Source organism: Miniopterus natalensis, chromosome 5 (assembly GCF_054644295.1).
Source record: "Miniopterus natalensis isolate mMinNat1 chromosome 5, mMinNat1.hap1, whole genome shotgun sequence".
In the NCBI taxonomy this organism is placed as follows: domain Eukaryota; kingdom Metazoa; phylum Chordata; class Mammalia; order Chiroptera; family Miniopteridae; genus Miniopterus; species Miniopterus natalensis.
The window spans coordinates 18,819,654-18,950,498 of NC_142085.1; the positions used below are offsets into that span (position 1 = coordinate 18,819,654).

The 130,845-nt window shown below is 42.2% G+C and overlaps 1 protein-coding gene and 1 pseudogene across 2 annotated transcripts; one reads left to right on the forward strand and one right to left on the reverse strand.

Annotated features, from left to right (window-relative positions):
- Positions 1–359: 359 nt before the first annotated feature.
- ADGRF1 (adhesion G protein-coupled receptor F1) lies at positions 360–25,436 on the reverse strand. 2 transcript variants are annotated; one of them, XM_016212703.2, is made up of 14 exons: positions 25,368–25,436; positions 24,025–24,082; positions 20,940–21,089; positions 20,112–20,285; positions 18,082–18,182; positions 16,959–17,017; positions 13,616–13,767; positions 12,337–12,500; positions 10,283–10,471; positions 6,459–7,832; positions 4,789–4,830; positions 3,724–3,783; positions 1,628–1,694; positions 360–433 (listed from the first exon to the last, which is right to left on the reverse strand). In XM_016212703.2, exons 1-14 carry the CDS (start codon positions 25,434–25,436, stop codon positions 360–362), a joined length of 2,733 nt encoding a protein of 910 aa, XP_016068189.2. The 2 variants fall into 2 exon arrangements, with proteins under 2 accessions (XP_016068189.2, XP_087673254.1); XM_087817128.1 differs by having other exon boundaries at positions 13,616–13,776.
- Positions 25,437–43,511: 18,075 nt separating this feature from the next.
- On the forward strand, positions 43,512–66,174 carry LOC107536817 (small ribosomal subunit protein uS7 pseudogene; annotated as a pseudogene).
- Positions 66,175–130,845: the final 64,671 nt, after the last annotated feature.

Below are 130,845 nucleotides of genomic sequence, written 5' to 3' on the forward strand. Positions count from 1 at the left end.
TGAAATTTTCTTACTGCTATTCAGGTTGGAAATGCCATATGAATGATGCTATTTTATGAAAAGAGGACACCATAGCTTATGGTAGAGAGAGGCTAGTACAACTGACATAATTTCCAACACAACCTACTCTTCTACCTTTATGTAACAATTCCTTTGAATCAAACCACATGAAAATCAATCTTTCCATTTCATAGAAGTTAAGAGGACAGTGATGAAGTTGATGAAACCTCCTTCTTTTATCCCCAGACTTTTAAATCAGAAAATTCCATCTAATATTGAGCTAATTTCTTCACTGACATTTAGCTCTAAATGTCAAGTTGTTCCAAAAAATTTTTTTCTTGATTTTATGGTTCCCAGCCTTATTCAGTCGATAAAAACTGAGTTAGCATGATGTCATTTGAGGACTCTCCAGTATGAGAAAACGCATAAGTGCCTAAGAGAGGAAAAAGAGGGTTAGAATTCTGGCTACTAGGCTGGAATCAAGCACAAGACCAAAATGAAAAGAAGCCTGTGCAATTCCTCACAACTCTGGACAGTTTTAGGAACACAGTAGCGAAAAATCTAGAATGTAGCCGGTCAACAGGAACAGCATTTTATTAATGCCACAGAAACTGGCATTTGTCAGACATCTCTCATTTGACAGGAGAAGCATCATGTTTTTCAGATATTTCTGGGAAATGGGATAAAGTAGATTTGAGACCACAGAATGTTATTGCCGGAAGGAGCCTTAGTGATCTCTTAGTGTTTTACATTTTACTGATGAGGGACAAAATTTTAAAAGGTAAAGAGGTTTGTAAAAAGCACTGGGGCTAGTCGGTGGCAGCGATGGGACCCATGGCTTCTGGATGAGCACATTAAACATTTTGGAAGGGAAGTGTCTTCTCAAGTTCAGGCTCTTGAACTTCATCTGGAGACCGAATTCAAATAATTTTGATTGGACTCTGAAATGAGTTGCCCGTTTCCCTACCTTAGTCAGGTACTAATATAATTTTAACATGAAATGGGACTCTTAAGTATGACTTCAACTGAACTTGGCAATGTCTCCTCCTAGGCCTGGATGCTGCAGGCTCCCTTCTTCTCCAGGGATACTGCAACTATTTGCAGCGCTTAAATATCAGCCTTCTGGGAGCTGAATATCATTGACACTCTCAACAGCCAATATATGAGCATAGGAACAAGACATGTCATAGGCAGAGGGGACAGTGCCCTCTTCCCCATAGCAGATGGTGGCTCTTCCTTTTCCAGGAACCCTATAGGGAGGGGGATATGCCCAACACTAAGGCACAGGCACCTGGCCCATGCCCACTGCTCAGCAGCTGGCACAAAAGGAGTGATCTCTAATAAGGACACGACTGATGTCAGTCTAACCACACTCCTTCACCCCTGTCCTCAATGATCAATGTCACAGATTTATATACTGTCTAATTAAGAAAATGCTGATCTCCGCAAGTGTAGAATCCCCAACATCCCTGAGCACCATTCAGATGAACTCCGGATACACAGCTGGCTGATACTCTCATGCTTCCCACATGAATTTTTTAAAAGTCACTATTGAGTTTACCTTATATGATGTGTTCATAGTATCTCTCTTCCTATCTTTTATGTCCTTTGCTTTATTGCCACTCACCTCTATGCTGCAGCGGGTTGAAAGACTTGGCAAATTGGGGTCTGGGAGATAATTCTGATGAGATTTGCTGCACAAAAGAAAAATTATTTGGACATTAATAGCGTCCTTTGGCGATGGTATACAGTTCCTGACTCCTTGGTGCTATTCACAATCCTTTATTCCATCTACCTAGTGCATCGGTCTCCTTTCAAGAAGTTAGAGAACTCACTTCTTCATTCTGCTTTCATCAATTTAAAATGCCCAAGAACTTATTTCTAAGTGAGTTTTGTTCCTGTATATGCTTAGGACTTCTAACAATAGACTAAAAAACCATTCTAAAGGAGACGCTGTCCTTTTTCATGCCCATGCTTACATTTCTTGGTTCAAATGTTTGTCACTAGACCCTACGGAAGGGAAAACAAAACTTCTAGTAAAAACGGTCTCCAGTAAAGCTTTGCTTTACTCTCCTTTCACTTAGTATTCAAATGTCTTTGTGAATAATGTTCCGTCACTGGTGCAGAGACTACACAGAATTTAAAAAATTTTAATTACATTATCACACTGAACTAAAATATTTAAAATAAACAGCATGCACTTACTGGGAAAGGTAAAAGTGTTAAGATACATTATGTTCTTTTCTCATTCATTCATTCATTCATTTAACATCTCATATTGACTGCTCTTGTTTGCCAGACACTATTTGAGACGCCACAAATATCGAAAGGAATAAGCTCCATTTCTTGCTACAGTTCATGTCACGAGGAAGCTAAATCAGGATAGGAGAAATAGGTTCTTTTATGCAGCACACAGCCCAGTGATAGTTTCCTGACTTTCATTGAAATATAAAAGTGATTACCCCACATCAAGCTCTGAAAAAATAATATCATAGACATAGGAATGAGAAGTGTCTGAAAGCTTCAACCCAAAGAACTGATTTTCTAGAATTCAGAGTTCATAAATGTATATTAATATAATGCTAATAAAAAGAAAGAAATACAAGGCAGTTCTACCTGCCCATGGGCCACTGATCCCTATTTTACAGCAGTGTTTTACCATCTGCTATGAAATGCAAACTCAGGAAAAATGTTTAAGGTCCTAGGTTAATTTCCTCACTGTTTGTTATTTCAGAAGGTTATGTTGTCCCTTATAAAAATCTCTAAACATCCATGTAAGTTTCCATGCACTTAAGTCAGTAGATTTTTATCAAACGCAGAAATCTCTATTTTGGAAACTTTTCTGAAAGACCCTCAATATTTGGCTGACAAATGAAAGTCTAAATTAACTTCAAAAGTACAAAATATGGCCCTGGCCAGTGTGGCTCAGTTGGTTGAGTGTCGTCCCGTACATAGAGAGGTTGCCAGTTCAATTCCTGGTCTGGGCCCATGCCCGGGTTGTGGGCTCGATCCCCAGTAGGGGGTGTGCAGGAGGCAGCCAATCGATGTTTCTCTCTCTCTCTCCATCTCTCTTTAAAATCAATAAAAACATACTTTTTAAAAAGTACAAAATATGGATGCAAGTACTTTGTTTCTAAGTATGTTCTTCTTATATGAATTTCACTTTTGTGGCAAAGAGTGAAACAGGGATCATCTGTTTCCATGCAAATGTCAGCTTGTAGACTTAAAAGCTAAAACTGCATGGGACAAAGTCAGTTATACCAGCCTAAGAGAGAAGATTCGGGACCGCATTTTATATATTAGATGTTAGTCAAGATGTCACCTTTTAGTTTTCTGGAGAAGGAAAAATAGTCTATAGGAGAGTCAAAAAGTCAGGTAGAGAAAAAGTCCTTACCGACTCTAGCTGCTGGGAGACAAGTCAGACGAAAGCAAATGATATTGTTTAAAGGTATTTGCTCACAATAGCACTCACAGACCTGGATGCCTGAGCGTCCTTGAAGCTGTCCATGCCCATTCATTCATTCATTCATTCATTCATTTCCTTCCTCACTCAGCTCCTTAGTTAGTATGACCATGTGCTGGACACTGTGACAGATAACCAGAATATAATGGTGACAGAAACTCTAGGGTTTTATGCAAAAGTGGTCTTTCTGTGGGGCGGGGGAAAAGAAATGGAAAACTGGAAGTTCGTGCCTTGGATGCACTGCAGTGTGAGATAATTACCTTTGACGGTTGCTTCAAAGAACTTAAAGGAGACAACTTGTTGAACAGCAGTTGTCGCAGCTGTAAGGGCAACAGAGAAATGCTGAGATGCACATATACAATCACACACAGGCAAATCAAGAACAAAACTGCAGACGGAAACTGTCGTTTAATAGTAGTATTTCCTGGAAGCTAATCAAGCTATAAGCGTGGGCATCTGATGAAAGAATTTATCTTCTTTTACTTCTTTGATTTATTTTCTTCACCTATAAACAAATCTAGAATGAAACAAAGAACAACAGTACCGAAAGCCATGATAATTCAGATTCTAGGCATTAGTGATTGGCAATAATTGCTAAACTGAAGTTTATCTTTGAAGGGAAGTGTTTCCTAACCATGTGATTTGTACAAACGAGAGAATTATTTAGGCCAATCAAGAACTGCAAATTGCTTCTTTGTAATTAGCAGTTTTGCGCATGTGCAACAATCGTGTTAATTATAAAATATTCTTACATTCTTATTAAAGCAAAGCCGACATCGATTAGCTTATTTAACTCTCTCAACAAAATTGCTTAATGGTTGGGGAAAAAATAATAAAAGAAGTTTATTTAAATTTTTTCTATTATCTTTTACTTACATTGGTCATCCTTTTTAGGTTATTTAATTTTAGAAGCTATGTACTATATAAAACTCCAGAAATATAGAAGTAGATATATCTTTCAGTATATTCTAAGTAAATGGATAAATGAAAGGACCAAAAGGGAATTCACCCTTAAAGAAAGTACTTTTGCTCTTTAATTACTGCCAAACCATAATTGAAAGTACAAAAATTAAAAGTAAAAACACTTTTCCTTTTCTTTCTATAATGTCACATTATAGGTTGTGATTAGTTCTATGTAACTTATGATCAGCAGGGAGTATTTAGTTCCTTTGTCTCCTGACTGAGCCTGCCTTTTGTAAAATTACAGAATTCTATTACAAAAGTACCCATAATCTAGGCTTTTCTATATGAATAAGGGCCTCAGACCTGAAGGGGAAGGTTAGATGCCTGGGATAAGAGATAAAGAGAAAAATAAATACACGTACCTTACTATCCAAGAGCATTCCAAAACATAAGATGAAAAAACCCTTAAAAAAAAAAAAAGAATAAATAACATGTTTTATCTTTCCCAGAAGAGAAACCATTTGCAACACTATGTTCTATTATACATCCAACACTGAAGTTGTCTCCTTGCTGGACTCTGGGCCCCTTGAAGAAAAGGACACCATGTGACTGCCACAATGCCTGACGTGGCACAAAGTGCTCAAAATATTTTTTAATCGAATGTATAAATAAATAAATTATTGAGTGAATAACGTTTTAGATGCACGCGGAACTTCGTTTTCCCCTTTGTGTCATCCTAAACCCAATACAAATACCTTCCATTTGCTTCTCTCGCTTAGCCTTTCCTTAGGACAGGCGTTAAGTGAGCATTTGCTAAGCAGCTGTGAGGGCAGAGGCACTGCGGTCCCACCCTAAGGCCACGTGGAGGGAGCTGACCTCTGTGAGCACCCATTCCACCAAGCCCGGCCCTTGGGGAAGCCTTGGCAGAGGCTTTCTTGGACCTTGAAATCCTCCTCTCAGGCAGAGCACCCTCAGACATCACCACGGGCCTGCCCTCGACAGAAGCTCCCTGAACCTGTCGCCATTAAGTGCATGCTGTCCATGGTTGCCATCTGTGTCACCACCTAAAGGTTCCCTGCTAATGTGAGTGAAGAGCCAGGTGCTTTTAGGAGACACCTATTGAGCATTTCCTATGTGCCAGGTCCTGCTGTAAATGCTAAACTATCTCATTTGACCCTTGTATTTACTCTGTGATATAAGTAATAACATTATCCCTGTCTAACAGATGGGAGCACTGAGGGACAAAGAGAATGAATAATTTGCTACAGGCCACACTGTTGATAACCTGACATAGTTGAGCCCAGACCTATTTAACTCCTGAGGTTTACCCACCATCCTAAGTCCCTGAGTCACCGTGCAGAGGTGACCCAGCAAACCGTCACTGAACCAGGACGGAAGGCTCTCTTCCAGATTCATCAAAACCTGAGGATTGCTCTGTCCATCTGCTCTCCAAACTCTCCTACTGGGGCATGTAAAACCCATTCTTCGCAGCACAGGTGGGCAAACTTGTGCTCTAAAGAGCCAGATAGTAAATATTTAGGTTTTAAACGTCACGCAGCCTCTGTTACAACTGCTGAACTCCGCTGGTGTAAGAAAAACAGCCACAGATCCTTTGCAAACACACGGGTGTGGCTCTGTTCCAATAAAACATTTCTTGCAAGAACAGCGCTGGCTGCGGTGTGCCAGCTTCTGCTCTGTCGCACTCTGGGGACTACCTTTGCACCATTCAGAGTCAACAAGGACTCTGGATTTATTCCCCTTTCCCTGTGCGCTCTCACAGAGCTCTGCGCCAGAGGAGAACTGAGTTGGCAGCAAGAGAGATCAACGTTAGCTCTGTGAAGCCGAGCAGAATTCAAACCCTGCGGTGGATTACTGAACAAGTCTAATATTCTGCTTCAATATGACAGCAACTGTGGGGAAAATGGATCTTTTTTTTTTTTTTTCCTATTCACCGTTGCCAGGCAATTTTGGTTGCAGTCCTGCTGGAGGCAGGGAGATAAGATAGCCTCTAGCGTTGTCTTACCAACCTCAGTTCTCTATAATGACCCCAGTCACCTGATGGCATGATAGGGGATTCCTATTGGACTCTTACCTGGAATGCATTGAGCAATGCAAAAATGACATGCCAAGCCAGATTCTGGCTGTCCACCATTACTCCTATGCCAAAGCCCCAGGTGAGGCCCAGCAGAGGGGTCAGAATGAGCAGGCCCTTCCCCATGCGGATGACGGTGACCTTGTTGTCCTGACTCAGTCTCTCTCCAACTGCGGGCCTCCAGAGCTTCGTGAGAACTAAGAGCACCACCACCAAATTCACAGCCACGATAGTCAGTGCGGGAACCGCGAGGGCCAAGAGGGGTTTGCTCCCACCAGACCAGTTGAGCCAGCACACGTCTTTCCTTCTGTAGCTATCGCTAGGTTGTGTGACTGCAATGGTGATGATAGATATAATGAGAGGACACCCATAGCCCAGGCAGAACCCAACAACCATCATCAAGGGCATGGCCAGGTGATGGAACACGAGGACGACCCGGTAAGCCAGCAGGAGGCCGAGCGTGAGCATCCAAAAGAACAAGGAGAGGTAGAAAAAGTGTGTCAAGAACACAGCAGCTAGGCAGACCCCAGAAGGGCTCGCCGTGGCGTCCACGGTGGCAGCAACAATGAACCACACATCAGCAATCAGGAGGCACAGGGATATGTTGACCATGCAAATATGACGGGTGTGCGAGGTTTGGTTTTTCTTGACCTGCTTCCAAAACAGAGCCTCAATGATGAGGCATAGAGTGAGACTTCCAATGGAGACGCCCAGCCCCACAAAGGTGATCCATTTCACAACCGGAATGATGGCAGGGGGGACAAAGGGTGACATCAGCATGGAGAACGAAGTCAGGTGAGTACACCGGCACATCACTATGTCTGGAGTTTCATTCACTAGGTGGCAGCCCGCATCGTTCCACTGCAAATGACTGAAATCCCAAAACACACAATGAGGCTGGCTCAGGTTTGACTCTATCTTGGAAAAAATCAGGAAAACTTCATTTATGGAATAGTTTTGGATAACTGTGGATATCACGGGCCCGTTGACCTGAGCATTTCCAATTTTGGTCATGGGTAGAATGTTCCCCAACGTCAACGAGGCCATGCTAATGATAGTTTCTGGAAGGGACCCCTGGAATTGGTCCGACCCAATTAACACATCACCTCTGATGGGAATGGAGGTATTTTGGGGGAACATTTCAGTCTGATAGCTGTAACCTGTCTTATGTTGGCTTTCAGACACTGGAGTCCCTTTCCAGTTAATGAATTCCCGAGAAAAATTCAGAGGCAGAGCTGTTGGAGGTACCAGAACGCTGATGTTTTCCAGTGTCTCTAGTAACTGTGAGCCGGCGTGCTTTTCTTCCTGCATTAATACTGTCCAGTTGGTCACTGATGTTGAATTAAGGATGTGGTCAGCTATACTGATGACATCCTGAAATGCAAAGGTGAGAGTCAGTTTGTATTTTGAAGAAACAGGTAAGAGGACTGACAGTGGCCAGCCATTAGTACTAAGTATAGAAAAATTGCCCTGAGAATCGGCTCAGTTGAGGACCACATTAAAACTCAACAGTGAAATTAAGCTCAGTTGCTCTGCACAGTGGAAGCTTTGGGTTAAGAAACTTGGGTCAACGGGATCATGTAAGTTTCAGGGTGATCACCCTGGGGCATTCATGGGCACACAGAGGTTTCAGCATGGATGACAAAGAATCCTGCAGCTGGGCTGCAGTAATGTGCATTTCCTTCTCCAGAAATAGCAAACGTGACCCCATTACTCCTCAGCTCAGAGTGTGACATGACTGTTAACTGCTTTCCCATGTTATGCTTGTTCTGCTAACATCAGAAGTTATAAATCCATGTCACGGACATTCAAGTTTTAATTCATGTGTATTTATTATTTTTGTTTAATAGAGGACAGAATGTAAAGTAAAAATCCTTAAAAACTGGAGGCAAACGCAAGGAAGTATTGAATTGTCGGTGTTAAGGGTCAGTCTTAGTTTGAGAGATTTCTTTTCCAAACCAGTGTTTGAAAATGGCCACTTTGTGCCTCCCGATCCTCTGTCTTTCTTGGGGCTCTGGTTCCCAGGTATTCTGCCCCAAGTGTTTGTCATTCTGTACCAGTATTACCCTAACCTAGCCCTCTATGTTTTCCTGCCCAAAACCCCATACCTCACTTCTGCTGTCTCCAGGAACCTCTATCTTCTTTTGGTTTGTGTTTGCCTGCTCTGTTTTGCTCTTTAATTAATATTTAGACTTTTTATGTCATTTTGTCTTAGTTGGTCTCTTGCAAACAACACATGGTCAAACTTTAAAAAAGAATCTGAGCACCTTTTCTTTGATTCGGGAGTTTAACTTATTCATATTTAGTGTCATTTCTGACATAATGGTCACTTTATATAGTTAAGTATAATTGTGTGATTATGTAACATTATACATTATATAATCCAATTCTGCAAAATATTATATACTCTAACAAAATGGATAGATCCAAAATGTTTGGAAGGATATTTACTTAATAACTATTTATTGAGTACCTGCTACATGTTCACTTGTCCTTCTTCCAGGCATTAATGAGATACCTAAAATGTAAGCAGTGTCTATTCTTGGCAGAGCAGATTATTCTTTTCTTTTTGCTTATTTGCATTTCTTTTAGTAATCAAGTCTTATTTCTGTAGTTTTAATTTAATTTTTAAAAATCCCAACCAAAGCATGAATTTCCAGTAAAAAAAAAAGGAAGTTCTTAAAGTATACACAACTAAAGTCAGAGTTTTTGGCCACAGGAAAGAACTGCAGACTGCAAACAGATATTAAAGAGTTGGCACCTGTGTCACACAGTGTCGTCGGCTGCAGAGACTCATCCCTTCCTCTAAGCCAGGTGCTGCCCAGCTGGCCTGCCTACAGGACACTCCCTGTTACTGTGAACTCACACAATTGATCCCTTGAGTTCCTTGTACACGGCAGAGGAAGCAGTAAAAATCACACAAAGAATATTACATGACTCTTCAATCTTTTTCAACAGTTCCCCTTCAACTCAGTCTTTTGTCATTCCTCCTATGAGGTAGAGCATTAAAGTGGGCCCTTCAAAACCCTTATGCACAGTTGGTGGGATTGCAAATTGGTGCAGCCACTATGGAAAACAGTATGAAGGTTCCTCAAAAAGTTAACAATAGAACTGTCATATGACCCAGCAATCACACTTCTGAGTATATATCTGAAGAAATCCAAAACACTAATTTGAAAGATATATGAATCCCTATGTTCATTGCAACATTATTTACAATAGTGAAGATATGGAAGCAACCTAAGTGTCCATCAAAAGATGGTAGGATAAAGAAGATGTGGTACATATATAAAATGGAATATTACTTTGGTCATAAAAAAGAATGAAATCTTAACATTTGCAACAACATGGAAGGACCTAGAAAATATTATGCTAAGTGAAATAAGTCAGAGAAAGACAAATACCATATAATTTCACTTATTTGTGGAATCTAAATAACAAAATAAATGAACAAACAAAACAGGAACAAACTCATAGATATAGAGAACAAACTGATGACTGTCAGATGGGAGGGGGTTTAGGAGATTGGGTAAAAAAGGTGAAGGAATTAAGAAGTACAAATTGACAGTTACAAAATAGTCACAGGTATGTAAAATACACCGCAGGGAATATAGTAATAATATTGTAATAACTATGTATGGTGTCAGATGGGCACTAGGCTTATCGGGGAGATCACTTTTTAAATTGTATAAATGTCTAACCACTATGCTATACACCTGAAACTAATATAATATTGAATATCAACTGAAATTGAATAATTAAAACAATTTTTTAAATAATAATAATAAATAAAGAAGGCCCTTCAAGCACAGGCAAGACCATACCTCCATTGTTGAATTGGAGACCCCGAAATGGCTAGCCAGTGACAGAGATGAGACGCTGCCCAGAATAGACACCACGGAAGCCAGATTCCCAGCTGTGGTTGATGGGTTTTGCTGAATGATGACTGAAAGATTTCGCACCAAGGATGACACGGCTACCTCAGTGGCATTCTTTGCAATCACACTGAAATTCTAGAAATTAAAAGGGTTAAGTTCTAAAAAAACATGTGCTTGTTTTTCATCCAATTTAAATCAGAATTCTCGGCTACATCACTAACATGTGTATGGTGCATTATAATGTAGGATGTTTTATAACAATGATAACAATGGCTGTGACTCAGTGCTTTCTATATTTCAGAGCTGTTATTCTGGGCTAAATGCTTTACTAGGGATTTATTGATTTAATCCTTACACTACCTTTTGAGGGAGGTATAATTAACGAAATTGAAACTTGAAGAGATTTATTAAAATCATTTTTGTATAAATTATTATCCTAATTATACAGAAACTGATGTTCAGTGAGATTCAGTGACTGTATACACAGTACCCAGCTAGGAAGCAACACTAAATCCTATTATAGTCACTATACTATACTGAGAAATCCTTGTAAGACGGGAAGACAGAGGGACGTACATGGAGATCTGACTACACTTGGTCACTGCATTTGGAATTTTACTTCTTCCTTGAAGCTCCCATCTGTTGCCACCACTCTGGGTTAGCTTGGAAGGCAGCCAAGAAGGGATATTCTTTTTCGGTCAAAACAAAGGAACTCAGATCCTATATGTTTTCCTTTTTGCTCTTCTTGGCGGACAGCGCTGTTCTCTACTCAGGGCACCTGGGATCTGCCTGCCTTCACCCTCACGTCCTCACATAGACATGGTCCATCTCCATAACAGAGGTAAAGAAGGCAAGAGCAAGGATAGAGTACAGGGAATATAGTGCCATCTGGTCCATTCTCCCTCCCCACTTTACAGATGAGGAAACTGGGGTCCCAAGAGGGAGAAGTGAACATTCCGCAGTCCTTTAACAAATACCATTCTGAGGTTCCTACTGCAGTAGCAGCGTCTCTGGCTGGGACAGAAGTTCTGCTCAATATGGAGAACTGTTTGCAGAACAGTGCCTGTGAACTGGTCTTGGAGTCCCTCTTTCCTATGGCTTGTGTTCTAATTCCTCACCATTTGACTCAATCTAGCTGCCTTGTCTTAAGTACTTGAACCTTCCAAAGAGAACATCGTGTGAAAGTCATAGCCCTGGACTGGGAATCAAAGGGCCATGTTTCTTTTTTTCTTTTTTTAAATATATCTTTATTGATCTCAGAGAGAAGAAAGCAGAGGGAGAGAGAGAGACAGAAACATCAATGATGAGAGAGTCATTGATCGAGCCCACAACCGGGGCATGTGCCCTGACAAAGAATCGAACCCCGATCGCCTGGATCCCAGGTCAATGCTCAACCGCTGACCCACGCCCGGCAGGGCCATAGGGGCCATGTTTCTAGTTCAGCACTATTACTACCAGAGGGACAAACTGTTAGCCCCTTAGTCTTTCACTTCCTAATCTATAAAAGGAGTTTGATGAACCAGACGACTCTTAAGGTCCATTGCAGTTCTATTGTTCTATATGACTCACCTTTGTCTGACCCCAAGCCTGCCCTGGTTTCTGATGTGTGTACATTCTCGCTTGCACTAAGTCCATAACTTTTGACTCACATCTGCACTTGGATCCTTGATTCTCAGGCTTTCTGAGCTTCTGCGGCCAGCTTAGTTGTTGTCCTACCATCTAGTGCAGACTTATTCAGCATTGATTCACTCAGTTGCAGCACCCCTCTCCACCAAAACCATCAACTCTGACACTTTCTAACCTTCTTAGCTGCCACCTAGATGCTGCTACTCATGCCCACACTCCTTGGGTTTACCAGGGTCTGATGCCACCCTCATGGTCTGTGTATTTACAAATGGGACAATTGGATATGTTTTACCCTCGGCCTAGCCATGCTCAGTGGGAAGTGCCCACTGTGAAACTCAAAACCAGGGCAAGCCTGCAAGGTGGAAATGCTTTACCTTCTTCAGTTCTTCCAGCTGAGAGAGCACGCATGTCTCCCTCGTGACTTGCCACCCGGAGGGCTGGCACTTGGCTGTGATGTTCCCGGTATAGCCGCTGCTACAGGGAAGAGTATATTCATCATTCTTAAATCCAAATCCAAAGACAACACTGTTACACTGAACTGGAAGAGAATGGAAACAGAGAGGGGAAAATGTCTCTGAGTGTCCTGGCACTCTCTATAAATCATATAGCTGTGCTTTAGAAATCATATTTCCAGAGACAATGCTCAGCAAAATTCAGGAGTAGGAGAAGGTTGTCTTTGATGCCCACGTTCATCCCTATCAGCACCCTTCCCTCCTTTCTCATGCCCTACCCTCCCTGAGACTGGCCCTTCTCCCTCCAGGGGTCTGATCTTTGCCAACAATCTTACTTTTAGTGGGTTATCAACTAATATGTATTAGGTGAAAATAAGACATGGTGTGAAATATTTTTACCCTTTAAGGGAGTGCTAGAAAACCAGAAAAATCTTCAAAACACTATGGAGCAAAGCAATAACAATATGGTTAAAAAGTGGGCAGTTGCCATTTGTGGGTGATATGTCCTACTTTGTACCCAGTTAAAGGCTACTCACATTGTGACCAGACACTAGTTACTCTTGCAGCTGCCTTTTAATAATATAGTCTTCCCATGACTGGGACTCGGAGGAAGGGACATTAAATGAGCTGTGTTTTTTGGTTGGTTTTCCCCATTGCTGTGTCCTAAGTGCCTAGACACTTTAAACACTTAGTAAATATTTGTTGAAAAAGTGTTGTTGAAAGTGACACAGATTTTGAGAGGAGAGGTTTAAGATTGAATGTAAACAAGTAAAATGGGAGAAAAATACCTGAAGAAAAGAAGTAGTGTGTGTGTTTGTGTCTCTGTGTGTTTGTGTGAATGTGAAAGACCTGAATATACACATTCTTTCCTTGGTTCCTTGAATTATACTCAGGAATATTGTCTGCCCAGAGATATTTCGACATGTATACCAGTAAACTATTGCTGAATCATTCCATCATAGCCTGAGGGAGATCAGTCTTCCACAACATTTACAGTGGAGATCAGATCTCAGATCAGCAAGGAGCTGAACTAGCCGGCTGAGATTGAGCTTCACCATAAGCAGCTGCCTGTTTCTGCTGAAGGTCAGTCTTAGAATAATCCTGTATCAGAAACCTCTCCAATGTGCCTCCTAAAGGCACGAATGAGCGACTAATTAAAGGTCTCCCCTAACCTGAGCAGAGGGTGGGAATTTCGTGTTACCTTTTCCGAACACTCTGAAAGAGTCATCTTCCAGTGGAAACAGCTTCTGAAGGCCTCCCTCAGCCTCCTCGGCCGCCTGTTCAACGGCTGACAGCAGCTCAGATGTGCTGCTGGAGCCAACGACTTCATATCCAGCAACGATGCTTCTGCCTCTTGAATGATTATGTGGAAAGAAAAGTGAGATTCATGTATCCAGTCACTCAGGGCCTACTCTGTGTATACTCAGCGTGGGGTCCACAGGAATAAATCAGACAGATTTGGCCCCTGCTCTCATGGAGCTTCTATTCTAGAGAAGGGGGCAAGATAAATAAGAAACAAGTAGCCTCTCTATACAAGCATTTATATGATCATGTAATATATATTGTTTTTTGTTAAGTGTTATGGGAGACAGGAGCAGTGATAAGAATAGCTGGGAGATACGGGTCCACTTTAAATAAGACTGGTCAGAAAAGGCTTCTCTGTGCAGAGGGTCTTTGCAGCTGAGGCCTGAATAATGAGAAGGAAAGGCCAGTGATGCAAAGACCATTGGTGTGGCGTGCCAGCACATGCAAAGGGCCTGAGGCAGGAAAACGCCCGCGAGTGTGACAAATTTAAAGACTAGGTGTCAGGTTAAGAATTGGGATTGCTTCTTGATGCCTAAATATTTCAATGTGGATTTTAAGAACCCTGGGTGAGAGTAAATGAAGAGTTGAATAAAATCAATTTAAGTTAGAAGGAAAAATAAAGAAGGGAAAAAAGAAAAGACTAGTGTAACTAATGTTCAATGGGCAAGAGAGAGAGAAATGGGTAGGAGATGATGTTGGAGAAGTAGCCAGGAACCAGATCACAGAGGACATCATCAGATTTATTGTTTAAATTCATCACCCTGGCTGCTGTATAGAAAATAGATGGAAGGGAGGCAAGCAGGGAAGCAGAAAGGCTAATTAGGAAAGGAGACAATAACAAGAACTTAGGTGCTTTTGGGAGAAGTGGTCAGATTCATCTTGTATTTGAAGACTGAGTCATAGGAATTGCTAATGGAGCATCTTTCAGGCATCGGAGAAAGAAATCAGTCAAGGATGACTGCAAGGAATGGACCAGTTGTAGTATATTCATACAATGGAGTATTACTGGGCAATGAAAAGGAAGGAAGCACTGATACTCGAAAAAACAAGAATGAACCTCAAAGACATTTAAGCTGAGCGAAAGAAGCTAGACACACAAATACTGTATACTGGGTGATTCCATTTATGTGCAGTTCTGGAATAAGCAAAACTAGCCTATGCTGATTGGGATAAGATCAGTGGTTATTTCTGGTAGGGGTAGAGTGGACATGGAGATTGGCTGGAAGGCGGCACAAGGGAACTTTGGAGATGATGAAAATGTTTTGTGTTGATAGGAGGTAACTTGTACAAGCATTTGTCAGAGTTTATTTAATTTCTTTTTTTTTTTTTACTGTAACAAATCATTTTTTTTAATTTATTGTTTTCATCACCATTTACCCCCCATAACTTCCCCCACCTGCACCATTTATGAGAGTTTATTAATCTGTATTTTAAAGTTAGAGCATATCACTAAATGTAAATTATACCGCAGTAAAAAGTTAAAGGGTGACTCCAGGGTTTGGGTCTGTCCAACAGAGAAAATGGTATCGCTGTAATCGAGATGGGAGAAGTAGGTTGAAGGTTTTGAGGAGGAGAGTTGGAGGGCCCCCATTTTTGACACATTATGTTTGACACGCCTACTAGAAAATCAAGTGTAGATGGTAATAGGCAAGTGGATTTTGGGGTCTGAAGTTTAGGAAAGAGGCCAAGCTCAAGCAATACACTTAGAAACCATCAGCTTACAGACGGTGTTTGAAGTCATGAAAGCAAGTGAGATTACATGTATTAATTAAGCTAATTCTGCAGGAACTTGATGAGGTAAACGCTGTATTATCCCCATTTCATAGATAAGGGAGCTGAGTCCCAAAGAGAAGTTGAGTCAGATAATTTTTAATCACTAATTGGTGAATTAGAATCTCTGACACATCAACGCTCAAATTCTTAATCACTACATTGAATCACCACTCACAGCATATAAATAAATCAAAATACCTTTTTATGTAGTAATGGTCATAGTATCTTTGTATTGATGTGGCCCTTTTATATTCTTTACAAAGTATTTTCCTGCATTATTTCATTTGAGTTAATGAGGTTAAATCAGATTCCACAAGTGTTAACAGTCTTGTTCAACAAATAAATAAACTGAGGAAGTGAGAATTTCAATCATATAGTCAAGAGAAAAACCTGCATAGTTGTATTTTATAGACTTATGCCTATCTTAACTGTGATTTTGTCTACCAATTATTGGAGATAGCTTATAAGATGTATGGAATGGAATATATGTTAAAAATATAATGGAAAACCAGGACCACAGAAAAGGAAAATATGAATATTAAATGTAAAAATTATGATTGAGTTTCAATTTTGTCTATGAATTAAATGACAGAAAATCAAACAGGGAAATGATTAATTATATAGACCTTGATTTAAGAAAAGAAGTGGTGTTTTTCCTAGCATTGGATTTTAAAGAAAATTACACCAGTGAGCCTTGATTATAAAGACATTATAAAGTCATAATTAACTAAGGGTTAATGTCCAGGGCAATATATTTATAGCAAATGCTGTTGAAAATTCCCTACAGCTGTTGTTCAAGTTAACTGTGTAAAAATCATATAAGAGGTCAAGTTCTCTGACTTCTAAGCCACTTCCTCTACCAAGCAGACTATAAATAGTTGGTAATCAATGCACACATGGCTAACTAACCAAATAACTTTGGAATTAAAGTATAAACAAAAGGACAATTTACTAAATATCTCTTTATTTGCTGTAGACAATGACTACGGGGTTTTGAACTATGGTGTATACAAGATATCTACACAAAAATATACTATATCACCCAAGGCCTCTCTCCTGGCTCCCAGTGATACATCATACCCTGGTATGGTTATGGAAGAAGAAAATCCATCCCTCTACAACCCTTATCCCACCTCTCACTCCTTCCCACACACACATACCAGTTATCTCCTGCTTCCTTCCAAATTCTTCCCCACTACCGGGGGTTTCCAATTCTATTCTCTGCTCCATAGGTTTGAGAATGCCATTTAATATTTTAGTTTCTGAGCTCATTTACATGAGAACATAGGCTTTCCTCTTCAGACTTTTAAAACATCACAGATTTTGTCTAGTTTTGGTAAGAATCCTACTCCAAAGACCTGGTTTGACCTATTACCTGTCAAAGGCACTTGGCAACAGCAGTAGCATTTTGCAGGACTGATTCGCAAGTCTGGGGATGTCCTTGATTTGGGCATTGTGTTACTTACCGAAATTGAGTGACACGAACTGACTCAAAACCTTGAATTCTTTTGTATGCTTCTTTAAGCTTAGGAAAACAAAAACAAAAACAAAAAAACAAAAGGCAGTAGGTTGACTTTTATCCCCACACAAGAAAAACATAGATGCAGACACTAAATCAACCAACAGAAACACCAAGCAAGGGAAAAAGATACAGCAGGAGGTAGGTGCACATTATAAAAATACAGTTACAGTGACCATTGAGAATGTACACACACAATTTATTTTCGAGGTTGCTAGTAAAGAATGAAGAGTCAGCCCTGGCTGGCGTTGCTCAATGGTTAATGCATCAGCCCACACACCAAAGGGTCTCTGGTTCAATTCCCAGTCAAGAGCACGTGCCTGGGTTGCAGGTCTGGGTGAATGAGGGAGACAACCAATCCATGTGTCCCTCTCACATCTATATTTCTCTCTCTCTCTCTTTCCCACTCCCTTCCCTCCCTTTCATTCCCTCTAAAAATCAGTGGAAAAAATATCCTCAGGTGAAGATTAAAAAAATAATAAAAGAATGAAGAATCAACTGCTTAGACTCGAGGATGAGCCAGGGGCCGCATACTATAATAAATTCACCCAAAATGTATTTTACCCTTCCTCAAATAAGCCATGTTTATAGATACTTGAACTAAACCTATCTGCCAAGGATTTGTGCGTGTCTCCAGTTAGACCCACCCCTGAGCCTCACCCTAGGCGGAGGCACACTGATCTCATTGGATGTGACTTCATTATAAAGTCCAGAATTTTTGCTCTGTAACTCTCTTTAGCCTCTAACAAGTGAGGCTTCTTCCTGGAACAAATTCCAGATGCTGACAATTGAGCCTAGATCATGCAATAATCAAGAAGCCTTGGCATAATATGACCCAAGTAAACGAACAAAACTGAACACAAAAGAAATGAAAAGGATTCACCTGCTAAACTCTCCTAGAAAGGAAATGTTCAAAGTACGTCAGCTGTGGGCAGAGTGGTTAACTACTATGTAATAACCGGTTGAAAGTGAATAATTAAGAATAGGTATTAGATAAACATGTTGAATTGAAAACATCTGAGCTTATGTTTAGCCAACAGCTTCTTATGCCGTAAGTAGAAGGTACTTACTTGAATTTCAATGGCAGTGGTATATTTGGAGTATATGGCAGAAGATGAATTTAAAAGGTCTTTTGTAAATCTTTCTTTAATTTTGAAAGTGCCCCAGACTTCTATGGGAAACAAAAAAAATTTACAGATATAAAAATTACTCGCTTGATTTTATTATAGCATAAAATTACAGAAATACAACTTGGAGCCCATCTAGTCAACATCAGTCTTTCCAGTTATTTTTATAAGGAATGTTCACCTAAAGTAATATAGGAAGCATACAACCAGAATTTTTCATTGTGGATTTGGAACATTTTGGGAAAGTGCTGGTAGTCCAGACAACCTTATAAGCAGGAAAACACGTGGCCACTCATATGTGATTTAAAAAGGCAGTCAGCCGGGCCCGAGTGGCTCAGCTGGTTGAGCGTCAGCCAGTGCACGGAAAGGCTGCCGGTTCAATTCCAGGTCAGGAAGCATATGGAAGGCAACCAACCCATGTTTCTCTCTCACATTGATGTTCCTCTCGTGCTCTATCTATTTATCTATCTATCTATCTATCATCTGTCTGTCTATCATCTATCTATCTTTCTCTCCAGTCCTCTCTAAGCATGTCCTTGGGTGAGGATTTTTAAAAAATAATAATAATTAATTAATTAATTAAAAGGCAGTCACTTCCCACTGAAATATATCCCCATCTAGGCATTGAGCTTAAAAACTGTCCTATTAAAAAATTTTAAAAAGCACAAAACATCACTACTTGCTAACTCCAACATACCCCTTGCTTACCTATCATGGGCGCTTTACTGCCCCAGGACAGGTTATCTACCGTCTCCATATGGACATATCTCATTTATCCTTCATTCATGGCCTAGCCAAAGCACCTCCTAAGGCCTTCCCTGATGCCCAGATTCAAACTTCTCTAAATTCCTGCAGGATTTTATCCATAGCCCCTTACAGCCTCTTGCACCTACACATCTATTTGTGAGCTTGTCTCACGTATGTGTGTCCCTGCTCTACTTTGGGAAGCTCTTTATGAGAGTGATTCCTGTCTGCTCCATCTGTGTGTCTCTGGAAGATGGGTCAGACATGGACCAACTTTCAAAGGCAGGCTTTCATCAACATTGCTGAAGAAATGACATTGTCTTCTTTCTTGTGTCAACATCCTGGCCTCCCCTTGTAGCCTGCTCATTCATCGAGAGCAAGAGAAACGATTCATTGTGGCCTGCCAGAATTTGCCCCCATTCTGGGTATAAAGATGGTGCTTAATAAATAGACGATGCCTTACCCTGAATTGCTGTGGTCCTGGGAAGGGGAGCCAGGGATATCCAGGAAACTAGGCTATTTCAGGTCCTCCCTCACTCTTTGCTCAGCTCTGCCAAAACCCAGAGCTTCAGGAGACCTGAACTAGTCTTTGGGAAAACTTCTTGAAATCTTTCAAGCCCTGGAGCCCACATCATTTAACTCACCTCATCATTCACTGAACATAAATCTAAGTCAACAGGAGCTCCCTCAGCTTCCACTAGTTTCCAAAACTAGGCTTTTAAATTTTGTCTTGTTTTGGTATTGCACTCAGTACACGTACTTTGCTGGAAATTTTGAGAATTACTTTCAATATAATCACTATGCATTCCTCCTTGCTTTCATACCTCTAGACTTCTCTTTTCTGAAAACTGATGTTGGTGAAATAGGTGAAAAGAAGGTAGGAAGGAAAACTGTATTTACTCAACTAGTTCCCTGACTTGGGATTTCAGTGAATCTTGCTAAATCTCAAAAGAAGCATAGATTTGCAGAGTTGAGCTGGAGCAAGGTTGAAGGGGTGCCCAAGCATCAACTTGCATTTCTGAATTTTCAGCACTAATGCAGCTCTCCCTCTGTCTAGCCAGGCCTATAGGGGAATGTCACAGTGCCCTTCAATCTCCCTGCAGACACTAGCTCTGCTCAGGGAGACAGAGAAATACGTGGTCAAGGAGCTAGAGTTCCCTCTCTGTCACATGCTGGGGTGGGAGAGGCCCTAGCCCAGAGCTCCCCTCCTGATACCCTTATGTGCTTACTTGTTTTCTCACAGAAACTGACACTCTGGGTGAGATTATTGAGATGACAGTCACAAGTCTGGAGTGATCCAGCTGTGTGAAGGTAGCATTTCTGGGGATCGAGGCATGAAGGAGGAAACCAGGTATAGCCATCTTCACAGGCACACCGTAAGAGCCCATTCTGGTTGCCACAGTCTGCACAAAAAACAGAGCTTGATTTCATGGGGCCTGGTTAATAAATGGGGACTACCACTGAGTTCTGATCCTTGACTCTGACTTAAAGTCTGAACCAACTATTTCTCATCAAAAGCTAAAAGGATGGAGCTCTGGTGCTACGCTGCTGCTGGACTGGACACCACACTTTGAGAACCCTTGCTTTTGACAAATCATTTAACTTCTCTGAGCCCCCCATTGTGGTCATTAGTGCTGTTTGCCAGGTATCACTTGCTTTCTTCCAGGATTGCATAACCTCGCCCCTGAGGTTGGGAAGGGCCATGAAACAGTTCTGACCAATAAGTTGTGAGCAGAGTTAGTGTGTGTCATTCCTGAGTTAGAGAATTCAACTGCCAATGTCAAACCCTCCAGTGCTCCATTCCCTATTTTGGGGCTCAGAATGGGTATATTTGAGATACTGTCTGATTCATCAGCCTGGGTCCCCAAGTGGCCACCACAAACTCAGGCCCTCTGCAACCTGCAACGGGCATGTAGCATGAAGAATAAATAAGACACTTATTCTTGTAAGCCACACATGTTGCAGGAATGACTGTGGTCCGTAGCAAACCTAACCCATCCTGACTGGCACGCCCACCTACACCATTTCCACTCTCAGTCCCCAGGGAGCTGGCTTACATGTGGTCGCCTTCGCTCTGATAATCTTCGTTGGCCCATGGAACCATAATGAAAGAGGCTTCAGAAGCTTCAGAAATCTCCTCAAGTCTCTTTTATCCTTGGCATCTCGATAGGGCACCTGAAGCAGCAGCTCATATTCCTGCACTGGGTCTACAGAGATGAAGACAGTCAGAAGCTACCTTTCTCAGGCTGGGGGAGAAGCAGGGCAGAGACGGCAACCATGGGGCAATCATCAGATTCAGGCTGGAGCTCATTTGTGATGCCACACCGCTCATCACTGGCTTCCGCTCACCCAGACATTGACTAAAAATGAGCATCTGGGACAAACACATGCAGACAGCCCCACATGCGCCTGACATGCGTCCGCCCTCTCACTTCTGCCGGGCCAGCGGCCCCTGGCTCCCTGGCCCACCCCTGCATCGCCCTCCTGACCGATGCACTTCCTCGGGAGGCATCAGAGTCAAGCTTCAGGCATCAAGACTGAGGGAGGAGAGGTGAGGAACCCTAGCTACTCTTCCCTTCACCGCCCCCAGCTCTGGGCTCCTTGAAGCAACTTGTACACAAAACCCCCAAGCTCACATTTCCTCTCCAACGAGCGTTAATTAGCTGAGCTTGAGTATGAATATCAAATGCAAAAGCAAAACAAAACAAACCTTACTTGAGTCCTTTTATACCCTCATCTGTACCTTACCATCGTTGGGGGTGTTTTTTATCATTTAAAAATTTTTTTCAATTACAGTTGACACTTAATATTATATTAGTTTCAGGTGTACAGCACAGTAGTTAGACATTTGTAAACTTACATAATGATAAATCACAATAAGCCTTGCACCCACCTGACACTGCATATTGTTATCACGTTGCTGACTATATTCCCTAAGCTGCATTTTACATCCCGTGACGATTTTGGAATTGCCCATCTGCACTTCTTAATCCCTTCACATTTTTTCACCCAGCCCTTCCACACCCTCCCATCAGGCAGTTTGTTCTCTGTATCTTTGAGTCTCTTTCTATTTTGTTTGTTTTCTTATTTTGTTCATTAGATTCCACCTATAGGTGAAATCATATGGTATTTCTTTCTCTGTCTGACTTATTTCATTCATCATAATACCCGCTAGGTCCACCTTATCATTTCTGAGCTGCACCTTTATTTCCATAAGGAGAGGCCTTTAAGTGTTTTCAACTGGGAGAAGAGTCTTGTGAGTCTTCTCCCACCCAGAGTTCATTTAGGCACATTCACGTGAAATACCATGGGATTTCAAGATCCTCCCGGACTCATCTATGGACCCCAGATTAAGAATGTGAAGGACTGCCCTAGCCGGTTTGGTTCAGTGGTTAGAGTGCTGGCCCGCGGACTGAAGGGTCTCTGGTTCGATTCTGGCCAAGGCCATGTACCTCGGTTTCAGGTCATTCCCTCCTCCCGGTTGGGGTGCATGCGGGAGGCAACCAATCAATGTGACAACCAGTCAATGTTTCTCTCTCACATCAATGTTTCTCTCCCCGCCCCTCCACTCCTTCCACTCTCTGAAAAGCAATGGAAAAAATATCCTCAGGTGAGGATTTAAAAAAAGAAAAAGTAGAATGTGAAGGACCTTAGGGAAAGAGGCAAAAGGTGAACATCCTTTTATTCTGGTCTCATTTTATTGCCATTGGCAATAAAATTTCTTAGAAACCTAATAGATTTCTCAGGACAGCACTGTGCTTTTGTGGGGAGCTTGGCATGGGGAGATTTTATGAGATTGCCCCATTGCTTGGGGGCCCTGTGAGGCTAAGCAGAAAGGAGATTTACAGTGGAGAAAAGCAACTGGCTCAGTCTCTAAGCTTCTCTCTCATAAAGCAATCAAGAGGGTAACAGGAAGCTAGCTGAGGCTAAGGCACGTTCCAGGACATTTACAATAGACCCTTGTCTGCTATAACTCCCACCATCTCACCCCATAGAGTCTCAGCCCCACCGCTTACTTTCCCCATCTCCTTGCAGACTGAAACCTCTGCCCAGGCCTCGGGAGTCACCCCAAGTGGTGGGAGCTAACCGGGGTCCACTCCCACTGCCCAAGCAGGTAAGAAATGGGGAATGAGGGAAAGGCTGACCTGGGTCACATTGTCAGGGCTAATTGCACTGGTTGTGGAGCCAGATTACTAACTGGGTCTGAATCATACCCCCTGCCCTGTAGCTCTACACCTTAATTTCACTCTCTGTAAAATAAAGATGACCGTTGTACCTGATGCAGAGGGTCAGTATGAGCAGCTAATTCACCTCATGCATTTAAAATATTGCTGTGTACCCGGCCGGGCATGGCTCAGTGATTGAGCATTGACCTAGAATCCAGGAGATCGAGGTTCAATTCCCAGTCAGGGCATGTGCCTGGGTTGTGGGCTCGATCCCCAGTTGGGGGGTGCAGGAGGCAGCCGATCAATGACTCTCTCATCATTGATGTTTCAACTCTCTCCCTCTCCCTTCCTCTCTCTGAAATCTTAAATAAAGATAAATTTTAAAAAATAAAGATAAATTTTAAAAAATAATAATAATAAAATAAAATGTTGCTGTGCACATAGTAGCAGGTCAGTAAATACCAGCTGTATTATAACTGTCAGGGAAAATGCATTTATGACATTCCAAGTTAAAGTTTTATTTCATTTTCCTGAAGAATCATAGCCTCACGTGGTGATAAATTCTATGGTACTATTAGCACATCGTTGTTTGGCAAAATCACCACAGAAAGGCTTGTGAACTGACCCAGGAACTTAACAACCATCTGTGTGCATTACTGTTTCCATGAGGAAACACATTCAGTGCTTGAAACATCAGACAGACCCACGAATTAAATTTCAGACCACAGACTGAGGGCTGCACCCATTGATTACACTGGTGGGATCAAGATAAGGGAGGAAAGGAAAAACGTGGAGCAGCTACTCTCCAGGCATGGTGCAGGGTACTCTGCCTTTATCATATTGTTTAATCCTCGCACATATTTTCCTTGTAGGTATTGCTGTTACTCTCATTTTACAGATTTGGGGTGTTTAATAATGTGCCAGTGAGCAGCACTGCTGGAGTATGACCCCCACTCTCTTGGCACCAGTGTCTCACCTGGATGCTTTTTCTTATCCACAATGAGTTCTCTTTTTGTTTTGAAGCCATCATGTCTCTGTTAAAAAGAAAAAATAATTATGGCAAGGCTTTGTAACGGTGTACTTCATAAGGCCTCGTTGCATTTCCCAGATGAATTGAATCCAAACTGGGGGGGGGGGGGGGGGTGGTGACAAGAGAAGGTCTCACTAAGGCAAGCCTTTAGCACAAACCTGAAGGAGGTAGCAAAGTGAGGGTCCCTGGAGAAAGAATTTTCCAGGCAGAAGGAACAGCAAAAGCCCTGGGATAAGAGCAAGCCCGGCATGTGGAGGTGGAGGGAGGAGGCCAGAGTAGCTAAGGGGAGTGGGTGAGGGGAGCGGGCGGAAAGGAAGGTCAGAGAGTCCCCCCAGGGCTGCAGGTTGTGGAGCTCTCTACAGACTAAGGCAAAGGCTGAGCTTTCCCTTCAGTGAGATGGGAAGCCCCTGGAGCATGCTGAACAGAGGAAAGACGGGCTCTGTTTTTTTAGAAGGCTCAATCCTGCAGCCAGATTAGGAATAGAAAAGCACAGAAACAATGGGAGCATTTTAGGAGTTATTAAAATAATATCAGTGAGAGGTAATGAAAGTGTGGATCAAGGTAGTAGCCATGGAGGTGATGAGAAGTGTTTAAATTCTAGATATATTTTAAAGATAAAACCAAACCAAACAAACAAACAAAAAGAGCCAATGGTTTATATATGAATTATGAGAAAAATCAAGCATAAAAATTAATGTTGTGCCTAAGCAGCTGGAGAGATGGTGATACCGGTTGCTGAGACAGAAAAAGAGAAGTAGGTTTGGTGAGAAAAAAAATGAAGAGTTTAATTTGAGACATATTAAGTGGAGGGGCCCACTGGGCACCCAACTGGGGATACCAAGCAGGTAGTAGGGATATGAGTGTGGCTTTCAAGGGAGACGCCTGAGATAGAAATATAAATTTGGGAGCCATCAGCGTATAGAGAACATTAAAACTGTGACCCTAGATAAAAGCATCAGGAAAGAACGTATGGAGAGAGATGAGATAATCCAAGAGCTGCTAATGCCAATCTGTATGCGTGTTCTCTGTCAAGGAGGCCATAGGAGGGAATGTGTTGAGCTGGAAGAGATTTCCAAGATGGTTCAGTCCAAGAGCCTTATTTTGCAGTTAGGTCATCTAAGCTCCAGGGCCACCCAGCTAATGCTGCTGACCTTTAGACAAGAACCCAGAACTTCTGATTCCAAGTATATTATGTTATGTAGGTTCGGTTGCCTAGAGTGATGGATTCTAGAAGCGCCAGGAGAGAGGAGAGGTGATAGGGAGGGAAAACAGGTCACCAGCCTACTCACCCCCAGGAAGCCACCGCCGCCCTCGGTGACCGTGAAGAAGGCGATGAGCCACAACACCAGGACTCTCATCTTCAGCTGGTCCCTCTCCTTCCCCTGGACTGAGCATGAACAGCTGGGCTCGCAGCCTGCAGCTAGACGGGATGTACCACACGAGGCTGAGGCACAAAAACAAGTAATTCAAACTCAAAATTTTTAAACGCACACAATGGTAGCACCTAACTGAGCCAATCGGAAGCCATAAGTATTTAATTATTTCTCCATTTCATGTATCCAGCCTGAGACACAGTGACTCCCATTGAAAAGTAGTAAATTTGTGTCTTTGCAAACTTCCTAGAACATTCCTCAAGAGCTCTCTTGTAGGTAGTCAAATTTGATTAAACACGGGTTATTTTTTGTTTTTCTGGGTCAACTTTTATTTTTTTCAAAAAAATAATTTTGTTGTTTTTTTGAAAGGTAGTACATACTTACTGTAAAAAAGAAAAATAGAAAATAGGGATAAACCAAAATAAGAATAAAACTCAGTTCATAATTCTAAAACCCATAAAAATTACTATTTATGTGTGTTGCATATTTACAAATCTGAGATTTCTATAAATATTATTTATAATAATTTTTGTTTTATTTTTTGATTACAGTTTGCATTCAACACTTTTTTGTATTAGCAGATAGACATTCATGTAGATTACACTATTTTAAAATCATGACTTACTTAACTTTGCAACTAGGAGTAGTTAACATCAGCCTTTTATATTTCACTGAGGTTTCCTTTTCATCTCAGGGGGGAAAAAAGAGCATTAAAATAACCAAGGACTCTTAGAACCATTGATATAAGGATAGAACCTGAGTGTTTAAGCATAAAAATAATCATGAATGAATCCAGCAAATTCCCTTCTTTATATTAATGTAGTAATTTGCAACAAACTGTCCTCTCGTGCCCCACCGCCCTGCTTGCCAAGACTCCTCCTGAGTCTATTGCTCTAACTTTCTTTGGGCAGCAACCTGTGCTCCAGACCTCATTCCCCTAGATCTGCGTCCCAAACTCACCTGCTCTGTGTCCTGTTCCCTCTGGCTGTGTGTTCTGCTCTACAAAAGTGGTGCCTATCTGTCTCTAAAACAGCATTTTTCCAAAATATTTGACCAGACCCCATAGAAAGAAATACATATTTACACACACACATAATAAACCATGTTTATATATGTATATGCATATATACACATAATAGAATGTATGTGTGTATATACATAAAATAACTGAACAGTTTTCTGATATAGAACTTAAATTTTTCCCTGAGACATGCCCTTGTATATTTTCTATTTGTTTTTATTTTATTTTCTCTCCCTTTTTTGGGGGGGGGTTGTCTAAATTGATTTCCCAATACCTTCTTGGAGGGCAGCCACATTGCAGAGGGAGCTGTGCTCTTCCCAGCCTTTTTCCCACATTTCCTTCCCTTCCAGGGAAAATGTTTCATGGGAATTCCTGGGTATTGCCTGGGCCGTGGTCTTAGCGCTGGAGCTTTCAAAGAGGGTAACGTACGTGTGACCGGTCCCCACTCTGTGCCAGGGTGGCTTCCTAGTGGGAGGCCTGGCCCTCGTATGGCTCTTTCTCTCCATCTCTTGCTCTCTGAAAAATCTTCTTTCTCCCCCTGCGGTCCAGGCCTGAGGCTGCCAGCCCAGCTCTGGAAGGCCTGGTGACTGTCCTGGGCGCGGTGAGGAAACTCTCATGCTCTGGGCCTTCGTCCCCCTCCCACACTGGAGGCTGTATCCTGGGCTGTCTTCCGACCAGGGGGAAATGGTAAACTTAACCTTGCAATCAGGGTTTCGGACCGGAGACTCCCAGGCTCTGCTCTGTAGGCCTGTCTTGAATAGCTGAACTATTTCATGATATACACATGTTCCATCGTGTGTGTGTGTGTGTGTGTGTGTGTGTGTGACTATACATTTCTTTCTATGGCGCCTGGTAAAAACTGTTTTTAAAATACTGCTCTAGAGACAAATATCCATCATTTTTGGAAAACAGAAAGCATAGACTAGGAGGAGGGGGCAGGGGCAGGAAAAGGGGGAGGAGGGAGAGGAGGGGGAGGAAGAGAAGGCATTTAGGAGCTCATTAGGAAATACAGGTGTCCCCATGGCACCCTAAGCCTACTAAACCATAGACAGCCCAGCCTATGCGTCATTAGGTTGCCCAAGAGATGCTGACTTCCAGGTAGCTTTGAGAGTTGGTTCCAGACCACTTCTTAGATAGGAAAAAAAGAGTTCTATATTTAAATTAATCTTGTGATTTGAGTTCTCTTTGGGGGTTTGGGACCCAAGCTTAAACTAATTAAAACTTTTTCTTCAAGCCCTTGATGCATACAGCTACCTCTGGGATAGGGTTTGAAGGCTGATTTTCAGATATAGAAAACATAAATTTTTAGTGTTATCCTAGTCATCACCCAGAATTATTTATTGTTTTTCTGAAATTTATATAAAGTGCTCAGAACAGCACCTGGCAGGTAGTGAGCCTTAATTATTACCATTATTATTTTTGTTAATCCTCACTGGAGGATATTTTTTCTGTTGATTCTTAGAGAGGATGGAAGGGAGACAGGGAGGAGAGAGAGGGAAAGAGAGAGAAACATTGATGTGAGGTGACAGAGACACATGGATCGGCTGCCTCCTGCATATGCCCCGACCAGGGCTGGGATGGAACCTCAACCCAGGTACGTGCCTTTGACCAGTAATTGAATCCGAGACTTTTTGGTGCACAGGCCAATGCTCTAACCACCAAGGAGCACCAGCAAGGACATAATTATTGTTAGCTATTAATAGTAGCATTACTAGCGTTTCAATCTCACCACTAGTTTTTTAAAATATGTTTTTATGGATTTTTTAGAGAAAGAGAAAGGGAGAGGGAGAGAGAAACATTGACCAGCTGCCTCCTGCGTGCCTCCTACTGGAGATCAAGCCTGAAACCTGGGCATATGCCCGGACTAGGAACCCAATCAGCAACCTCCTGGTGCATGGGATGGATGTTCAACCAACTGAGCCACACCAGCCGGGCTCACCAGTTTTTATAGTTACATGTTGGATTGTATCAGAATTTGGCTTCCGTTCTGAGTCAAATGAACTTATCAAGTAAAAGCTGCTTCTGGGTTGATGCAAACCCTGTGGTATACTCAGCACTTCCCTTTCAAGCTGGAAGGGTCTTAATTATTAAAGCAACTCTCAGAATCCATATGTCCTTGCCACAGGTGAGGAGCTGTTGTCATCAGAGTGAGTGTGTTTACATCACACCTCACCATGAGGCAGGCCCCGCCAGTGGTGCCTGATCTACAGCTGTGTTGGCGCTGGCTTCCTGGGAAGGCTTGGCCATGGGGGGACCCCACCCCTGGCCCACTTCCTTGAATTCATTGAAGTAAATTCACTCCTGATAATCCCTGTCCTTCAGTTTACAGAGAACAATCATTAGAATTCACTATTAAGCCCCTGGAGACAGCTGACCATTGTCTCCCCATTCTTCCAGTTACATATTTATGGGCTCCAAATATCACTTATTTATGTCAACAGCAGTCTTCTTATCAACAGTTGTGCTTGGTTGGAACTGCTCACACCTACGCTTTCCAGAATTTTTAGCAACAATCTAATCTTAGGTACAGTTGAACTCTTGGGTTGCTTTCCTGGCATTAATATTTATGGGATTATGTTTCTTTCTCTATAAATAGAAGAATTTCCAGTAGAGTTGTCTATCTCCTCTCTGACTTGGACTCACATGTGCACATGTGCCACACACACACACACACACACACACACACACACAGACTAATGGAAAGAGTAGGTCTTCAGTTGGGCTCTGAAAGAGATCATGACTCAAATAGAGTTGACCATTTTCAAGGCAGAGGTCCTGTAAAACCTTGGTTTTATTTTACCTCTTATTTTATGTTTTTATTAACATTTGCGTTGGGATCTATCTTTGCATAGAAATCCTTGGGCCATTTGCCTTTGAGAAGAGTTTCTTTGTGCTTTTTTTAAGTAGGCAGACACAGTAGAGAAGACAGGTGGAAATATAGGTGGGGGACAGAAAAGATAACCAATTTCATATCTGAAAAAATTTTTGGAAGTTTGGTAAATTTTATGAGCTAGACAAACTTCTTATGGAAGGATTATAACTTAAAGTTATTTAAAATTTCAGTGAGTGTCTGTATAAACATTTGTGCACAGTAAAATTTTAAATACATATTTTATGTTTTAGCATGTTTTTACTATGTTTATATAGTATAAACATAGCAGAAAGAGACCAAGATGAATTAAACCCTAACCCTGAATCTGTTCCTTATTTGTTAGAAAACTCACTGGACTCAGTTTCCTCCTCTATAAAATAAGGTGAGCTCACCTTCATTCACACTCAGATTCTATTATTATGTGCTCATTTCTCAGTTTCTCTTTATATATTATTTATTTAATTGCTCTTTTTATTAGTGTCTATTAGTCATCAAATCTAAGCCTGGAAAGATTAAAAATTTTACTGGGCTTTGCTCCTGTTTTCTCCTCAAATGGGTAATTACAATTCTTTTATTTTCTGGTGTGCTTTTTAAATTTTTTATTGAATTTATTGGGGTAACATTAGCTAATAAAATTATATAGGTTTCAGGTGTACAGTTCTACAACATATCATCTGTATATCATAGTGTGTGTTCACCACCCCGTCAAGTCTCATCCCATCACCATGTATCCCCCCAGTACCCTCTTCTACTTTCCCCCACACCCCTCCCCTCTGGTAATCATCACACTGTTGTCTGTGTCTATGAATTGTTTTTTGTTTTTGTTTTTATTTTGCTTAATCCCTTCACCTTTTTCACGCAAGTCCACAACCACCCTCCCCTCTGACAACTGTCAGTTTGTTCTCTGTATCTATGATTCTGTGGTTATTATCATTCTTGAACCTCTTTTGAGATAGGCTGAGAACCTCCTGAAAATTAAGTCCTTGGATTGAGAACAGAGGTATGATTTTTAAGAACTCTAGAATTATAAGGCTGGAAGAGAGCAAAGGAATTACTTAGCTCAGTTGTCCCTTCCCTGGGACACTTTACTAATTTGCTCAACTTTTAGTTGTTCAGCCACTATATAATGAGAGCTTCCAATTTCCCAGGCACTGTGCCAGGCACATAGTCACGCAGGGTGTCTCTTCCTTGTAGCTCCCCCCTTTAAGAGAATCCCCCAAAGCAGTGACCCAGACCCACTTTTGAAAACAAGCACTGGTTGCTGGAATCATTTTGTTCTAGGGCCCCTACTTAAACTATCTGATGTTTCATTGAATGACTCTCCCTCAGAGTCCAGTTTGTGACCCCACCTCCTTGTCTGATCCTTTTTAATCCAAAAATTGAGATACATATTTTAGAAGTCTGTGTGCCTTTGCCACTCATTGGAACTTCAGCTTGAGAGCGTCTCTCCTATTGCTGGCGCGGGCAGCCTGGCGCAGCAGTCTCTTCCCTCCTGGCAAGGATTTGGGTTCTTTCAAAACTCTTTAGTCTGGGCTTTGTAGCTTAAGAGAGACCCAGGATGATATCTGGTTCTTAGCTCATCACCTAGCAGGTCTTCTGGTGTCCTAGCAGAGACCATGTCTCACAGACAACAAGTCCAGCTCAATTTGTTTCTAAACAGCCCAACTGCCAGTCTCAAGGGCTGGCTCTTTTCCAACCCCCTGTAACTGAAGGTTTTTCTCCTGTCGCCCACGGGTCAGTAGAGCACAAGTTACTACCAAGCCCTACAGGATAGTTAATGGCTTTCCGGAGAAGGCCCCGAGCTCCTTCTTGCAGCCGAGCCTTCAGCTTAGCTCTGGGGGCCCGGCCTTCCTGGGATTCCCAGGTCAGACTCATTTCTTATCTTCTCCACTCTACCTTTGCTCACTTAGAGGTGAGTAAAGCCCAGAGAATTTGAGCTTCCTTTTGGATTGTTTGCTTGCAAAAGCACCTGACCAGCAACTCAAGGCTGGTGGCAGTTATATAAGAAGAAGAAATAAGACTAATTCTTTCTAATTTATAAAATGCTTTCATCGGCCTTGGTTCTACTATTTGGCAATCTTGTGGATTACGTGGGAATTACTTCCTTTTCACACTTGCAGAAAATGAGAAAGATAAACTTAAATTGTATGTACAGATGAAGAACAAATGCGTTACCGAGGCAAATTCGTTTGGACTCCTCAAGTCTGCCCTCCAATGTTCCTCTGTGCAGCTTCTTCGCCTGCACCCTTAATTCCAGGCAAACTGGGATTTTCCCAGGTTAGAGTGGAAGTGCAGCTTCAAAAGGTTTAGACGTTTTGAGTTTTGATAGACGTGGCCAAACTGCCCTCCTAGTTCGTAACTGTTTACACTCCCTGGTAAGGTGTCGAAATACTGGTTTCATCACCCTGTCCCCAGCATCTTTTTAATATTTGCCAAACTGATAGGTAAATTATTTTCTAATTGTTTTAAATTTTATCTTTGATTATTAGTAAGATCGTTTTTCAGATGTTTATTGGCCATTTGTATTTTTTTTAGCTTGACTATTTAAAGGCATTCTAAGTTTTTCTATTAGAATGGTCTCTTTTTTTCTTAGGAACTGCTTCTTAGGAGCTCTTTATACAGCATGAATATTAGCTCTTTGTCATTTGGGTTATAAATATTTACTCATTATTGGTCTTTGGTTTTTTAAAGTTTTTATGTTTTTTCTGCACAAGAGTTTCAAATATTTTTGAAATCACATCTGTAAATCTTTCTATATTGGTTTAATTTTTTTTCCATAAAAAGATTATAAAAACATTCTATATTTTCTTCTAACATTTCTTTAAGTTTTTAATGCATTTAAGTTTTTAATCCTCCTGGAGTTATTTCAGATTTTGGCATGAGATAAGGCTTTTCTTTCATTTTCTTCCAAATGAATAACCTGTTTTCCCAAATAGGTTTCTGGAATAAATCATTCTTTATCAAGATAATCTTGATAATTTTTATCAATTTTAAAGGCCACTTTGTCATATAATATAATTCTGACTTAAATATATATTTTTAATTCTACTGCTATATGTGCCATTTCTTTTGCTAGTTACTAGCTTAATTGGTATCTTAGTCAAAAACATGTCTAAGAGATGTATCATTAAGTTTCTTATAAGAAAGAATTAGGGGCAAAGAGGGGTAAATGGGGAACATCTGTAATACTGTCAACATTAAAAAATAGAAATAAATAAAAATTTAATGTAAAAAAAGGAAGAAAGAATTAGCCTGATTCTCTAAGAGATCAAGCATAGGGAAGTCTTCAAGCAAAATTTGGCTAATGTACAAACACAGTGTGAAAGGTTTCATGGAAAATATAATCTGCTTAATACAGAGTCTCTTTACCCAAAACTTTCAAGGTGTGAATCTGTCCCATTGTGACAAACTGTCCTAACACCACAAATTTATAGTGAATGCCTACTTATCCTTAAACAATAAAGCAACTTAGATTTTTTTAAATTTTATAATAACAAGAAAATTATCTTAAAGATTTCATTTAAAGTCTTTATTTTAATAGGCTTTCTTTAAAATAAAAAACCTAGAGTTTCTAAGGCCATGGGCCTCCGGAGATTAAGAACTGACATGTGCACTGAGGACCCAGAAGCCCAGGAGGACCTAATAACCCTCGTCAGCAAGATTTAACTATATTTTGCACAGGTTGAGGCCTACATACCTCACTGCCACTGCTCACTTCTTTGTATTTTATTTACTCAACTGACTGTGAACAAGGAATTTACTATAATTCTATGTAATGCCAGGCCACTTTCACACATATTAATTCTTACAGATTTTCCTTCTTAGCATGTCAGAGCCCAGCTTTCCATCCGCCACTGAGCAGGAGCCTTTATGAGATTATCCGTGGCTTGCTGGGGGTGGGGGTGGGGGTGGGGGTGGGGTGGGGGTGGGGGTGGTAAGAGGACCCAGGCTCCACACTGGTTTTGTGCACTCCAGCGGGGGAACTCAGCAAGGCTAGGACCAGCAGTGCATGTGAGAGTACATTTCAGGCCAGAGGACTATGGACCTTTTGCACTGTCCCTCCAGGTTTCTAGGTTATTTTCCCAGCTATTATGACTATGTATCTATCAGTCCAGAGACCTTCACATCCCATGAGCACAATACGTTTGGGAATAGGGTTTCCCCTTCTCTGTAGCTATGAGTATTCCCTGCCAAAGAACTAAAAGAGAACAAGGCAAGATATGTTGAAAGTTGCAAATGCATATGTCTAGACTGGGTGGAACATGGCTTTATAATTAGTGGCGTTAGGCAAAACTGGGAACTCAGTGGCCTTTTCCAGGGGATGCCACTCTTCCACCTTCTGAGTCATCTACCCCTGTGACACGCAGGGCAACCACTGCTAATGCCCTTGGAGACCCAGTACCCTCTCACTTCTTTCCATTTACACTTCCTCACAACTGAAGTGCTAAAATCAGTCACTTAAATACTAGTGTTAATGAATGTGTCCATTTTTTTCTAGGAGGATAGTTGCATTTATTTAATTGTGGAATGAATGACATCAGAGGGTGAATGGGTGCAAAAGTATTGTGCTTCCCTTATACTCACTCAGCATAGCAAGAGATACACCCTGTAATGTGGACCCTGTCCCTGTTTTTTAAAATTTTTTAAGGATTTACTATCTTTTTTTATTTGTTTTTGTTTTTTTTAATATGTCTTTATTGATTTCAGAGAGAGGAAGGGAGAGGGAGAGAGAGAGAAACATCAATGATGAGAGAGTCATTGATGGGCTGCTTCTTGCACACCCCCGACTGGGGATCAAGCCCAAAGTCTGTGCACTTGCCCAGTCCAGGAATCAAACCGAGATCTCCTGGATCGTAGGTCAATGCTCAACTGCTGAGCCAAGCCGGACAGGCTATCATCTTTTAAAAAAACAAGTCATACATACCTATGAGGCATGTCAGCAACAATTCACATCAACTTGGGGTTGTGGGCAAAATAGGAGTGTTTGCAAGTCAAGCTTTCAAGACACAACACGAATACACTCCCATTTTAAATCTTCATGCTTGTTGCAAATTAATTAACTGAAGCAAGAAAAGTGAAATAATTTGCCCAAAGTTATACTACTTGTTAATGGCTGAATAAAGTATTATATGGCCATTATTGTGAAGTTGTTTTTAATTTTGGTTATGGTTATAAATAATTAGTAGTAGTTTTATTATAGAAAAAAGAAAATAGCAAAAGGCTTATGTTAAAATTCTGACAAATTATGGAATATATTTTTATCTATTTTTTGTTGTCTTATGCCTGTGATCTCCAGCCTATGGGTGTTGTTATCAAGTTTAGTTTAATAGATATTATTATGGAAAAGCCAAAGTCGTCATTTCTCCATACCTCTCCTTCCCACCTTGACCTTCTTTCTGTACCTCCTTAAGTAAGTCCCCATTATTTAGTCTCTGGCATTAGGTGGATTACATAGAATGCCAGGTTTACATAAAGAGGTTTTTCTTGAAAAAAAGAAAAGAAAAATTATGAATTTTCAAGGCCTATCAGTCAAAAAATATAGCGTGCCACTTCGTATTTATTTGGGGAAGGGGGGAATAGCAGGGGAAGTGGTTATAAATATCTATTTGGGGATTTTTCAGAGTTCAAGGAAGGAGTTAAATTGGGAAACACTTCCCAGATGTATACTGGTTTAGTCAAAGCTTAAATAAATTCATCCTAAAGTGAAAATAAACTTAATTCTCTCAAGCGTATTTTTTTAAGAGATTGCTAAGGCTAATATATTCCTAATTAGTGGGAGCCTTAAGATTAATATTTTTAACAAATATCCTTAATGACGCTTTTTTTATTCCAGTCTATCTGCCTCCCAGCACATCCAAAGAATTTATGTAGTTACCAAGACACTGAACCCCGTTGTCTCCGCTCATTACTCTTTCCACTCTCTGTTTCTTTATCTAACCTTCTTCAGAAAGTGAGATATTGAAATCAGAGTCTTCCCATGGGGAAGAAAAATAATCTCAGATTAACTGGTAGTACCTGCGACGGTAATACACGTTCTAAGGGATCCAGTCACAGCTATTGGGCTTACCTGGCTGGTTCCTCTCTTCACATCACAGCCTGAGGGAGCCCTTCCTCCAGTGCACTTGTGGCTCAATCACTTCTTAAGCTGTTTGGAAAGACAATCTTAATATCTGAACCACGGCAGCTCTCTGGCATGCATACAGGCCCTAGTGCACGGAGTTACCCAGGACACACCCCCTTCAAAAAGGAAGAGAAAAACATTCTTTTCTGCTGACTCTCCCTCCTCCTTTGAGTCAATATGAGCCTGGTAAGAGGGAGCAGCTCAGAGCCCAAGACCTGATAATTCTCCCAGCAGGTACCGAAGGATCCCTGAAACCACAGAAGGAAAGTGCTCTAGGAGCACTTGTGTCCTTGGTCAGTTCTCTACAAAATGCCACTCTGTCGAGCTTTCATGCCCAGCCTCTAGATACCCAGGGTCATACCCCATAAAACAAAAGGAATGTAGCCTTTAATTCACGATTCCAAAGAGGAGAGGTAGGTAATTCCAGTGGGTTGAGGGTAAGGGAAGGTATTATTTTTTTTCTCTTCTGACTGTCTCCCTCAAGGCTCAAGAATCAACTTGCGGACGAAGGAACCTTGAACTTCCTGGTGGGCTAATATGGGAGAGAGGCCGGCCAAGGAGAAGAGCTGAGCACAGGTCTGCCCTGGGGTGAATGTTTTCAGGATGTTCTCTGTCCTTAGAAAACTTCCACCTAAACCTTATTAACTTCTTTAATAAAGGTTTCTTCCTTTCTAAAGAGTCATCCAATTGGAAAATTAACGCTCCATGTTTGCAAATGACTTGAGGTGACTTATACTTGAAGCTGCTCAAAATTTTACAAGTGACTTGAGGTGGCTTACATGCTAATGCATAAAATAAAATTAGAATAGAAATAAAGGAACACAAACCATACAAGTTCTATATAAAATAAATAACATAAATCATAAAGGGGGAAACTATAAAAGTAGAGAGTCAATTAAAAAAAAGAATGCAAATAAAAACCTATGAGTTCTCTGTAGTGTTGTATAAGTTTGAAACTTAACTCTAGGGATGGAGCTTTCTAGCAGTCAAAGAAAAGGAAAGCTGATCAGGTACACTGTTCTTACCAGAAAAGACGGAGCTTCTATCTTCTCAGGAAGGAGAAAATGGTCCTTGGAGCACAAAATTCTAATAGAAACACCTTTTTTAGAGTGAATTGCTAATAAGATTGGAGCCCATAATTTCACTTTGAAGACCTTTAGTGCCAAGCAGCCATAATGTGACCCTCTTGTGTCCAACACCAGCTGGGCCACATGGTCTATATCATAAGCCTTCACCATCAGGTCTGGATCTGGTCAAGTGGAAAGTTCTCAAGAGAACAAAGCCCCCTTGACATCCCCTGATTGTTCAAGGGCATCAACCATTGCTCCTTTGTCCATCAACCAGCCTGGTCAGAATAGAGTTGATCTCACAACTTTGTCAAGTGGATTCATTCTCCTCACTTGTCTTTTCCGCTGGGTTTTGCCCGTTTTCAGGATCCACCAATTGTGAGTAGAGACCAAATTCTCATTCAATACAAAGGGTGAAGGGCTTCTTTTCAGTTCAGTGCTGCCCTTTTTCTATTGCCTCTATTAAAATGCAAGTTCATGTAGGAGCACAGAAGTCATTGACACCTTAGTAGGAATGTGTTTATAAAATTGACTAATGATTTGCTAGTTACTTAGGGAGAGAAGTGGCTGTGGAACTGGATGAGGGCCAGGGGGAGGGGTCAGGAAGTAGTGGGGCCAACGAAATGGCTAATCGGGGTGCAGCTTAAGGTCACAAGGGCTTGAAACTCAGATGGAAGCTCTGTCACTCACCTCCAGCTCATTGTGTTGAGAAGCCCAGCAATGTCCTAGGTACTGGCCCTCAGAACCAAAGGGATCCCTACAGCTTCTTATTAGCCCAAAAACATTTTAGCAGATACTAGAAAATAAGGCCACCGGTAAACATCAATGTTTCCATGCGTACACTGGTTGGAGGTGACACTCTAAATCCAAACAAATGATGCATTTAATAGTTTGTTAATTCCATATTTAATAGAAGGAAGTCAGAGCGTGCCTCATGTTTAGGTTGTTTCATAAATAGGGTGTGCTTTTCAAATACTAGTGACTCACCAATAAGCTGCTTACTCAACCCTTCTGGTTTCCTCCTAATAATCTTTTAATGCATGCAACACTGAATTTCTTAATACTTCCTGGTTAAGTTTTTGGCTCCCCAGGCCCTGAAGAAGGCAGAGAGCAAAGGGAAGAACCATGAGTTTGAGCACCATGGCAACATTGTGACATGTCATTTCAATGAGCCCAAGAAGAGCTAACCTTCTGCAAAGGCAGAGCTGACGACGCATTGGTCCCCCAGTGCAATTGTAAAGCTCCTTCTGCCACAAAATGTCACACACACTAACCTGTGAAGCGGGAGCACGGTGCTCGTCTGAGCACAAGAAGGCAGCCAAATCAATGCGTTTTGGCCCATCTGGTCTACTTCATATCTCTTTCTCTGGTAATCTTGACCACAGAGCTTCCTTGGCAAGGCCAAGCCCAGCACCCAACAGATGCTATAGAAGAACAAAGAAGAAGACCTGGGGCTGAAGAAGAGCTTCAAATCTTCCAACTTTATCTGTGTGTGTTGGGTTCCTGAATGGTCTGATCATTTGATTTCCCAGCAAAAGAGCAGAGTCACAGGAATAAACAGCAGCAAACCAGAAGCCCAAGAGGAAGGAAAAAGCAACATAAATATGTTATTGGAACTAGTTTTCTGATTCTTCTCATGTCAACCAAGTTTCCCTGAGAGACTACTGGGTTGTGAGGCAATATCTGAATTAAACAGATCAGGACTTGGACTCTGGAGGACATGAACCTACCAAGAGCAGATGGACCCTGGATGACAGTGTCTATCCTCACAAGTGCTGGACATTCTTTGAGCTTTTTCTCAGAGAAGCTCTATTCCAGGGGCAGCAAAAACAAATGACTGCCTTGAGTGACATGGTGATTTGAGGGTGTGAACTGTTTCAGATGACTTTATTCCATAATTGTGAAATGGTTAAATGCAATAAAAATATTTCAGGTAAAACTGTTAAGAAACCTGAAAGGAGGAGTAAAGAGGGGAAGAGTTGAGTATAAAACATAAATTATAGTGAGAAGGTTTTCCTAAGTAATGTGATAAAACTTAATAAAAATTGATGTAGCCTTTTAACACTCTGAACTAGGACTTTAAAGAGGTGAATGGGGAATTATTAGACTACTTGAGGGCAAAGTCAATGAAACACAGAAACTTTTTGGGAAGGGGGTGGTGAAGGCATTGTATAATAATTGTATTGCTGTTTAACATTAAAATAAAGGACATCCAAATGTCCTAAACAGAGGGAGAGTTCACAAAACTCTAGGAAATCTTTTCTTATCCATATCAGAGTCAAGGGTAACAGTGTAGAAACATGAGAGCTGGCCTGGACAGCAAATTAGAGAAAGAGATGAACTACCAAGCACTTAGTATCAGCTCACATTTACTGAACACTTACTATGTTCCAAGTACTGTCTGGGCAGTTTCCATGCGTTTTTATACTCTTAGCAACCTGTGAGACAGTTACCACCATCATCCCCACTTTGTAGGTGAGGAAATCAAGGTACAGGGCAGCAAAATAAATGATGGGCCCGGGCACCAACACCACCTGACTTCAGAGTCTGTATTCTTAACTTATACTCTGCTGCTTCTCAAAGACAGATGAGAAATACAAATAGAAACATCCATCCCTTGCAAAACAACCAAAGAAAAGGCAAAACAAGGCCATGTCTCAGGTACTAACGAGACATAGCATTCTTATCATCTGAACCTTTCATAATAATTTGGAGGGCTACCAAAACCCTACAGAATCCGTGTTTTCATTTCATTCAGCAAATAAGTTTCAAATGTTCTAAATTCAAGGCCCTGGGTCAATTTAACAGAGCCAGTCAGGATTCTATCCATTGCCTTGAGTCAATTCAGAATGTACAGTATCTAAATGTCAGAGACAATAAGAAGAAGAGAAAGCTACGACTTTAAAAGTAACGAGCTTTTGGGGTTGCTTTTTTTTTTCATTCTGCCTGTCTTTAAAATGAAAATTGTACAGCACCAAATAGCCCACCTCTCCAAGCTCAGCAGAGCCTCCTGGGGTGGCACGAAAGTCTCAACCACAGGTGACTGAACATATCCCCCACGTTAATGTGATGCACTGAGTTCACGTGGGTGAGGGCAGCCTCAGCAGAGAAATTCAGTTTGATGCACCTCGAAGAATCCTACTTTTACTGCATAGGGTCTAGCCTATGGGTAGGTGCTAGCCTGCATAGGTTCCCAGCGACATGCATTTCTGCACAGCTGCCTAAAGCTGCAGGGAAAAGGAACACAGTCAGGCTTCTGGAGAACGTTCGTGGGTCTGCTGGATTAAAGGGTAAAATCCAATAGACTAGGGCACTGAGTGCCCCACGCTGCATTCCTGCGGATGAAGAGCTCTCCCAGAACAAACTAAATCTCATTCTGTCCCTGGGCTCTTTTTCTTTGACATTGTGGCTGTACTCAACTTCCCCATGAGGACAAACATCTGAAGAAGAAGTGACCTGAGATGAAGACATTCTTCTTCCTTAAGTATTGTTTCTTTTTAGCAAACCGTAAATCAACTCCAGGGGCTTCGGAATGTCCTTTAAGCAAAGGGAGACACCTAGTGGCCAAGATTCACAACATGCAAGAGGTCAACTGTTTACTAAATCGCTGTCGGGTATAATGTTTAGTTGCCATGAGAGTGTACAGCAGGACTTGGCAGGGAGGGGGCATGGTCTAAACCAGGTAACCTCTGAGACCTTGAGCTACATTGACCATACCTTTGGCAGGGATTCAATTTTCAATGGAATTCATTTATTCATTTATTTATTCGTTCAACAAGCATTCACATTAAATGTCTACTAGGTGCAAGACACTGCTAGACCCTGGGGACCACAAAAATCTATAAATACTGCCTTCTATGATCTTATAGCTTAATAGAAAGACTAGATCACCAACAATCAGTTAAAATGCATTGTGATAAGAGCTGACCACATGATAGTATAGCAGCCCATAGAAAAGGCACGCCAATGAATCTCTGAGGATGAGAGGAAGAAATGTCTAAACCACAGGTCTCAAACTGGCACCCTGTGCGCCCCATCTGGCATGCAGATGTGTTTTTCTTGGCCCATGCAGTGTTTTTAAAACTCTGATTTAGTTGCTAACATTTAAACATCAGGAGATTTCACATGAAAATCCAGATTTCAGCTTCTTTTGAAAAATGGGACACTCTGACAACACAGTTTCCATATTCTTACCAGGTGATATTTAACTGGAACTGAGTCTTTGAGTAGAGACTGCCTACCTTCTGTTACATTTTTTCATAACAACCCAAAATGTGTACTTATTTCAATGCATTTGAGGTAGGTTTCACATGAACAGGGTACAAAACTCAAAATTATGAAAGTATATATATTGAAAAATTAGTCTCTTACTACTCTTGTTCCACAGCCAACAAATCATGGTCTACACAGGCCCCCACTGTTACCAGTTAGAAACTGCATAGCTACATATCCCTCCCTTACACTGTGCATCAACATCATTTCATCTGAATTAAAAAATTTTTAACAAAATATGAAATTATAAAGATACAAGAAAACAAGGGAGTTGTTGCTGCTGTATTCCTTAAATAATTTGTTGACTTAATAACAAAGCCTTTCTAAAGTAAGACCATAACCCAGACATCACAAAAAGAAAAAAAAAATGGTCAAAATTTCAAAAGAAATTTGACTACATAAAAAGTGGAAACAAGCCCTTCACGGTAAAAAGCAAAAAAAAAAACACACAAAAAAACCAAAAACACCAATGAATGGCATCTAAATATAAATAATTACCTGGAAAAATATTTTCAATTCATATCATTAATGATTCTTTTCTTAAATATGTAATTAGTTCTCATAAATCATTAAGAAAAAGACACAACTGTTGAAATAACTCTCTAGGCTTAGATGGAGCGGCTCTGCCTTGGATGCCATGTCCGCAAAGCAAAACTTCTTAGCTAACTCTTATGTTCCTGCAAATGCCCCCTTGAGCAGAAACGCAGTGTGTGCGGTCAGCCAGCCCCGCAGGCCGCTCTGGCTCGCGCTTCTTCCCCTGTTCCCTCTGGCCCCAAACCGGCTGACTGCCGGCCCGGCCTTATCCAGCAGTGCGCATTTTTCCCTCCCTTGTTCTTTATATTATAAAAGCTTCTTGTCTTCCACCTGGTTTTGCAGTTCTCCGAGTAGAGACCATCTGCATCGTGAAGTGTTAAATAAAGTTCGTCTTCTTGAATCATTTTTTAACACAACCAAAGAGACATATGGACAAAGGGGTATGAATAAACATAAAGGGGTGGGGGAAACGGGAACGTCTGTAATACTTTCAACAATGAAGATACATTTTTAATTATATATATATATGTATATATATATCTTTATTGATTTCAGAGAGAGGAAAGGAGAGGGAGAGAGAGAGAAACATCAATGATGAGAGAGTCACTGATCGGCTGCCTCCTGCACGCTCCCAACTGGGGATCGAGCCCGCAACCCGGGCATGTGCCCTGACTGGGAACCAAATCACAATCTCCTGGATCCCAGGTAGATACTCAACCGCTGAGCCACGCCTAGCTGGGCTAAAGATACATTTTTTTTAAAAAGAAAAAATGGGATAAAAATTGTTCCAAAAGCTATACAAAACAAGAAAACATCTAGCATAACTTGTAAAATGAAGAATGAAGAATTGAGGAACTATTATTTTTCACCTCTCAGATGGGCAAGAATCAAAGGAGGTGATAATATTGCTACAGGTGGGAGGAAGCAGTCTCCCATATGCATGGCTAGTCAGAAGACTCTATCAAATTTTAAAATGTATCTATCTTTGAGCCAGCAATTCTATTTTCTAGAAATATAACCTACAGATATACTTGTTCAAGTACAAAATGACATCTATACAAATATATCCAATACAGAATTATTTGGAATGTGTGAAGATGGGAGCCCATGTAACAGTCCATCAATAGATGCGGTGAATGTATCTGTTTAAAACCGTGCACTGGTTATATGTGCAAAACATAAACTTTTTTGTTTTAAGCAACTGAAATTCTGAAATTGCTACCACCATGTAACTTAGCTTTAGCTAACTAATGTAGGAATTGATACCAAGAGTGGGGCAAAGCTTCCATAAAAGAAATCTGAAAATAGGTGGCATTTGTTTCTGGCGAGGCCAATAGGCAGCAAGAAGCCTATTCTAGGAGACTAGAACGGAGGCAACCTGTGTAATGCAGCGAGACATCTGGGACAACTTGGGTTACAGATAACATGTTGAACAGCTGTAGCTTTAGACAAAGAAGCTAAAATTCATTTTAGTACTAGTGGCTCTCTTGATAGTGCAATTGTCTTAAAAACGGAGTTCGCTTTTTTTTATTATTTTATTCCCGTTAACTCGATGGGCTGATAGCTATGTGCCCAATTTCTTTCCAGGAAGGTACCCTTGAGTGTATCAGGCTTTGGTGGGAAAGCCACACCTTTGGTCTCTTTTCTCTGAGCAATTTTGTCTAACTTGTCATGAGGCTTAGTTGTAATTGGCCTTAATCACTCAAAGGCCACCTCACTTTTATTTTTTTACTAGATATAGACACGAATTAGTTGTATCTTCCGTCTGGCAGATACTGGAATTTTTGTTCCTATTTGTTTCCCTTTTTACTCCTGTCTGAGAGCCAATCATCTTTTTCTTGCAATGCAGAGTCTACACTAGCCAACAGCAACGGAAGCATGCTAATAACTGTTGTTTTCCGTTTGCTACCCATTTGTTCCAACACCACTGATTAAATAATTCATCTTTTCCTCACTGATTTGAAATGTCATCTTTATTTAATATTAAATTCCCATGTTTCTTTGGGTCTGTTTACAGACTTTGTATTCTTTTCATTTATCTACTCAAGAACCAGTTCAACACTATTTGCTATAGCTTCATAATACATTTTTATTTCCAATAATAATTCTCCTTTATCATTCTACTTTCTAAGAACTTTTCTTTCTACTCTTCCTGTTTATGCCAGGGCTGTGCATGGTCCACACAGAGCCACAGAGAAGCCCCTGCTGTGCTCAGGATGACCCAGTGGGAGACGCTGCACCTGCAGTAGCAGAGACCTCCCGACATCAAGCTCTTCGAGACATGGAACACCAATGATGTGCAGATCGGTGACATTTCCCTGAAGGAGAAGTATGTCAACTACCTGCCCCACAGTGCAGGGCACTATGGGGCCAAGCGCTTCCACAAGGCACAGTGCCCCATTGTGGAGGCCTCACCAACTCCACCATGAGGCAGGGCCGCGACAATGGCAAGAAACCCCTGACGATGCTCACTGTCAAGCATGCCTTCGAGATCACCAGGCCCTGGTGAATGCCATCATCAGCAATGGCCCTGGAGGACTCCACTCGCATTGGGCCAGCTGGGACAGCAAACAGCGGGCTATAGAGGGGTCTCCTCTGTGCTGTGCAAATTAGGCTGCTGTGCACATGTGCTGGTGAGGCTGCCTCCCAGATCATCAAGACCGTCGCTGAGGGCCTGGCAGATGAACTCATCAGCATTGCCAAGGGCTCCTCCAGTTCCCATGCTATCAAAAAGAAAGAAGAGCTGGAGCACGTGGCTAAGTCCAACCCCAATGGCCCCAATAAACCTGTTTCCCTTTGGGTCAGAACCACCGAAGCAGGAGGAAGGGGGAGGGAGGAGAGGGAGGACTTTTCTTTCTATTGTTGTTTATTAACTTTTTCATATAAACTTTAGTATCAGCTTATCTGGTTCTCCCTCCCACACACACACACACCAAGAGTGCATTGATGATATATTTTTTGAGATTGTGTTAAACGTATAGATAAATTTGGGGATAAAATAAATAAAATATTAAGGAATAATCCTAACAAATATACAAGATCAATATGAAAAGTCTTTCTAAATCTACTAAAGAACACAAAAGAGGACTCCCCAGTTACATACCGAAGCTTGAGAGGCATGACCGCATGCTCACACGTATCATTAACATATGAAATAAAATTGGATCTTGTGCTGAGAGATATCTTCACCTAGGTTGATGTTCCCTTGTAAGTTTAACATGAAATTGCAAAGAGGAGCTCCTGGGACAAATGGGCAAAAGCTACCCCTTTAAAGAGGAATAAATTTATTTCATAAAGAAAGGGAGCAGGGAATGGGGAGAGGAAGACAGGGAGACAAGTAAAATTTAACAAACCGTAAATAGAGAAAAGTCAATCAGGTGTTAAGCATTATAAAAAAAGCCACCAGTGGGTCAAAAGCCTGCCATCCTTTCTCAGTGGTATGGAAATTTTCTAGAACTTCAATTACATCACCTTAGCTACCCTTTATCCTACAGATGACTCCTAGTCCTTGGTAGATGTCAGGTAGTTGGACATACAACACATGAAGAGCCCCATACTAAGTCCAACAGGCCTCAACAATTTCTACTAGCTAAACAATGTCTGGATCCTTCAGACTCACTCAACAAGCATCATTACTGTGTTTACCATGACCCAGCATCCCATGAGGTCCCAAGGGCAACATCTACTCAGAGTGAACACTTAGGAATGGGGAATACACTGAGAGTTACCAATGTAAGTTCTTCTAGTCATTAGAGCACTTTAAGATGTTGGCTTTCATACTAGAACAAGAAGTAAAATCCAAAGAAAAGAAAGGAAGATTTTGCTATCGGTAGACTATTTTGGGTAGTCTTTGGGAAAGAGGTGTCATGATTCACAGAACAAGTTTCTATACTAAGAAACAAGGAGAACTGCCCTTCAGAGAAAATGTGAAGATCCACCTTTCCTTGTGGGAAAGGGGCGGGGGGGTCCGGTGAATTTTCTTCAGGCATGACAATACCTATGCAATTCTGCCACTGACTCGTTGAACCTGTTGACACAACTTTTCCATGCCATTGTCCCACAACAAACACACCACAACACTTCCTCCACCCACTCATCCCCTTTGCTACCTACTCCTTCCTAGGAGACACAAATAGCCTTGAATGAAAGTAACTGAAACAGTTCCAATAATGTATTTCATCTCCTGACTATGGAACACATAGTGGTGCCAGGAATTTTGCGTGTATTTTCTCAGTTAAATTTCACAACCACCAACCCATGATGGGCTCTATTTTTTCTTCTGTTTTGCAGATGATGAAATCAAGGCTTTGAAAGCTAGGTGGTTCACAGAGGTCACATAATTAGTGGAAAAGCTGACTCTGGAAATCAGGTCTGTTCACCTTGGGTTCCTGAGATTTTCATCATTTATCTTTAAATCATGCCTTGGTGCCTCTCTGTCCACATTTAGAAATCACAAGACCTTAAGTATATGGTTTAAAGGAAATTTACAAGAAGTCTTGGGACTTTTCAAAGGGCAAAGTCCCTCCGCCCCCCACCACCCGCCACCACCACCATATGCCCAGTGTGTAAAAGTTTCTGAACCGGTGGGTTAAAAGAAATGTTACCTCAGGGGTTTTATTTGGAGCTCAGAATATAAATTTAAATTATTGCTTTCCAGTCTTAAAAGGAGTTCAGCCATTTGAGGAGGCAACAGAGGCCTTGAGTCTAGCTTCTTTGTAACTTTATTCAAAATCTTAAGGCTGAAAATAATATTTTTATTTTCTCCAGCTTTATTGAAATATGATTGACATGTAACATTGTGTAAGTTTAAGGTGTACAGTGTGATGATTTGCTATACATATATAGTGAAATGATTACCACAAAATAATTCGATTTAATTAACTGAACTTGAGAGCCGACAGGGAACGCTAGGGAATTAGAGAGATTTTCTTCAATTACTGATGGACTTAACTGAACTAAATACCAGCAATTCCCATCCTCAAGGAACACGCATATTAATAGAGAAGATGACAAGCAAATAATAGTGAAACCACCTCAACTAAAATAAGAGGAATTGGGGTCTAAGAGGACTAGTGATAAGCATACTCATCCGGGTCATTCAGCAGCCTTCCAATGACCTGACTCTGCATCATTTGAACCTGAATTTGGGGGATCCCATTTATAGTATTATAGCAAATTTTTCTCTAACATTAATATAATGGCTGTTAGATCAGTAGATACGTAGGGAGTTCTGAGCACCTAACCCATGTCTGACCACAGGAAATGTATATTAATTCACCTACTCTACAATCAAATCCCACTCACCATTTCTTCTTCAGCACCCTTTCGACTCTCCCATCCCACCACTAGAAGCCATATAGTGTAGGGGTTGAGAATAAGGACTGAAGGAACTAGTTGGATTTGAATCCAGTTGCACTTAATCAGCTGATGATACTGAACAAGGTATTTCACCCCTGGAGGCTCAGTCATAAACCTCAATCATTTTTTTTTTTTTTTAATTTTTTTTTTTAAATATACCTTTATTGATTTCAGAGAGAGGAAAGGAGCGGGAAAGAGAGAGACAGAAACATCAATGATGAGAGAGTCATTGATCGAGCCCACAACCCGGGCATGTGCCCTGACCGGGAATCGAACCCCGATCGCCTGGATCCTAGGCTGACGCTCAACCGCTGAGCCAAGCCCGGCCGGGCCATAAACCTCAATCAATTCATGCCTCCCTCATAGGTTTGCTGTGAAAATTAAATGGGATACTGTATGCAGAGCTCTTTGCCAATGAACAGCATATATTAAGTGCTTTCCTTTAAAAAAAAAAAAAAAAAAAGTAGCTTCCTGGAACATCCATTTTCCTAGTCTCCATCTCATCAAATCCTGGGGAGACTAAAACCTCAATCAAGTTCTCTGTCCCATGGCTACTTTCTCCCTGACTATTTCAGCTCTTACGAGAATGACTTCTAGTAAATAATCAACACCATACACTTAAGTGCTGGATATTAGATTTATTAGACTCTGGCAACTCTTAAAAAGGACGTGGTGGCATGCGGGTGGGTTGAGGTGGATAAGAGGTAGAAAGCCAAGCACTATTTCCACAGTGTTGTTCATGCTGGTCCAGGCTGGCCAGGCTGCCAGAGTGTCCTAAAAAGGGGGTGAGAGGGGACTAGAGACTGCTTTTCTACCTTACCTTCCTAACCCTCAATCTACTTTCTTGTTGTATTACCTAAGGTAAGGCCAGGCCTTGGTTGCGTTATCTATAAAATAGGCTGGATCCAGTTTTCTCTAGTTGAAGTCACAGAGCTGAACCATATCTTCATGTAAGAACTCTTCCAGCTCCAGCTCTGAGATTCTCCTGGCACACGTGGCCCTGGGAGTGGGAGGGTCCATCACCCTGAGGCCAGGTGACCTGTATATCTGGTCATTCTAGAGGCCTCCATACCCTCTGAGTGAAAGGGACATGTTGTTCTTATTTCCCTCTACTCCCTCCAAAATCTAGAATTTCTCTGCAATCAAGCCATGAGCCAACAGCTACTAGCACCCAGGCTGCCAGCAGGGCAGTGCCCAGGGCTCATTGATGTCAACACTGATGAGGAAGGATTGAAGTTTGGCTCTGCCTGTCCCTTTCTGTGCTATCTTCAGCCAAAGGCCTACAGGCTTTCATCTGCTGAGCTGGGCAGTGTTAAACAACAACAGTATCCTTCCTTCCTCCTGGGACTCCCACCCCTCCCTCTGGCGGCTGTCTCAAAGGAATTAACCAGCAGGGACCGGATAGCCCCTGCCATTTAGACTTCTTGTAAAGGATGAGGGTTTTGGGTGAGACAGCCAGCTTCTCTGCTTCCTTTAATACTGGCCCGGGTGACTAATCTCAAGGAGAAATGAGAAACAGACAGAAGAGGGAACTGCAGACATTTTTTGGCTGGAGACTAGATGGGGATTTTTGATCAAAGAGACCTGACCCAATCTGTAACCAGGCAAGGCCTGTCTCCCCTAGATATTGCAGGGGAAGATTTTTGGCGAGAGAGACCAGAAGCCCAAGGCCAACCCTATCCCTAACACAGTGGGAAGGTAGCTGTCCATGATGGCCATCATCAGGTTGTGCCTTCCCAAGGGCACCTGGCCAGTCAGGGCTGACACCAGGCCAGTCTCCACCTGCCAACCATGTGGCCCATCTGCCCAGAGGGACTTCCTTTTCTGATGCTCACAAAGGCTCCATAAAGGCCAGCGTGGGCCCTGTGTGTGCTCATGTACCAATGCCTCCTGACGGCCATGCTGGGTGGTTTTGCAAATAAAAGATCAGTAGCATCCTTAGAGGCAGCTGCCCTCCCACACCCTTACCTCCCAGCCATGACTTAGCTCCCCTCCTTCCCTTGTTCTTCCTTTCTTGCCCCCTTCCCCGGGCATTATCCAGTCCCCCTCCCCTTTCCCATCCCTTCCTTTTTACCCTCTCCCTTTCCTTTCTTCTTCCATCCCAAACTATAGTCACATGCTGTGTGGCCAGATTGTCCTTAGACCTTCAGAAATACTCTGGAAGGTGGGGGACAAGTAAAAGTGGAGGGAAGCAACAGAGAAAGAAGTCTGTATTCAGAATAGTCTTTTTTTTTTCTTTTTTCTGTTTAACTTGTGGCCTTGGGGTTAATGTCAGGTCATTCTAAGAGATGGAAAAAACATCAGATGGGTGGATTGAAGAAACTTCGAGCAGAAAGAACTTGAAGAAGTGATTTATCCCTGCCCACAGAAGTTAGTAGACACAAATGCTGAGAGCTAGCATACCTGAGCCTTATTTTTCTTTCTAGTTGGCTGCTATAATGGGCAGAATTACATCCCCTCCCACCTGGAGATGTCTGTGCCCTAAGCTCCAGAATCTGTGTGAATATATTGCCTTTTACATGACCAAAGAAACTTTGCAGATGTAATTAGGTTTACGGTCAGCTTTGCAGTTGACCTTAAAATAGGGAGATTACCATGAATTCATGGTAAGGGTCTCAATCTAATCATACAGACCCTTAAAATCAGGGGAAGCAAGAGAGGGACAGCAGAATAGAAAGTGAGAGGGATGTGAAGTGTGAAGGGACGGACACACCAGCCCCCTGCAGATAGCCAAGCCCCACAACCACAAGGAATGAATTCTGCCAACAACCTAAATAAGTTTGGAAGTGGATTCTTCCCCAGAGCCTCCATTAAGGACCACAGCTCTGTCGACACTTTAATTTAACCCAACGAGACCCAAATCAGACTTCTAACCTGCAGAACATTGAGATAAAAAATGGGTGGTATTTCAAGTCACTAGGCTTGTAGTAACTCACTTCAGCAGCAATGAAAAACAACTGCCAGAGACCTCTGAGAAAGTCGAATAATAATAATCTCTCTTATTTCTCTGCCCCTTTAGGCAAACAGTCTACATACATGGACCTGAGAATGTGTTCCTCACTGCTCCCAATTAGTTGTGTTGCTAGTACACGAAAGTCAAATGCAAATCCATCTGCAAAACTGACGAATTCAAATTGCTAAAGTGTTCTCTAACCAAAACTGTCACTTTATCTTCAAAATATTAAAAAGCATTAAAAGCACTTGGTACAGGATTAAAGAGGAAGTCACAGTCATGAAGAGTGGAGCACGCAGAGCGTGGATTGGAGCAGAGAAGGCAAATATAAAGTCAAATCCTTTAAAGGCAAATCCTTTGACTCAGAGCACAGCCATCCAGGCCAAGACCCCATCCCTGTCCTTCAGTCCACATAAGTCTCCCCAGTACCACTCAGTCACCCAGCAGGGGCTGGGGGCAGGGGTGACTAAGCCGGCATGGCAAAAAAATTAATTAATTAATTAATTAAAGGATCCTTTGAAGGATCTTATCTGGGAAGGGAAGGGAAGCATTGGGGAAGAAGGGAGGAAAGACACGGGTTAAGGGCCGGTGTTCGTACAAGATTAGAGAGACCTGAGGATTTTCGTTGGACTTGGCCATTAAGCCAGTTGATCAAGCAAAGGACAATACGGTACAGAGCAGAAAGAACACGGAACGGGCTCCTGGAGAAGACATGTGGATGAAGAAGACGAAAGGGGGAACCAGCAATCAGCTAGAGAAAGGCTGCTGTTGCCTGGAACTGGAGGCAAAGAGGGAAGTGTGGGGTGGGCGACAGCCTCAGCCTCCTCCGTGGGCAGAGGCCAGAAGGTCTGCGGGCAGAGGGAGGCTCACAGGGTCGAGGCAGGGCTGGGGGGACAGCTGTGGAAGAGGCCGCATGACCGCTGTCACGATGATTGGAATTAAACCCTCTGCATGAGTAAGAAATTCTGTTAGAAATGGAAAAGGAATTTGTTTAGGCTGCAGCCCCTGGAGGTGATTTTCCTCTGAAGAGATAACCAACTTACTTAGAACTCTTTTGCCCTTTATTTTTTCAACTTCTCCGTTCATTTTAATTGCATTGGCCTTTATTCTTGTAAATAATCAAGGAATATTCTGGGATGAAGCATGTCACAGCATGCCAAACAGCTACACTCATTTCTCCCCGCGGACAGAGTTAGCAGCCACCGAGGTCACATCATCACCCTGCCCGTTCTGGTGACACCGCTGTTCTCATGGTGGAGAATCGCAGGGGGTCGGGTGGCAATCACAGAGGCTGTTAAGGACCCCTTTGAAGTGGGACAGGTTCCTGGTGCCGAGGGGATAAGTCTGCCTTATGTAAATGGTATTGTGGCACAAAAACTCTGACAGAAAGGCGCAGCGTCTCCTGCAGAGACCAGCTCATGGGGCTGAGCAAGACGCTCTCTGCACTTGTTAGCCTCAGCAAAAAAGGTGCTCCTGGAACAATTTGGTCAGGAAGACAATTGGATTCTTTATTTTTTGACACAGGAATGAATAAATCCTTATCCCAAATGCAAAGCAGGCATTAAATCCAAGGACAATAAATGGTGAGACCAGCATTCCAGGAACAATCACAGGCTTTCTCTGTGAGCTCTCAGTGAAAACAGTCCCACAGGGCTTCAAAGCGACATGTGGACTTCTCTTTCTCTTCTTAAGTAAACAACATTAAGAAAGAGCAAGCACTCCTACAGCTGTGGATGCCCAGAATGCCTCCTTACCCTGTCCCAACCCTGACCCCCGCCCAAGGTCCCTCATCCTGTCTGGCTTAAAGAGACGTGCACACAGTGACCTTGAGGTTGAACTTGAAGCTATATGGGTGCCCCTTTGAGAGCAAATATTGAAATAGATATTAAAATAGTCTTCAAAGCATAATAAACTTTCCTAAAGCCCTAGCACACCACTGCTTTTTCCCAGTACTCTGAAGATAAACATGTATTTCTTTAAACAAGCCCTGATATTGATCATGTATGTTTACAAAATAGATAAACTTGGGGGAGGGGACATCAGTTCACATTGAAAAACTGTGCATTGGGATACTTTGAATTAAAAACTCCTTAATACATTTTAAAAATTAGTTTCTGCCCGGCCGGGAGTAGCTCCATGGTTGAGCATCCACCTAGGGTCCAGGAGATCACGGTTCAGTTCCCAGTCAGGGCACATGTCCGGGTTGTGGGCTCCGTCCCCAGTGGGACACGTGCAGGACGCAGCCGATCAATGACTCTCTCATCATTGATGTTTCTCTCTCTCTCCCCCTCTCCCTTCCTCTCTCTGAAATCAATAAAGATTCTTTTTTTTAAATAAAATAAAAATTAGTTTTTATTTATAGGAATAAATGAATTGGTTCTTCCAGTACAAAGGGGCATACTAGTTAGTATTCCTTTAGCTCAGCTTTCAACTCCTAAAGGAGAAGTTTTATGCTAAAAACTGGCCTGAAACAAAGTTAGTACTGGTCAGGATGGGACCTGGAGTCAGCTGCCCCTTTGTTTTCCACTTCTTGACAGGCTGGCAGAGTGCCATGCCCATAAAAAGTCTGGTCTTTGTAGGGGCCGGCCAGGCTCTTTGTGGAGTCACCTCTTGCCATTTCCCAGAAATCACTCCTGAGTCAGGGAATTGCAAATAAAGTTAGCTCTGCAACACATGATCCCCTCCTCCCACACACATCCCTCCTTGAATCTCGTGGTTTACGTATTCCCACAAGGTCAAGTCAAGGACATTTGGTAACATGCAGAGTTATGGCAATAGCACATGTAGGACCAACAATGCAACAAACTCCGAGATTAAAAATTCCTCTAATTCCATGTAGGATTTCACATAGGACTGCCCCCCTTTGACAGACAGCTGTTCTTTTCCCACAACAAGACCAATGTGTGACCAATGCTTTAGGGCAGACAATTCCAGTTCAGTTCTATGAATAGTTTTGCCCTGGACCTGCCATTTTCTGAACATGAGGGTCACAAAAGAAATTGAAAACCACATATGGGCCTCAAGGACTTCACAATCCAGACAAAAGACAGAAAATACACACACCCATGAAACAGTTTGCTGATTGATTCATTCAACCACCGCTTTTTTAAAAGTATCTACTTTGTGCCAGGTACTATACAAAAGATACTGGAAAAATAACAGATAAATAATGCTTGGACCTGTCCTTAAAAAGCTTTTAGCCTAGCAGATGGAAACAGACTCATCAGTAAACATAAGCTCTAGATAGGAAATATGTCGGGGCCTGTGGTGGCAGGACATTGTTAGGGGCAGAAATAACTTGGACGTCCAATAAAAGCTGTAGGAGTTCATTGAAAGTGCAGCCAAGACCAAGGAAGACTACATAGAGAGATATGATCTGATGACACTCTTCATCAATGGTTAAGATTTGGATAATTAGAGGACAGGGGTGAGGCCATTCTGGGGAGAGAGACCCATTTAAGACCCATTTAAGCTGGGTACTTCCCAAAACAGGGAAAGATAGTAACAACTGGAGTGGAGCACTATGTATACTTACAGTTCTTTAAAATGCAGCAAAGTATCCAGCCCCACACCAAAGCAATTGGCCACAAAGAGGTCATCAGTTAAATGACAATTAAAATATAATGCAGATGCCTATATAAGTCTTCCAGCTCTGTCACTTATTTTCTCTATAGGGAAAAGGGAAAAGATTTCCTTTCCCTCCTCTGGTTCATTTTGGATGGTTAAATAATCAACTCTACATGAGACAGCTTGAGAAGAGAAAATAAAATTTAATTTCATGCACACAGAAAGCTCACGTACATGGGCGAGCCAGAGATAGAAAGGGAAAATAAAGTTTATCTGACCTCCTGAGCTAAGGATGAGGTAAGGCACCCTGAGGCTTCAGAAGGTCATTGCAGGATGTGAGAAGATCAGATATCTAGTAACTACACTCACAGCAGGATGCATACATTGGCTTGGCAAAAAGAATCCGGGCTCTGCCTAAAAAGCCACACCAAATTTAGTAGCTAATTTCAATAACGGCCCTGCCGGGCGTGGCTCAGTGGTTGAGCACTGACCTAGGATCCAAGAGATCTTGGTTCGATTCCCTGTCAGGGCACATGCCTGGTTTGTGGACTCGATCCCCAGTTGGGGGCGTGCAGGAGGCCGCCGATCAATGACTCTCATCATTTATGTTTCTCTCTCTCTCTCCATCTCCTTCTCCCTTTCTCTCTCTGAAATCAATAAAGATATATATATAGTTTAAAAAATCAATAAAGATCATTTCTTTTTCTTTGAAATTTACAATTTGAGCAAGGTTTGTCTGGATGGTCTCTCTCTGTGCTACATGGTATGAGTTCTCCCCACCCTCTGCTTTCCCTCTCCCTCTCCCTCCCCCCCACTGCACCCCAAGTGGGGATACATAAAAAAGGCAGCCACCTGCACCTAGAAAGAGAGTCCTCATCAGAGCCCCATAATACTGGCACCTTAGTCTTGGACTTCTCAAAAGTGTGAATGTAAAGTCTGTTATTTGAGTGACCCAGTCTATGGTATTTTGTTATTGCAGCCTGAACTAAAATGGGAAATGTATTAGTTTGGAGGCTGCAAGTCCAAGATCAAGGTGTTGGCAGGTTGCTTTCTCCTGAGACCTCTTGCCTTGATTTTTAGGTGCCCACCTTCCTGTTCTGTCCTCGCTGTGTGGGTGGGCATGTGTCTGATGTTTCTTCCTGTGTCAGAATTTCCTCTTCTTGTAAGGACACCAGTCATTTCGGGTTAGGGCTCATCCTAAAGATTTTATTTTAAATTAATCACCTTTTTAAAGACTGTCTCCAAATAAGGTTACACGTTGAGGAAATGGGTGTTAGGGCTTCAACTTATGAATTGGTGGGGGAGGGGGGCACAATTCAATCCGTAACCAGCAGGAGGGATAGAGAAACAGAAACCACCATCAGTAGGCCAAGGAACAATGTCACATCCTAGGAAGGGCAGATGGGATGGGATATATCGTGGGGCCATCTGCTTTAGTACATTATCTACTTCAGTGCCCTACCCTTTCATCTTTAATGAGCATGAATCTTGATTTAAATAAAATATTTTGCAAGTAAAGCTTCAACAGGAGTTTCCCTAGTTATGACCTTTCCACTAGTTTGCTGTCCTTAAGCTCTTCCTACACAAAGTTTGGAAGCCACCACTATCTCTGGGTGATGGAATTAGGGATGCTCTATAATCTTAATAACCATATGAACTCTTACAGATAGATGATGTGTTATGTGGAGTGCACAGATTCAGAAAAAGCACGTTCTAAAAATAATGCACTGATGGAATGATCGAATGTGGCATTGCTAAAGTACTGCAGAAACTCGCAAGCAGAATCTGAATTGTAGCAAATGAAAAGATTGTTCTACCCACTGTGTTTCAGGACTAAAGTTCCCCATGTTGGCAGATAGTTATCTTAAAAACTGTTTTTATTGTTCTTTATCTGATTAGAAATTAATATATGCTATGGCAGTCACTATTGCCAATACAAAACTCTCTATCTTTTTTCCCAAAGATACATTATCTTTTTTAAAAAGTATTTTAAAATTGGGATTACATTAAAAAATAAAGTATAATACTATATACCCCTGTCATCTCCCCAGTTCCCACCCCTTTTCTTAACATATCTTTCAGAATTTGTTGCATATAAAGCAAATACAAATACAAGTTTTCCTTTTTACCTCCTTTATACAAAAAAAAAAAAAAAAAGCCCGCCAGCTGTGGCTCAGTGGTTGAGCATCCGACCTAGGATCCAGGCAATCGTGGTTCGATTCCCGGTCAGGGCACATGCCCGGGTGGCGGGCTCAATCCCCAGTCGGGGGCGTGCAGGAGGCAGCGGATCAATGACTCTCTCATCATTGATGTTCCTATCTCTCTCTCCCTCTCCCTTCCTCTCTCTGAAATCAATAAAGTTATATTTAAAAAAAAAAAAAGTAGCTTATATTCCACACTCTTCTATACACCTTGCCTTTATTACTTTATATCTTAGAGCTCTTTCCATATGAGTTCATAGATATGAATATATCTCTGATACATTTAAAGATATTAGGTTGCTCTCCATAGAGCCTTGACAACAGAACGTGTTTCAGACTTTTGTATTTTTGCAGATCTTGTTGGTAAAAACTTGTATCTTTGCATAATTTGAATTTATGCTTATCTTACTAGAATGAGGATGAGCATTATTTTACATGTTTGAGAGTCGTTTGCATTTCCTATTTTCTGAGCCTAGTCTTTTCCTTTACTCATAATTCTATTTGATTGTTGGTCTTTTTATTACTTTCTAGAAGCCCTTTATATGTTAAAGAAATTAGCCCTTTGTTGAAGATATGAGTCCCATTCTGCTTCTAAACCCTAATTTCTGTTCAGATATTAGGCTACTTCAAACACCCTGGTACAGGTTTGCTGTAGAAAACTTAGAAAATAGAAAAAGAAAAAATAATCAGTCTAATCCCACACAGGAGATCTCAATGTTGATTTAAGCAGAAAACTTTTCTTGACCTATTTCTTTAAGGACATGAGAGTTGCAGGAAAAGTACAGAAGGGAACATGTACTGAGTACCTACTATATGCATTTCATTCACATAACCACATTTATAGTTCTCACAACAGTTCTAGCAGGAAACTTCCATTGTATAGCTAAGAGACTTGAAGCTCAGGCAAGTTTAAAACCGAGACCAAGATCACAGGGCTAGTAGGAGGTAGACTGGGGTTCTTACTTGGATCTGTCAGACCTTGGAGTCCCTTCCCTTTCTATAGCCTCTGTCGCCTCTCTGCCACCCATGTTTCAAGAGTCTGCTGTTACATCCCTGAAGATCCATAACAGCTGAACAATAGCCACCATATTGAGAGGCTAACAACCATGAAAAAGATGACCGAGACCTCGCTGTTGTTTTGAATACCACTAAATTCATTCACTCCCAGTCTCGGAATAGTCACAGGTCTGGAACAGGCACATTCATCAGGAAATAAGGCCCAGCTGGCTGCCCCTGGCTCCTGGCCACGTGTAGACAACCCCTGGTCATTTGTCAGTGGTCCCCAGGGGTGCCTGCTTTGTGTTAAAATCCTGGTGGTGTGCCTCATTCCCCTGTATAATTGCCCTGGTCATAGCAAGGCTGACTAAATCCTCTTGATGCTCCTGCTAATTCCACGGGCCCTGCAGGCTAGAAGGGCCCAGAAACAGAACAGGGCACACCCAAAAGTGCAGTCCAAAGGCTGGAGGCTCCTCCGGGTTTTTGGACATGAGTAAACACTTCATTGTCAAATTGTCAACATGCAAATACAGGCAGGGCTTTCTTCTGGGCTGGAACAGAAAGCCAGCACTAGAATTGACATCAGGGCTTCCCAAATGCAATTTTCAAATTGTGCTCTGAGGAGCCCTGTGACGGTGAAGGAGGCTTCCACAGGGGCACCTGTGGGATGGGGAAAGGTGACCAGGTGAGGGTCTTGCTTTCACACCCCAAGTTCAACCGGATCAGCTGTACTTATATTTATGGCTTCCACATTAGATCTATTGGGAGGAAGGGCTGCCAGCTGAGACAAGTCTGAGAACCATTCATTTTACTGGTGTGGAAACGGAGCCTCAGAAAGGGCTCGATGCAGCCGGAGCACATGGGGAGTGAGTGGCAGGACCCAGATTAGTAGCCGACCCCTCGACCAGAGCTCTTTCCACTCTTTGGGCTCCATCACCACATGCAGTCCTCCTGTTTCCTTTGTTCGAGACACTCACTCTTATATGAAGCTGCAGCCAGCTGTTCCTCAGACCCTAGCTACGAATCAACTCCCCTGAATCCTCAAAAGCCCCTCCATGCGACAAGCTTTCAGTGCGTGTTCCTGGCTTGTCCCTCTTCAGCCGCATTCACAGAACATCCTACTCAGTGGAGTGCGGGGCCGAGCCTCACCGGAGCCCGATGCAAAGCAGAGATGCATGTCCCTCTGTATGCTTATCCAACACCCTCCTAGAGCCCTGGCTGGTTGCTCAGTGGTTAGAGCCTCGGCCTGAGCACCAAAGGGTCCCAGGTGTGATTCCGGCCGCGGCTGCAGGCTCAATCCCAGGCCCTACTTGGCACTAGTCCGGGAGGCAGCCAATCCACGGGTCTCTCCTACACCAGTGTTTGTCTCTCTCCCCTACCTCCCTCCCTCTCCTCTTCACTCACTCTCTGAAAAAATCCTCGGGTAAGGATTAAAATACAAAAATAAAAACAAATAAACAAACATCCTCCTAGATTTTGAACCAAGTGGAAACATTAGTGAAAACTCTACAATTAAATAAAAAACTTATCTATATATAAAGCCCTGTGAAGTCTGATTTGTCTGCTCACCATTGTCGCTCCTCATACACCCACCCAGGGGTTACAACAGCCCTGCAGCCCCAACAACCAAGGGCTGATTGGAAAAAGAGCCGTCCCTCCGCACAATAACAGGGTCATAAGCCAACAGCAACAGCTTGTTTTTAGTAAAATTTTTATATTTTCTTCATCATATATTTTTACGTAAGTTTTAATTAAGCATTGCATTAAATATTTATTTTTTATTTTAAAAAAATTCTTGGTTACTGAGTTTTTTTGGCACTCCCTTAAACTTTGTGCCTCACTCACCTGACCCTCCTCCCAGTGCCACTGCTCCTTGTAGCCTGACAGCTCCTCCCGCCACAGGGCTTCCCAGACCCCTGTCTAGTCATTTATGGAACTCAAAGATACAATAGCCCATAGGGCCTGCCAGTATTTTACCTCTCGTGTCATCCTTAAAATTCCTGAAGGCCCATATTATTATTTATCTCAGTCCTTTGTCTGCACCCAGCTCCAAATTGGCAGTTCTCCCTCAAATCATAATTCCTCTTGGAAAGTGATGTTCTTACTCCTTCTAGCAGTTTCTCCTCCTGTGGTTGCTGAATCAGAACCTTTACCTTTAAGACTGGGTCAGCCCAGCTGGTGTGGCTCAGCGGTCGAGCATCGACCTAGGGTCCAGGAGATCTCGGTTGGATTCCTGGTCAGGCCACATGTCTCGCTTGTGGGCTCGATCCCCAGTCAAGGGCATGTAGGAGGGAACCGATCAATGACTCTCTCCTCATTGATGTTTCTATCTCTCTCTCTCCCTCTCTCTCCCTCTCTCTGAAATCAATAAAGATATATTAAAAAAAAAAAAAGACTGGGTCAGACATGCAGGTTCCAGAAAGCTGCATGAAGATGTTTCCATGATGGGCAGAGATCATCTGCAGTTCCCAATTAAATTTGTATCCCTAAAATGTCCTGAGCCTTTGCGAGTCCTTGCTTAGACAAAAATAACGTGGATTGGGGCTGCCTTAGTATGGACTTCCCAGGTGCCTTCATTCCTGCGTGGCTCTTGATTCCGACTTGGTCAACACCGGCTCCCAAGGGAGTGAGTGGTATGTGAACACACTGAGGCCTGATGGCAACTAGTTATGCAACTTCCCTGGCTTTGTGACGCACGACACAGGTGCAAAAACACAGGGCTGAGAAGGGACAAGAGTGTTGTTTTGCTCTTTTCCTTCCTCCTGTAATACCTCGGAAGTGCAGTTAGCGACATGCTTAGCCACTTGTTTACCCAAGTTAGTCCACAGTGCTGGATGTGGTGGGCCGTGGCTGGCTCTCTCGCCCCTGAGCCCCCCAGCCCCCCTCCGTCCTGGGGCAACCGGCCGCAGGAAGCACGCTCAGCACACGAGCCCCCTGAGCTCCCACTCATGTCCCGGTCCCCCACTGCAGTGACTGCCCTCTTCCGTTTACGTGCCCCGTGTCTTGCTCCCATCCCTGAATCCGGGATGTACCTTCTGAAGTCTATTTTTTGGGGGTTTTTTTTGGTGGTTCTCATTAAGGCTAGAGGGGTCAGGTCACTGGGGAGTCCTTTTGGATGCTCGAATCTGGATTGGTTTCCCTTTTGTTCTGTGGTTATAATCTGAGAGTGCTGCGGGCAGGCCTGGAAATCCACAGTGGCATTTACAACAGAAGCAAATGAAGATAATTCGGAATTCTATTTTAATGTATTTATTAACTTGTTAGCCATCCTTACTGTGTTATGTTCTTAGCGTTTGCTCTAGGAATTACAATAGACATTCTTAATACTTCACAGACAATATAAAATATAGACATCCTCATCATTTATGCTATAGTTCTAACATGTATTACTTGTACATACATTATAAAGTCCATATTAATATTAAATTTTTTGCTTTTTCTTATGTATAGACAATGCTTTTTCTGTTTTTTTAAACATCAGTACATTTTGGATTATATCCCAGACATTATGAAAAATATGTTATAGAAACTTTGGATTCTGTTATGTTCCTCTGAAAAGTATTGGTTGGTTGGTTTTTTAACTATTTCTTGTGCGTGCATGATTCGGAAAATCAGTCAGAGATTTAGGTTGAGTTTAGAAAGAATTTAGGGCTTTCCCTCTCTCTTTCCTTTTTAGGATTTTCATTTCAGTTTCCAGCAGTTTGGATTGCCCTGAATTCCGTCATTAGATACTATTTAGATTCTATTTTCCACTGGCTTTATTCACCCCAACAAGCCACAGATTGGGGCCCACCCTTAGGATGAACACTGTAAAAAGGGGGTGGGGGAGAATGGGCCCAGTGCCCATGATCTGTGAAGCAATTCTGTTCCAGTATTCATGAGTTTTCATTCACTCTCTAGTCCCTTCAAGTAATTGGGTTTTTTTTTAATGTTTTGTCCAGAGTTCATAGTTTTTGTATTTACAAGGGTTGGCTCAATAGATGCTATATGAGCAAATTTGAACTCTCTCAACTCTGTTGATTTGATATTTCTTCTAATGTCAAGATGGGTGGGATAGGTGGCGATGGGGGACAATTTAAAGTTTAATTAACAACCTGGTGATATTTTCAGCTTCATAAATATTTCTGGAGTGCCTTCTAAGCTCCAGGCACTGTGACAGTTACTGAGAATGCAAAGATAAATAAAATCCACCAGCCCTGCCTTTGGAATAGTTGACACTTTCATTCCGTTAAGAAAGTGCTTCCTTCTGGCCTGTAAAATGTGGCCACTTTCTTGGCATCAGCTGGGAAAAGAAGGGGTTAAATTCCTTACCACATCTGACAGGGATGGGTAAGAAGCAACGCAGTTCTCTGCCAGGTATATCCTTGCTTGTGCTATTTCACTTTCCCCCACACCAACCAATACTCTCATCGATCTTCTGTTCCTCACTCTCCCACAGATGAGAAAAATGAGACTCTGAACGGTTCAGTGCAACTTGTCTGAAGCCACATTGCCAGTAAAAGGGAGGAATTGGCTCTAAACTCTGGTTTCTTTTCACTTCCATTAACCAAACTTGGAAATAATCTGGTCTCCACCGCACCCTTCCTATCTGGCTCTGAACACATCAGGAAACTTAAATTTCCTTGTCTGTAAAGATAAGAGCCCAGCCCCACCCTTCCAAGATTGACCAGATCTTTTAAGGACCCTTCAAACGTCAGGCCTAGACTGCAAATACTAAAGATGAATCACCTCTGGGGTCTTTGGTTTTAATTTAGGAATCTCTGAGTTTCGGGCAACTTGCACACATCACCCTGGGTATATTTTTCCCTGAACTCCCCTTGTTCTAACCCTCACTTAGCATGTTTCACTGGTGACCTTCTAGTGTGTGTGTGACTCTTCAGTCTCTCTGCAAGGATTGTAGCACCTTAGATGCAGCAGTGGTGCCTATAATAATAAACATAATAATAATAAAGAAGAACAACAGTGCCTCCATTTAAAGCAGGTCTTTTATTTTCTAAGCTCATTTTTTAGTGATTATTTCATGTGATCTGCACAACACTTTGGAGTCGTCCATTGTTTTCTTTCTTCTCCAAATAAAATACTAATTACATTTTTTAAATGTCTTTTTTTAAACCAGAACATTATTTCTATTTTAGGAATTCAATTTTAATGTGTCAAAGAACATCAGATCCCAGAGAGATTCTCAGTCCCTCAGTGTCAGGGATTGTTTCTTATTTTCCCTGTATCCCAATCATCTAGCCCTTTGCTTATAACCTAATCAGCACTTGACAGAAATAATAGTAATAAACCCACTACTTATTAAGTTTTAATACAATACCTCATTTTATAAATGGCGTGTAAACAAATATTGAAAAATCTAGGCTCAGATTCCAACCCTGCCACTCACTAGGGTCGTGAGTTTGGCCAAAATGCTCCCCCTCACTGGGGCTCAGTTTCCTCCTATGTAAAGCCTGAGCAACAATCCAGGACTGTGAGAGGTGAGTTACATTTCAAGAAAAACCTAAGACAGCGGTCCTCCCTTATCCGCAGTTTCTCTTTCTGCACTTTCAGTTACCTGCGGCCAACCGCGGTCCGAAAATATTAAATGGAAAATTTTAGAAATAAACAATTTATAACTTTTAAATGACATCGAAGTAATGTGGTGAAAGTTCATTTTGTCCTGCTCTGTCTTGCGCAGGACGTGAATCGTGTCTCTGTCCAGCCTATCTAGAGGGTAGGTATAGTACAATAAGACATTTTGAGAGAGAACAGGAGAGAGAGACCATAACTTGTATTACAATATATTGTTGTAATTGTTTTATTTCATGATTGTTGTTGTTAAATCTCTTACTTGTAAATTAAACTGTATCATAGTTCTGTATGTATAGGAAAAAGCATAGTGTATATATAGGGTTCAGTGCTCTTGGTGGTATCAGGCATCCACTGGGGGTCTTGGAACGTATCCTCTGCAGATAAGGGGGGGACTACTCTACAGTGTCTGGTCCAGTGTGCTCTCCAGAATACTAATTCACTGGTTTTTAAGTAAAGAGAATGGCATTTTTGCCTATTTTTTAAGATGTAAAAACAAAGGCCCAGTCAGGTAGTCTTGTCCAAGGAACACAAAAATTGGCAGTGATGAAGATTTCCCCCAGCTTCCTCTCCAGTGCCTTTCAATTAGACTGTGGCTGCCTTAATCCTAAACTACACAGTAGATACTTAACATAATAATATTAATATCCACTGCCATGTATGAAGATCCTGCTATCTGCTAAGTCTGTTAGATAGCTACCATACCTGACTTATCTGCTGGGTCTGTTATTTATTATACCCGTTTTGCAGATGAAAACAAAACAACAAAAAAGGCCATTTTGAAAGTTAGCCAACTGCTGCAAGGGCTCACAGCCAGTAAACGGCAGATCTAGGATTTGAACCCACAATCCAAGACTTCTGCTCTCTCCGTTGATTCTTTGCCCTTTATGCTATCTTTCCAAAACAAAAAAAATGGCATGGAAATAGGACAAATTTTTGGAAAAAATTGCACTGTACAATCACTTGATGCAATGTATTCAGGGGACAAAAGTCCCTCATTTATTTTCTGCCTAATTGCTACAGTCCTCAAGTAGCTTATCAGGGGGGCTGGTTTTGTCTACCCCTAGGGCGCAGAACAGAGGGGGGACTTGGAAAGAGTTCACCCCAGCAGGGATGGGCAAGATGGGCCCAGGGTAACAAACCCACCAAGAGTGCCACAGACTGACGGACTCCGATGCTGTTTTCAGGAGGAACACTCTGAACTGAGTTGTTTGGGTGCAAACATGTTTGTCTTCTCAATACAACCGGACTCCTCCAACATGCTGTTTCAGAGATATAAGCTGGACCGGTCTGTTTGCTTGTGAGGGTCAGCTCCGAGCCGATGTATTTTGGTTGTTCTTGGCTCTACAAGCGAATGGTCATAAGGGAGTGATTGCTGTGGCTTCCCCAACTTGGCAACCAAAACTCCGGGGTGTTTACTGGGCATGTTCAATCCTGACAGCTACTCTCAGCTCTCGGGAGAGACAAAGGCAAAGAGGCAAGGAAGGAAGCCAGAGGACGGGCAAAGAAGAAAACCTAGGTCAAGCCAAAGAGGATTAGGAGTTGTCAAATGAGCCTGATAATACATAAATAAGACAAATGAGATCTGTTCTGAACTTTCACAGGACTTAACTCCCTTACTGATTCAGGCATGGTGCTAGAGCTTTAGTCAGAAGCTCTTCCCATGTAGAAACTTAGATATATACATCTGAGCAGCCACGTGTAACTGCTTTCTGGCTATTTCCTTTTAGGCCCTGCTGACAGTAGAGGTGCAATGGACCAAAGAGTGTAAAGTAGCAATGCTGAGTTTTACTAGAAGTGCAACTACAGACCCAGGAACCGAGAGGCCAATCTCCACAGTGGAAAAAGCAAGAGGACGGTGTCTCACGTGAGCATTAACTTCAGAAACTGGAGCAAAATCCTTTGTTTATCCACGGCAGCAACACCAGGCTGAGTACACGCCAGAGGACCAGGGTTCTAGTGTGAGTTTTGTAATGTTGTGGCCTCAGTTTCCAAAAATCTGGGCTTTGGGACTCTTGCTACAGAAAACAGGGAGGCAGCAGGACATGAGGAGAAGTGAATCAAATTTGGACTCAACAGACCTGCAGGAGCTTAGTTAACGTCTCACAGTTGACTCAGTGCCAAAGTTATTTTTCAGCGATTATTTATGGAGCACCTCTAGGCTCTGGGGATGTGGCAAAGAACAAAACACATTAAATCCCTGCTCTTGTGGACCTTACCTTTTAGGAGGGGAAATAGTTGATAGGAAGCTAAACAAATATGTAGACAAGGGATATAATGTCAGATAGGAGCAAGCTCGATGAAGAAATAAATTAATTAAGCAGGATAGAAAAGGGGAGGGGAGGTGCCGTTTTAGTTAGAGTGGCCAGAGGCAAATATCAACCCCAGAAAGTTATTGTGAGAAAGCTAAAAGATGACGTATTTTAACATATTACATCAGGAGGCAAAGTACCAAGCGCTGTTGGCTTTTTGTTATAGCTGTTGTTTGAATGGCTAAAATGACTACTTCCCATAAAATAAGAGCAGAGTTTGCAGGCTGCTCCGACAACTGGGGAATAAAGCTCAGCCTGCCAACTCTGCCATTTCATATTCCCTGGTTTCTTTCAGTGCTGCCTTCTCAGGGGTTTTGTGTGTGTGTGTGTGTGTGTTGTTGTTGTTTTTGTGTTTTGTTTTCCAATCCTGCAGTAGGAGCTTGACTTCTGGTAGCAGGAACTTAACGAATATAAAAACTTCTTAGAAGCACTGGTATTTGATGCCACGATAATTAGTTCAGGGTTTGTCTCTGTTCCCGTGTTCCGGCTCAAGGCTTGGGGGCCTGAGGCCTGTTTGTTTTGGAGAGATCCATCTACCAGGTGGTAGAACCTTCCCATTCAGGAAATGAGCCCCTGAAGATCAGGCCAGTGGACTCCCTCCGCCCTGAGCACAACAAAGGGCTCCACTGTGCGGCCACCTCCCAGCCCAGAAAAACACCCACAGGTAGCAATATGCTGACCGTGCCCCAGCCTGACTCCTGGGCTCAAGATCCTGACTTACATCTCTGAGAATTCATGGATTTCAGGGTTTCAGAAGAAAGCCAGTCATCAGAGAGCTGACCTTTCTTCATCAGAAGCAAAACTCTCTGTTTTGCTCAAGTGTGACTCAACATAGATGTTTCTAAGACGTTTCCTCCTTGATATCAGCGCAAAGTTTTACTATGGGTTGGAGAACGTTGGACAAAAAGGTTGCAGATCATTGTAATAAATAACATTATGGGAAATTACAGAATAAGAAAAACATTTTAAATGTTTCTGGTTGTCCGGCCAACAGGCACTTTCCAATGTAATTTGAATCTGTTGTTGCTCTTCTCACCTAAAACCTTATATGGAATGAACTTTTCCATAGAAACCCATGGCAACCAGCCTCCAAGCGAGCCCCTAGTGATCCTCGCCTCATGCTATTCAGGTCGTTATGTGGTCCCGCTTCACACTGAACCAGGGCTGATTTATGTGACTGGTAGAATAGAGCAGAAATGTGATTTCAGAGGCTAAGTCAGAAAAGGGATTGCAGCTTCCACTTTGACCTCTTGGACTGCTCTCGGGGGGGGGGGGGGGGGGGGGGAGGTAATAAGCTACTGCTCCATAGGGCACTGGAGCAGCTCTGCAGAAAGATTCACGTGAAGAGCAGCTGGGCACCTCACCCATAGCCAGGCGTGGAAGTAAGCAACCTTGAAAGCAGATCCTCGATCCCAATCAAGCCTTCCAATGACTGCAGCTCCAGCAAACATCTGACCACTACCTAATGAGGGGTACTGAGCCCGAAGAAGCCATTCCTGAATTCCTGACCCACACTAGCTGTGAGAGATAAGGCCACCAGGCTTGAATCTCTTTAGACTGAAAACTAGCTTTAAATGAATGCTATTGTCTGAAAGTTGCATTGGATTTTGCAGTACTTTTAAAAACTGTGGGCATTCTAAAGGAACAAGCCTTCTAAGCCTTGCTTCTGAGCCTGATCTTACACATTGTCCTTTCTTCTGTAGATGATACGCTGAATTTCCTCTCGGTAGTTGGCTGAAGGCTGCTGGAGAGGAGAACATGAGCTCCCTGGCACTTTGTGGCCAGAGCAGGTTCCTGCCTCAGAGAAAGCCAGCAGACAAGTGGACACAGGCAATGGTGGCTGCAAGGCGAACCAGTGAGCTCAGAAATGGCATTGGCTGAGAGGATATGGGTGGGGACACCAACTGCTTGCTTCAGTTTCCAAGCCAAGGCCTCAGACGCAGGAGGGAGGCACAGATCTAGCCATCAGAATTGTGGCTGCAAGATGGTGACTGAGACTTAGGAACAAAATCCAAGCACAGTTATCTAAGCAGGCATTGAAGTCAGGGCCAGACTAGTAACAAAGGCTTCCTAGACCTGAGGTAAGTCTGGGCTTTCTAAATCACTCTTGCTGGGCAGAAAAAGGAGGACACTTGGAGACTGGGGTTCCCCCTCCTTACCACAGGCACAGGATTCACCAGGCTCCCCCTGTTGGGACTGGGCTCCCACTTCATTGCCTTGCTGCTGGCTCTCACCTGACGCAGCTCTTCCTACTATGGGCCACCCTACTTAGGGGACAGCTCAGTCATTTAGAAATAAACTCAGCCAAGGACTTAAGAGAACCAAAGGATAGTGCTCCTCTTAAGGAAATCAGTGAGTTAAAGCAGTGCCTGGAACACAGTAGGTGCTCAACAAGTGTTCGGCCAGCTTCTCCCCAGCCCCTGCCTTACGGCTTCCAGCAGGAGCGGATCCATAGAGCTAATCTAGATCTGCTCTCTGGGCCTCCTTGTATCTTAACAAAGACAATATAGACGGCGACACTGAGTCCTCCAGGTGCGATGGTGCTGCCTTTTCACTGGGAGACCCTCCCCCTTGGCGAAGGGTTCTTCCTGAGCCCCATTAGCTTGAGACAGGTAAGCAGGATAGAGCACACAGGCAGATCCACCATGGGCCACAAACCAGCCCCCTGGGCATAGATTTGAGGAGCCATGTGAGTTTCTTATCACTATCCCAGTGGTTCCATGACATTTCAAGCTCAGGATCCCTTTTTTTTAATGGTCCTCCAAAGTCCCCCATCCTTGGTTCTAATGTGCTTTGAGGCAGAAAGAACTTAGGTTAAGAAGGAGCAGGGGCAGAAAATGTCCTTTTTTCTCCTGCATTTGCTTCTCTGACTTCAGCCTCCAGAGGGCACTGGTCTTCAAAAGACTGAACCCACACACCGGGCCGCCCCGCACCTCACCAGCTGCTTACCCTGCAGGGAGGAGAGATGCTCAGCAGCTGTTCCCTGCCTGTGGATCATTGATCCAGGTGAAATTGAACCTGAGACTTTATTGATACTTATAAATAGGGTATCTTCCCCCAGATAATTAATATAAGGAAGTCCCAAAGCCATAGTTTCTGCTGCTCCTCATGTCTTCCATTTAGGGAGTTTCCCTCGCCTCCCCACCCTCAGCTCCACGTGTCTAGTAGGCTTTCTCTAGAAATAACGCAACATTTCTTGGTCACGTTTATTATCTGGGTAACATCAGAAACCGCAAGAAACCTGGTGGCCCAGGAGCCAGCCCAGAGATTTTCAGAGCCCCAGGAGGCAGCTGGGATGCCCCAGGACTACCTGCTAGCAAACAAGGACAGAGGTTTCAGAGCTCATTACACCTGGTTCCAGATCCCACCTCTGCCTTTACTGGCTGTGTGACTTTAGATAACCACATCTCAGCCTCACCTGTAAATGGAAATGTTAATTAATTTCATAATTTTGGGGGCATGAAATACATTCTTTAGGACATGTAGAAAGCTAGCACTGTGTTTAGCAGTGCTTTGTATTAGTTCCTTCCCCACCACCCTTCTTTCTACCATAAAAGGTGCATAGATTTCTGCGGGTTTTCCTAGGAAAGCCTCAGTCATTGAAATGAACCCAATTCTTGCCCCCTTAAAAAAATAAACATTTTTGTAGTTTGGTATCCCCCAAACAACAAGGCCTGTGAGAGTCAGAAAGCCAGCTAACCTGGAGGCCCTGGGGCTGTCTCAGGTCTGCACCCTGACTCCTGTGGAATTGGGGAAAGTCGACAGAGCTCCCAGGACAGATTAATTGTTGGGGAATGAGATTGGAAACATACTTAGCAGGAAATTCTCCAGTAATGTGAGGCACCTTGCTCTCCCTTCCCCACCTTGTATGTTTCACGGGTGATACCAAAGCTGTTTCACGATAAGCAGAGGAAGTTCAGCAACAAATTTGAGCAAATGTACCTCCCCTTGTATCTGGATGCTCCCCAGCAAGTCACTGAGCTGCTGCCATGGGACAGGCCCAGTTCTAACCCCTGAGACTGCCAGGCCCTTGTCCTCAATGATCTTCCTGCCTTAAGAGAGAGATGAGCAATGAGCAAGGATGAGAGCATGTCACAATAAGCATAGGTGTTTGTAGCCAAGTGTCACATGTCCAGGACTGAAATTGTAAAAAACAGGGATCTGGGTTATATTGAGGACAACCCACCAGGATGACTTGTCTGGGCTGAACCTTCTTTGAATTCCCTGTCCCTGTCCAATCATGTGACTTCTGTGCCTCAGCTTATTTGTCCTAAGGAAGGGCCAGGAACTAGAGTTAGGATACTACAGGGATAGATCTAACCAGGACCTAAACAAAGTGAAACTGTGAGGGGAAAAAAAAATTAGACATTTAAATTATTTTTAAATGAGGGCTTTAAAAAAAAAATTTGCTATGATTTTTTCATTCTTTCCTTTTTAATTTTATTTTTCAATTACAGTGGGCATTCAATATTATTTTGTATTAGTTTCAGGTGTATGTGTAGTGGTTAGACAATTGTAATTTACAAAGTGATCCCCCCATTAATTCAAGTGCCCACCTGGCAGCATACATAGTTATTACAATATTATTACTATATTGTCTATGCTATAATTTACATTGCTGTGACTATTTTGTAACAGCAACAACAAAAAGAAATAAAAAGAAGTAAAAATGTGTTTTTTAAATTTATTTTGAGGCTCATTACAAAACCGAAGCTATCAAAAAACAAACAGACAAACAAAAACCTGTCATTTACCAACCATCCTGGCTTGTGTGGGGCTGTCCAGTTTCAGCACTGGAACTTCCACATCCTGGGACACCCCTCCGTCCAGGACACACTGAACAGATGGTCATCTTAGCTCTGTTCTGAATGCAGAGGTACCAGCAGAACTCAGAGAAATGTGCCAACCAGTGCTTCAGCCCTGAACCATGAAGGCAGAAGATCATGGTCAATCCACAGGCCTAGATTGCTTCCTGGCTATGAATGGGAAGCTATGTAGTATTTAACAAACACAAATATCGATAAGTAATGAATGAATATAACACCATCTTTAAGAATATTCAAGAATACAAGAAATTGTGGTTTCTTGTTCTTGACAAAAGTGCCTAGAGCATAACCTTATGAGTTACTGAGGGTGACTGGGATCTACATTTTCTAGGAGAGGCTTAACAAAACAGCATAAAGGTTAATAACGTGGGCATTGCTATAAGACAGATCTGACCTCAAATCGTGGCTTTAGGCTTATACACTGCGTGACCCAAGGTAAATGTCTTAACCTCTCTGTGCATTGATTTCCTTTTATGTAAAATAAGTCCTACTTTGAAGTGCTGTCCTATAAATTAAATTATCACAGTACATGAATACGATTACTTAATAAATATTAACTGCTATCGAAAAATAAAAGCAAGAATGAAAACCTAGCATTTTATTGTCTTGGGGACACCAAGTAGAGTTTATAAGGGTCTAAGAGTCAGTCAGCTCATGAAAACAATTTTGCCATGGAATATTAGGAATATAGTTTTAGATCGATTTTGGACACCATTGTATTTTCACATGTTCCCACAGCTGAAAAGGGCCTTGGGTTGGTTATCTTCATTAGCTCTTCCAGTTTCTCCCTCCACATTTTTCTCCACCCTTCTTCATAGCTTTGGAGGCTGGCCTGTGTGGTCTGTATCAATGGACTTCTTGGCCCTCTGGATTTAGCTTGGATTTGGTGCAAACCAGCTGGCTGTTTCTCTTAACTGAAGGTCACAGCTCCTGCTAAGAGGCCCTCTCCACCCAGCCCTCTTTGCCTCAAGGCTTGGAGGTCCCACTCCTTTAAGCTTAGAGATGTTAACCGTTAACCCCTGCAACTGGCCTCAGAGTTCTGCACCATCCTTTGGGGCTTCCCAAGAGCCTGGCCACACATTTGTAAATCATGCTTTTGTAAACTCCTCGACTCATCCTAGTGAATGGTCCTTTTGTTTCCTTACAAACTTCAAGAGAGCCTCTAGCTTAGTGATTTCCACACAGGAGTTTGGGAAGGGTTCTGGACTGGCCACTTCAGAATCACCTAGGGAGCTTTTTGGAAATATGGGTTCCTGGCCCCCACACCTGGAGTACTAGTCCGAGGAGTCTTGGGTGAGGCCTGGCACTCTGTGTCTCTAACGGCCAGTTCTGCCGCCCAGCCAGGCCTGGGAAGAGGTCACGGCCAGGGCCCCTGACGCAGCGGGGCCCTCTTTCTTCATCAGTGTTTGCTGCTCTTGCTTCACATTTCCCTCTCTTCGAATCCATCTTGGTTAGATACAAAAAAATACAGCATATGCACAAAACCGTGTATCTCCACAAAGGTGATTTCTATAGAGATAGGAATTTGGGTCTATTTTTTTCCAGGTCTAGAGCACTGCCTGGCACATAGTTGGCACTCAGCAAATATCGAAGTGAATGTTGAATGAATAATTTATTAAGAACATTTGCAGAACTTTTCAGGGCTTAGATTAGTCCAAGCCTGTGCCCTCTAGGAGGGGATGACCTAAACTCCATATTTGGTTAAGATCCAAACAAACATGACCCTGGTAGAGAAAGATGACTTCTTCATCAAAGCTAGTAAGTTGCTGAATATAGGTATAATTCCAAACTAGTGGATTTCTTGGAATCTGCCCCCATGCAGCCTTCAAAGCCTGATGCCCAAGGCACTAGACAGGGAGGCTTATGCTACAAGTCAGGAGTACTGCGGACATCCATCAAGGCCTGCGGAGGTTCGACACCCCAGTCCTAACTCTCCCCTACTCCACGCTATTACACACATTCCCAGCACTCACGGTACCATTTTTAACCCAGAAGTTGCTGTACATTTCAAATTGAGTGTTCAAAATAAATTTCCCTGCAAAATAAAAGCCTGTAGCCAGGCAGGTCCTTCTTACCCCTGCCCTAGTCTTACGTCCTAAGCAATTTTTAATTGCCTAAAGGGACTTGTGCCTTCCCTTAGTCCCACTATATATATATATATATATATATATATATATATATATATATATATTTTTTTTTTTTTTTTTTTTTTTTTTTTTTTTGAGTTCCTAACAGAAAAATCTCTTGGCTTACATTTTTCTCAACAGTATACATGGGTAAAAATTCTATCTAATTTATCTCTTTTGATGCCAAGACTAAATGTACTTGAAAAAAATTGGTTGAAACACACTCTAGGATAAGAAACACACTTCTCCAACCCTTAAACAGCTTGTACTGCTCAGACCCTTTGTGAACAGCATCTTTTCTAAATGACTCCTGATCAATATTATGAAAATCGTTGTTGATTTTATGGTATTTTAAACCCAGTGACGGGCCTAGGAGCCAAGAAGGTGCAAAAAGAATTTGCTCCTTTTGCAACTGGGCCTGATGCATTTGCTCCACCCTTTGCCTGCTTTTATAGCTTTTCTGTCACCTGCGTTGCTACTAGGGTTTGCTACTATCAGGAGACTGTTCCCAAAGGGGAAGTTGCCAAACAAAGACCTCCTGAGTAGGGCAGGGATCACTCCGGGCTTTTATACAAATGTATATTTATGCGCTGAGTTATGCAAAAGCTGATCTGAGAGGAATCTTCACAATCTGAAGGATGTTGTGAAATGAGAAAGTTCTAGGAATTAGCAATACACTGATGTCTAAAAATATTTTTGTAGATTTAAAGAAAAGATTATGAAATGTGTTCTATTTAATTTAGAAATAAGCCTGGTGAATGATCAGATCTCACTTTTCAAATATTTGTTATTTTTTGGAGACTATATAGCTCTGATTAGAGAAAAGGAGACTTAGAGCAGAGAAAGGGGAAAAAGGCAATGAAGGCTACTTGCAAAGCCCTTCTGAGGGAGTTACAGAATAACCAGTCCTGCCTGGCTGGTGCGGTTCAGTGGTTGAGCTTCGACCTGTGAACCAGGAGGTCACCGGTTCCATAACTAGTCAGGGTGCATGCCTGGGTTTTGGGCTCAGTCCTCAGTAGGGGGCATGCAGGAGGCAGCCAATCAATGTTTCTCTCACATCAATATTTATATTTCTATCCTTCTCCCTTCCTCTCTCTCTAAAAATCAATAAAAAATAAAAAGAATAACCAGTCCTGGTGATTTCTACAATTAACATGATTTACTAAATTTACACGCACTCCTGCCTGACAGAAGGATCAATGCTACAGGTTCTCAAATTTCTGTCTAACCTCAGGATTCAGAAACACTATTTCCCCATCTCACTCCTACAACTCTAGGCTTGTTTTTTGTTGGGAATGTTATGGAAAAATGAAACCATCTACTATCGAAGAGAAATGGAGAAACAGAAAAAATGAAATTCAGAGTTTTAAAAATAGAGTATTATTTCTGATCTGTGGAACTACTTGTGCCCTGAAACATCCTGACTCAGTTATCCCAGTACCTGTCTCCTGAGACACTCCTTTGCATTACGTAATGAGGAAGAATGAAGTACTAGGAGGAAAACCAGGGGGTAGCTGGGTCCCCAGCATCTTCTACAAGGTACCAAATGCACATATTTGCATATGAAGAAGTATGGCATCTTGAGTTACGTTTGGGCCCCTGAGATTCTAATTGTATCTCCTTTATCATGACCTCTAAGATGTTCTTGGTACATTATTTCATCTCTCGGTGTTGTGCTTCCCTCTATGAAAGATGGGTCTGTTATTCTCTAATGTCATGTTCCTATCTCAAGAACCAAAATTCAAGCAGGGGAACATGGAATAGTTGCCCTTGGCTGCCTAGAATTTGTCAAGCAAACAGAACCTATTTGCTGTTCAAAAAAAAATCCCTTCCCTTAACTAGCAAGAGGCCTCACTTGCCCAGTAAAACCTTCTATTAACTTAGTCATCACTCCACCCAGTTCTAGGGAAGCAGTCATAAAAAAAAAAAAAAATGTTTCTGCCCTGTCCAGTGTGGCTCAGGTTGGGACATCGGCCCATGCACTGAAAGCTCATGTGTTTGATTCCCAGTCAAGGGCATGAACCTGGATTGCAGGTTCTATCCCTGGCCCTGGTCAGGCTGCATGCAAGAGGCAACCAATAGATTTGTCTCTCTCACATCAATCTCTCTCTCTTTCTCCCCCACTTTCTCTCCCTCCCTTCTACTCTCTCTAAAATCAATGGAAAAATATCCTCGGGGAAGGATTAACAACAGCAGCAACAACAACAAAAGACTCAAAACATTTTCATTAAAAAGTAATAATAAAGCTGACAATGCCTTCCTTTCATGCCATAACATGAAAATCTCCATTGCCGGGGAAAGACAGCTTGTTACCTGCAAGAATTGGCCAGTGGGGCCCGATGCCATGGGAGAAGCTCGTCCTTGGTGCCACAGCGGCTGAGAAAAGGCAAATGTATCTTTAGAGCAACTGTTTGGTTTAATTGCTGAGAAGTCAATCTGGCCCAAACTGCTCGCATTTAGCAAATTTTGTTGATTATAGTTCTCTGAGTAAACATTAGGTGACACAAGAGCTCAAGGAAGAAAACCAGCTTTAGGGCCAAAAGAGGCAAAAAAAAAGATAAAAAGAACCAACTCATCCCTCCACTCTCATAAATATATTGCTTTCAGACTGACCCTCCCATTTCAGGTGCAACAAGCATTAAATAGCCTTGGTCTGAGCTCCAATTAAGACATAAAAACTATGGAATTTGGAGTTTCAGGGAGCCTTAGAGATCATGTCGTCTACCCCTTTCATTCTCAGTGTCTGTGAAGTGACTTGCTGAATGTCTCAGGAGCTGAGTCTGGATTAGAGCACAGGTCTCCTAATCGATAATCCAGTAGTCTTATCACATGTCATTCAAGGGGCTTTCCTGGCCTAAAGCCCCAAATGATGGATCACAGGCTTTAGGCTAAATCCACTTTTGGAAAAGAGGGGAAGAGTGGAATAACAACTTTTATAGGAACCTCCCAAGGAAGCCTCAGAGTTATTCTGTCTCCACGGGGAACCCAGCACTTCTGGAGACCATATTTGTCTTCTCTTGGAGGCCCAGCGGAATGTTGGAATATATTTGGGGGGAAACTAAACGGCCTCGCTTTTGATGGCAGCCCAAACTTCCAATCCTCCAACGACAACACATCTGCCAGCCTTGGTCTGTGGGTTTCTAGCACTTTCCCCAAGTCCACTCTAGCCTCTGAGGGAGCCAGTGCCTCGAGTGGTCACAGCCATCCCTGCTGGCCCAGTAGAAGAAGCCAAGACACAACTTATCTCTGGCCTCTAGAACTAGCCTCTGTGCACTGATGGGGCAGGAGAGGGTAAGTGTACAAGGAGCCCCATTGCCCACTCTTATCACTACTGTGCCTCTGGGCTGTGAACACCTGAAAGTTTCAACCATTCTCCCTTGGTGGCTGGCTTCCTCTCTAGGTCTTCAGCCCTAACTCCTAGTGGTCTGCTGCTGTTTCCATTTGGATGTCCTCCATCTCCTGTTCACCAACCTGACGCTGAACTCATTTTTCTCCCTGAACGATGGACTTCCCCATTTCTGTTATACACACACATGCACACACACACACACACACACACACACACACACATGCACTACTCTTCTGAGTTTCTTTTTGATCCAGTCTTCCTTTCTTACTCCCACCTGGCATATCAGTTGGTTCCCAAGTCTTATCAAGTCTTTCTTTGGAAAATCTTTCTTTTAGGGCCCACATCTTAGGCCCGGAGCGCTAGAACAAATCACTACCTCTGGGCTCCTTCTCGCCCTTCCCTCTACCTCAATCCATGCTGCTTGCTCATTGCACATGAGACAATGCGCTTGTGCCGTTTAAGCCACCCGGTTTGTGCTATTCGGCCACCTAGCAAACTAATCCGCTGCCCATCGCTCCCTACAGCTCCAGATGCACCCCACATTCCATACCTCCATGCCTTGGCACTGGCTGACGTCTTTGCATGGAATGCACCCCACCCACCCCCTTTGTATGATATGGTAAACTCCTCCTTGACCCTTAAGGTTTAGCGTGAGTGTCCCTTCTGTGGCTCTTCCATGGAGCATCCCTTCCCTAGGCAACATTCGTCTCTTTCCCCTCTGCCATGACCGAGTAGGGCTCGCACGTGCCTCTCGCGGCGCGAGGAGCTGCAGCTACCTGCCTGCCCTGCCTTTGCGCCTTTGCTTTTAGGCTGCTGTTCTCCATCTTGGCTGCATAGTAGAGTCACTTGGTGTGATTTTTTAAAATACTGATGCTCAGGCCTACCCCTAAGTAAGATTCTGATCGGGTGTCTGGGGTGGGGCTCAGGCATCAGTGTTTTTCATTTGCCCCCCAGGTGAGTCTAAGAATGAGAGCCGCAGTGTGACCCAGTGCTCCCAAAGGACAGGTCTCCATGTCTAGCCTCAAGTAAGCACTTACTAAAATGTTCTTTGAGCTGGATGAGGGCCCCAGGCCTTCTGTCCTCTGCTTTTCTCCTCACTTCTTCTCATTTAACATCTCCACCTCTCCTCAAAAGAAGTCATTTTTTTTAAATCATGAAACAAAGCCTCTGTGAAATGCTCATTTGAGGTTTAGAGGATTAGACTATCTGCACTTGGCGTAGGTTAAGGATCTGAAAGTATGTTAACAGTATTTTTAAAGAAGGTAAAACAAAAATGCAAAAGAATCTTATTATAAATATTCATTTTCCTACCTTCTAATATATAAAGCAATCTCTTCCCTCCTTCCAAACACAGAACGTGGGAAAGAGCCTCATCAGCCGGGCGCGTCTCCTGCACCCACTCCATGCCTTTTCCCACGAGGGATCCAGAGAGGAAGTGCAGTGCTATATTTACCCTCTCTACTCTCCTAGCCACCCTTCACTCGGGAAAAACGGAGGATGGGAAGATCCTGAACCCCCAGATTCCCTTCCAGCACCCCCACTCAGCTCTTCTCAAATGCTCCGTGTCCTCAAAAGTCTTTCTCCCTTTCTTCTCCGCCTGTATAAACACTGAGATGAAAATAACTGATAAAGGGCTATTTGCTTTAATTTTTTTCTGGGGATAATATCAATACATGTTTCTTATATGAAGTTTAGAAAATACAAAAAAGGGGGGCATTAAAAATAAAAATGATAATCCCACCATGAGGGATTAACAACTGTTAAGATTTTCATGTTTTATCTATTTCGTATCTATATAAGAAAAATGTTTCCATAAATATATATAATTATGTAAGTGTATATGAGAGAGAGGGAAAAGAAAGCACATATTGATTGTCTCCTGGTAGAGAGATCGTCTTCACACTGCACTAACTTTCTTCTTTATATACTCAAAGAATAAAAACTCTACCCCACAGTGCCTTAGACTAAAGATTCTAAAGAGGAGAGGGAAGAGGGCTCTCACCTTGCTCACCCACACCTCTCGCCACCATTGTCCCCACTTCAGCATGTCTCCTCTCCTCAGCCTCCCTCTCCACATGCTGCCCAACTTCATTTCCCTTGGCACCAACCTCCCCATGCCCAGAGCTTTCTCCCAGCTTCTCCAAGTCTCCTTTCCTGGCAGAGCTAATATTCCTATACCTCTCCTCTAATTAGGTGGGAAAAGGACCCTCTAGTTCCTGGGCTAGACAGTCTTAGAAAGTAGTAGGAGATTATTCATATATTAGTACAAAAAAGAGAGAGAGAAAGAGAAAGAAAGAGGGGGAAGAGAGAGTAAGAGAGAGAAAAGGAGAGAGGAAGGGAGGGAGGGAGGGAGGGAGGGAGGGAGGGAGGAAGGAAGGAAGGAAGGAAGGAAGGAAGGAAGGAAGGAAGGAAGGAAGGAAGGAAGGGAGGAAGATATAATTTTAGAAAATCTTTAGGTTACATTACCTAGATTTCGCATCTTTATTTTTAAGCTGAACACTTAGGGTAGCTATCTTCTTTTTAATTAGAAGCTAAACTGGAAGTTAAAGGCATGGGATCACAGAGAGTGAAATGTGAACAGCAGCCCCCTGGTGTTGGTGGGATTTGAGGAGCAAAGGACTCTCTCTCAGTCTAAGGAAATTTCCTATGCGAGGGCACAGGCTCCATTTAGCACAGACTTCACCAGTGACAAGGCATATGGGGACATTTTTACTACCAGTTATTTGTAGATGTTGGTTGCGTTTGGTGAGGACTATTCTAAAGCCCTGCTCTTGAGTAAATGAGGAAGGAACCCTGAAAGGCACGCTGCCCCACAGGGTCCTCTCTTTTGGAATTGAATGGTAGACTCTCCCACACTTACATGATCTGATGACAGGCGAACCTACATGATCTGATGACAGGCGAACCATACTCTGAAGATGACTAGGTCTTGTTGCATAACAGCTGGTAGGAGGCTGTCTAAATATTGGAAGATGAGAACACAGTGAAAAGTATTCCAGGTGAATATAAAACTACAAAAAGAACAAAATCATGCTCTTTTCCTCCTAACTGGCCACAAGAGAGGAGTCCGTTTTAGGCTCCTGCACAGGGGTTGGTGAACCACAGCCCACAGGCCACGTTCTACTTCCAGCACAATGGCTGAATTAAATAGTTGTGACAGAGGCCATGTGGGTTTCCAAGCCTAAAATATTCACTACATGGTCCTTTGTAGAAAGAGTTTGCTGATCTCTGACCTAGAGAAATTCATTCTAGTTCCAGGAGCTCCCAAATGTAGGGTTGTTGTTGTTTCCAGTAAGGAGAAAACTTCATTCTTGGTAGAAGGAAGGAAGGAGAGAGGAGAAATGCCACTGTCCAGTGGGGTAGGCAGGTTTGCCTCAATCGAAGAATCTGGGCCTGTCTGGTCAGAGGCTGTAGGCGGAGGAGGGAACAGGTTCCTTAGAATCAAATCAGATCAGGAATCAATGTCTTCCCATGTCACCCCACCATCCATACCCATAGCCATAGAAACACCCCTTCACAGTCTTCCATAGGGATCAAAGGGGGTTGAATTATCCTAATGATAACTGAGGAGCATTTCAAAAGAGTTAGACAGCAAAAGAAGATTTTACAAATCACCAAGCTTTCGGCTAGGGATTTGTTCTTCAAAATAATGTAGTCTAGTGGTGAAATATTTTGTCTCTGGAACCAAACAAGCTGAGTTTTACTAGCTGAGTGACCTGGGACAGCTTACTCTACATCTTGTATCCTCAGCTTTATCATCTGAAAAGCAGGAACAATAATCATAGCCACCTCATAGGATTGTTATGAGAGGTGGATTGAATAATGCGTGGAAAATAGTTAGCACAATGCCCAACATATTAACAGTGTTAGTAAATGTTAGTTGCTATTATTATGAAGACAGTCTTCTGGCTGACTCCATACTAAGAGTGCTGCCATTGTAACTTCCTAAAAAGTTTTTTTAAGCATTATTATTAATGGGCCTGGAAGTTTTTAGGCATTTAATAAGAGGTAGTAATAAAGATCTGGGTTTTAGTTTACTTTGGCTAAGGGAGGCATCTTTGAAACTTGTTTAATTTAATCCATAAGAAGGACTACATTTTATAATGAACCCATCACATAAACTTGTGTTTATAACTGAAAACAATGTTCAGGAAATAATGCATAATCTTCCTACATGTAGTGCACTTTCATATTTTCTACTATATTTTTAGATGCTGGATATAAGCCACTCAATTACTTTTACAACCCACCAACCGGTAGAGACCCGCAGTTTGAAAACATGCACTATGGGGCCATCAAATTGAAAGTCTTGAGACATAATGTCTCTTATCTCTAATACAGCCATTCATTGCAATTTTGAGACCTACAACACATTCAATTATTATTTGTTTTATGTCTTGCATCCTTAAGTATATCTTTTGAAGTCAAAATAAAGTCGTATGCTTTCTTAGACTCTTGCACAATTGTCTATCAGAATGATGGAAACAAAAGAGCTCTAAAAATTGTTTTTAGGTGTAATTGAATTTATATTTGCAGGAAACTTAAGAAACAGATTGTTCTGTTTTCCACAGGAAATTTCATAACAGAAATTATAGAAGATAACCAGATGCCAAAACTGTCCATTAAGGTCTATCCCAAAATGTGAAAGCGTCTCAGAGAAGAGATATTGTGCAAACTATATTAAAAAAAACCCCACCAGTCCTACTAGTTCCTATCTCCACCTAACCCCCAAACACATTGCTAATGACAATTGCTAAAGGGCTGAATGCCAATGGCTTGTCATCAAGTAGATTTTCTGTTCTATCTTGACTCTTCTCTCTCTATACTCTGGATCCAACTTTCTAAAATGTGACTCCCTCTGTCAGAGACATAAACACAACCAATATCCACTGTTTTTGCCTACTTGACCTAATCAGAACTGAGAGATCCTAGGAAGAAATGCCAAGACTCCAGTGCTAACTCCAGCTCCAGGACTCCACCTGCGTTCCAGAGCCACACTAGTTTTCAGCACATTCAGCTGCTCACAGTCCTGAGCCAGATGAGACCAGCTTGCAGGATTCCAGATCCTAAGATCTCCTTTCCTTTCTATCTACTCATGTTTTCTAATCTTAGTCCCTGAAACCTATTGAGCTTTGCCCCCACTTCTAAACAAGCTGTACAGGCTCAGCCAGGTTAGGGAAGCTATTTGGGTTTCAAGTAAAGATTCAAGTTTTTAAATTTTTAATTGAATCTTTATCCTTCAAACAGTGTGCCTTAGATAAAAACTACAGAAAAAATAATTCAAAATATTAGTAGTTTAGTGTTGACTCTTTCCCCTTCCTTCCTTTCTTCCTTCCTTCCTTCCTTCCTTCCTTCCTTCCTTCCTTCCTTCCTTCCTTCCTTCCTTCCTTCCTTCCTTCCTTCCTTCCTTCTTTCCTAATTTGCTGAATTTCCTACCTTTTCTTCAAAAGGTTATGAGTTATGAGGTGAGTGATATAAAAAATGTTGCTTAAGAAAAAAATTAAACTTTTCTATCCCTTAAAATTTCAAAGAGCTTATGTAGAAGAATTCATCATAGCTGGTGTGTTCATCTCTGAGCCTCAAAGGCAAGGCCAGGAGAACAGGACACGTAGAGTAGTGATTAAAGGGAGATAACCTGTGTTCCGGTACTTCCTCCCTTTGCTGTTTTGTAGCTGAGTGACTCTAGAAAGGTGCCTTACCCTACTGAAGTCTTAGCTTTTGTATGAGAACAATGAGGCTAACAATAGTATTTTACTCACAGCCTCATTGTAAAGGATAACATAAGATAATCATGACAAGCACTTAGCACACATGCTCACTGTTCCCTGGCAAGCACACAATAAGTTACTATTATCATCATCATTATTATTATTATATCCTTGTAGGATTCTCCCTCCAAAGCCAGATTCCCTACAGGAGGAAGCTTTTAGAGGTCATGAAAGGATTATGATCTTGATTGTGGTGATGGTTTCACAGGAGTATTTTCAAACCCATCAAATTGTTTACATTGAATTTGTGCAGTTTTTAAAAAATATCAATTACATCTCAAAAAAGCTGCCTAGAAAACACGGGGCTGGCATGCATGGAAATATAGATGGGGCAGCAGTAACATTTGTCTCCATTAGAAACTAAATAATACTACTAATAGATAGGTTTTAAAAAGAATTTCTGATTAAACAGAAATGGAAAAGAAAAAAAAAGAAGAAGAAAAAAGACCCACAAAAGGCAAAGCTTATATTCCTGGATAGAAAAAAGACTCCAGCAGCATAACAGAGGCAAGTTTCACTTCCAGTCTCACCGAGAATTTCCCACCAATGAACGGCCAGTCCTGTGGCCAGAAGCTATGAGAAGGACCTCCAAGTAGATGTGACTTAGTGAACAGCTCATGATGGAGCCTCAAAATCTTTACCTCCGATTGGTCTGCTGCTCCAAATAGACTCCCCAGCTACAGGGACATAAGAGTTTACCTTCCCTTCCTGAAAATTCCTGAAAAGCACACTGTCATTGATGGAATGAGGCTGAATGGGGAAGCATCCCTGAAGATCTCCCACATCAGTTGGGGAGAGGCTCCCACAACATGATTATCAAGAGCAGATAATCTGAGGCAAGATGAGGAAGATGGAGCCGCATTTCACAACATTTTTCAGATTTCCCCAGACTCCACAACTTTGACCCTATGTCCTAGAACCACAAACTCAGAGCACATCAACTGGGAACAAGGGGCTACACATGGCCCCAGCTCCCAGAGTTTCCTGCCAGGCTTCCTAGTGTCTGGGAACTTCTTGCAGGCCCTTAAGGAGGAGTGAAGGCCAGCTCCAAGTTCGCCAGGCTTATTGAAAAGATAAGTTCCTGGTTGGGATGGCCAAGGGAGATCATCTATACTGGGGAGGGAGAGACCTTTGGATGTCTCTGAGGCCAACTCTATGCACTTTGGAATGCCCTGGGCTGTACCTCAGCCCTCAGAGGGAGAAATGAAGCAAACAGTGACCTCCGGTTACTCTCTAACCCAAACAGACCTGCCTAGAAAAAGTTTTCACAATCTAGATGTTGAAAACTGATTGTCTACGCCTCGATCTGAACAAATAGAGCTGCAAAAACATACCACAACATTCCCCTGCATTTCCCAGTCTCCAACATTTGGCCTTAAGCCCTAGAGACCCAGAAGTCTGAGAACAAAACAAGACATTTTTGCTTCATTCTGAATTCCCATATCCTGCAATTTCCTGTCACATCTGCAGCTGTTCTCTATGCCAGGGCTTCACAGTCACATCTCTCAGACAGGGAGGGGCTCTGGGGATCATCCAGGCTATCCTACCTCCTAGGAGCTAAACTCAAACCATGAGATAATCTTGACTTTGTGAGTCTGACCTTCCTTACACATCTTCCAGACCCTTTTCAGATAAAGATTTCATAGATTACAAACAAGGTTGAACATTCTGATGCGGAGTCAGAAGCGAGGAGCACCCCCTCAAATTTTCCCCAGCCTCCCTCTCATGTGTAGAAACTCTGATTTGCTCATAACAGGAGCCTTTGATAATGCATAAGCCATTGCCACATATTACAGAAAACACAAGTTTCCAGTCAATGTCCCTGGGTTGAGCCAAGCCACTGTGTGATGGACACAATCTGCTTGCATGCCAGGATTTGGAGCTTTGTGATATCATAGATGCGGAAGAAGATGGGTTAAAGGTGACTCTCTGATTTTGAGCCTGGATGGCTGAGGCATGGTCTCTGATAGTGTGAGCAAGTCAAGAAATCGAAGAATTTTGAGGGTGTGGGAATGACAAGAGAGCAGATTCGTTGGTTCCTTCAGCTTGGAGTCATTTTCAAAGGCACTTAGGCCTTCATTCTAAATCCAGAAAGGAAGAAACTCACTAGATTAGTGATTTCCAACCTTTTTCCCCTCATGGCACACATAAACGAATTACAAAAATTCTGCACCACACAAAAAAATATATTTTCTGCTGACCTGACAGAAAGAAATAGGTATAATTTTGATTCATTCACACTGGACCGCTATTGTTGTGTTGGCTATTGTCATTTTTATTTACTTATCTTTATTGTTGAAAGAATTACAGATGTCCCCTTTTTTCCCTATTGATCCCTTCTACACCCCCTTCCCTAGGCCTTCACCACACTATTGTCTGTGCCACGGGTTATGCATGCAAGCATATACATCCTCTGTTAATCTCTCCCCACCCACCCATCCCCACCTGTTGTCATTTTTTTATTTAACAATCTAAGGGAAAAGAGATCAGTGCCCCTGACTAAACAGTCAGATATTGCATGTTCTATAAATTCTTGCATGCACCAGTGTGCCTCTTGCAGCACACGGGTTGAAAATCGCTGCATTAAATAAAACTATTTCTGAAAGTGAGGTGGGGGGACTGCTCTGCTATGGAAACTATGATTTGTCACAGGAGATAGCTAGGAGAATAGGAAGGAAATACTGCAAAATAACACAAAATTTCTTAATATTTATACTTAAAATAAAACAGTCTTCTTCTATTTCCAGTGTAATCTCCAAGGAAAAAGGAAATTGTAAGGGAGATTATAGAGGAACTAATGATGTTCCCTCTTCCAAAGTCAACCCTGAGTTCTCAACTAATCTCAATATTTGAGATTAGTTCTCAAGTCTCCCAAAAGCTCTCTATTTTTTAGCAGAACAGCCCATGTTCTATCACGCGGTCCTCATACGTGATTGTTTCCAAACCCTTAACACTCAATCTCCTCTGAATACATTTCAGTTTGTCAATGTGCCTCTGAAAATGCAGCACCTAGAATTTTAGAAAGGTCCCTACATACAGTATGATCTAAAAAATTAACAGACCTGTCACCCACCTTGTGCTGGCCATATTTCCCTTAACGTAGCTGAATGTCACATTGGATTTTGAGCAGCAATATGGCAGTCACTGTTGACTTGTGTTGTCTTTTCGTCAGTTTAATTTCAGCTTCTCTTTTCAAACAAATTGCTTTTTTTACCCTTATTGAGTTGTTAAGTGAGACCACTTTGAATCTGGATTCTTTTTGTTAGCCATCCTTCCCAGCTTTGTATCATTCCCAAATTAACCATCAGGCCACTTAAAATTTCTCGCAAATGTTTGATAAAAATACTGAATTGGAGGCCCTATTGGTTTGACTCAGTGGTTAGAGCCTCGGCCCATGGACTGAAGGGGGCCGGGTTTGATGCCAGTCAAGGGCACGTGCTTCAGTTGCAAGCTCGATCCCCGGCCCCAGTCTGAGTGTGTGTGGGAGGCAACCAATCAATGTGTCTGATGTTTCGCTAGCGCTCTCTCTCCCTTCCACTGTCTGAAAAAGCAATGGAAAAAAATATCTTCGAGTGAGGATTTCAAAGCATATATATTGAATTGGAGGAGGCGGGGAATCAAGAGCACTGTGGCATATATTATTTTCTTTCTTGTCAACTGGGTTCTTCAGGGTTATATGGTTAATGTATGTTTTATTTACTTAGAAATTAAGCTATTGTGTTATATAAGTAATTGAAAATTTTATAAACTAGTTTCATAATCCCCATTTAGTGAACTTCATTGGATTGAAGAAGTATATAAATAGCTATCTCATTAGAAGAAAAAATGCCCGTGTTATTAAATTAGAATACAAAAATAATATTCAACTTGAGGCTCCCATTTGGGTTCATTACATAATAAGTTTCTAGCCCCAGATCAAAGATTAAGGCTGAAGGGAGAGTGGGTGCTGACAATTGGCTAGGAAAGGTCACTACTCAAACTTTCAGCAGTGTGGTGACATCACAATTACTTAATAAAATTCCTGAATATTTTATGGTTGCATAGGCCATGTGAATCACTCTAGTACTTGACATAAATAGAGTAATAAATAGAGGCCATTTAAAATACCATTTTTCTCTTGAAATAATGGTTCCCACTGAGCATAAGCTAAAGAACTGGAGTAACTGAGTGGCATATTTTGGCATGATTATAAAGGAGGCAGAGGGAAACCTTTGTAAATATGTTGATATTCACCTAATAAAATTTTAGGGAGAATCAAATTGAGTTTCTTCCTGGCTATGGATTCCTAAAGAGCAGTCACAGTTGCTAAACCACACCCCTTTCTCCTCTAGTCTCCACAGGAGAAACAGGTTTGTTTGCAATCATAGATTTGACTTGCTGAGACTGACATGTATTCCAGCCCTTCCATGGCCTCCCAAGGCCAGTGGGCTTAAGGCAAGGTCCTCTCATGGGCAGGGCATCAGGAGCCACCTGCCCTGAGAAGATCAGTAAGAAAGTTGAAAACAGGCACAGAGAGGGCATAGGGCTAGGTGGGGAACGCACTGCAGGTCAGTGACTCTGATCCTCCCTTCTGGGGTTCACCTGGCCTGGGTGTGGCAGGAAAGCTTCAGATTCATGCACAGAAACCTCACACTACGGTGACTGGCTATCCCAATTTACCAGGCACTGAGAGATTGCCTGGGACATGGGACTTTCCATACTAAACCTGGGGAAGCCCCAGGCAAAAAGGCATGAGTTGGTCACTCTATCACATACACACACTGGACAGTAAGATTATAGGGGTTCCTCCAACTCACCAAATCCCTTCTCTTAATTCACCCTGAAATCCAAACTATTAAGGAAAGAATAAAAAACAAACACAAAAATAATCTGCTTGTCAAAGCACAAGGTGTTGAATTCAACTCCTTCCAATGGAGTCCTGAGGGTGTAGAGGGTTGGTGGTTAATTATGGCCTGTTGTCCAAGGAGCCATATAACACAGAGGATGGAAACAAAGACTCTGGCCCCAGACTGCCTGCGTCCAACTGTTAGGTGACCTGATGAATTTTTATTAACCTCCCTGTTGTTTAGTCTTCTTATTTATAAAATAGAAATGAAAATAGGACCAACCCCATATGTCCGTTGTGAGAATTGGGTTATGATAGAAAGTGCTTACTTAGTACAGGACGGGCCATGCAGTCCCTAACAGCTGCGATCATTTCTATTTTTGGCAATCCAGCGGATCTCTGCTCGAAGCACACCCTGTATGATCACTCTTTGTCAGCCCCTAGCACGCTGGCGAAGATGGCTAAGTTCCACTCCTGATGCAATCACAGGCCCGGAAGCAAGACAGACAAGCCAGCGATTGCGCTCCAGTGAAGTCAGGGCATTATTTTCAGAGTCGTCATAATTGCTCCGAGATGCCTTAGGATAGGAGGTAGCTTAACTGTCCTGAGAGTTAAGAAAGTGACACCTAGATTGAGATCTGAAGGAGGAGGAGGAATTGGCCAAAGAGGGGGAGGTGAGTGGTGGGAACATTTCAGGCAGAAAGAACAGGCAGCATGTTCAGTTGCTGTGAAGTTTGGGAAACGTGCTGCTAAAAACCTTAAATTCCGTGCCCTGTTGAGTGCCTCTGGTTGGCTAGGAACTGAGGATCGCGCCCCATCAGCCCTGCCTCCCTTTTAGGATTAGGATTCTGGTCTCTAGGTTTTAGCTGAGCACATGACCTCATATTTTCTTGAACCTGAGCATGGCCTTGTGACTAAGTTTTGGCCAGAGTGCCAACTTCAAGAACACATTTTTTAAAAAGGAATTTGCTTGTCCCCCGCTTCCTCCCCCCACCCCCACTTCCTGTGGGCTGGAATACGTGGGTATGGAGTGAGCGCGTTTTGACCATGCGGATGACCACAATATCCTAGGAGAGGGGCTGATCTTGGAGTCTGGCTCTTCGGGGCCTGGTGGAGAACAGACTCCTTGCACCATTGCTTCTGGACTAGTTCAATAGGGTGAAACAAATTCTTCTTCCTTTTTTAAGCTACAATATTTTAGGGTCTTTTGTTATGGCAGGTTATCATATGATCTAAGGAAAAGACAGAGGAAAAGAGGAATACTGGAAGGGGGGAGGGAATGGAAAAATGGAAAAGGGAAAGGAAGACACGTGGAAGCTGGGGAGGAAGGATTGGACTGAGAAGAAAATGCAAAAGCTGCTTAAGCTTTCTTGTGCTTAAGTGACTGAGGGTAGGACTGTTCCCGAACAACCAAGTAGCGTGATGAGGAAAAGTTGGCCTGAATCCATCAAGGCCATGGACCCATGGACAAGAGCAAAAGAGGCATGTTAGTAAGCTGGCCCAGGAGCTGGTCTCCATCCCCTCTGGCAAGGCTGGCTCCACTTCTCCAGTGTGGAAAAAACAGCTGAAGGGTGGGTGCAATTATCATCCTCACTTTAGATTTTAGGACTAAGAAGTTAAATAATTTATCCAAGGTCACACAGGTAGCAAACGACCAAGACAGGATAGGATTCAAATCCAATCAGCTCTCTCCCTGGTACATTTCACTTCAGAACAAGCTAGAGTCTTAGGGGCAGCCTCAAAGGATACAGAGAATACATAAGAGGTTCAAATGAAAGTGCAAGTTTAAACACAGAACTGGGTGAATGCTTAGCCACCTTAGAAAACACACAGGAGAAGTATGCTTTGCACCAGGTCACCCACTCTACCACCCATAGCTGATGGGCTCAGAAGGGGCGCCTTGACCAAGGGCAGCTGATCTACAGTGCTACCAGTGAATATGCCATGATTGGAGCAAAATATGACAAATTAGAGTTCTTTTCTTATAAATTTGAGCCTGAAAACATCAAGAGAATGTGCAATTATCTATAGGAGCTTAAGCTAAAGTGTTTTAATACTAAGAAGTTAGGCTAGAGGAGGCATGATTAAGTTCGAAGTTGAGGAAGCAGAAAGTACGAGAAAGGAGAGAAAAGAATGGAGATGGTCTGGTGTCTTGGGAAAGGGAATATGCAGTCTGCAAACATGAGCCAGAGAATTGCACAGGTCAAGTTCAGGCCATTTGTACCCATAAAATGCAGCTGTCTTTTCCGAGATCACCTGAGCAAGTCTTTAATCTATGCAACCACAAGAGCTGGGGGGGAAAAAGAAACAGAGAGGAGATTATTTACCTACGACAATGGTTCTCAAAGTGTGTTCTAGGAGCCTCTAGGGACCCCAAAGAACTTTTTAGGGTGCTTTTGAGGTCAAGTCTATTTTAATAGTAATAAGGGGAAGAAAAATAACAGGAAAATTACTTTTGCTTTTCTCAATCTCTCACTTTTGTGCAGAGTATAAAAAGTTCATTGACAGAATTTTAAATTCCACATTGCAACTAATCTTTAAGAATCAAACACCTGTCGAATTTTGGCATATTACTAATGAAGAATATCCATAATGTCCTAAAAGCTATTAAATTACTTCTCTCTTTTCCAACTAAATACATCGGTGACAAGCTAGACGTTCAACCAAAAGGCTGCGTTGCAACCGACTGAATGGTGACGCAGATAGAAGAATGCAGCTATTTACTAAAAAGCCAAACATTAAAGGGGCATGTAAGAATGTAAAACAATAAAATTCTTCTCACAAAGTTTTTTGTTTTGGAAAATATAGCTATTTCCATTTTATGAATGATGTTATTTATGCTATTAAGAAATAGGCTTTGCCCTGGCCGGTTTGGCTCAGTGGTTAGAGCTTTGGCCTGCAGACTGAAGGGTCCTGGGTTCCATTCCGGCAAACGGCACATACCTCGGTTGCAGGCTTGCTCCCTGGCCCTGGCTGGTGCTCATGCAGGATGCAACCAGTCCATGTGTCTCTCTCACATCAATACTTCTCTCTCTCTCCCTTCCACTCTCTCTGAAAAGCAATAGAAAAAATATCCTTGGGTGAGCATTAAAAAAAAAAGAAATAGGTTTTTATTTTTTTGAAGTGAAATAATAAATAAATATTTTTAAATGTTCTCAGCCTTACTATTCAATAAGGTAAATATGATAGAAACAGCCCACTCTTTGAGGTCCTCAATAAATTTTTAAGGGTGTAGAGAGGTCCTGAAATTTAGAAGCCTGAAAGTCACTGCTCTAGTGTTTTTTTAATATATATTTTTTCCATTGCTTTTTCAGAGTGGAGGGAAGGAGGGGAGAGCGAGAGAGAGACATCGATGTGAGAGAGACACTTCGATGGGTTGCTTCTCGCACACGCCTCGGCTGGGGGTGGGGAACAAAATGCAACCCAGGTATGTGCCCTTGACCGGGAATCAAACCCGTGACCCTTCGGTGCACAGGCCGAAGCTCTAACCACAGAGCCCCACCAGCCAGGGCTCTAGTGCTTTTAATGCCCCTTCAGCATTTTGCTTTTTATCCAACCTGTGCTTTATACCGGCCACAACCCCTGAGTCACTGCTTTTCCAGCATTTAACCCACTGTCCTCTCAGGTCACACTTAGGAGAATGGGGAGCAAAAGCCAGCGTGCACTCCTTTTGCCAGGCCTCTCTGTGCCACCTACCCTGCTGGCACTGTTTTTAATTTCCCCTTTAATTATGGCCTTCAATTTAAACTCTCCAGCTGATCTCATTTAGCAGGAGCTAGTTGACAAATTCAAATGAACCCACTTCATAATTAAGATTCACAGAGACTGCCTCATATTGAGATACCCTGCCTCCTGTTAAATTATTTATTTTGCTCCAAAGGCATGCTGATTTCACTTTGCACCCTCTTTGGGGACACAAAATTACTATGTGGCCTTGATTGAGTCTTAGTTTGGCCAGGCACAGTCATAAGGGCTTTATGTGCGTGGCTCAATTTACTTATACGGACAACCTTCTTTGGGGTGTTGTGGAAATGCAGCTCTTAGAAACAGAAAGTGTTCACTAGGCAGGACATGCTCAAGAAACCATGGTTGTTATGAAATCCTCTCAACTGCCTTGTGACTTACTTATTGCTCTCATACCCATTCTACAGACAGGAAAATAGACATTAAGCAACTCGTCCAACTGTCACCCAAGCAGCATAGCCAGGCTTGGAGCCCAGACACTGTGATTTAAGAGCCCATGCTCTTAACCACTATACTTGGGGATTTTATTTGCTAGGAACTTATGAAAGTTTAAGGTAAGTGATTTTTTTAAAATTTTATTTTAGACTCCAAGTAGTCTCTAAAATGAGAGAAATAATCTTCCATTTAAATTCCTTTGTATGGTTCTTCAGAAACAATAATAAATAAATTTACGGTTACTTAATGCTGTCCTTATCAATATTTACAAAAAAAAAAAAAAGGAATGAGTTGACAATTACCTAACATTATGGAAGCTATATGGGTATTAGCCCCCAAATCTCTTCTCTCAAAAGGTGAAAATTTTCTATAGGTGAAAGTCTCTGTCTTTCTCTTTCTTTTTAAATTTTTCTTTTTTACCCTGGTTCCAGATCACTAATGACATCCTTATTTTGAGTTCTGAATTGTGAATCCTACATCTTGCAAAATAAGAGCAATTAATCTAGCTGACTTCACACGTTAACTGCAAGGCCAGGACTCAAGTTAGATCTTATGGGGCTCTTTCCACCCGAGAGTGAATTTAGTTGATGCTCAGAAAAACTGTGCCACCAAATGTTACAAGAAAATGTTAAAAGACTGGGGAGGGAGAGCTTTGCATATTCATGTTGGTGATATAAACTTCTGTTATTATTAATTATAATAACCATAATGATAATGTTACTTTACCAGGCCCTTTGTTCTGAGGAGCATAACATTTGTCACAATTCACGTCTACCTTCTACATGCCCACAGAGTAAAGGACAATTCTCATTTTACTAACTGGGGTACTAAAAGGATTTACTGTAGAGTTAAGGTCAAAGCCAGTAAGTTGAGGGAACCAGAGGGATGTGTGGTAGAAGAGCTGGATCAATACTAAAGACTGTTTAATGAGTAAACAGTGGAGTCAAAATCAGTTGTGCCCCAGGGCACAGTTCGCAGTTTATCAGTGGATAAACCAAGGCTGTGTGGGAGGGAACCTGAGTTCTTAAGCTCAAAACTCCACTCAACTCATTAGGAACAGAGCTTAGTTTTATTTTACTACAGGGGAAGTATGCCCTCAGGATGGATGGGAGAAGAAACGCGCCCTTTGGTTTCTCTTAATGTTTATAATTAGCAAGAAAAAATAAATAAAAACAGAAGTAACATCAAAAGAGAGCTGAGGGAAGAAATTAGGAGTCTCGTCACACATCAGAGAAGTTGGGGAAACATGGCTGTTAGGGATTTGGCAACATGTCCATGTTGGGGGTGGGGACAGAAAAGGAAAACTGGCACATTGCTATAGGTTTCATAGACAATTCAGGGTGAGCAAAGCCAGTGTGCTCGGTCAGCTCAAGTCTCAAGATACACTGCTCTGAGGACTTCCAAATGCTGCCTCAGAACCAGTAACTGGAAGGTCTTTTTTTTTTGAGAGAGAGAGAGGAAGGGAAGGAGGCGGAGAGAGAGAGAAACAATGATGTGAGAGGGACACATAGATTGGTTGCCTCCCTCTTACAAGTGCCCCGGGGGGCCCAGATCGAACCCAAAACCCTTCAGTGCTCAGGCCTACACTCCAACCACTGAGCCACACCAGCCAGGCCCAGAACGTCGAAAAGGCACACAAATATAAATAGAAGTCATTTACAATCATGGAAAGAAATGTTTTTACTGCTAGAGAAAAGAATCATGTCAATGGGATCTCCGTGGGGAATGCTCAGCCCAGAGACTGCACAAGTGACATTGACAGAGTGGCACCTGGGAGAGTGTAGCTGGTTTGATGAGGGCAATACCTGACAATGGCGGTCGGAACTGTCCCGGGGTACGATGTGCCCCCAGACCCAGAAGAATCTTGGGATGGCGGGGAAGTGATGCCGAGTGCTTCCCTCAGGTTTGCACTTGGTGGAAGAAGCAGAACACAGAGGAAAATCTGTTGCAAAAATGCAGACAGTCAAGACCTTGGCCTAGAAGGCAAGGACCTGCCTTCCCTCGAATGGCTGTTGGGACAGGCAGGTGAGAGCAAGCCCTTCTTAGCAGTCATTCCTGCGTTCGCCTTTCCAAGGCTCCGAGGTGAGGGTGTGCGGCTTTCTCTTTGGGGGTGGCAGATCTTTTGAAGCACATTGGAGATATGTTTATGCAGAATGAAGATAGCATCCTGCCTCTCCCTGACCCTCCACCCCTGCCGCCATGGAGTAGGATTAGCAAAGGCCACAGAACTCCTTGCACCCTAGAAAGCATGCCTTCCTTTCACCATGATGATAATTCTGTGAGCCGGACAGGAATGTCTGTGAATGGCAGTCACAGGCCAGAGCCTCAGCTATCTCCTGTGATTGTCACCTCTGCTTCATCAGACCTGCAATAGCTAAAAAGAAAGAGAGAGAATAAAAAAGGTAAGAACCTGCCCCTCTCCCCATCTCTTGGCTTAGAGGCTGGGGTGCATCATGCTTCATTCTTTTTTCTGTGTTAATGACACCAGATATTAAGAAGCAACTGTGTAGCCATTGGCATAAAACCACCCAAACTGCCTGAGGTAGTCTCCTATAGGCCCTGGTGCCATCAGAGAGAGCGAAAGTGTTAAGGGATGACATTTTCTTCCTTTTATTTGTATTTGATGTATGTGGGGCCAAAGGGTACACACTACTGTAGTGCAAAGCACTTGGCAGATGGTGAAACAAATCAGCACAGACAACCAAAGCCGTGCTTGGGTGCTGGGAAAAGGGGCCAGGGACAAGTCACTCAGTGACACCTCCCCCCCGCCCCCCCCAGTATTTAAACACAGATGAGGGCAAGTCAAAGGAGCATCTGGGATCATCTTTGTATGAATAAGTTACTGATTTTTTTTCAAACCACAAAAAGCAGCAGTGTGATTTGCAACAGGCCAAACAGCATTGAAATGCACACCTACAAAGCCAAAACTAGCCTCCTCCCCTCCTTCCCTGCCTCCAGGTAACTATTGTGAACAGTTTGGGGAGTGCTCATTCTCCCATGCTTCAGTACAAACTAGCAAGCATGCATGTGTGTATCCTATTGAGGCTTCTTAAAATTTGGCTCCATATCCAATACATCAGGAAATCCTATTAGCGGTGCTTTCATAATCCATCCAGCATCTGACGCTAACCCCCTGCACAGTCACCACCCCGGCCTGGGCTGCAGCATCTCTGACCTGGAATATTGGAGTTCCTTCTGAAGTGGCCTTCTGTGCCCTTTAGGATTTTTTTATAACAAAAAAATGCACATCCCTTTCCTCTAAATATTCCCTAGATCCTCTAAATATTCCTCTTGGCCTCAAAGTCACCCTTACTCCACAAGCCCTGCCCCATGCCTCACCCGAGCCCCCTTCTCCCACTCCTTTTCCAGTGCATTCTGGGCTCCAGCCTGAGCCCCAGCAGCCTGCTCAAGCTCCTCAAGTGCACCAAGGGTCCTCAGCCAAGGGCCTCTGCTGGAGCCCCTCCTCTGCTCAGAAGGCCCTTGCACAGATCTCACAATGACTCCGTCCCTCACTTCCTTCAACCCTTTGGCCAAATGTCACTTTCTCAGCCCGGCCCATCCTGCAAACCCTATTTTAAAATTAAAACGCTGCACTCCCCTCTGTCTTCCCCTCACCTCCACTTTATTCTGTTCACAGTAGTTGTCACCTTCTGACATAGTATGTAATTTTCTTAATTTATAGTTTCTCCCCCAACTAGAATATATGCAGAGGTTTTCATCTGTTCAGTATTCCAAATGCCCAGGTCAGTGCCTGGAACATAGTCCATGCACCATAAATGTTGAATGATTAAAAGAAATTGTTTTTGCTTAATTGTTGAAAATTATTGCATGACACTCCATAGGTGTGTGTTCTATAATTTATTCACTCTTGATGGGGAACTAAGGAACAACAAAAAAGGATCCTGACAAAGAAACGAAGTCTGACAAGTGGAGAGGAATGAGGAAATTGTGGAACACCACACAGATGCCTCAACTGTATGATACATTAAGACCCAACCTTTTAAAACAGGACAGCATGTTCTCTCAGTGTCACCTGGTACCAGCGGTCTTACTCATACAATTGGAACACTGGAAACAAATAATAATAACAGAGTAAAAATATAAAGTATCTAAAAATAATTTTGATCAAACCTCATGATTTAGGAAAAGTCACTCTTCACGCTTTGCTCTTCTTCGAGCTATTTTTCTAAAAATTGGAAGTTATCAATTCCAGCTCTGTGTGCCTGGTGCAGATGTGAGAACTAGGGTCTTAGGAGAGAGGAACATGAGAAATACAAAAAAGTCCATGTAAAATCAAACCCCTCTACCCTCTGCTGTGCCAGTTGCCAACCATACACCTTTGCTGTAATTCATTTTGTTTACTGTTGCTCTTTTTATAGGCTCCCACCCCCATGCCCACGCTCTCAAGTTGCTGGGGAAACAATAAAGAGCGGATATGGCCCGAGAGAGGAAGGGATTAGAATACCCCACGCTGCTGGGTGAAGTTTATTTAGGGATTGGGGTGGGGGAGGGATATACGCTCCAGGAATTATTGTGATTGCTTTCATGTCTCTAATAGCCTATAAATATTCAAGCCTCTGGACTTACTGAAGTTCAAGATCCTTAAAAGACAATTGAGTCTGGCTGGGGGACACACTCCTCCAAGCCTTCAACTGAAATGTATGTAATTCAACTCTGTTGTTAAATACATAGCTAGTATTTGAAATTTTTGCCATCCAAGCATATTTCTCTTTCTCCTGGCTCTCCCCTCAGAAAAATCAAAGATTCTGTAGATCTATATGAGTATCCCAGGATTACCACAGTATTGGCTCCACCCACTCAGTTTGATTGGCAGTGAGATTCTTTCACCTTCTGGTTAAACACCAGGCCCCTGGCTCCAATAGTTCAGCTCTAGGCTCCGCCTCTTTCCAAGGGCTGTGGCCCAGAGGTGAGGGTGTGAATGGAGAGCAAGGATGGCAGGGGATCCCATCTGGCCATTGCCATGGCAATTTGCTGTTGAGTAAAATCCCAGTGTGGATGTCTGGGTGGCAAATTTTACATGTGTAGCAAATTTTACATTCGCATGTTCATCCATTCGATTTATCCAATAAATACTTATCAAGTCTTAGGGCATAGGTAAGGTTTAAACTGCACTTAAAGAAATGAATCACTTCTGAACAATAGAAGGGGAAGCATTGGGAGAGGGAAGGAGAAGGGAAGGTGACATTTGTTTTCAGGTCTCTGGGAAAACTACTAGAATCAAGATCAGTTCATGGAAACTTTAAAAAGTGCACAAAGTTTGATCCCACTCTTGGACCCATTGTCCACTTTAGTGTCAAAGGCACACCAGGTCCCACCCCGGCCCCCCAGCTTCCTGTCCTCTACTTTTCTGAAGGTGGCAAGGCTGTGAAATCAGGTTCCTTCACCCCATCTCCTCTCAGTGTACTTTCACTCCCTCCCACTCCCCTCCAGGTCAGATAATCTGCTCTCGGAAAATGACTCACGCTAAGGTAGAAGTTACCATTATTGACTTTAACAAGAGATAAGCTGGCTGTAGCCAAACAAATGACGCTGGACCTCAGACCACAGGGTGCCCGGATACCGACGTCATTGGATGTGGGGCCTACACCCCTTCCTTATACATTTATTTTCAGTTTTCCTCTAAAATGCCAGCTCTTTGAGGACAGCTTTGTCCATCTCGTTTACCTCTGCATCCGATGCCTAGACCAGGGCCTCGTCTAGAGTGGAAATTAAAAAATGACTTCTTAACTGAGGGTTTGGTCAATGTTATCTGTTTCTAGAGCCCTCAGCACAGAGCTGAAAACTTGAGGAAGAGAAGAGGTGGCAAGAAAGTCTAGAATTTTAAAAATAGCTCGTTGTTGGAAAAACATTTAAAACAGGTAAGCAAAAATAAGAGAACTGAAAGCATTCATAATTCTCTCCCCAGTCAATTGTTGTTAACATGGTGAAGTGAACCCATTCAGATTTTTATCTATGTCTATATCTCTCTTTTTATGTATAAATACATATATACAGGGTGTCCTCCAAAAATGTTTGCACACTTTGTCTGTAGATTCTATTACATTTTGAGAATGAAGTGCATTTTAATAAGCACTGCCTTTATAATTATTCAAAGTATGTTTACATTTTTGGGGACACCATACATATATGTACTATATATATAAAGTACATATATATAGACCTACTTTAACCAAAACAGTCATACTGTCCTTAATATTTTATAACTTGCTTTTTAAATACATAAATCACAAACATCTTATCATATAATAACATTTTTTAATATCTTTTAAATGAATGTCCAATAGTTTAGCACCTAGATGTACCAACAGGCTTTAGTCTACCGACTATTGCTAGACATTAGGTTGATCCAACTTCTCACTGTTATTTATAAAAACACAGCTAAGAATGTGTTTATCACTAAATCTCTGTGCTTGCTATTTCCTCTTACAAGTGAAAACATTGTCATCATTAAACATTGACAATATTTATTGAGTGTGCTCTCTGTGCCAGGGTACTCACATTACTTTATTTAATCCTGCCCCAAACCCTGTTATTTACCGATGAAGCCCAGAATGACTATTAGTCACGTCTCCGATGTTTTTGATACGTATTGCCACACTGTCTTCTGGAAGGACATTCTGGAATGCTTCAGGAATTACCTGGGAACCTGCTGCTTTGGGTAAACCCTCTGTTACAAGGGAGATTACACAACTTCCTTTAGGGAACTATTCCCGTGTTTGATTGACCTGTCGACATTTGTCTCACAAACCTTTGTGACAGTTTAATCACCGTGTGCTACCTGGCTGCGAGATACCTTCTGATGCTGACTCTGTTCCGTGCAGTCCTGGGCCCACAGCCCTAAAACACATGTTAGAACCCTGATTGCAGCTCCTTTCCTGGGCTGCGGTCCTTAGGCACATCAGTCAACTTACCGGAGCCTTGGTTTCCATAGAAGGTGACAAAAATAATACCGCCTGCATCTCCAGGTTTGTGAGGATGGGATGAGACAACGAAATTCAAAGAGCTTTGCGTGCTGGAAAGAACAGTGAGGCTGCAGGTGTTGTTATCATCAGCGGCAACATCTCTATCACGACCCTTAAGTCGTGGCTCTTCATTGGGGCCTTTGCTGAATTAAATATCAGTGCTTTTAATAAGTAAAAGCAACCAGAGAGACAGAAAATAAAAGGTTGGGAGAAAAGAAGAAAAGAAGAAAACAAAGGTTAGAAAGGAATGAGCTGTGGTGTTGGGGGACACTGAGGGGACAGCCTGTAAGAAGGAAGACGTAATTGAAATGCAGAACAGGCTGAATGAAACCGGATCATACATACCGGTGCCTGTATACAGAGGAGGGTGCACTAAAGAAAGTACTCGCAGGGAAATCTAGCCAGACCTGTATAAACCTGCGGGCTTCACCCACAATTAACTTTGCATCTCTTCTTCCTAACCTTTAGCATGAATTCTACAATTATCAGAAGTATCTGTCAGATTCCTTTGTCCCTAGGCCTTTGCAAATTTATTGTCCTCTCTCCAAGGCCCTGGAATTCAAGGACACTGAAATCTCACCCTGCAGGGAAAGAAGACTAGATTTATAGCACCTGGGATCTGTTATTCACTACTGGCCCAAACCACATTTTGTCTTTCTGGCCACCCAATCGTGTTGCCAGCAAGGTCTAGCTAGCGGGCTTGAGAAAATCCACTGTACAGAGAAGTTGAATTTTTAAATTTAATTTCTGCTTGCTAATCAGTCATTCCCAAATGAAAGAAAAAAAAAAGATTAATCTAATATAAGCCTTGAAACAAAGCAGAAGATGAAAGTTAGCTTCTCAGTCAGGAAGAATTCTGAGGATGGCACAGAGAGACAGGAAAATGGATAATTGATATTAAGCATGACATGTCAGAAAGAAGCTTGAATGGTTTCTAAATGGAGCTATTCTCTGCCATAATTTCTTAAAGATGCACTTTTCCCCCCTAAGAAGGGATATAAGAAAAATAGCTTTCCTTCCCCACTTATTTAAATAAGAGAGCTGAGTGACATTTTACTGCCAAATTATTCTAACATTATTACTTGGATTTTAAAAGGCAAAAAAAAAAAAAAAAAAAGATGTTTCTATGAATGGTTTGAGACTAAAAATACAAATGACTGCCTAATTTACATAGCTGTTGGGAGGAAGGGAGGAGCTGATCCCTGAGGTTTGGGCCATAATCTTCAATCACTAATTTTTCTAGAATGCAGAAGCCAGAAAAGCTGTTTGATGTAGGTATCTCAGATTCTTTGCACAGAAAACTGGGGCTTATTGTGTTTAAGTCCATCATGTTAGATTGAAAAGATTTGTCTTAAATCGTTTAGAAATCCAGTTGGGCAATGACTCTTGTGAGGAAATCCAATTCCTGGAACCAAACAGATGAAAAAAAATGTGTTAACTGATAGTCAGTCGGCTCCATGTCTTGTAAGCGGTATTTTGGAAAGATATCTATTGGAGATGATGGGAATGTAATTAAAGGTAATGAAGTGGATCATCTTGGTTGCAGAAGCTGACCTGGGTTTTACCGAGTTACCCTGAAGTTTTCTGTTGTGGGAAAATACCCAGGAATTGACTGAGCCAAGCCAGGCATTATTGGAGGCATGTGGAGGAAAAGGAAGATTGGCTGTGAACCTTCTCTTCTGGGAACTCTCTGGGAAAGGGTAGTAAGGGTGCTGGGGTTAGGCCAGTCCTACATGTCCTCACTTTGCAGGGATAGAGAGAAACAAGGGTTGTAGGTAGGAAGAGCAGAGTGGTACTGAGAAAGCAAGAGCAAGAGAGTGAAGGGAAGCCTTGCGGTCAGTGTGGTGGCATCTATTGTGACAGTCCTGCTCTGTGAACGATCGAGCACTGTGGTCAGTGTCAGCCTTCCCCACAAGGAGAGTGGGCACATCTCTGGGTAAAATAGTTTCCCTTTCAGTCTGCTCTGAAATCCCCACATATCTCAGTAACAGTGAAAATGCAGACTCTTGTGGAAAGCAAATGAGCTGTTTTAGAAAATGTTGGAATAAATTAAACCTTGATTACTCATTCATATCTTGGAAATTTTTTACTTACCAGAAGTTACCCCTTTGGCAGGAACTCTAATGAAATCTGTACAGTAATTTTTGTATTAACAGTGGAGAGAGGGAGATAGAGGTGTGGAAAGGCTTTCATTCAGGAATGTGTTTAACAAGTGTCTATTGAGCACCTACCAGCTCTGTGCAAAGTCCTATACTTGAAGTAGAGGCTTTCAAAGGGCCTTAAGACAACATCCCTCCCCTCAGGGGCTTTACAGTGTGATTCAGGACCTAAGACCTGAACTGCAGGGAAGGTAACACTTAACAGAGGGCAGGACACAAATGCCAAATGAAAAGTAGAGTTCTAAGTGCCACAAGAAGGCAGAGGAGAGAGAAGACCTCCGAGGAGGTTCAAAGCTACCCTAAGAGGGGCCTGGGTAGAATACTGCAGGTGGTACGGAGGGTGCAAAAGGGGAAGGTGGGGAGGGGCAAGGGAGGGCTCAGAAGGTGACTAGCTACAGGATGCAGGCACACAACACAGGAAAATAAAACTTGAAAAGAGGATTCACAACTGGGAACCGGACTTGCACAAGACTTGCAAGGCAGACTGATAGAGCAGAAATAGCTCTCCAAAAGAATTATAAAACCCCTCTACTTCCCTGTGGTCATCTCCCTTAGAAAATTTACCAGTTCATTTTTTTTTTCCTAATGAAATTTCACCTGGGAGATCCTTCCCCCTCTTCCACTGAGAATTATTGGCTCCACTGTAGGCCTGGGACTTTCCCTTCCATCTCTACATTCCTGGTTCCCTGTTTTCCTCTTTCTTTGTTTAACCCCTTGTTTTTGAGATGCACGTCCTAATGGTATCATTTGAGAAATAGTTTGTAAGGAATAAATTTTTTGAGACATTGCCAGTCTTTAAATATATCCTTAGTCTACTCTCACCTTTGTTTTGTTAGTTTGGTTGGGTATAGAATTCAGCTCCCCTTCCACAAAAATAATAATAATAATACTTTTCTTAGAATTATGAATATGTTTTTTCATTGTCTTTTTTGCTTCCCATTTTCATATTGACAAGACAAATGCCATTCTTTTCTTGTTATTCTGGGAATGATCTATTTTACCTCCTGGAAACTTTTAGGATTTTTCTTTTCATTCCTGGTTTATGAAGATTTCATGATAAAGCACATTGGTAGGAGTCTTTTTTTTTCTTTCATTTTACTGGATCCTTGGTGGTTTCTTTCTATCAGAAAACTCAAATTCTTCTGTTCTGAGATGTTTACTTGTATTATTTCAGTGTTTTTTCCCTTCTCAGGGTTTTTTGTTTTTGGTTTGGTTTGGTTTGGTTTTTTTGTTTGTTTGTTTCTATTTCTGGAATCCTTATTATCTACTAGATTGATCTTCCAAGTGTTCCATTTTTTCCTCTCTACTTTTCAAGTTGTTTTTCGGTATTTTTAGTCTTTTTGTTTTATAGCCAAAAAGATTTTCTCAGCTTTATCTTTCTTCTCTCATATTTCCGACTTCAAGAATTCTTTGACTGCTTTTTTCACTAGTATGCTGGTCTTATCCTATGGATGCAGTACTTCTCTTGATTCTTTAAATATTTTAATAATAGAATTTTAAAGTTTTCTCCTATTCCCTGAATTATTTCTCTTTCCAAAAACAACTTCCTCAACTCAGGTAGTCAGCTGAGCTCTATCCAGTTTTCCTCCCCTCCATCACAGCCTGGAAAGTTTCTCAAAGCAGTAAGCTTGAGCAATCGTAGGACTCATAACATTTGTTTTCTGTCTCTCAGAAATCACTGTCCTTCATTGCCAGATGTCCATTGTTTCAAAAATTGTTGTTTCAGATATTTCATCAGGTTTTGTTGTTTCGGTTAGGAAAATAAATTCAGTCCCTCTTATTTCCTTTTAGGAAGAAACAAGGTGTATGTTTGTGTGTGTGTGTGTGTGTGTGTGTGGTGTCCTTACTAGTTTTGTAAAAGCAGGTACATTCTTGAGATCTCGAATTATTTTAATAGTTTTAAAATTTTTACTTTCTTAGTTTTCCTGATATAATATTTATATCTCTTTTTCATAGTTTTATCTAACTGTAATAGACAGTGCATATCAAACAAGGTCTCAAAATAGTGCTGAGAGTGGCACTATTAAAGTTTCTAGTGTTTTCTCCCTAAGCCTAATGCTGACAGGGTTAAAAATATCTACTTTTTTGTTGTTTGGTGAAGAAAATATCCATCTATTATAGTTTTTCTATGTATTTGTGTCTTTGCCTGTGTTTTAAATCAGAACTAAATTTTGAGCTTCATTAAATGTCTTTTGGCCATTTATTGAGATGAACTTTTTTTTTTATATCAGTATATAGTGCATTATCACAATATATGTCAAGTACTGAGCTATCTTTTGTTTTTAAAAATGAACTCACCTGCTGTATGTTAATGTTCTGTTGAATTATGTACTTTTAATATTTAATTTAGGATTCATCATCCCTAGTCTTAGGTGAGATTGGATGATAGGGTTTGCTTTTTTCCAGTTGTTATTCTTGTAGAATTAGAGTTTTGGTACAATGTTACTTTGGCTTTCTAAAAATAATTTGAAAGCTTTGTATATTTCTCAATGTTCTGGAACAGTTTAAATGCACTGGAATTATGTGTTACTTAAAGATATGAAGCAATCTAGGCCTGCTTCATATTTTTAAGTAACACATAAAGCAGGTGTAGGAGTCAGGGAGGTGGGTGGATAGATCTTTAATCAGTGTTTCAATTTTTTGTGTGGTGGATGTTCTGTTCTGTGTCTTTAAATCTTCTGAGGTTAATTTGGTTACTTAGTAAATTATCCTCTCATCTAAGTCTCCAAGTGCATTTGCATATTGTCTTGCAAAGTGCTGTTTAATAATGCTTTAAATATTTTCAGAATGTGTGCCTATTCCTAACTTCTCCTTTATAATTATGTAAATAGTGATGTTTTTTTCCCTCTGTCTTCTCGATGAAGCTGGATAGGGGTTAGTTCGTGGTTAAGATATAATGGGCTCTTGCCCAGCCGGGCGTGGCTCAGCGGTTGAGCGTCGACCTAGGATCCAGGCAGCCGATCAATGACTCTCTCATCATTGATGTTTCTCTCTCTCTCTCCCTCTCCTTTCCTCTCTCTGAAATCAATAAAGATATATTTAAAAAAAAAACAAAAAGATGTAATGGGTTCCGAGGTAAAAATGCCTGGATTCAAATCCTGTTTTAATTATCATTTGTCTTCAGTGTCTTCATCTATAAATGAATGCAACCATTAGGACAAATTCTGTTATGCCATGGAAACAAACCACGTCAACATCTCAGTGACTTGCAGCTCTGTCGCACTGCATGTTGCTGCAGAGCAGCTTCATCTTGGCTCTGTCTCCCTTTCCCTCCAGGACCCCAGCTCACAGAGGAGCCTCTTTTTTGGAATGTTGCCTGACACTTCGCAGAGAGGGAAAAGAAAAAGACACAGAGGATCACATGCTGGCTCTTAAAGCTCCTATTCAGCAGTGATACACATCACTTGTGCTCAGATTTCACCAGCCAATGCTAGACATGGCCAAGCCTCTATCAGGGAGGCAGATCAATTGAATCCGCCCCAAGGAGGGACAGCAAATATCTTAAGGGATTATACAGGCCACCAGAGTAGATGACATTAATAAATGTGTCAGGATAAATCTATATAACTTCCTGTGCATAGTGCTTCATTAGAGTAAAGACTCACTAAAATATTCCATTCAACAAACATTACAGAACACCTGCTGTGTGCTGCGCCCTATGGGAGGCACCAGGGAGGCAGTGTAATTGCAGGGTTCTTAGTTGCAAACCCATTCTAGCCACTTTAATCAGAACTGAACAATTAATGTATATTAGCTATCTTTCAGAATCTGTGGGGGAGGAAGGGGACAGAGAATCTGGTCTGGAGGCTTCAGATCCATGAATAATTCAGTCAAATCACAGGCCTGCTCAAGGCAGAACCAACTGCCCCGCAGTGGGCATGAACACAACAGATGGTCCCAATGTTGCTAATATCACATGCCAGAACCTTCGCCAATGCCTTCACTGATGCCTTCACCTCATCCTGGCCAAAAGATGGATGCTTCATGGCACCTACTTCTTCCCATCATCGCTTCTCAATCAGCCTCACATAGGTTAGTGCGGCTGGTAGAACCTGGGCAACTTGCCTGAACTCGAATTGCAAGGGAAGATATGTGAGTGAGTTCTTTCTTCAAGACACAAGACTTGTAACAAAGACAATTGGCTGAATTTAAGAAGGCAGTTCAAAATGCTGATGACCACAATGCATGATAAATATCTACCACACAGGTGTAAGGAAAAGAGTGGACATGGAACTTTATAGTTCAGTAGAGATACTGATATTAATCAAAATTCAATCAAATGCAAACGTACAAGGAGCTATGCACAGTTCTAGTGTAGCATATAATATTCAGGCCTAGCGAGATGATCAAAGCTTTCCTGAGGAAACAGTAATTGAGTTGAGATCTGAAGAAAGACTGGGATAGGAGTTTATCAGACAGGAGGTGAGGAAAGAGCCTAAGAGACAAAGGGAATGACTTGTGCAAAGGCCCCCATCAGGAAGGAGCTAGGAACCCCTTGAGGGGCTAAAAGAGAAGTTGCTGAGTCAGGGGAGTGGAAATCCCTCAGGGAGACAGCACTGGAGAGGTAGGCACGGCTGCACCTTAGGATCCTCACAGAGCTCTGAGAATCTAGTTTTGTGGACCGACTCCCCCAGGTTTGATTCAGTTAGTGAAAAGTAAGACAAGACCATGTATAATTTTAAATGTTCCCCAGGAACTCTAATGCATAATTAGGATTTGGAAGTATCAGTCTAGCCTGGCATTACCCCCTTAAAATGACATTTCAAATGTATTAGCAAGGCAGTGAGAGAAGGGAGTGATTGGCAAGACGAATCAATAATATTCAAACACCTACTGTTTGCCAAGCACTGTGCCTAGAGGCGTTATATAAATTACCTCATAGGTTGCTGTATTAACACAAATGAGGGAACTAATTCCCAGCAAAGTTAAGTAACTAACTCAAGGTCATGCAGGTAATCAGGAATGGAGACAAGCTTTGAACTTGTGCCTCTCGGCTTCCAAACCGCATAGCCTGGTCTTTCCATTGCACTTTGTTCCCACAACAGCAGATTGTGGGAACAATACACCATGCCAGTGATCCTCCAAGTGCAGTCCTCAAACCAGCATCATCAACTGATTTAACAGAAATGTGTTAAAAATGCAAATTCTCAGACCTCACCCAGACCTACTGAATCAGAACCTCTGGGGTGAGGCGCAGGGATCGATCTGTGTCTTAACCAGTCACCCTGGTGGGTCTGATGCACAGCGGATGCTGAGAACCAGTGCAGGAGGCCAGTTGCTCTCCAAAGGGCTTGATGAGGCGCCCCTAACTCTACGATGACTAGTTTCCTAGCCTCTCTTCTTCAGACACGAAAAGCAGTCTTAGAAGTGCTTCTTCGGAAGGACCCCGTGTTCCTACCAGGAATCTGCTGTCAGCAGCAGCACAGTAGCTACTGGTGTGTTCGCAGATGTTATTGCCCTGATTTAAAAATAGCCCAACAGCCCTGCCCCAAGGGCCCATGAATAACAGCATGTGCATTCTCAGCTCTCCTGGAAAACAGAGAGCACAGGAGGAATACAGGGAGAAACTTCCTGTGCCTTTGAACTTAGAAGAATGTAGAACCCAGGAGTGGCTTTAGGGTTCAAGAGAGGTTCTCATCAACCTTAATAAGAAAATCCAGCAAGAGGGGCCTGAACAGGGCAGGGATATCGCAGGGAAGCATGAAGCAATCACTTCCATGTGCATGTTTAAACAATCTTAGCAGCTGAGACCTTTAAAACAGCAGGAAAATCAGGGAAGAAAGCTGCGGGGAGGGGCGGGGGGAGCCTACCCGGAGGGCATAGGAGGAGGTGGTGCGTCACTCAGCCCAGCTGGGTCCACCTGACTGAGGGGTGTGGGGGCTCCTTGTATATCCGTGAGATGCTGCTTTTTTCACATGGGCTGGTAGAGCTTTCTCCTGTCTACCCCCTTCCCAACTGCAGCCATTGCCCTCTCCCGCCAGGGCCCCAGACAAGTTCAAGTTTTCCCCAAAGCGTCCAGCTCAGGAACAGCGACCCAGTTTACCATGGCCCGACAGGGCCTGGCATTTGGGAATTGCAACGTTAGGCCACACTGACTCTTTGTCATTTGCTCTAGACATGTGTCAAGTGTCAGCTCCGTGCCAAGACAGAGCCTAGATCTGAGGGTAAGGTGGCAACACCAACCGCGCAAACTTTACTTTGGCTCTGAACCCTGAAGCAGGATTATGCTGACCCACGAATTTTCAACAGGGCACTGAGAAGTTCAGAGGGTTGGGAGAGGGGAAAATGAGGTTAAGTAGAAACCAAAAGCCATCAATTGCTTTAGTCAACAATGATGGAAAAAGGGAAAAACTCGCTCAGTGATGCCCTTGGGAACTGTGCTTGTTTCTCCGCTCACCGCAGAGCCAGGCCAGCCTGTGCAATCTCAGTAGCCTCTTTATTCCTATGCAACAAAAGAAAGAGTGAGAAGAAAAATAGATTTGCTTCTCACTAAGCAGGTGCCACAGGTGGGTGCCGGGTAACAGTTCTTTTTCCCCAGGTGCTGCTTACAGAGGAAGGTCCTGGATTCTCAAAGAGTATTTCTCCGTAACGGGGCTGAGCAATGTATAAATTATGCCCCTGTGTTCACATAAAGAATGGAAGTGGGGACTAGGCTGATGCTAAGAAACACACTGAATTATTTATTGACTTCATCACATGGCTGCCTCTACTGGACCATAAAAGCTAGTTCGCCAGCCTCTCCCAGGAGAAGAAAATTAATGTTGAGGTTAAAGAATCCCAACCACATGAAATGAACTCAGCATTCCTCCACCGGTGGGGTGGAGAGGCTCTGCGCTCTGCTTAGCGGGCTTCCCCAGCCCGCAGCTGCTCCCGGGGCCCCTCCAGCCTCCCGCGCCCTCCTCACTGCAAAACTGAAGACTTTGCTCTCAAACAAATGTAAGTTCCCACCCTGTGCTATGCTCTGTGCCAGACCATTTACATTTTTCTCTTGATTCTCACAACCCTACAATATTGTCTCTTTTGTTTCGGTTTTATAAATAAGAATATTGAGCCAGTAAGAGAAAACAAGTAATTGAAGTTAGATAGATGGTATCTAGCAGAGCTCTGATTTGAACCCAGAACTGCTGATTCCAAAGTTCCTACCTCACAATGGAATGACACTTACAAACAAGGCCTGCCTTCCCCGAGCACACAGAGGATAACAAAATGCAGATGAACCAAGATTCTATCTTTTGAAGTCCAGGGGGGTTGCTTTGGGGTATTTAGAGAAATGCAGGTGCGAGCTGCTTCCTCCTTAAACTGGTTTACCCCATTTAATCACACAGGAGAACTGTTTCCTTAGCTGGCACGCCTAGAGATTCCAGAGCAGCCACACCTCATTCATCTTTCTATATCTGACAGTGACACCCCTGGCAAAATGCAACAGGAAAAGTAACATTCAGCCCAGGATGGACTTAAAATATGGAGCAAAATGAAGCAACCATAATTCTTCCACTGTCAGGCCATAGTCTTTGAGGCATAATTTTAATGGACTATAAATGAAAAGCCTGTAGACAGAAAGCCCAGGGAATTCCAGGGTTCTGCCCCCAAAATTCCCTGAGTATTATCCCTATTTGCATAATCCATGGATATTTAAAACAACCACTGCTAAGTGGTATGTATTGAATCAATTTCAAAAGCCTGAGAAGCAAATAGAGGAGGAAGGCTTCCTGTTTTGTTTTTTAGTTTTTTAAGTTGAATGTGTTCTGCCAAGATCTCATGATTCTAGGAATATGGAAGATGGTTCTGCTAAACAAACAAATAAACTGACTCACTCCAGGCCTAGAAAGGAAACAAAGAAATCTTTTACTCCTTGTGATGAAATTCAAACAGGGAGTTTGAGAGAGACTAAGAGGGAATTATGCCACCTTTGGGATCACAGTTTCCCCCTTCACCTGTGGCGTCTTTCTCCCCCAGTGTTTTTTGATATGGCAGATATTTAGTAAATTAAAATGAAATCTGCTTTGCCATGTCACCTGGGAATCTGAAGATATAAACTGTACCCACTGGCTAGGTTAAAGGTCAGCTGATTCATATCTTCTCAATCTTCAGTACCATGCCAAGTACTGTGGAAAATTGAAATGTTTTAAAACTGGTCCTTATGTTGAAAAGCTTATAAACTTTTATGGAAAAACATGATCACAAATTAAAATACTAAATGATTACCCTTTATGGCATATACAGCAAAGGCTGTAAGGTTTCAAAGGTGGGAGGTGGGGATTGATTTGAAGTCTTTTGGTAGGCAGAATAGCTCTCATTAAATTTCTAAGCCTCAACCTACTCCTTCCCTAAGGCCAGCCCAAGCCTGGAGCTTCCCTGCCAGGCCAGCTGGCGCCTTGCTTTGGTATTAACCATAAAGACTTCAGACATTCGTACCTTACTAGCTTCCAGTCCAAATAAATAGAAATGTATTAATAAACTACCACTGCAAAGTACTTCCTGTGTTTTGAGGACACCACAATCACTGAGAAACCAGTCTTCTTCAAAGACACTTGCCCTCAGTCTTCGGATGTGGTCTGCTGCAGAGAGGAGATGTGTGGCCTTGGGCAAGGCAACTCTCTTTGGCCAAGGCACATACTGCAAAGGGCTGACAGCTGAGGTTATCTGCACACAGCACTCCAGCAGGTGGAGGGATAAACCCCTCAGTGCAGAAGGGGGATCTGGGCAGTGCCTCCCAGCATACACTAGTCTTTCCTTCACACTGCGTGGATCCACTACTTTAAGTTCTGGAAGCATCTACTCTAGGATTCCAGGGAGATTCTCCTGAGGGAAACTTAGAAAAGAAAGGTTAGCCTGGGCACTGAGCTGGTTTCAGAGTCACATCTGATACTCCTTTTCACCCATTGCAGATTCTCCTACCTCCTGGCTAGCACGCCTGGGGTCTTGGTGGCTTGCTCAGTGGCATTACCCATATCTTCATGCCTGAGGAATCTCACCTGGGCATCCTGTTTCTATCAGACTGTGGCTGCTGCACTCTTTTATCATTGGACAAGGGAATGAATTACTTGGGAACCAAACATAGTTCTTTCTGCCTCCATTGTGTGACAGAAGCCATACTTGACCCTGATGATCAGGGTAAATTACTCCTGCTAAGATTGTGACTTGAGCTCACACATACAGCCACCACATCCTTAAATCAAGCTCAAGTTTTTTTCCTCATGCATCAGCTAGTTGTTAGGGATCCATATAGTCATAGGCATGAACTGAGAGAGAGGTTCTCTTGCAACAGCGACGGCGACATGGAGTTCTGGGCTACTTGCTCAGATACCTTGCTTTTGTCCTCTGGCCCTGTCCCTGCTCAATCTCTCATCTTGCAATGGACTGTTGCTGGGCCTTTTCAACCTTATGACTTGGTGGGTCTGACAAAATTCTGTTGACGATGGACAGTTTTCACTCCTTGATCATTTGTTGTCTCATGATCAGTCATTCCATGGCCCTACCATGGCTCACTAGCAGGCCAAGAGCTGTTTTTTGAAAGGTGTATTATTATTTGTTAAAGTTGGCATGGTCTTGCTCCAGAATCCTAGGGTCCATGTTGTGATTCTTCTTCAGTGCTTAGCACAGCTATCTTGTGCCGGGTGCTATGGGATAGTTGGTGGAGGTCCTCATTCCCAGCTGAGCAGCAAGTGATCCAGCCACAAAATCTCATCTTAGAATCTAGTTTCTCAAACCACTCCTGGTGCCAACTGTCATGGGCTGGGTTCCCAGGAAGCAGACTCTGAAACAGAGAGAATCATCAGGAAATGTATTACAGATTGCTCTTGAGAATAATACCTATGGAAGACAAGAGAGGGAAGCAGGATTGTGCAGAGGGAGAAGCTGGGCTATCAGGCAATCCCAACAAGGCTTCAGTTGACTCCTTGGGCAGTTCTGAGTCTGAGATGACCTATAGAGTTGTGCAGAGTTGCAGGGAGTGGGCAGGCATTTGTATCTCCACATAACTAGTTATGGGATGCCAACTGGCTCAGGAAGGGGGTCTTCAATTTAAGTATGGTGATCTTCATTAAATAATATTGAAAGATTAACAACTGAAGACTCTGTGGACGCTGCTCCCTGCAGCTGGGGGAATAGAGTCCTTTAGTGTTCCTGAGGGACTGAGGTGACACATTGCAGCATCTACTACAGTGCTCTTCATTGTATGAGGACATGGGATAACTAACACAGGCTAAGGAGCTTTAAAGGACCAGGTTTGAACAGCTCACACTGGAAGGTAAAGTTCACAGAAAAGGACTGTTTGGTTCAGAAAAATTGTGTGGACTAAATCGAGAGTAAGTTATTGAGTCAAGGAGACTTTGAGGCGAGCTATACGAAAGGCGCTCCATGGAGACTCAGGACACAGAAACTCTTGCCTTTTCTTCCTCAGCTACTAAGTAATCACTTTACTTCTCTGTCCCTGAATTTCCTCATTCAAAAATGAAAAGGTGCCTAGAAGATCACATGGGAGAAAATCTAGATGGCCTTGGGTTTGGCAGTAACTCTTTAGGTACAACTCCAAAGGCATGGTCCATGAAAGAAACCATTGATAAGCTAGACTTCATTAAAATAAAACACTGCTGCTCTGTGCAAAACAATGTCAAGAGAATGAGCAGACAAGTCACAGACTGGGAGAAACTGCAAAAGACACATCTGATAAGGACTATTATCCAAAATACAAAAAAACAACAACACAACTCTTAAAACTCTACAATAAGAAAACAAACAACCTGATTTAAAAATAGGCCAAAGATCTTAACAGTCGCCTCACCAAGGAAGATACACAGATGGCAAATCAGCATATAAAAAGAAGTTCCACATCATAGGTCATCAGAGAAAATGCAAATTAAAACAGCAGTGCGCCAACACTGCACACCTGTTGGAATGGTGTAAATTCAGGATACTGACAACACCAAATACTGGTTTGGAGGGTGTGGAGCAACAGGAACTCTCATTCATTGTTGGTGGGAATGCAAAATGTTATTGATACTTTGGAAAACAGAAAATTAAACATACTTATATCCAGCAATCATGCACCTTGGTAATTTACCAAGATGAGACCAAATAAGAACAGGGATTACTTACAAGTAGAGGGAGAGATAGTTTCAAGAGGAGGAAATAGACTGGAGTCTTGAGAGTGAAGGGGCCCTAGCAGGAGTAGTGCAGGGACCCAAAATGAGGCTAGAGAGGCAGATAGAAGCCAACTCATGCAGGGTTCCCAAGGCCATATTTAGGACTTTATTTATTTATTTTCTTTATCTTTTAACCCTCACCCAAGTAGTGAGGATATTTTTTTCCGTTGATTGTTTTAGAGAGAGTGGAAGGGAGGGGGAGAGAGAGAAACATCATCGATTGGTTGCCTCCTGCACACGTGCCAATGGGGAGGTGGGGGGAATTGAAGGTGCAACCCAGGTACATGCCCTTGACCAGGAATCAAACCCATGACCCTCCAGTACACAGGCCAACACTCTAATTACTGAACCATGCCAGCCAGGGCCATATCAAGGACTTTAGATGAGTTTAAGAACAATGGAAAGACAGGGGAGGCTTTAAGCAGAGAGAGAGGTGATTGGACTACATGGGAAATCTAAACTATGCTAGGAACTTTGCAATTACAATAATGACTCAGCACTGGAATAGATTATCAGCATAGCTTGGGGGAGCATTCTCCAGAATAAATTGAGTGGACTGTTAAGGAAGATAAATAGCTTCACATGGGAAAGTTGCAGAAGAGAGCGCCAGGGGTTTGCAAATTAGGTCAGAGCTGGGAACTTGGATAAAGCAGAGATATCAAGCACTTGTCCCTGAGACAGGAGCCTTCAAAGTGGGAAAGGAAAGGCAGACATTTTGTTCCTTTTGCCACAAGCTGAAAGTCTATTTTGAAGGGATATAGAAGCATTTTCCTGTTGCACCTTAAACTCATTAATGTGCAAGATGATAGGACAGTATTTCAAAAGGGGAGGAATGATTAGTACAGACAGAAGAACTGTTCCCTCCCAATTTTTTAAAGACTTTCAGAGACTTCTCCATCCACACCAATGGATGATTATTTTCCTGGACACCACCTGTCCCCAGCAGGTGGGTACCTTGTGGGGAGAGGGATGGGCAAGGAGATGGTCTTAATTTTCAATGAAGTTCTCAAGGGACTCTTTCCTTTTCCTATTCAGTCTCCCCTATCTCAGACTAAACTCTGTGTGATTCTTGGTTTTATTTCACAATTTCTGCTACTTAAGGACAAATAGTTATACTGCTGGATTGGGAAAGCTTGTAAAATTCATGGTAACAGTGGTCAGTGGCGATCATTTCTAAGTACAATCCCAGCTGTACTTAAGGAAAACATTAATGTCTATTGCACATACTAAGTACCATGCCACTATAAATTTTTTATACTTGTAATTTCTAGAAAAGTATGAGGGCAAATGTACTTGAAACCCTGCAAAGCTCCAGTACATCCTGGCTTTAGCCAGTTACTAACTGATTTGATGGGATTATGAAAGAGAAGTCAAATAAATAAGCAGAGACCCCTGAGGAAGCTCAGATAGCATGTAAAAGAACCATGGAGCATTATGTTGCATTTAATGGGAACCACCAGTTAAGAATCCTTTTATTGAGTATGACCAGAGCTAGAAATTCTGCATAAGCTATGTTAACTGTGGCCCTAATGCATGGGAGAAGATGTGTGTGTGTATATATATATATGAATAAAATACTGTTGGAAATTAAAAACTCCACATCTACTAGCATTTCAATTTAAGTCTTTAATATTTTACTGGTATTGCATTTGGTATCTCATAACTGCCCCTTTTTAACTCCTTTTTTTCATTCGTTGAGTCCAGGGCTAGAACTTAAAGGAGAAAAATCTGAGAATCTTTTAAAAGGTAAATAGATCAAAACACATGGCAATCACTGATAGTCAAGATGTGGGTTGTTCTATCACCCAGGTCCCTGAGCAAAGTCTCTCTGTTGACCCATAAGAAACAAACCTTTGTAACCGTAACTCACTGAGGGTTTAGAGTTGCTTGTTATTGCAGAATAAATCTAGAGCATAGGTCTAGCTCCCGCTAGGAGCTCAACAATGTGGTATTTTGTTTTCCTGAACCATGCCACAGAATTGAAGTATTTGTAATCTGTAGTTCATAAAACAGTATCAATAGTCATCCATGAATGTCCCTCTTGCATTTCATTTATTCTCTTGAATTTTATTATTTTTATAATGAACATCCATGAACCCATCACCCAGGCCCAGAATGCGAATATTGGCAATATCTAAGTATGCTCTTTCCTTATCACATTCTCCCACCTCGCCCCACTGGTATAACCTCTATCTTTTTTTTTTTTAATATATCTCTTATTGATTTCAGAGAGAGGAAGGGAGAGAGAGAGGAACATCAATGATGAGAGATTCATTGATCAGCTGCCTCCTGCACGCCCCCAACTGGGGATCGAGCCCACAACCCTGGCATGTGCCCTGACCAGGAATCAAACTGCGATCTTCTAGATCTTAGGTCGACACTCAACCGCTGAGCCACGCCTGGCCAGGCTATAACCTCTATCTTGAATTTCCTGTTTTTCATTTCCTTGCTTTAGAAAAAATTAACCTGTTTTATCATATGTATATAAGCCTAGGCACTATATTGTTTTGGCTTTTGAACTTTATAAAAAATAAATTGGATACTTTTTCCTGGAAGTTGCTTTTTTTTTCAACCTAATTCACTCATATTCCTATTCATAGCAGTAAGTTTTTAATTTTTCTCTGCTGTATACTATTGCATTACATGAATATCCCAATATTTTATCTATTCTCCTATCAGTGGACATTTGAATTGTCTCATCTTTTTACTATTATGAATTGTGCTACTATGGACATTCCTGTACATGTCTACTAGCAAACACCTGCAAGAATGATGAGGGAAATAAAAATGAAGACACAATGAGATATCCTTAGGTGTAGAATTATTTGAAATGTCAAAAATTAAATAGTCTTTCAAGATCAAATGTTGGAGTGGTGAGCATCGTTAGGATCCTGTATACATTGCTGATGGAGTGTAAGTACAAGCACCATTTAAAATAACTTAAAATAACTTGGCATTATTCTTAAAGCTGAACATTGGCTTACCCTATAACAAATCTCAATAAATGTGAAATGAGTCAATGAGTGAGTATGACCTTACAGAGTCGGCTAAGATACTTTCCACCTCTTTTTATTTTTGTCCCTTACCAGTCTCCTCGTGACTTTTCCATCTTCATGGATTTTCCTGTCTGCGTCATACCCTGCCATCATTTCGGTTAACTTCAATTCCCAAGTGACAATTCATTCAACATGCTAGTCTTCTCTTTACATGACATCAGTATGAGTTCTAAATAAGCTAATAAACCCAAAGTGCTTACAACAGTTGCCTAGCACAGAGTAAATGCTATAAAAAAAATCATTATTATTGTATTTCCTTCCATGCTCTTATAGAAAAATAATACTACGGTCTGGTATAGAATTCAGGTGTTCTTGGCTCTTTGGCTAAATATATTTGTACACTCATTTCCATTTGGGGCCCAGATATTTGCTTTCCTAATATATTTTTCCAGATTTCCCCTTTGGAGCTCCTCCATCATGAATGATCAAACTTTATTGGGTTCTAGGTATTCTCAAACCATCCATTATTCAAATGAGTCACACTTCCCCTGCCATTCCTTTGCAAGGATAGTTCCACTCTGATGTTGCATTGCCTGGTCATGGTCATTCCAACACCTAATGAGGGTTTGGACTTAACCCCCTGGAGCCATGCCTGTGTTAACCTCATCTCTCCTTAGAGTTCTAACTTCACAGCTTGTCCAGGGTCTGAGCCATTTCTACGTTTCCCTCTTCAATCTCACTGCCACCTTGGAACTTATCAACCAATGCTCAAAACAGCTTATGCTGATCTTTACTTTTTCTCTCTTCAAACTATTCCAGTTTTCTCTACCTCTTTGTAGAGCTGTACAGTCATCAAAGGCAGCTTCTTCTATTGAATTTATTATTGAGCCCCTTTCAGTAGCTTTAAAACTGATAGAATCGAGCCCTGACCAGGTAGCTCAGTTGGTTAGAGCATCATCCCCAAACACCAAGGCTGTGGGTTTGATTCCTGGTCAGGGCACATACAAAAATCAACAAATGAGCCTGGCTGGAGTGGCTCAGGGGTTGAGTATCAACCTATGATCCAGGAGCTCCCGGTTCTATTCTCAGTCGGGGCATGTGGCCGGGTTGCAGGCTGGATCCCCAGTGGGGGGCATGCAGGAGGCAGCTGATCAATGACTCTCCCTCATCATTGATGTTTCTATCTTTTCTCTTTCCCCCTCCCTTCCTCTTTCTCTGAAATCAGCAAAGACATATTTTTTAAAATACACATACACAAAACCCTGCTACAGTCTTTTCTCCTGTATCAGAGCCACACATGCATTAAGCATCACTATTGGAGGGGTCTAAAGCATGAGTAATTCATTCTGGAGTTCACCAAGTAGAATTCCCTCTAAGCCAAGGAGTTGGAGAGCACAGCTGAGATTTAGATGAAGCAGTTCCATACTGATCGTGTGAGCCATCGAAACAAGTCATCTTCCATGGTCTGTGAGAGAGTTGTGTCCTGGGCAGCCCAGATATATTGTGTACAGGCTTCTGGGAAAACGCTTGGAATAGGACATAGGGGCCTCATAACAGTGTCAGGAGGCAGCCTGCTCGGTCAGGAACTACGGCATGAACTGGTATGGGTCAAAAAGACAAGAAAAAAAGAGGTGGATGGGTAAGAAGAGAGGGAGACCAGAGTGAGGTAAGGGTTAGAGAGGGCTCACACACTAGATGATGCAGGCCTTAGGATCATTGACTCTCAGAACTAAAACTGACCTTAGAACCTGTCTAATTTAACCAGCTCATTTTACAGGTAGGAAAACTGAGATCATAGGAGTGAATGGACTTGTCCAAGGTCATCGAGCTGTCAATTGGATAGAATTCTTTCCACACAAAGGTGATTTTTCAACTTTATTTATTATAAAGGGGCAGAGGACTAGATGGAAAGGCAATACCTAAGTGACTAAAAATACAAGGGAAGTAAGGAAACACTTTGTTTATATCAAGAAGTTTATCATAATATGCAAAAATGCTTGCTATACTGAGGGTTAAAAATAATGTGAAAATGTACCATAATAAGATCATAATAAAATAAAATTAACCAAGGATTAACGTTCCCTGGTCAAAGTATGTTTTAGGCACATGCCCGGGTTGCGGCTCAGTCCCCAGCACAGGGAGTGCAGGAGGCAGCCGATCAATGACTCTCTCATCATTGATGCTTCTATCTCTTCTCCCTCTCCCTTCCTCTCTCTGAAATCAATAAAAACATATTTGAAAAATATATATATGCTCTACCCATTTGATTTTTTTTAAGTGCTGTAAAGAATTTTTGTCTTGGTTTTGTGTTTTTTAAATATATTTTATTGATTTCAGAGAGGGGAAGGGAGAGGGAGAGAGAGAGAGAGATAGAAACATCAATAATGAGATAAGTCATTGATCGTCTGCCTCCTGCACACACACCCCCTGCTGGGGATCGAGTCCACAACCCAAGCATATGCCCTGACCAGGAATCCAACCGAGATCTCCTGGATCATAGGTCGATGCTCAACCGCTGAGCCACCCAGCCAGGGCTACCCATTTGATTTAATTACTAAATCCCATTAAATAATCCAGAATGAGAAATCTAACATCTTATTTTACAATATGAGAAATCTGGCAATTTTTTTTGGTTGTTACTCTTAACAGTCATGCTTCAACTGGGGGTTGAAACTGCAACCTTTTTGGTACACGGAATAATGCTCTAACCAACTGAGCCACCAGGCCAGGGCCAGAATACCATTTTAACATTATGTTTCACAAGATTCTCAGATACCTTCTTCACTCTCCAGTTTTCAAAGCAATAATACACAGTGATCTAGAAAAAATTCTCATGGGGAAAAAAGTTCCTTTATATCTCTCTGTCATGTTAAAAACACAAACCTAGGAGGATTCTGGGAAGATGGTGGAGTGGGAAGCACCAGCAATCTGTCTCCTGACTTAGAAAACAATTATACTGGCCACCCAGATAGCGTGGCTCAGCAGTTGAACATCGACCTGTGATCCAGGAGATCACAGTTTAATTCCCAGTCAGGGCACATATGGGCTCAGTCCTCAGTAGGGGGCGTGCAGGAGGCAACTGATCAATGACTCTCTCATCATTGATGTTTCTCTCTCTCTCTCTCCCCCTCTCCCTTCCTCTCTCTGAAGTCAATAAAGATTTTTTTTTTTAAATACACTGGCAAAATGTATCTAATGTAATCATTTTAGACTTCTTGAGTCCACTGAAAGCTTGCAATCTCCAGGGAAAGGCTTGGACAGATAAATTGTGGTTAACTTCAGTCACTTCCAGCTCTTAGCACAGTAGCAGTCAACCATGGCAGGCAGCTGTGCGCATGTTCCTGGAGCAGCTTGAGCATACCTCGTGGGAGCAAGGTGGGCAAAAGAAGGCTGTCACGCAAATACTGGGGATCTGCATTCTGGTCACTAGTTACTGTCTCTGGTCACAGATGCAGACAAAGAGGCAGGCAACAAGTGTTGTTACATTTCCCTCCATTGTCACTGTCACCTCCTCCTCAGCTGAAGTGACTTTCAGGGAATTTATGGGGCCAATGCCTTTTATTCTCCCTCTTCACTTTCCGTGTTTTCCCATTTGGGGAACCAGACATTAAAAATGAGAACATTCAAAAGTAACTGTATATACATGAAAAATTAGAAAGTGACCACACATGAACCAAGGAAAGGCACAGGCTCAGAAAAGACCTCAGAAGAACTTATACCTCAGGCTGATCCTTGGCACAGAGACAGCTTACAGTAATAAATTTTAAAAAAACAAAAACTAAAACAATAACAAAAAACACAAAACCCTGGGGAAGTGGGAGAATCTCATGTCAAAAGTTACCACATTATTAGATTCAAATGTTCAGTATTCCACAAAAATGTCACAAGGCATACAAAGAGACAGGAAAGTGTGACCTGTTCAAGGGAAAAACTAAATCAATGAAACTATCCTTGAAAAAGACCAGATGACAGATCTTCTAGACAAAGACTTTGAAAGAACTGATCAAAAGATGCTTAAATATGAAAAAAAATGGAACTATCAATAAAGGGAAAACCTAAAAAAAAGAAAATTGGGGAGTGAAAAGTAAAATAACTGAAATTTAAAAATTACTAAAAGGATGCAAAGACAAATTTGAAAAGACAGAGGAAAAGATCAGTAAATTTAAAGATAAGACAATGGAAATTTTTGAGTTTGAGGAACATAAAGGAAAAAAAGATTAAATAAAAGTTAACAGTGCCTAAAGGACCGAGAAACACCATCAGAGACCAACATTGTGGGATTTCCAGAAGGAAAAGAAGAGAGAAAGGGGCAGAGAGAATATTTGAAGAAATGATAGCTGCAAAGTTCCCAAATTTGATGAAAGACATGAATATAAACATTCAAGGGTTCCAATGAAGTCCAAGAAAGATGAACTTAAAGAGATTCATACTAAGACACATTATAATCAAACTTTCAAAAGACAAAGAGAATCTTGGAAGCAGTGAGGGAGAAGTGACATGTCATATACAAGGGCTCCTCAATAAGGTTATCAGCAGATTTCCTGTTAGAAACTTTGAAAGCCAGAAAGCAGAGGGTCAACATACTCAAAGTACTGGGGGTGGGGACCAAACTGTCAATCAAGAATCTTACATCCGGCAAAAGTGTCCTTCAAAAGTGAGGGAGAAATTAAGATATACCCAAATAAACAATAGCTGGGGGAGTTTGTTACCACTAGACCTGCCCTGAAATAAATACTCAAGGGAAAACTAGAAGGTAAAACAAAAGGCCACCAGAGAGTAACTCAAAGCTATACAAAGAAGTAAAGATCTGCCAGGCCGGTGCCGTTCAGTGGTTGAGTGTCTACCCAGGAAACAAGGAGTCACCAGTTTGATTCCCAGTCAAGGCACATCCCCATCTTGTGGGCCCAATCCCCATTAGGGTGGGTGCAGGAGGCAGCTGATCATCGACTTTCTCTCTTCATTGATGCTTCTATCTCTCCCTCTCCCTTCCCCTCTCTGAAATCAATAAAAATAAAATAAAAAACCATAAAAAAAAGAAATAAAGATCTCACTTGAGGTAAATACATAGACAATTATAAAAGCTAGTATTATTGTAACAATGGTTTGTGACTCCACATTTTGTTTTCTACATATTTTAAGCGACTAATGCATTTAAAGGAGTTATTAGTTTATGTTTTTGCTCACATAGTGTTTAAAGTGTAATTCTGTGACATTAACAACTTAAAAAGGTAGAAACAAAGCTGTAAAGGAACAGAGGTTTTTTCGTATGTTATTGAATTAAGCTGGTATAAATTCAAATGAGAGTATATTTAAATTACAACCTTAGGATGTTAAATGTAATCCCCATGTAACCACAAAGAAAATAGCCATAGAATATGCACAAAAGGGAATGAAGAAAGAATTTAAACATTTGACCATTAAAAAAAAAAAAAAAAAATCAACTGAACACAAAAGAAGACAGTAATGAAGTTGGACACTTACCTAACACCGTACACAAAAATTAACTCAAAATGAATCAAAGAGCTAAATGTAGAACTTAAAACTATAAAACTTTTAGAAGGGCAAAAGCTTCACAGCACTAAATTTGGCAATGATTTCTTGAATATGATACCAAATCACAGAAAACAAAAGAAAAAATAAACAAATTGGGCTTCTTTAAAATTTAAAATTTCTTGCAACAAAAGACTACATCAACAGAGTAAGAAGGGGGAAAAATGTTTGCAAATATTATATCCGACAAGGGTTAATATCCAGAATATATAGAGAACTCCTAAAATTCAACAGCAAAAAAAAGTCTGATTCAAAAGTGGGTAAAGGACTTGAATAGACATACAAATTACGGACAAGCACATGGAAAGATGCCCAACATCACTAATCATTAGGAAAATACAAATCAAAACTACAATGAGATACCACTTCGCACCCATTAAGATGGCAATTATCAAAAAATCAGGAAATAACAAGTGTTGGGGAGAATGTGAAGAAATTGGAACCTTTGTGCACTGTTGGTAAAAATAGTACAGACACTGTGGAAAACAACATAGCAGGGCCTCAAAACATTACATTTAAAAATAGAATTACCAAATGGTCCAGCAATTCCACCTCCAGGTATATGCCCCAAAGATTTAAGAGCAGGGTTTTAAAGAGAGATTCACACATCCACATTCATAACAGCCTTATTTACAATAGTTAAAACATGGAAACAACCCAGGCGCTCATCAATGAATGAATGGATAAGCAAAGTATGGTATGTACATACGATGAGGTATTTTTCTAATATTAAGTTATCTTACTATATGATTTCAGATAAATGCACCAAGATGCTAAAAAAACCTGAGCAATCTGCAATGTCAGTCACAGCTGGTTCTATACCTGACAGCCGTTCTTACTTTCTTTGCTGACAGAACCCTGATTTTGTGTAAGCAGCCAAGTGTCCAACCCCACTGGATGAACCAAGAATAGTCTAGGGCAGTCATGGCAATATATATTTACAGATTCTTGAGTCAGTGACTCTTCTGGGGATAAAACCAATGAGAAGAGATGACTGCTGGGGGGTCCTGGGAATGTTTTTACCTCCCTGATAGGAGCACTGCCACCCTCCCTTTCCCTTCAGTTCCTGCTTTTAGAAGCTGTCACATGAGGATGTAATGTCTGGAGTTGTTGAAGCCATCTTGAGTCTATGAGGAGCAGATAAAGAAAGTTTCAAAGATACCAAGCTAATAATCTGATCTCATTGAGGTATTGCATATACATTGGAATCAACTACCTCCAGACTTCTGGTTAGGAGAGGTAACAAAATGATTACTTATGGTTAAATCAACTGCTAGTTGGGGTTTCTGTTACCTGAAGTCCAAAACATTCCTAACCCATGCCATCAGTCAGTATCATAGTAATAGTAGTGGTAGTATTAGTAGTAGAGTTGAGCTTGAATGCAAGTCTACCTGGCTCCAAAGTCCCTACTCTTTCTCTTACAATGTGCTATCTTCCTTCTAAGTTTTTGAAAGAAAAAACCTTTCTTTCAAAGGAATACCATAAGACCATTCAGTTACTCCAGATCAATTTAATTCTACTCTGGTCTTCCTGAATATTAATCACATTATCTTATTTTGCACTATTTTCAAATTCAGTTAAGGCCATTTTCATTTTTTCTTACTTATTAATAATGATAAAAAATAGAATTATCTCCAAGTCAATGCCAAAGAAATACCATTGGGTTGTGAACTTCCACTCTCCGCATCCTTCCTTCCTTCCCAGCACCAGGTCACCAACAGCCCTCCCTCTGAGCTGGCTGTGCACCTGGCTCACACTAATGCTGACTCTCACCCACCGCCCACCCCACCACAGCTGGCAATGACCCAAGTGCCCAGATGCTCTTTTCTTTTTTGCTTCACAAACCCCCAAAAGGTACTCAGGCTGCAAACTGTTCCATCAATTTTACTGGTCCACTTAATTGTACCAGCCATCTGAGAAACTGCATAGCAAGGTAAGGAGTTTTGCTATTTATAGGACTCGAATTTCCAAGAGTAAGGAGAATTAGGTGATTACTAACTTCAATAAGCTTTTAATATCCTACATAATATTTTTTTTTCCTAGGGGAATTCCAACAGATTGTTGAGGAGAGTGATTATGATGTTATCACTCGTAAGGAAATTAGGTCGAGAAGGCCCAGGCTGTCCGAAAGGTATTCCCTCCCATATTAATAGGTGTCTTTGATCACAAACAGCATAAATTGACCCTGAGGAACATAAGTAAATAGTTTAGTGTTATGTCTTAGATAGCTCACAGGATAAAAACCAGTGTACACTCAGAAGGATGGAAAGGAAAGCAGTTCTTGGAATCCTGGTAACCAGAGCTAATGGACAAGACATTCAGGGCACTACTATTGGGATGACACTGTGCCACCAGCATCATTAATCCCGAGCACACCACATGGAATAGGAAAAATCCTTCCCCTGGCCAAAAGTGGGGCTTTTATTAAAAGAAAGAGGGCAGAATACTGAGTATGCAAGTACACATGTGTGTGTTGCAAATAGAGGGAAGAAAAATCTGTTGACAAAACCATCTGTGTCACAGGCCATGAGAAATCCCAGAGCAGTATTTGCATCTAAATAAAGGAAGCAAGGAGGCTGCTAAAGGCATCATTTCCCAGGCTTTCCTTGCTTCTGGCTTGCACCAACCACCCGAAAACTGAACTGCAAATTGGCAAGTTTTGTCATTGGAGAGTGTTGGATTTCTGCAGAAAGGGGAATAGGGCTACATAAAGTCAAAATATGCTCAGAACACTGGCTACAATATGCATGAAATTGTCCTGCAAGGAAGCCCATGAACTCTTGCAAGTTTCTCTAGATCTGGTACTGACACGCACAATTTGGCCAAGCCCAGTCCTAAAGCCATAAGGGCAGCTTAGCGCCTGCTCCCCTGTTCAGCTCTGATGATCCTTTCCAGCAAAATGCATTTGACTCACCGTCTTATGCCTCGGGGACACCATCCACTATAGGTGCTTATTGTCTCTGTGGGAAGGAAGTCCCTGCCAGAATATTCATATTACTTAAATTCTTAGTCAGCCCTGGAGAGAAGGGTTTATGTTACATAGGGTAATGAAACTTAGCCTGAGAGCCCAGAATGAGCCGAAACTGTTTCCACTGGCCAGCTTCTTTAGCTCTGTGCAATCAGCACTTTCCCCATTTCCTCTAGGTAACTGTTTAAAGCAGAAATCTGAGTCCCTGGCTCCTAAGGTCAGACATAGGCGGGGGAGGGCTAGGGGAGTTTAGGGAACCCTATCTGAGTTTTTAATGTCGCAATAACCGTCACTGTCACTTCTCACCCCAGTCACCAACATTTCTCCAAAGGACACAACCATACCTGTTTATTCAGGACTGGTTATACAATTCGCTGGGACCGGTGCAACATGAAAACATGGGGCCCTATGTTCAAAATTTATTAAGAATTTGAAGACTGCAACAGCAGAGCACACGCTCCTGAGCGCGGGGCCCTTGGCCTAGGTGGTGTGCCCGTGACCGTGCCCTCACGTCCATTACTTCCAGGCCACTTCTTATCCTGCCAGTGTCTGAACTTGTGCGTGTTCCTGTCTCTCTCCCTGGGCTTTCCCAGGGCTGTCTCTGTTCACAACTACACATATGCAGTCACGTGCCGCTTAATGATGAGGGTCCGCTCTGAGAAACACACTGTTAGGGCAAGATTTTGTCGTTGTGTGAACAGCATAAAATGCACTTACACAGACCTGGATGGCACAGCCCGCTGCTCACCGAGGCTACGTGGTGTAGTCTGTTGCTCCTGGGCTATAAGCCCGTACAGCAGGTTACTTACTATACAAAGCAACGCAAAATTAAAGCAAGAACAAGAGAAAAGGATGCAATCAAGAGATGTGGTAATTACAATATTATTGACTATATTCCCTAAGCCAAACTTGAACTCCCTGAGTATTTTGTAACTACCATTTGTACTTCTTAATCCCTTCATCTTTTTCACACATCCCCCAACTGACCTCCCATCTGGAAACCATCCGTTTGTTCTCTGTGTTTATGAGTCTTTTCTGGTTTTTTTGTTTATTTATTTTGTTCTTTACTTGCCAGGTGGGCACTTGAAATATGGGGGGAATCACCTTGCAAATTATATAATTGTCTAATCACTATGCTGTACACCAGAAACTAACATAAAATAATATTAAATGTCAACTGCAATTAAATTTTTTTAAAAAAAAGATACGATAAGTAGGAAATGTATGAGGCCGCTGCTGGTATAATATGGCATACTGTTTCATAGCAAAGTTTTATTTGTTTTTTTATTAATAGAAAGACTATACTCTAAAATGAAGAAGTATAGTAAATACATAAACCAGTAACATAGCATGTGCTATATTTTTATGACTGGCAGAGCAGCAGATTTGTTTACACCAGCATCACCACAAACATGTGAGGGTGTTAGAACGGCTAAATCACCAGGCAATAGGAATTTTTCAGCCCCATTATAATCTTACAAAACCACCATGTGTGGTCCATTACTGATCAAAATGCCACTATGCAGAGCTGTATAATACATATAATAAATATATAAAATATAATATGTATAACATAATATGTGTACTATATAATAAAGTATGTAAAAATAATATACATTTATTTTTTCAAATTTTATTGAGATAATTGACATGGAACATTGTATTAGTTTGAGGTATACAACACAGTGATGTGATATATGTAATATATTGCAAAATGATCACCACAATATGTTTAGTTAGCATCCATCACCACACATAGTTACACCTTTATTTTCCTTGTGATGAGAACTTTTAAGACCTACTCTCTTGGCAACTTTCAAATATCCAATACAGTACTGTCAACTATAGTCATCACGCTGTACATTACCTCCCCAGAATGTATTTATGTTATAACTGAAAGCTTGTACCTTTTGACCGCCTCCACCCATTTCGTTCTGGCAGCCTGCAATCTGTCCTGTTGCTATAAGTGCGATTTTTTTTAGATTTCGCATACAAGTGAGATCACAGGGTGTTTCTCCTTCTCTGTGGGGCTGATTCCCCTTAGCATGAGCCCTCAGGGCGTTAGCCATCACAAAGCTCTTCCTCTCCCTTCCCTCTACCCTTCTCTAGAATTCTCACTGTAGTTCTGTAGGGCAGGAAGAAACTTTCCTCTACCCCTCAGTGTTCTTTCAGCTGGTCTAATAATTGAATTGGCATGAGACTGATTAATCACCGAATTTAACTGCATACCTGTGCGTGGGAACCCCACATACCTGAGAGGTTCAAGGACAGAAAGTTAACCTGAGGCACCTGACATTCTGAACTAAAGACGGGGTAAGGCATCTTGGGACTTCAGGGAGAGGTAAGGCCATTGCAGGACAATAAGAAGAGCAGATGTTCTGTAGTTAAAAGTTTGCCCTGCACTATAGATAGGTTATAAAAAATTGTTTCTGGTAATAACTCTTACTACGGGCAAGGCCCCTAATTTATACTCTTTAAGGAGAGGTAAATTTTCCTCGTGAGCCTGCAGGGTCTTGATTGCCTGTAGCACAAATAATCCCCACACCACACCTAGGGGTGACTTTTTCTGAACCCCAGAAGCTCCCTCCAGTAGAAGGTACAGTCCAGGCTTGGCTTTCAAGATAACTGTGAAGCCTGTGAACGAAGTCTGTCTCCACACACTGGCCGTGGTTGCCCTCCCTACTCAGGAGTTGTCATGTTGATCCACTCTCTATACCCCACTGGGACCTTCCTCCTACTCGGTGCTGGCCATCAACCCCTCCAGTCTCAGGGCTTTCCCAGTACATCTGTCCTTGCAGGAAATCTCTGCAAACTATCTTGTACCTCTCCACTCCCAACGTGTAACTATTTCCATACCAACTTCCTGATAATAGAATTTCCCCCCCCCCCCCCATTTTATCCATTGTTACCCTGAGGGTAGAGTTAGCATGTCAGACAAAAAGAGCCATATAGGCCTGGTTGAGCATCAGCCTATGATCCAGGAGATCACGATTCGATTCCCGGTCAGGGTACATGCCCAGGTTGTGGGCTTGATCCCCAGTAGGGGGCATGCAGCAGGCAGCCGGTCAATGACTCTCTCATCATTAATGTTTCTATCTCTCTCTCTCTCTCTCCCTTCCTCTCTCTGAAATCAATAAAGACATTTAAAAAAAAAAAAAAAAAAAAGCCATGTAGGTCAATAGAGATGTTTGGGGCAAGTTACTCTGTTTAACAGAGTGACACTGGACGTCAGACAAGGGTGTGTTGGGATTCAAGACAGCAGGGCTTAGTTTTCCGGGGTGGTTTCCTATTCTTGCCAGAGGAGTGGGGTGTCCTCTCCATGTGGCTCTTGGCTACAGCTGCTTGGTAAGAAAGAAAGTGTTTAGATTTGGAGTAAGACCTACCTATTGGAGTGAGACCTGAATTCATTGCTAACTCACTTTGTGGCCCTGGCCACTGTTCCTAATGCTTCTCTCTGGGCCTGTTTCCCCATCCACAAAATGGGGAGGGTCATATCTACTTTATGAGACTGATGTGCAAAGCACCTGGCGTATAATAGAGGCTCAAAAAATGGTTGTTCTACGACTCCATCCTTGCTGACTCATTCCTGAGAACCAGGGAGAGAGGAACATAAACGCCAGGGCCCTGGGACGTACAGGGTGTGGTGTCCATCTTCAAAGGACAGCCTGGGTGTGGCGAGCCTCTTGCTTTCCCTTCCCCAAATCACTTCCCCCTGCTGGCTTCCTGCAGCTCATACCACCCTGGAGTCATCGCAAAGCTTCCTGCCAGCACCCTTGGCCCTCCCTCAGTCCTCTGAGGGCAAGCATGCTAGCACTCGCTGTTCAGAAACAGTGTAGAAGCCTCTTTGGGCACAGCCAATGGCCGCAAAAAGCACTTGGCCTTGATCCACATTTGGCAATCAGAGAGCACCTGAGGATATGCAGCTGACACGTGTGATTCAGGCAAAGAAATCCTCTTTCTCTCTTTCCTTCTTAATTTGTTCTATTTGCAGAATGGCATCCGTAATTGCTTAATAATTACACTCATGGACCAATATCTTTCTGCACCAGACTTCCCACACTCACAGATTAAACCCTGGAGGTTCCAAGGTAACTCAGATTTATTTTCACTACACCATACATAAGAGTTAAGAAGGCAAGGCTTCTGGGTTCCAACATTCCTCTGGGGTCATTTGAGGTGTCCATGTGGCTATATTTTATTTACGGATACGTAAAACCAGCCTCCCTTCTGTTGCAAGACCCAAGACTGAGTCCAACTGAGTCTTCCCTGGCCTCGTTCATTAAACCCCTTCATGCCCCCCGCTCTACAGTGTCAGCCCTGCCTGTGTGGCTGTGTCTGCATCTCCACCTCAGGCTGACCACGGGTCTCTTGTGCAAGTGTCAACAGAGGGGGTCAGCAAAGTTTTTCTGTAAAGGGCCAGATAGTGAATATTCTAGGCTTCATGAGCCAAGAGGCAAAATTAAAGGTATCCTGTAGGTACTTATGTAACCCTTTAAATTGCAATAATTGTTTTGAATTTTATTGATTTTCATTTTTGTTTCTGAAGGTCCTATTTGGGAACCTTTATTTTTCTTCCCTGGTGCCCTGACTAGGGATTGAACCTGCAACCTTGGTGTATCAGGATGATACCCCAACCAACTGAGCTACCTGGCCAGGGCTGAAGGTCCTATTTGGTTGTCAGATAGGCCTAGTCATTTCTGATAGTCTTTTATTTTTTTACTCATCCATTTTATAACATCTTTTCTTTGGTAAGCATGTTAAATATCCTTAAGCTGATTCCATTATCAATAACATAACATTTGAAGTGTTTGTCAGCCTGTGTCTGTTGTCTGTTGTCTTTGAGAGCTCTCTCTCATGGTGCTTTGCTTCCTCGAGGAAGCTGGGTGGGATTCTCTTTTTAATTGTGAACTCCAGTTCAATGGAATTTTCTGAGAATCTTTGAGGCCTGTGATAAAGGTGATTCCTTTAGCGAGGATATGATTTGTTTCTAGGCTCAGTGCTACCAGCTCTGGGCCACATTAAAACAAATTATCCACTGAGGTTTTTCAGACCACACTGAGAATGTCCATTTGGCTGCGAGCCTCCATAAAGGTTAACCTGTGGCTATAAATCCCCAGACTTTTCCTCCTGCTACTTAGAGCCAGGGCCGAGACAGGCATGTTTCCTTTCAATCCACTTCAGTGGGGAAATGAAGTTGCAGAATTTCTGGTTTAAACTGTCACTGAGGAGATATCCTTTGGGGTCAAAGGTAATTTATAAGAGGGCCTCTGACTTCTCGCCTTGCCCTGGACTTAATCTCGCGTTTGCCAAGCAGAGATTAACACCAACTTTCTGAGTCACGTGGAGGTAGACAGATACCCCAGGGAGCCTTCAGCTTAAACACACTTATCTCTCTGAATTTATGCTTCCTTGTTTATTTATTTTGCCCCTTACTTTCTATTGATGTACTTAAAAATCATTTTTAAAATATTTAGTTCTGAGTTTTTAGGTATCTTAAGGAAGACAACGTTTAAGATATCCAGGTCAGCCCTGGCTGGTTTGGCTCAGTGGTTAGAGCGTTGGCCCGCAGACTGAAGGGTCTCAGGTTCGATTCCAGTCCAAGGCACATACCTCGGTTCCAGGCTTGATCCCCAGCCCCAGTCGGGGGCAAGTGTGGGAGGCAACCAATCCATGTGCCTCTCTCACATCAATGTTTCTCTCTCTGTTTCTCTCCCTCCTTTCCGCTCTCTCTAAAAAAAAAAAAAAAAATCAATGGAAAAAATATCGTTGGGTGACGATTAACAAAAAACAAAAAAGATATCTAGGTCACGTGTCCTCTGGTATATGTTTGAAAAGCTCTAGTCTCCCCAAAATATGAATTCAATGGTACCAGCATTTGAGCTGGTCCCCAGTGGGTAGGTATTCTGGTGTTTATTGCCTGGTATAATTCCCTTTCCCGTATCAAGGAGGGTCTGAGTGACCAATAAAATAGAGCAGAGGTGGTACTTTCTCAGAGATGGGTCATGAAAGGCACCCAGGTTCCTGTTTGCTCTTTTTTGGATCACTCATTCTGGGGGAAGTCAGCTGTCATGTCGTGAGAACACTCACTTATGAAGAGACCCATGAAATTGAGGCCTCCTGCCAGCAGGCATGCACACGCGCTTAGAAGCAGATTCTCCCGCCCCAGTCAAGGCTTTAGCTGACACAGACCTGCTCAGTACTTGATTGCAACCTCAGGGAGACCTTGAGCCAAACCTACTCGGCTAAGCGGATCCTGAATTCCTGACCCTGAGACATTGCGTGAGATAAATGTTTACTGTTTAAAGCTGCTAAGTTTGGGGAACTTTATTACATAGTAATAGATATCAAATATAAACTCCTTCTGCCCTACCTGTAATACCAAACCTTTTAGAAATATATTATGGCAACAGGCCCAGAAATTCCTCATTAAAATGTATCTCTGTTATGTGAGTGGGTTAATATATTAATAGTTAACCCCAGATTCTCCTGTAGAACTGGTTATCACCCTTCAGAGGGCAGTGTCGGGGGGCCTGGGACATGGGATGGGCAAGCTCTACTGGAGAGAGTGTCATGGTCTGAAGCCAAGACGGCACTTCAGAGGGGCCTGTTGCCAATGGTGAACAACAGTGGGTGGCATGGTGCCAGAAAGTGCCCGGGGTCACTGAGGTGAAGCCTCTCTCCACACCGCTGCTCACACCGTCTCCTCCCCATGCGACCCTGCAGGGTCTTCCCTGGTTTTCTAGGACCCACTCACTCTTTGTCCAACTCAAGTCTCACATTCTCAGTACAGCGTCTTCCACTTGAACCAGAAACGAGTGATAGCTTGTTGCCTCTTGTCAGCTGCTCTAGCACTCGGGCAGCGCAGAGCATGCACTGCCCACCTCCAGAATTAGATTTGAAATGTCTGGGCATCTCCGGAGCCCACGCCCTGGAACCTGGCTGAGCGCTTTTGCATGGCCAGAGCGCTCTACACAATGATGCTGTTGAAGGTGCACTTTGGGAATAGTTTGTCTCCCAAGAAAGGGCTATTATGATTTAGGCTGTGGTTTTAAATAAGATGTTTTAGTCTTCTAGGACTTCGCTTCCTCATTGGTGAAAGGTGGATACACCTATAGTGGAAGCCTTCCAGGGCCTCCAGGGACAGTTAGAGTGTGTGCACTCCACAAGAGTCCCCGCTGACAGGTGTTGGGGGATGGAATCCAGCCACCCCTCCCCTCCCCAAACCCCGTGCCAGCCCAGAGTAAGGGGCACATTTCTATAATTGACCCACCCAGAGGGGACCTGTGTGACATAACAGAGATGTTCTCTGTGCCAGCGGGGCCCTGCACACTTCACAGGATTAAGTGGCATGGTCTTGCCAGCTGCAACCTGCCCTAAAGCACAAGCCCAGGGGTTCTGCTGTTTGAGTCCTGAGATCATCAAGGAGGCATCGAATAACCCAGGCAGGAGGCTGGTTCTGTTTCTTGAGCAAATGTTCAAGAAGTGAGAGTTATTTGCTCTCTTCCCTCTGTGACTGATGGTACCTGATTATGACCTTGATTCTGATGTTTTTTCTGGCTGGGATTCCTGCAGGTTGCCACATAGCTCTCTCCCCGACTCCTGGTCATCCTCTCCTTTTTTGTGTGTTTTAATGTTCCTTGCTTCCTGGTTAGACCAGTTTGCAGTGTTGATATTTAATACATCTGCTTTTCATAAACCCTGCAGGGTGTTTCCATTTGTGCAAATGGAAGAAAAAGTCTAATAAATGGGCCTCGCGGCAGCCGCTTAGATGAGCTAATGCTGAAGCATGGCCCTTTTGTTCAGATGTACAATAGCATGGGTGCTTCTTTCCACCTTCTTTTTAAAGTCTCTGGCACGCCATAGACAACCTCCTATAGCCGAGAGATGATACTTACATTTCCTTAGATTACCAGACCATGTTCTTAATTATTTATATGTATATAAACCTAAAACCTGTCTTTACTTTGTAACCAAATTTCCCAACCATTCTGACTTGCAGGAAGTTGACAGTCATTCTCAAACTTACCACTTCTTATGATGTCTGTCCACAACAAGAAAAAAGACTACCATTCCAAAAACCCAGTTAGGATCCTAAATACCTTTAAAAAGAAATGACCTACGTGTACTTGTGTTCATAATTCTCTACCAAATAGTCAACCATTCATAATATGTTTCAATAGGAATGATGCAATGTCTAAAAGCCAGCGGCCAGAGTCTCATGTTGGCCATCACCCCTGGATGCCTGGGATCCTCAAAATGCCTAAGGATAGCCTGCTTCTGTCTCCCATGAATGTGTTCTTTTCACTGCTATTTGTCCATCTCAGACCTTGTTTTTCTTTAGATGGGTCAACATTTTGCAGGAGTAGTGTTGGAGGTTTTCTATGGGCTGTGATGAAAAGAAAATCAGGGAAGTCTTCTGAGAATATAGATACTAGCAAGTACCACATGTTTGAAATCCAATATGAATGAGTCCTCCTTGCTTTTAGGTGTTAACTTTCCCTAGGGCTCCCCAATTTTCTCCCCCCGCAACATTTTATTATGAAACATGTCAAACATACAGAAATAGTGATAGAATTGCGTGATGAACACCTCTAACCCCTCGATTCTACAATGAGCACTTTTGCTGTGTTTGTTTTATCACATACCTAAGCATCTAACCACCCATCAATGCATCATATTGTTTGATACATTTCGGAGTAGGTTGCGGATATCAGCACACTTCACCCCCAAATTTTGCAGCATGCTCACCATTAATTAGAGTTCGATATTTGTTTACAGTTTCTTTTTTAATGTATTATGTACATAATGTATTATGTACAATGAAATGCACAGGTCTTGAATGGGCCAATGAGTATTACTTTGGACTCTCTTTTAAAATGCAAATTATTCCCACCCCTCTCCAAGAATGATCCCCAAAGTCACTCATGCCTGAGCATGAATTGAATTGACTTGTTTCTTTTCTTCTTCATAAGGAGAAATCCACAACTGGATAAGAAATATATAGATAGTGAAAATATATAGAAGTAAAAATCTACTTCATTAATTTGCCTCTTTGGAGCTGAATCGCTATTATTTTTTGAAGTAAGTAGCTCTTAATTTTGAAATATATTTCTGGTTCACACCAATATTATTGTGTAAATCAATATTTTTAGCACTTGTAAGGATCTCCTACTTGTCAGGCACTGAACTAACTTCTTTATATGCACATATCATTTAATCTTCACAACAACCATATGATGATTAGTTATTATTATTATTATTTTACAAATGTAGGAATGAAGGGTCAGAGAAGTTAAACAACTTGCTCAAGGTCATAAATACACAGATTACAAGTGGGTGCAGCAGAAGCTCAGAACCTGGCATGCCTGACTCCCAAACCCACTCAACAGTCAACATTCCAGCAGTGTTTACTAAGTACCTACCACCACCATTCTAGGCACCAGATACACAGTGGTAATCAAAACAGACTTGGTGCCCAGAAAGCCTCACAGTTTTACTAGAGGAGACACATTAAACACATAAACATACCAGTTTTGTTTAGTAACTGAATTTTCAAGGAAATCGTGAGTGGTAGATTTTATTATGCCTCATTTAACAATGAAAAAATCTGAAATTCCCCTAAATAAAATTGGTCAAAGATCACAGCCCTAATAAGGAGGCCAATGGTAATAAAACAAGG

Coding starts and splice junctions, on each gene's coding strand:
- ADGRF1 (XM_087817128.1), bottom strand. CDS start 25,436: ATGAGAGTCCTGGTGTTGTGGCTCATCGCCTTCTTCACGGTCACCGAG. Junction 10,472..12,336: donor AGCTGGAAGAACTGAAGAAG/GTAAAGCATTTC, acceptor TTTAATTTCTAG/AATTTCAGTGTGATTGCAAA. Junction 3,784..4,788: donor GAATGCTCTTGGATAGTAAG/GTACGTGTATTT, acceptor TTGCCCTTACAG/CTGCGACAACTGCTGTTCAA.